Source organism: Cynocephalus volans, chromosome 10, assembly GCF_027409185.1.
Source record: "Cynocephalus volans isolate mCynVol1 chromosome 10, mCynVol1.pri, whole genome shotgun sequence".
In the NCBI taxonomy this organism is placed as follows: Eukaryota; Metazoa; Chordata; class Mammalia; order Dermoptera; family Cynocephalidae; genus Cynocephalus; species Cynocephalus volans.
This window is the reverse complement of record NC_084469.1, coordinates 128,104,042-128,215,312: the sequence shown is the minus strand read 5'-3', so window position 1 is coordinate 128,215,312 and position 111,271 is coordinate 128,104,042. Positions and strand designations below refer to the sequence as shown.

At 39.7% G+C, this 111,271-nt stretch overlaps 3 protein-coding genes across 3 annotated transcripts; 1 reads left to right on the top strand and 2 right to left on the bottom strand.

Moving 5' to 3' along the window:
* Positions 1-4,281: 4,281 nt before the first annotated feature.
* DHODH (dihydroorotate dehydrogenase (quinone)) lies at positions 4,282-17,427 on the bottom strand. Its single transcript, XM_063111801.1, has 9 exons — positions 17,384-17,427; positions 15,154-15,366; positions 12,701-12,900; positions 9,709-9,791; positions 7,122-7,309; positions 5,990-6,103; positions 5,165-5,324; positions 4,836-4,989; positions 4,282-4,336 (listed from the first exon to the last, which is right to left on the bottom strand). The coding sequence occupies exons 1-9, from the start codon at positions 17,402-17,404 to the stop codon at positions 4,282-4,284; spliced, it is 1,188 nt and encodes a 395-aa protein (XP_062967871.1). The 5' UTR covers positions 17,405-17,427.
* Positions 17,428-17,626: 199 nt separating this feature from the next.
* PKD1L3 (polycystin 1 like 3, transient receptor potential channel interacting) lies at positions 17,627-80,732 on the top strand. The gene is given in 40 exon segments (XM_063110112.1): positions 17,627-17,791; positions 18,926-19,100; positions 29,747-29,840; positions 32,538-32,786; positions 34,563-34,694; positions 35,372-35,548; positions 36,852-36,979; positions 37,076-37,202; positions 38,066-38,181; positions 38,501-38,658; positions 38,661-38,678; positions 38,681-38,698; positions 38,701-38,751; positions 40,673-40,866; positions 42,600-42,830; positions 44,150-44,251; positions 44,731-44,806; positions 44,809-44,912; positions 48,876-49,021; positions 52,121-52,247; positions 52,249-52,342; positions 52,633-52,832; positions 53,300-53,468; positions 54,099-54,170; positions 54,173-54,290; positions 54,391-54,468; positions 54,470-54,540; positions 54,543-54,622; positions 67,218-67,317; positions 69,441-69,630; positions 74,287-74,392; positions 74,394-74,438; positions 75,500-75,625; positions 75,627-75,661; positions 77,019-77,066; positions 77,068-77,186; positions 77,189-77,223; positions 78,208-78,309; positions 80,085-80,215; positions 80,582-80,732. Coding segments are annotated over 40 exon segments (4,545 nt in total). The 5' UTR covers positions 17,627-17,739.
* A 589-nt stretch (positions 80,733-81,321) lies between these two features.
* Positions 81,322-108,140, bottom strand: IST1 (IST1 factor associated with ESCRT-III). The gene is made up of 10 exons (XM_063110879.1): positions 107,931-108,140; positions 91,478-91,580; positions 90,868-91,048; positions 90,162-90,249; positions 87,569-87,652; positions 86,899-87,009; positions 85,918-86,115; positions 85,170-85,262; positions 83,979-84,027; positions 81,322-82,719 (listed from the first exon to the last, which is right to left on the bottom strand). Exons 2-10 carry the CDS (start codon positions 91,563-91,565, stop codon positions 82,520-82,522), a joined length of 1,092 nt encoding a protein of 363 aa, XP_062966949.1. The 5' UTR covers positions 91,566-91,580; positions 107,931-108,140; the 3' UTR covers positions 81,322-82,519.
* Between the last annotated feature and the right edge of the window lie 3,131 nt (positions 108,141-111,271).

Below are 111,271 nucleotides of genomic sequence, written 5' to 3'. Positions count from 1 at the left end.
CACTTTCACATATACAAGGGATCTTCAAAAAGTTCGTGGAAAGAGTCATTTTAATTCAATTAACTCAATTACCTTTTGATTCTATTTTTCCATGAACTTTTTGAAGTACCCTCATATCTCATTGATAGAATATGGTGTGATCTTTATTCTGGGAATCCATAAAGTAGAATCATCTACAAGACAACTGACCTGATCTCTTCAGAGCTTACTGTTCTAGATTAAAAGATACTGAAGAGACACACGGGTGAGGCTTGATTGGCTATGGAAGATATTTGAGGACAATAGAAGAAATTTGAATATAAACTCAACGTTAGATATTAGAGAATCCTGGTCAACTTTCTTAGATGGGATTATGGAATTATGGTTGAGCATGTTCTTATTTTTAGATAATGTAGGCTATGAAGTACTTAGGAGTGAATCAAAATACAGTATATAAGTAGGTTAAAAAAAAAAAAAAACTTGACAGAGCAAACCTTAGTAAGAACTACTGAGTCTAGGTGGAAGGAGTATGGATGTTTATTATACTACTCTTTGAAATTTTCTGTATGTCTAAAATTTCTTATAATAAAAATTGGGAAGAGTAATTCTCTCTTTGGTTTGGCTGCTCCAGTCTTTCTCATGTGAGTTTGACGACCTCCTGGTGCAAAGATGTTTCTGTCGGCACTCTAGAGCCAGTGAGTGAAAAGGGCCTGCGAGTGGTGGTTGAATCCCCCTGGTCTTGGCCAGCCTGCATCTCAGAGCTTGTGGGTGTGGAAGAGAAGACCACGCCGGTCCTCAGCTGCTCCAGGGTCTTCTTCCATCATGCAGGATGCGGCGCAGCAGCGAGGATCCACCATAACTCATCACCTGAGACAACAACACGGCAGCACATAGAAAATGCACCCAAGACACTTTATATAGTGGAGGCACCAGCAGTAGATCAGGACACTACTGGGTACAGGGGAACAAATGCTAGCCTTGCGATTAGGAGAACATGTCCTCCCTCCACCATTTCTGCCCATATCACCTTGGAGCAGGCACTTAACCTCAGTGTCCTCATCTGTAAAATGGGGGTCATAATCATGCCTCACCTACCTCACAGGGCTGAGGATCAAATAAGATATTGTGTGTGATTTGCTATAAATGAACAAGATTATTAGGAAGATGACCTTGCTTGTCCCAGAACTACCTCTTCATCCTGTCGGGCTCCCCTACAATTATCCACAGCCACTGTGTACAGTAATAAATGATTGTTGTTTCTAGCTGCTACATTTTGGAGCCTCAAGCTCAGCCCTGGATGGCACTGTGGTTCCTACAGAATGTTCCCACCTCTGCAAGGCTCCAGGCTTAAGTCCCTAGACCCCATTCTACCACCTTATTTCAGACAAATCAAGTGCCCTGCCCAAGTTTCTACGAAAGCTTTCTTTGAAGACTAATAGTACACAGTGGGAAGTCTATCTGTTAAAAGAAAATGAACTCTTGAAGAAAAAGAAAAATAAAGGAAAAGGAAACTAACTATACTTTTCAGAAGGCCTGAGAGGCCCTTTGCCTGCATCAGAGATGCTCAGCCCTAGGGCTCTGGTTGCATTGATTCCTAGCTTCATGGTTTGGGGAAGTTATTTAATCTCTCAAAGCCCTAGTTTTAACTATAAATACAAGCACACTAATGCTTATTTGTAGGACTTTTGTAATGATTAGAAACATAATAGCGAACGTTTATTAGGAATTTTGGATGTGCTAAGCACTATTCTAAGCAGGTCATATTTAATCCTCATAACAACTCTTTGAGATGGTACTGTCCTTATTTCCATTCTACACATTAGGAAACTGAGGCACAAAATTTACATGATTGTCCACAGCTAATAAGTACATTATGTGCCTGGCATGTAGTATGCATCTTTTTAAAAGTTGCTTTTAGGATATCATTTAATCCTCCCTCCAAATCAGTTTGTATATGTGAGAAAATAGGGCCTCAGTGAGGTTAGGTAAATCTTCCAAGGCCAACTCCAAAGTCTATACTCTTCTCCTCCTTCCCACAGTGAATCCCCTTCCAAAAGGGTAAATGGGGACACAGAGAAAGGACACAGACAGAAGAAAGGCAATGTGAAGACCTGGAGAAGACAGCCATCTACAAGCCAAAAGAGGCCTGGAACAAATCCTTCCCTCGTGGCCTTCAGAAGCACCCAACCCCACCAACAGCTTAATCTCGGACTTCCAACCTCCAAAACTGTGAGAAAATGCATTTCCATTGTTTAGGCCACCTAGTTTCTGGCACTTTGTTAGGGCAGCTCTAATAAACTTACATATTTCCCAAAGCCACTGTGCTTTCCTGACAGCTGCAGATAATCTCCAGCTGGAATCACTGTTAAATCTACAAGGCAGCCACTCCCCAACAGAAACCCAATGGGCCCGTAACAAATGTGGCTCTGACCCCACACTGGAACTCGCTTTGACACAGGGACAGACAGGCCGTCACACGCAGGTACACGTCATCTCTGTGTGCCTGGCAAGGAACATGACAGCATCGCTTTAACCGGCCCATTCACATGCCTGCCCTTCAGTGTGAGTAGAAGAAAATTAAAGCCAGGAGTTCCTTGTCCCTTCGCCCATCCCATTTCTCCTCTGTTGTATTGCTTTTGCTTGTGCAGTGGATATGGGAAGGCAGAGCAGGCGATTAACTGGCTGTGAGAGCAGCCTCCGAGCTGTGTGACTGGATAGCCCAGTCACCCCTCTGCTCTGTGTCCTCCGTGTCAAGCCCCTGGCAATGTCTGGCCCACACTCAGTGCTCCAGGGAGATTAGCTGCCATCACGGTGGCTCTTTCATCAGGCATCACAGCATAGCTTTGAAAAGGCACAGCCTGAGGAGCTGGGGCCATCCCTTCTGTTGCTGCCTCCATTGTGGGAAATGGGCAGCTTTCAAAGCTGACGGGAGCAATGTGGCTCTACCAAAATGTAAAACACACCAACACTTTGGCCCAGCTATCGTACCTTTCAGGGTCTGCTCTGCACTAACACCCAAATGAAGGCATAAATACATGTACAAGGATGTTCACTGAGGCTCTGTGATGAGAAAACACTAGAAGTTATCCAAGTGTTCACATAGGGGACTGGCTAAATATATCCCACTAAAGATAATAAGGCAGATTGATATGAACCAACATAAACAATGCCCATAGCGTATCAGTGAAGAAAGTAAACCGCAGCATCCTGTTTGTGGTATGATGTCATTTGTGTGAGAATGTAAAATAACTATATAGAAAACTATGCATTCCATGCATAAATAGGTATATAAAAAATATACATACATATGTATGAGTGAGTGTGGGGGTGTGTGTGTACATGTATGTGCACATGCAAAATGAATGTTTTCATGCACAGAAAAAAGTCTGGGAGGTTATACACCAAACAGTATACTCTGGACAGTGAGATTAGGAGGAACAGGAACTCTGAACTTTAAGAGTATTATATTGTTTCAATTGCTAATAAAGAACGCAAACCAGTTTTGTAATTAAAAAAATAACACCAGTATGCTTAGGAGATACACAGAGACAATGGGAAAGGGACACAGTAGTTGCAACTTACCCTCAAATGCTTCAATAATAATAAACTATATATTTTATCTATATGTTTTATATATATGTATGGATATATGGGCAGAGAGAGAGCAAATGTCAACAATGTCAACAACTGGTGAACCGAAACGAAGGGTATATGGAAGTTTACTTTACTAATCTCCAATTTTTGTCTATGTTTGAAATTTTTTCAAGATAAAGCTAAAACTTAAATAAAAGTAAAAACAGAAGAGACCATCAAGCTCCTGGGAAGCTAGTAGCAGAGTCCTGGAAAGACCTGCAGTGTCTCGACAAAGCCTGGCCTTCCAGAAAGGGCTGGGTTTAAATCAGGTTTCAAATGGCTTTATATTTTCCATGATTTTTTCTCCAATTATCCAGTGCCCCTGCAATATTAAAGGATCCTGGGATTTGAACCTAGAAAAATTCACAAATGCAGTTTATGGTCTGACCAAGTGATTGAAGAAATCCTTTTGCTGACTCCGTGACCCTCATAATTGGCTTTTTTTTTGGTGGCTGGCCAGTATAGGGATCCAAACCTGAGACCGTGGTTTTGCATGGCTGTGCTCTGACCAACTAAGCTAACTGACCAGCCATGATTGGCTTTTGCAGTCTGGCCAAGCCACAGTTTGGGGGACATGGCTCAAGACAGAGTCTGTCCTCTCACAATCCAGCCACCAAGGCTTGCTTGAGTTTGTAGGAAGCTTCCAGATCAGGCTTTCCAACAATGTCCTTACCTCCAATGATCTGCTCCAATGGCATCTGTGACTCTGTTAAAACCCTGCTCTCTGGAAAAAGAGAAAACAAAGCAACTTCAGCAAACAGTGAAGGACAGGCCTCGCCCTTAGAGGAAGCCCACATTCACCCATAAATGCGCCTGTCTCTCCCTCCCACATGCACCATCCTGTCCTAGGCACATCTCCTGCCCTCTACACTGTCTTCACCCAGGGACCTAGAGACATTTCTATCCAGGTCTTCAGAGCAGGAAGGGAATCAACTTAAGTATTGACAGCTCCCTGACATTGAGCCAATGTTACTTAATTAATGGGAATATTTCCAGGATTCCCCATGCCTCCCTCCCTCAAATAAATGGACAACTCTGACTTGTAGACACCATTGTCTTAGAAGTTAATCCTGAATTCCTTTGATACTGTTTGTGTACCCCTCAAATCCTTTCTGAATGAAGAATGAACAGATGAATGGTGTCTTTTTTATTTGAGTCCTTCCGAATTAAACTTCTCCTGATTAATTTCTGTTTCCAGCCACACAAGACCTGGTCCCACTCACTTCAAAAGGGCTTCCAGCTCCCGCTTGACTCTGCCCACCACGGGCGGCCCCTGGTAGGTGAGGGCTGTGTACAGCTGCACCAGGGAGGCCCCTGCCTGGATTTTCTCCAGCGCATCCTGCCCGCTGCTGACACCGCCAACCCCGATTATGGGAACTCTGCCTGCAGGGAGGCACACAGCGACGCCATGAAGTGTGAGAACCGGGAGCTCAGCTCAGCTTCAGCCCTCAGCCCCCAGCCCCCACCGACAGAGCAGATTTGGGAACAGTGATTCCAATCACAACCCCGGAACCCAGGCCACACACAAATCTGAAGACACAGACACCAGAACCCTTGCCTTGGGTGAGTGCGTACATCTCCCGAATGGTTTGAGTTGACAAATCCCGGAGGGGCCTCCCGCTTAGCCCTCCCATTTCAGAGCACAGGGTACCCTGGAGGGTGGCAGGGCGACTCACTGTGGTGTTCGTGACAATCAATCCATCAATGCCCAACTGCAATGTGAGACAGAGAAAGAGCCCTCAAGTCATGGCGCTGAAGGACTCAGAGAAGCTTCTCTGGGGTCTCAGGCAGCAGCCAGGCCAGGTGCCTACACCTACAGTCCTGGAAGCAAGAGCTACACCAGCCCTCACTATACTTAAATATCAGAATGAGCTTCAATGTGACAACAGCAGCCATACATTCTGCTAGGACAGGGTTCAATCCTTAGAACAACCTACTTCACAGTGTCTTATCCAAGACTCCGACTTGGTAAGTGATGGAACCAGGATTGAAACCCAGGAGTGCCGGGCTCGGTCTGTACTTCCACCACTCTCCTCCATGCCATAGAGGCCTACAGTTCAGATAGGCTGGAAAGGGTGAGACAGAGACCACTCCGTTCCAGCCAACATGGGCCAGGGAGGCAAGCACAAGCTATAAAGCCCTCTGAATAAAGATGAGGAAAGAGAGGAAGGAAGAGGCATGAGAAAAAGACTCATTGAAACATTTATTCAAACACTTGCTTCCTACTATAGGATAAATTACACTGTGACAGACACCAAACCAGCCTTCAATATCACAGAGAGAGAATCACAAAGGCTGCCATTCCGGGCTATCCCAGCTGGCCAAGTGGCCTCAACAGACAAGGAGAGGCACCCCACCCCCAGGCCCCAAATCGAACCTCTCTCACCACACTGGCGATATCCTCCTTGTCCTGGGCCGTAAGGTCAGGCGCGATCTTAACCAGCACTGCTGGCTTATGCACTCCCTTCAAGGCATCCCTCTCCTGCAGTACCTAGGGTGACACATGACAGAGATGGGGACCTCCAGACCGCAGCCCAACAGGGCAACTATGACCTGCAGCTGCAGGTCTCTGCGTTTGCACACAGCTATCAAATGAAAACATGAGGTCCACGAGACACTGGAGTGCAGTGACACAAGGAGAGTCACCAGCAGAGACCAAAGAAAAGAAGAGGATGTCTCTCTACACAAAGCCCATTCCAAAGTGACAGAAGAAGCATCTGCTCTATGATAATACTGGGCACCTGAACACACCTCTCAGCATTGGACAGATCATCTGGGCAACAGATCAACAGAGTAACCATTACTCTTTCAGAGGGAGAGAAGAAACCTAGGTTTATTGGAGTAGGAAGGGAGAGGGGGACAGGGAGAGATTGGATGAGGGGCATAAAGAATAAGTACGATTTGTAACAATATATATGCTAGTAATCAACATATGTCAACACTGAATCCCAAAAATATGTATAATCAATTATGATTCAATAAAAAATTTTTTTAAAAAACTGAAAGCATGAGCATTTTTTCTTTTTCAGGAAACAAAGCCCTCAGTTATGTGAAGGACCCCATCGAGATGGATCTGATTTAATTGGTTTGAACCAAAGGATCCCTACTGGCATCAACTAATATCTTAAGGTTTTTTAGACTTTTCTTCCTCAAAAATAACAAGGAAATATGTCACAAGTACTGTGTGATGAAGTCATTCTGTTCATTCACTATGCTGGGTACTAGAGACAGAGTGGTAAATGAGAGAGACATGATCCTTGCTCTCATGGACCTTATGGTTTAACAGCAGGGACAGATAACTGAACAATTAATTACTACCACCTATAACCAGTGTTGGGGATAGGGGGATCAGAGGGTGCTTCAGGAAAGTTCAGCGAGGGGTCTTAACCAGTCCAGGTGTTAAAGACACCTTCTCCATAGTGAGGCCAAAGCTTCGCCCTGGAGAATGCATAGCAGCAGGTAGGACACTCTGGTGGAATGGAGCACGGGGAAGAGATGCAATTACTCACCTTGGTGAGCAGGTGGCGCAGCTCGGCCTTTCCCTGAAGGGTCCGCAGCCCAGCTGTGTTGGGACTGGACACGTTCACTACCAAGTAGTCGGCCAAGGGGCCGAGGACTCGAACCCCCTCTGCGTAGTCGGCAGCAGCATCCACTGAAGTCTTATTCTTCCCCAGGTTTATTCCCAGTGGCAGCCCATCTGTAAATATCACCGGTCAAGGTTTTGTCCCTATACACCATCTCCTGTGCAATATTTTGAGGCCATCCATGACTAAACAGCCGGGGACAGCCCTGCCAGTCTTCCACCTCCAAACCTACACTTTCTTGCACCAGCTGACACGTGCAGTAAACGATTGCACAGTGCCACTGCCTGCTGACCAAACAACAGCTCACCATTTTGCACAGCAAAGTTTGAGCAACTGCGAGGATCTTTCACTGCATTTTGTCCTTTTTATTTTAAAAAATTTAATGGAAAATGGAGAAATTAGGAGTGTAAATGCTAGTGATACAAAGGTAGACCTCATAAATGTAACAAAACTGAGGACAGACAGAAACCAATAGGCATGTCAGAGGGGTGACTTTACTCTCAAGGGACACTTGTTGGCCTTGGGTCAAGTGACTGGATGTACAGTAGTGAAGAAAAAACATAATTAAAGAGTATGTATAAAATACTAGAAAATATTTTCAATTCCCATACCTAAAATATAGAGGCATAATTATTTTATAATTTATAATTTTGTTCTCTGAGAAAAGGGACCCCTCTTATAATTAAGGGGACATACGTACATCTCAATGCTCCCAGGACAGCCCAGATTACTCCCATAGCCTAGGCATAATTAATGCCTGTCCCCTTTCACTCTCAAAAGTGTCTTAATTTGCACATAATATGGCTACCTTACTTAAAAATCCATGGGACTGTCAATTGACTTGCACTTTGAATCTCTGAAAAATATATTTTCAGAAACATGCTGTGTGTGGAAGAAAGAGGTTGTCTGTACTTGACTTCTCCAAGGTACTGTCTTATCTGCAAAGGTCAATGGTATGTCAATGGTACAGGCTGCTTTTTCCATCTGATGGTTGAGAAAAGACCTAGAACACCAAGTCAGCTCACAAATCATGTGTCAGGCCAGGGAGGGTCAAAGACCAACAGCTAGTAGTACTGCTAACCAAATGTCACACCCCAAATCACACCTTCTTATCATCAGCTTGAAAGTAAATGAGATTTGTGAAGCTAATTTCCTGGGGTGGGGAGGGAGAGAGAGGAAGGGGATTAGAATCCAATTAGACAAAAAGTTATATAAAAGGTCTCCAAGCTTCCAAGTCTAGCACCCATCAAAGCCAAGATCATTTGTAAGCTTTAATTCTTTTCCACACAGGTAAACTGGCTTGAAGGACATATTGCTTGCATGTAGCTAATGAGTCTTTCGTTAGTAGCCATCTGCCCAAACTGACAAGATATGGGGGTTCTACAGAAATTGCTGAATTACTCTATCCCCAGAGGCACTGCTGCTTTCGTCACCTCATGTTCCTTGGCATGGTGTTAGCAAGCAGCTGTCTTTGAGGCTCCTAGCTACTGGCAGACACTGCTACAGGCCAGACTGGAGGTGAGGGGGTGGGGCAATGGATAACGGGGGATAAAGCCAATCCACGGAACACTGTGGATAATTACAAGAAGGAAAGGCAGGCAGGAGAGTATCACAAACCATGAAAGTCCCCCAAGAGGGAAGGTCTGCAGTATAGCAGGGTCTGGTTCTACCAAAGCCAGGGGTGTCCAGACAAGGTCATTTCCTACTTCCCAAACCTGAGATTGCCAAATGCCTTGGCCCTTTCCACCTCATTTCCTGAAATTAATGTGATATCCATGGTTTCTCATTGTGCTACAGTGACAGCTACTGAGACTAAGACCTCCTGGAAGGAGTTCCAGAGGGACCTAAAGCAGAAAATTCTTTCTGCTGGGTGGCGGACCCACACAATCCCAGAGGGCACCTGGGGAGTTATGGTCAGGACAACACAGGGCTAAGACCACTAACTGCATCCTGAGAGACAGCAAAGCAGAGAACCTCAGAGAATAAACATCAGCGTCTCCAAAGGCAGCCTTCAAAAATGCAAATATTTTCCCAAATGCTCGTATTAGTTATCCTGAGTGGGAAGGAGTATGAATAACTTTAATTTTTCTTCTTTATCATCTCTGTATCTATGAATTCTTCTATAATTAGTATACACTATTTATGCAGTGAACAACAGCAAATAGAGGAAGTGGCACTCAAGTCCTGCTCACACCTTAACTGCCCATCTGATCACAGACAAGCTATCGCACTCTGCTGGCTTTTAGGCTGCCCTAGTCATGATGTACAAGTAACACGGGCTACACTGTGAGGAAGAAACAAAGTGAGTCTTTGCTAACTTGTGAACCTCATTTAAAATCCTGGAGGCTGGGGTAGAACCAGAAAACTTCCCTCAGGAGCACAGCCCTGAGTTCCTTAGTGGCTTTTTCTATGGCTCCATCATGTTTACTTCACTAGGAGTGTTCCCAATGTTTCTTTCACATGTTTCCTTCTAATAAACGAAGAAAGCCCCTCTAATGCAACTCCACTTTACCTTCTGTGAGCTTGGTCTGCTTCTGTTGTCTGGCCCGTAACCTGTGTTCCACCACTGAGAGTCCATGACTGTTAAATCCATATCTGGAGCACACAAGCAGACAGGGGAGGGGACAAGGTTACGAGGAAAAGAATTTGGAGAGAGAGCTCCATGGCCATTTCACCATGTACTTATGACAACAGAAAAGAAAAATAATCAGAGCCAGTTTATAGACTTCCAAGGTCTAAAGACCCCTGGGACTCCAAGAGAACTGGCCAGAACACCATCAAATACAAAGGAAAGGATTAAAATTCGCAAACAAGCTGCTCAGCCAACTAGCATTGGAAACAGCCCAGACTCAGTGGCAGCAGCTGCCCCAGACCTGTCCGGATCCTGCCTCCTCTCCTCCCCACCTGGCCACTATTCCCACCCTGCTGAGCCCTTCCCATTCTTTAAGAACCCTACGATTTCCACCTCCTGCCTGGGCTCCACCAGCGCCCCTCCTGAAACCCATCCCGCCACTCCTTTTCCCCATTCTTTCTATTAAAATCGTCTCTTTCTCCAGGCCCAGATCAAATGCTCCCTCTCTCCTCCTTGAATAAAGCTCCCAGCCACAAAGCTTCCTTGTCCCGTTGACATTCATAGAGCACTCTGTACCTGTCTCTCTCCTGGCTTGGGATGTATATATACTCGTATATGCTTAAGTTCCCATACAAGGTTATCAAGGAAGATCATGAGGGCAAGGGACAGGTCTTACTTCCCTATCACCCTGGCACTAGGCAGTCCAGGCAGGCAGGGGCCTCACCTCTCTTCCATCCCTGTATCCCCATCTCCACTGTGGGTTGCTGACCTAGTGGCCATTCCCCTTCCCCTTCCTCCTTACCAGTGGAACCTTCCTCCCCGATATGGGGTAAAAATACTAATGACTCCTTCCCTACCCTTGCTGGCAACTGAAACATGAACATATGATCAGCTGTGGTCACTGAGACACAGGTGATGGCTTCTGGGAGTTTCTGGGAACACCCCCACCCCCTTTTCTTTTCCCCTTTCTACTCTTGGATATCAACATGAGGACACAATGCTTACAGCTGGGGAAGCTGCCTTACAAACAAGAATGGAAGGCCCAAAAAAGTTGTATCAGAGTCTTGACGTTGCCCTGTTGCTAACCCTGGAAATGCCCACTATACCTGCCTGTTGTTTAAGCCACTTTGCAGCCAAAAGCAGCTTAATAGATCGAGTGGTACATGTATTTGTTGACTTAATAAACTCACCCATTCATCCAGCAAGTATTACTAAGCACCCACCATGCGCCACGCAGAGCAGGGAGGCTGAACACACACACTCATGAGCACATGCTCCCCTATCTCATACCACCTCCACCCAAGGGACTCTGCCACATACCACTGTCGGGTTGGGGCCATAGCTACGCTAATTGTATTGCTAGGTATTTCATAACTACAGCCAAAATGTTTCATTATTTTAGTTACATTAAGTTTTCCATTTGTATTGTCTGGGCTAAGGGTTAGGGTCTACAGACCCTTCAAACCCATTGTACAGACTGGGTCACAGACCCCTCACACACAGGTGCATGCTCTAGGTAACCAGGAAAGATCCCGGGAGCTGTTGGCAGATGACACCAGCTCAGTCCTCAGCAATAGCAGTAGCAGTAGCAGTAGCAGTAGCAGTAGCAGTAGCGGTAGCAGTAGCGGTAGTAGTAGCAGCAGCAACAGTTTGCAGCAACAGCCTCCAGCAGCAGTAGCGGCCTCCCTGTGGCTGCCCCCCCCCAGCATCCCGGGGGGCAAGGGGTACTGTGGATCAGAGCCACTTGTCCTTTACACTTAAGTCCACAACCCAGGACACCTTAGTCAATAGCCAAGGAACACCTGTGCACATGTGCATATTTACATCAAATGCTCAGCAAGATTCTGAACATCTGGGGGAGCCCTGACCACTTTCCTATATTTTCCCTACAACCACCCTCCACAGTTATCTGTGGCAGCCAAATCATAAACAAATGTATTTTGCCTGGCCAATTCTGAAGATACTGATCTCAGCCTGCAATGAAGAAAAAAATCAATAACTTGATCTTTAATGCTAGAATATTTCCCTGAAACAAGCACAATAAAGCAGGAAGTGCAGCCAAATAAACTTCCTATAGGTCAGTCTCCCAGAAGGCCATTAATATCCCCAAAGATGCCTATCAAAATCTCTCCAAGGAGGCTCTTCAAAACTCTATTACCAAAAAGTAGGAACTGTCCAAAGCAACTGTCTATGTTGAATACTAAATTCTCCTGTGTATTAAAGGCTAGTGCTGCACTGTCCAATACAAGAGCTGCTAGGACCTGTGGCATATCCATACAAGAGCTACTGAACACTTGAAATGTGGCTGGTCCAAAATGATTGGTGCTGGAAGTGAAATGCACGCCTGCTTTTGAAGACTTGGTACAAGTAAAAGAATGTAAATGGCTTATTAATAAGTTTTTATAAACTATATGTTAAAATGATGACATTTAGAATATATCAATATTTATAATTAAGTCATAATTATAAATAATAATTAAATAAAATATATCATTAAAATTAATTTCACTTCTTTCTTTCTACTGTTTTAATGTGGTCACTGGAATATTTTAAGTTGCATATGGGGCTTGCATGGCACAGCCCTGAGCAAAGGCACTGGAGGAACAGTGTGGAAAAAGCACAAACTGACGGCCGGTGAGCCGAGCCATACTCAAGCTCTCGCACTTATTATCTCTGTGACTGTGGCTGAGTTATTTAGCTCTCTGAGCCTCAGTGCGTACACGTGTTAAACTGAAGTACTAAAACCTGCTTCCCAAGGTTGGTGTGAGGATGTAAGCCTGGCACACAGTAGGTGTTCAACAGGGTTCCTGAACATTTCAAACGACAGGAAATGTCCTCATTGTATGAGAGAAAAAACTGAGGCAGATCTTACACCCCTGAGAGCCCAACTGGGAAGAAGGTGTCCCCTGTTAACTCCAGGCCACTCCCCTACCTGTTAATGACAGCTTGGTCCTCAGGCAGACGGAAGACTCTGGGTTTGGGGTTTCCTTCCTGAGGTTTTGGAGTCACACTTCCTATCTCAACAAAACCAAAGCCCATCTTATAAAGACCATCCACAGCTTCCCCATGCTTGTCAAATCCTGCAGCAATTCCTACTGGATTTCGGAATTTATGGCCCAGGACTCTCACTTCCTAGAAAGAGGAAGACAAAGTCAGAGGTACACAAGGCTATACTGGTGTTTCTCAAAGTGTGGTCCCCGGCACGCCTACATCAGAATTCCCTGGGCAGCTTGTTAAACATTGGATTTCAGACCTGTCCCCAAGATTACAGAATCCATCTTGGGGGGTTGGAGGGGAAAGAAGGAGCTCTGAGGGAATCTAATTTTAACAGTGCTCTCCAGGTGATTGTGATGCCTGCTAGAGATTGAAAACCATGAGGCTTATCTTCAGGGCTGGGGAGAAAAAATAGCGCTTCTGCCATCGGTTGAACAGGAGATGGGCACTGTCTTTTCCAATTACAGTTAGGACTGATGCCTTTTTTTTTTTTTTTTTTGGTGGCTGGCCAGTAGGGGCATCCGAACTCTTTGACCTTGGTGTTAAAAAACCGTGCTCTAACCAACTGAGCCAACCTGTCAGGCATAAGATTTACACCTTCTTATCTACTATTCTTAGTGGGAAGGAGTGGCTCATCTGTGTCAGGCCCTAAACAGTGCTACTTGGAAACCAGGGAGTGTTGGCAGCAAAACCCTTCAGCTTAATAGAAATCAGCTCCAGCTGTGTCCCTCTTCAGCCAGGCTGATAAGCAGCCCCAGCAATGTCCCCGGACTCCTGTGGGGAGATAGAGGGAGGAAAGTGCTCAGCTGGGCAGAACTCACCGCTGGGCTCCAGCAACCTCTGAGAGGACATGCGAGGGTCTCCAAGAGTGGGGAGCACCAGAACCTGGAAGCAGGAGGAAAGGAAGATGCTCCCGAAGGGCGCACAACAGCAAGTGAAGGTGAAAACGTGCGCACCACATCTCGTGTCAGGCAGGAAGCGGGCCTTCCTAGCTACACAACAGAATCCCCTGCGAGCTGTCAGGCCGCACACTCAGAGACCATGGCTATACTGATCTGACACAAGGCCAGAGCATCTGAATATTCCAAAAGCGCCCCCAGTGGATTCTAACACATCGCCATGATTAAAAACTGAGGATTTAGGGGAATGGTAAGAGCTAAAACTAGAAAGTTAAGCTGGGGTGAGAGTATCAAGAGTCCTGGCTATCAGATAGGGAGTCAGGACTGCATTCTAAATGAGCTGCTGCAATGTGGACTCATGCAGCGGTGTTTAGGGCAACAGCTCAAAGGCCACGTCTGCTCTCTGCTGGCTGTGCTTACACGGACATAGCTGTGTGCCACCCCGGCATAACCTTACTTGCTTCCAAATTCACTCCTTCTCTGTGCTCCACTCTTTACTCGCTCCCATTGTACACTGGTACCAGGGATGTCAAACTAGTAGTTTGGGTGAAGAAGACTTAAAGAAGAGAATGCTCTTTTTGACCCTACAGTGCCTTTTAGTGTAAGAAAAAGTGACACGTCTACTCAAAATTGTACGATGAGAAAGTGAAAAGGATTCTAAGGTAAAAAGGAAAAATGTAGAGAAGGACCCTTTTAATTTATAATAGTGACTCTTCCCCTCAAGAATTCTGAGCACTTCTTCTTGTGTTTCCACATTCAAATCATTCTGATGTCCCCCATTTGGTAAGAAGTCTCTCAAAAGGAAACTGCCAAGACTTAAGCAAGGTTATAAATTCTACAGGATATAGATTCTAAGAGGACACAGATCCTTCTGTTTCGTTCACTGTAGTAACCCCGGAGCACAGCACAGTAACGGCATGTGGTGGGGCCCTGTGTTGAGTGCACTGCTGAATGAGGCTGGGACGGGTGTCTGCACGCCTTCCTTAACACCTAATCGCAGCAGAGGTTTAATGACTCTGGCACACTTCCCTGTTTAGCAGAGGGGAAGACTGGGCTACTCGAGACCTCAGCAAGGCAGGAGAGTGGTTGAAGAGATGGATGCCAGGGCTAGACTTCATGGGTTTAAACCCTGGGTCACAGCTTCCTAGCTGTGTGACTTTGGGCAAGTCATTTAACTACTCTGTACCTCAGTTTCCTGATCTGTAGATGGGGCTGACATAGGATCTACCTCATAAAGCAGCTGTGAGGATTAAATGAGAACATTGCCTAACACAGTAAGTCCCATGTAAGATATATATAATAATCATCATTATCATTATTATGCAATTATATATAAATTATATATAATAACTGTTGCTTAGATTGAACTCCAGATTCTCACTGCTAACTTAGAGCTCTAGTTTTCTAAAGGATCGGTCCTAGATGAGAAGTACTAGGAGACTCTGACCTTCACCCTTGTATCTAACACACGGGGTGTTCCAAAAGCACCTACCAGCATGTCGGAGTCTTGAAATGTGGCTCGAGGAAGGAGCCCCAGGGAGGTGAAGCGAACGGCCAGTCTGTGGGCTGACTCCGGGTCCAGCAGCCCCTGCAGAGCTGGCATGAAGTATTCAGCATAGAAATGCTCATCCCCTGTGGCCATCAGGTAGGAAGCAAAGAGAAGTCCTCCACCCCCCAGGATGACCACAGCATCCTGGGCCCGCTTCTGGAAAAAAAGAGCACATTAGGGGGACCCCCACCAGGCCAGGCTGCAGCACCCTCTCTGAGCCCTTCATACCCATGCACAGAGGACACAACCACATGTCACATGAAGCAATGCCCCCAGCCTCTTGCTGACACTGGTCTCCCTCATTTGTAGTCTCGCTCACACCTGGCCTCTGCAATCAGAGGCCATAGCTACACTTTGGCTTACACACACTCATCTGGCCCTGAAGACTTTCCTGAGGGCCCCAAGCCAGAGGTTTTCAACAGGGGCAGTACTGCCACCTAGGGGACATATGGTGGGCATTTTTACTGGTTACAGTGATGGGGCAATGCTTATAGACTTGGTGGGCAGGAAATCAGTAAAGTCAGACATCCTTCTTTGCTTGTGACTATGTGACACATGAATGATCTCACGTCCTTTACAACTTTTGAACGTCCTACTGACATTCATGAGGATAAAAAGTAATTCCATATTATCTGAGCCAAGAGCCAAACTATATTTCACCACATAAACACAACTATCTCCCACACAGTTTTCATATAAAATTCCTTTGAGGGACAACTCTACTGTTTTGCACAAAATTACCAAGAATTGTTCACCATTTCAGAAAATCTCATCAGGAATGGCACAGTGCTTTGCTTGGCATTTCTGACAGTACAAAACACCTGTGGCACTCACATTTCTAAGCAGAGGCTTAAACACTCTGACTACCTCACCTGTCTGGGTGAGTCATGTCCCAACATTGACATATTGAAATACATGTTATCTTATTATAAATTACTTCCAATTCCTCCTTTATATTCCAGTTAGGACATTTGTTGACTTTAAAGTTACACATAGAAAAATTATATTATACATATATTCCATTTCAGGATCATAACGGGGGTTGCAAAATATTTTAAAAGGTGCCTCAGGTCTTACTGGGTCAGGAACAACTATCCTAGCTCAAAAGTGGTTCACAATGCTTTTCTCTAATTACTACTGTCAGATGCTGAGTCACTCATTCATTAATTAATTCAATCACTCTTCAAATACTGAGCACTCAAAGGTGGGCAAAACACACCTAGCCCCTGAGCTACAGTGTGCAATCTCATGAAGAGACAGACAGAAATCAATGATCATGCAAATATGTAGACGTGACGATTGCTATGAGAAAAAACAGAGTAAGGGAAGGACCCAACCTAATATCAGAGGCTTCCTTGAGGAAGTGACTTCAAGCTGATATTCAAAGGATATATAGGAATTAACTAGGAGGCAGTTGGGGGAGGGAAAAGTGTCAAAGTTCTCTCAGTGGCAGAAAAGACACAAGAAGCAACCAAGGAATGGGGCGGGAAGGGGGGGAGAAAGTTTGTTTGAAACTGAGTGAGGGAAAACATGACTTAAAACGAGGCATAAGAAATAGGCAGGGTCTTGGCCAGAATAAAGACTCGGGTTTTGTTCCCTAAACAAGGAAGTGACAGGATCAGATTAATCTTTAAGGATCCCCCCCAAGCTGTTAATGTAATGAACACAAAGCATTCACTGTGTCCCTTGGAGTCTCCTCCAGGAGACTGCAAAAAAGCCTCTCATGTTAACCAACAAATATTTAAGCACCTATCAAGCCACTTTTAGAAATTCATGGAAAGAATCTTTTAATTCTATCTTTCCAGAACTTTTTGAAGTACCCTCGTACTACGTACCAGGCCCTGGGGATACAACTAAGAACCTATCACCCACAGGGCCCCGCCCTAACAGAGCTACCTAAAGGGACCCTGCCTTGTTCCAGCTTCATTCCGCGCTGGATCCTGCACACGAGGCTAAGCGGTCACGTGTTCACTACGCGCCTCGGTGACCAAGTACACGCGCACGCGCCAGCAGCTGCGGGTGGCCCAGGAGGCTCACGACGCCTCAAAGAGCCCGCGCTCTCGGAGCCGCCTCCCGTCCACACCTCGCCCGAGCTCGTCCTCCGTCCTCCCCTCGCCCCAGGCCCCGCCCGGACTCTTGCTGGCGGCCGCAAGCCTCACTTGCTAGAACTCACTTTCAGCTGTCTCCACGCCATGCTCCTTCCGCGGCTGGGCCGCCCGTCTCGCTCCCATTGGAAGAGAAGGAGGCGGGCTCGCCCATCTCCGCCCCTGGAGCCGCCAACCCACCAATCGCCGGGCAGGAGGGCGGAGCGCGCGCCTCCGCGGCGGGGGAGGGCCACGCTCCGCCCCGAGGTTCTGATTGGCGCGCGTGCGCAACCGCGGCGGCCACGCCCTGCCCGCCGCCTGGCGGAGGTGTCGCTTGGCTGGGCTGGGGTGATGGCATTTGTTTTCATCTATGATCACTTTTGGTACCAAGAAAGAGAGCTAGCTGTAATACATCAATAATGGGTGTGCAACACGTGAAGACCGAATGACATGTTGTATGAACAAAGGTCTTTCAGCAAGTCAAATAAAGGAAAATGGTGAGAGAATTGAATCTTCCATACAGCATGAAAAGAGCATGCAGGCCAAATTCAAAAGACCCTGTGCAGTCGTAGGCCTGAACCATGTTTAACTGCTGTTTAGTTCGGCAACATTTGGATATCATTGGTTTTCAATTTTGTTTGTATTTAATTTGTACTCATTCTTTCATCAAATATTTATTCTTTGGCTTTAGGATAAGAGTTTGTGCCTACTTTTGTTTGCATGTATTTAAATAACAATACTGTAATTTAAATCAATCCTAGGTGTAGCAGATATGTAGGATGAACTAGTCTAGAGATCTAAGATACAACGCGAGAGCTATAGGTAATGAAATTGTGCTTTATATGGGATTCATGTTAAATGAGTACATTTTAGCTGCTCTTGCCACCAAAACAAAAGAATGTATGTCTATGTGAAATGATCAATATGTTAATTTGCTTCACTATAGTAACCTTCTTACTATCTATATGTATTCCATAACATCATGTTGTATACCTTAAATGTACACAATAAAATTTATTTTTAAAAAATCAGCCCTAGGGCAATAATCAGCCACAATGAATATCGACAAAATAAAAATTAAAAAAAAAAAAAAAAATCAGCCCTAGGAATTTGCGAGAATGGTTTTCTGGGTTTTTTGAAGTACATTTATAAATTTTTAGCAACATTGACTTAGATATTCATTATTCTTTACCCCCTTACAGCTTAGACTTTGCTTTATAATAGATCTTTATTTGCTGAAAGTATATCCAGTTGTGTAGACACAAATGATGGTTCCCCAGCTGTAAAAGCTCGTTGCTTTATTGATCTCTGCTACTTATTTTCAGCTTATAGGGACTCCACCTGGGTCCTCAAAAGAAAACAAAGCAAAACCTTTGTCTCCTTTGCGTATTATTCCCAATTCATAAAAGAATAATAACTAATAAAATAAGACAAACCCAGCAAGATATATATTAAAGGATCAGGCAGCCTCTGAAGCCCTATACTTCTCTTGCTCACAGTTCATAGAAAAAAAAAAATGTTCTTCAAAAGAAGAACCTGGCTTTGGTTATACATCAGATTGGTCTCATTCTAGGAAGTAAGCTAAATAACCTTCAGCAACAAAGAAAAAATAATTGTCATCAACTTAACAGATTTCACTGTAGCTTTGAGGAAGCAGAAAATTACTGTCATGTTCAGGGAGGACACCTTACACTTGGAACCAGGAAATTCAAGATCTCATCTGGGACTTTCTGAAAGAAGGGAAGAAGTGGTGAATAGGGCAAAATTTAATGCTGTTAAGAAAGCATCGAGAAAAAAACCACCCAGGTAAGTCAATGGGGTTTAGTGTTTATAAAGGAAACTTCCTTACATTTTATTTGGGACAGGAGAAAGAAAACTATTTTAATCTTTCTGCTTTTGTGTACAGAAAAATCAGTAACTACATCAACCATGATTTCTCTGAAATATTTCCATTTTATATTACAGCCATTGATTTGTTTGTGTAGCAAGACTGATGAGATTTTTCTCAAAACCTATCTAAAGTTAACTTACCTTATATTTCACCAAAAGTATTGTGCAAAATTCTAAAGAGGGAAACCTTTTATGGTCATTTTTACTTCCTGGTGAATATCCCTTTATTATTCTCAGCTCCAAGTTTCCTAGCACAGAAACTAGGAGAGAAATTATCTATCTATTGAATTTTCAAAATTATGAATCATAATCATAAAGTTTCGCAGAAAAATCCAAAATGTTGTTATATCAATCTCATCATCTTCATTAACGTCTAGCTAAATTAAAACTAAGCTTTGTCATAAAGAATGCATAATATGAAAAAATAAATCTATGAGGGGGGAAATCCTGAATTTTCACCTCTTGGAAGCCAGCCAAATTTGCTTTTCATATTTACTTTTTTAAAATGTCTGACTTTTGAGTATGCAGCTCATCTGGGTCTGGTTCCCTCAGCAGATGTCGCAGCCCACTGGGCAACACAGCCCAGCAGCTGCACCCACATTTCCAGAAACTCAAATCGGATTTCATCCAAAGGAGACATGTACTCACTGGGGCATTATTTCATTTGCCAAGTTGGTAAGCAATGAAGCTACAAGCTGCCGAAGACCCAAAATTTTAAAACTGATTCTAAATGAGGAGTGCACGTGGGAGTGCTAGTTAAATAGTCTGTGAATGATAGACCATAGGACAGATATAGGAATTTTGATTCTCATGATATTGATTAGAGTGAGAAACTGTGCTCATTTGGAGTGACTTCCTTATGCATCCCACTCTGGTAGCTGGAAAAGAGTTGTGCCGTAATGTTCCCCTCATGTTTTGACTTGGGCAGAGTGCGGGAGAAATTGTATTGATAGCCCTCATTTTTCACATGTACATCCCTAATCCATTCAGCACTTGGGCTTTAGTGGGAAGAATGGGAACACAAAGGAGAAAAACAGAATATGGCGTAGAAAAATGAGATGAGAGGTGAGGAGGTTATCAGTTACAGGTTTGCTTCCTCAGAAGTAGGAGATCAGAATTAAGCTATATGTGTATGTATCTGTGTGTGTTAGTTGTTGCTGTTGTTTTTTAATTAAGCATATTTTTCCTGGTGGTTTCTGCTTTTGTGCTTACATAAAGCATTTATTCTTAACTCTGAATTCTCAGAGACCTTATGATGTCTTAAATTGTCTAAGTAAAAATTTTGTTCCACTTTTTTAAAAAAAAATCACAAATACATTTTGGGTAACTAAAATAGAATACATTGCAATCTTTCTCCTATTTGAGGATGATATGATTGTCCTTGTAGATAATCCCCAGGAATCTAAAATAAATCTCCTGGAACTAATAAGGGAGCAAAGTCACAGGATACAAGATAAACAGGAATCACTGTGTACTAGCAATGACATAGAAACCCAGATTTTAAATACAATACTGTTTACAATTGTCCCTCAAAATGAAATAGGTGTAAATCTAACAAAGCATAGGTAGGACTTGTGTACTAAAAACTACAAAACAATGATGAAAGAGATCAAAGAACATCTAAATAGAAGGAGGTCTGTGTTCATGGATTGGAAAACTCAACATGGCAAAGATGTTAATTTTCCCCAGAGAGATACACAGGTTGAACACAGTTCCTATCAAAATCCAACAAGAATTTTTATAGATAATAGACAAGATTATTATAAAATTTATGTGGAAAGTAAAAGGACCTAGAATAGCTAAAACAATTTTGAAAAAATATAACAGTGTGGGAAGAATCATCTACCTGGTTTCAAGACTTATTATATAGCTACGATAATCAAGTTTCTGTGATATTGGCAGAGAGAAAGATAAATGAAACAAAATAGAGAGCCCGAGGAAAACTCACACAAATATGCTCAACTGATTTTTGAAAAGGGTGCAAAAGCAATTCAATGGAGGAAAGATAGCCTTTTCAACAAATGGTGCTGGAGCAATTGAACATCCACAGGAAGAAAAATAAACCTTGACCTAAGTCTCACACCATATAAGAAACTAACTCAAAATAGGTCATGGACTTAAATGTAAAATTTTAATTTATGAGATTTTTAGGAGAAAATCTTTGGGATTAAAGTCTAGGCAAAGAGTTCTTAGTCTTGACCCCAAAAGCACAGTCCATAAAAGGAAAAAATGATAAATTGAACTTGATCGAATTTTTTAAAACTTTTGCTCCGAAAGGACCCTGTTAAGATGAGAGATAAACCACGGATCAGAAGAAAGTATTTGCAAATCACATATGAGACAAAGGACTTGTATCCAGAATATGTAAAGGACTCTTAAAACTCAACCGGAAAAAAAAAACAAAAAAAAAACCCCATATAATTAGGAAATGGGCAAAAGACATGAAGAGATATTTCACTGAAGAGGATATAAAGAAGCCAAATAAGTATATGAAAAGATATTCAACATCATTAGCCAGTAAGGAAATGCAAATTAAAATCACAGTGAGATATCACTACATACCTATCAAAATGGCTGAAATAAAAAATAGTGATAATACCAAATTCTGGAGAGGTAGTAGAGAAACCAGATCACTCAAACATTGTCGGTAGGAATGTAAAATGGCATAGCCACTCTGGAAAACAGTTTTGCAGTTTCTTAAAAAAACTAAATATGCTACTGCCATACAACCGAGCAATTGCACTTCTGGGCAAATATTGCAGGGAGATGAGGACATATATTCACGTAAGAATATGTATATGAACGCTTATAGCAGCTTTATTCAAAATAGCCCAAAACTGGAAACAACCCAAATGTTCTTCAAGAGGTGAATGGTTAAAAAATTCTGGTTATCCACACCATGGAATAAAATTCAGCAATAAAAATGGACAAACCATTGATATACACAACAGCCTGGATGAATCGCCAGAGAGAACTATGCTAAGTGAACAAAGCCAGTCTCAACATGTGACTCAAAATCTCCTCATTGGGAAAAGATATTGCCTTATTTTGGAGGTTGCCTTATACTTATATGTGTATAGTCCTTTAATTTTTTTATATCACTTTGTTATAAATTTCTATTAAATTTCATTTAGAAGGATCTAATTATTTTAGCCCCTCTCAGAATCTTTTTTTAATCTTTATTTTTTTTTATTTTATAATTTTTTTTCCTTAATTTTATTTTATCAATATACAATGTGGTTGATTATTGTGGCCCATTACAAATACCTCCCTCCCTCCTCCCTCTCCCCCCTCCCTCCCGACAATGTCCTTTCTGTTTGCTTCTCGTATCAACTTCAAGGAATTGCAGTTGTTCTGTCTTCTTCCCCCCCACCCCGTTTGTGTGTGTGTGCGAATTTATTTATTTTTAGCTCCCACCAATAAGTGAGAACATGTGGTATTTGTCTTTCTGTGCCTGACTTGTTTCACTTAATATAATTCTCTCAAGGTCCATCCATGTTGTTGCAAATGGCAGTATTTCATTCGTTTTTATAGCTGAGTAGTATTCCATTGTGTAGATGTACCACCTTTTCCGTATCCACTCATCTGATGATGGACATTTGGGCTGGTTCCAACTCTTGGCTATTGTAAAGAGTGCTGCGATGAACATTGGGGAAAAGGTATACATTCGACTTGATGATTTCCATTCCTCTGGGTATATTCCCAACAGTGGGATAGCTGGGTTGTATGGTAGATCTATCTGCAATTGTTTGAGGAACCTCCATACCATTTTCCATAGAGGCTGCACCATTTTGCAGTTCACCAACAATGTATGAGAGTTCCTTTTTCTCCGCAACCTCGCCAGCATTTGTCGTTCAGAGTCTTTTGGATTTTAGCCATCCTAACTGGGGTGAGATGGTATCTCAGTGTAGTTTTGATTTGCATTTCCCAGATGCTGAGTGATGTTGAGCATTTTTTCATGTCTGTTGGCCATTTGTATATCTTCCTTAGAGAAATGCGTACTTAGCTCTTTTGCCCATTTTTTAATTGGGTTGCTTGTTTTTTTCTTGTAAAGTTGTTTGAGTTCCTTGTATATTCTGGATATTAATCCTTTGTCGGATGTATATTTTGCAAATATTTTCTCCCACTCTGTTGGTTGTCTTTTAACTCTGTTAATTGTTTCTTTTGCTGTGTAGAAGCTCTTTAGTTTGATATAATCCCATTTGTTTATTTTTGCTTTGGTTGCCCGTGCTTTTGGGGTCGTATTCATGAAGTCTGTGTGCACTCTTACTTCCTGAAGTGTTTCTCCTATGTTTTCTTTAAGAAGTTCTATTGTTTCAGGGTGTATATTTAATTCTTTAATCCATTTTGAGTTGGCTTTAGTGTATGGTCAAAGGTGTGGGTCTAGTTTCATTCTCCTGCATATTGATAACCAGTTCTCCCAGCACCATTTGCTGAAGAGGCAGTCTCTTCCCCATTGTATAGGCTTGGTGCCTTTGTCAAAGATCAGATGGCTGTAGGTGTGTGGGTTGATTTCTGGATTCTCTATTCTATTCCATTGATCAGTGTGTCTGTTTTTATGCCAGTACCATACTGTTTTGGTTATTATAGCTTTGTAGTATAGTTTAAAGTCAGGTAGTGTTATGCCTCCAGCTTTATTTTTTTTGCTAAGTGTTGGACATTTTCACTATGTAGATTCTTCCAATCCAAGAGCATGGGGTATCTTTCCGTCTTCTGGTATCCTCTCTAATTTCTCTCAGCAGTGGTTTGTAGTTCTCATTATAGAGATTTTTTCACATCCTTGGTTAACTCAATTCCTAAGTATTTTATTTTTTTGGTGGCTATTGTAAATGGGCAAGTCTTCTTGATTTCCCTTTCTGCGTGTTCACTATTGGAGAATAGAAATGCTACTGATTTTTGTGTGTTGATTTTGTATCCTGCTACTGTGCTGAAATCATTTATCAACTCGAAGAGTTTTTTTGTAGAGGCTTTAGGCTGTTCGATATATAGGATCATGTCATCTGCAAACAGGGACAGTTTGACTTCATCTTTTCCAATCTGGATGCCCTTTATTTCCTTCTCTTCTCTGATTGCTCTGGCTAGTACTTCCAACACTATGTTGAATAGGAGTGGTGAGAGTGGGCATCCTTGTCTAGTTCCTGTTCTTAAAGGAAAAGCTTTCAGCTTTTCCCCATTCAGGATGATATTGGCAGTGGGTTTATCATATGTGGCTTTAATTATGTTGAGATACGTTCCATCTATACCTAACTTGTAGAAAGTCTTTTCATGAACAAGTGTTAAATTTTATCAAATGCTTTTTCAGCATCTATAGAGATGATCATATGGTCCTTGTGTTTGATTTTATTAATATGGTGTATCACATTTATTGATTTGCATAGGATGAACCAACCTGCATCCCTGGGATGAATCCCACTTGATCATGGTGAATAATTTTAAGTATGTGTTGCTGTATTCTGTTTGCTAGTATTTTATTGAGGATTTTTGCATCTATATTCATCAAGGATATCGGCCTGTAGTTTTCTTTTTTGGTTATATCTTTACCTGGTTTTGGTATCAGGATGATGTTTGCTTCATAGAATGAGTTTGGGAGATTTGCATCTGTTTCAATCTTTTGGAATAGTTTGTAAACAATCGGTGTCAATTCCTCTTTGAATGTTTGGTAAAATTTCTGCTGTGAATCCATGTGGTCCTGGACTTTTCTTTGTTGGGAGCTTTCTGATAACAGCTTCAATCTCCTTTATTGTTATTGGTCTGTTCAGATTTTCTACATCTTCATGACTCAGTTTTGGGAGCTTATGTGTGTTCAGAAATTTATCCATTTCCTCCAGATTTTCAAATTTGTTGGCGTATAGTTTTTTGTAGTAATCTCGAATGATTCCTTGTATTTCAGATGAATCAGTTGTAATATCACCTTTTTTATTTCTAATTATTGTTATTTGAATCTTCTCTCTTCTTTTTTTTTTGTTAGCCATGCTAATGGTTTGTCAATTTTATTTATCTTTTCAAAAAACCAACTTTTTGATTCATTGATCTTTTGTATTGTTATTTGGGTTTCAATTTCATTCAGTTCTGCTCTGATCTTAATGATTTTTTTCCATCTGCTAACTTTAGGTTTGGATTGTTCTTGTTTTTCTAGTTCTTTAAGGTGAAGTGTTAGGTTGTTCACTTGCCATCTTTCCATTCTTCTGAGGTGAGCATTTAATGCAATTAATTTCCCCCTTAGTACTGCTTTTGCAGTATCCCACAGGTTTTGGTATGATGTATCATTATTTTCATTAGTTTCAATAAATTTTTTGATTTCCTGCTTGATTTTTTCTTGGACCCATATGTCATTAAGTAGAATGCTGTTTAATTTCCATGTGTTTGTATAGTTTCCAGAATTTCGTTTGTTATTGATTTCTAGTTTTAATCCATTATGGTCTGAGAAAATACATGGGATAATTCCAATTTTTTTCAATTTATTGAGACTTGATTTGTGACCTAATATGTGATCTGTCCTGGAGAATGATCCATGTGCTGATGAGAAGAATGAATATTCTGAGATTGTTGGATGGAATGTTCCTTATATATCTGCCAAGTCCAATTGGTCTAGAGTCTTGTTTAGATCTTGTGTTTCTCTACTGATTCTTTGCCTAGATGATCTGTCCAATATTGACAGTGGGGTGTTCAGGTCCCCTGCTATTATGGTATTAGTGTCTATTTCCTTCTTTAGGTCTAATAGAGTTTGTTTTATAAATCTGGCTGCTCCAACATTGGGTGTGTACATATTTATAATTGTTATGTCTCCTTGATGGATCAGTCCTTTTATCATTAAGTAGTGTCTCTCATTGTCTCTTTTTATGGTTTTTAGTTTAAAGTCTATTTTGTCAGATATAAGAATAGCTACTCCAGCTCGTTTTTCTTTTCTGTTTGCATGGTAAATCTTTTTCCATCCTTTCACTCTTAGTCTGTGTGAATCTTCATGGGTGAGGTGGGTCTCTTGTATTCAGCATATAGTTGGGTCCTCCTTTTTGATCCAGTCAGCCAGTCTGTGTCTTTTGATTGGGGAATTTAAGCCTTTTACATTAAGAGTTGTTCTTGAAAGGTGTTGATTTATTCCTAGCATTTTATTGGTTGTTTGGTTGTCTTAGGTGTCTTTTGTTTCTTGCTTTCTGATTTACTGTTTGGTTTCTGTGTTTGTTGGTTCCTTAGGTTGTAGACAGCGTTTTTGTTTGCTTGTTTTCTCTTCATGAATGCCATTTTTATTATACTAGTGGGTTTTGATTTTTCTTGGTTTTTATGGCAGTGGTAGTTATTTTTCAGGAACCAAACCCAGTACTCCCTTGAGGATTTCTTGTAAGGGTGGTCGTGTGGTAGTGAACTCCCGCAGTTTTTGTTTGTCTGAGAAATATACTATTTTCCCTTCATTTCGGAAGGATAGCCTTGCAGGGTAGAGTATTCTTGGCTGGCAATCTTTGTCTTTTAGTATTTTGAAAATATCATCCCATTCCTTTCTAGCTTTTAGGGTTTGTGATGAAAAGTCTGATGTTAGCCTGATTGGGGCTCCCTTATAGGTGATTTGACGCTTCTCTCTTGCAGCTTTTAAGATTCTCTCTTTGTCTCTGAGTTTTGCCAATTTGACTATGACATGTCTTGTAGAAGGCCTTTTTGGGTTGAATACATTTGGAGATTGTTGAGGTTCCTGGATCTGAAGATCTGTGACTTTTCCTATACCTGGGAAGTTTTCTGCCACTATTTTTTTGAATATGTTTTCAATGGAATCTCCATTTTCCTCCCCTTCTGGAATACCCATGACTCGGATATTTGAGCGCTTAAGGTTGTCTGATATCTCTCTCAGATTTTCTTCAATGTCCTTGATTCTTTTTTCTTTCTTTTTGTCCCGCTTGTGTTATTTCAAACAGCCCATCTTCAAGTTCAGAGGTTCTCTCTTCAACTTCGACAAGCCTGCTGGTTAAACTCTCCGTTGTGTTTTTTATTTCGCTGAATAACTTCTTCAGTTCAGCAAGTTATGCTACATTTTTTTTCAGGACATTGATTTCTTTGTACATTTCCTCTTTCAGGTCCTGTATACTCTTCTTCATTTCATCATGATGTCTAGCTGTGTTTTCTTGTATCTCATTCAGTTTCCTTAGAATTATCACTTGAAATTCCTTGTCGGTCTATTCCTAGCATTTTTTTGATTGTTGTTTGGTTGTCTTAGGTGTCTTTTGTTCCTTGCTTTCTGATTTACTGTTTGTTTTCTGTCTTTGTTAGTTCCTTAGGTTGTAGATAGCCTTTTTGTTTGTTTGTTTTCTCTTCATGAATGCCATTTTTATTATACTAGTGGGTTTTGATTTTTCTTGGGTTTTTATGGCAGTGGTAGTTATTTTTCAGGAACCAAACCCAGTACTCCCTTGAGGATTTCTTGTAAGGGTGGTAGTGTGGTAGTGAACTCCCGCAGTTTTTGTTTGTCTGAGAAATATACTATTTGCCCTTCATTTCGGAAGGATAGCCTTGCAGGGTAGAGTATTCTTGGCTGACAATCTCTGTCTTTTAGTAGTTTGAATATATCATCCCATTCCTTTCTGGCTTTTAGGGTTTGTGACGAAAAGTCTGATGTTAGCCTGATTAGGGCTCCCTTATAGGTGATTTCATGCTTCTCTCTTGCAGCTTTTAAGATTCTCTCTTTGTCTTTGGGTTTTGCCAATTTGACTATGACATGTCTTGGAGAAGACCCTTTTGGGTTGAATACGTTTGGAGATTGTTGAGCTTCCTGGATCTGAAGATCTGTGATTTTTCCTATACCTGGGAAGTTTTCTGCCACTATTTTGTTGAATATGTTTTCAATGCAATCTCCTTTTTCTTCCCCTTCTGGAATACCCACGTGTCAGATATTTGAGCGCTTAAGGTTGTCTGATATCTCTCTCAGATTTTCTTCAATGCCTTTGATTCTTTTTTCTTTTTTTTGTCTGCTTGTGTTATTTCAAACAGCCCATCTTCAAGTTCAGAGGTTCTCTCTTCAACTTCCACAAGCCTGTTGGTTAAACTCTCCATTGTGTTTTTTATTTCACTGAATAACTTCTTCAGTTCAGTAAGTTCTGCTACATTTTTTTTCAGGGCATTGATTTCCTTGTACATTTCCTCTTTCAGGTCCTGTATACTTTTCCTCGTTTCATCATGATGTCTAACTGAGTTTTCTTGTATCTCATTCAGTTTCCTTAGAATTATCACTCGAAATTCCTTGTCAGTCATTTCATGGGCTTCTTGTTCTATAGGATCTAAAGCTTGAGAGTTATTACCCTTTGGTGGTATACTTTCTTGATTTTTCGTATTTCTGGTATCTTTTCTTTGATGTTTATTCATTGTAGCAGGGGATTTCACAGTCCACAGGTTTGACACTATTGACTGACTAAGATGTTGCTGGGGTTGCCAATTTGGTATGGCTACCTCAGTGACTCCCTGTTCCCTGCGCTCTGGCCCGGGCTGCTGGGATGCGCCAAGGCACCGCAGAGCTTGTGGTCTCTGCAGAGCTTCCCCTTCCCCTGCAGGATGTCTCCCTGCTCTGTGCGCACTAGGACGGGCTTGGGATGGAGCCGGGTGGCAGCGGTGAAGCTTCCCTGCTGCTGGATTGCGCGGCAGCAGCGTGGACCCTGTGGAGTTCCCACCTCCCCTGCCGGACGACTCCCCGCTCTGTGTGCACTGGGCTTGGCTGGGAATGAAGCGGGGTGGCCGCGGTGAAGCCTACCTGTTGGATCAGGCAGTGGTGGCCCACAGAGTGTGTGGTCTCTGCGGAGCTTCTGCCTCTCCCACTGGACGTCTCCCTGTCTTGGCTTCCGGTTGATTCGCTTTCAGCTCCAGGGACGGTGGGTGGGGGCAGGGTGTCAGAAGCCGCGGTCACCGTTGCAGCCCGGGGTGACACACGCCAGCTCAGGCCTCCATGTTTCCACGTCTGCAGCTGCGGCTGGGACGCAGGCCGTGGCGCACCGGCGGGTCGCGTGTGCGGGCTGGGGGAAGATTCCCAGTTGTCAGCAGGGTAAAGACACCCTTTTGAAGCCATTCCTTTGCGCTGATTCTGCTACAGCTGAATCTGGCACGGGCCTCAGGCTGCTTCTACTCGTGGCGGAAAAGCGGCAGGCAGCTCTCCTCTTCCGCCATCTTGACCTCTACTCCTGGGTGAGGAAGATGCAAAGGATTACTCAAAGCCCATCTCTTCTGAGCAGTGAGAGGCCCCGAAGTGGTTAATCTCCTGGAACCCTCAAGAGAGAGGCATTCCTTCCTTGGGAAATTAACCTTAATCTTTATTTTTTATAGTAGCATTTATCGCACTTAAAATATCTTAATAACAGATATCATTTCTTATCTTGTTCTATGCTTTCTGATTCTAATGTTTCCTCTCTACTTCCTTCTGCCTTTGATTAAAATTTTGTTCTTCAAAATCTTGTTTTAATTGTTTACCTTTACAGAGCTGTTGTTCTTTTCTAAAACACGTTCTTATAACTGGTGCATTATTCCATTTTCTGTTGCTTATAACTGAATACCTGAAACTGGGTAATTTATAAACAAATGAAATTTATTTCTTACAGTTTTGCAGACTGGGAAGTCCAAGGTCCAGAGAACACATCTGGTAAAGGCCTTCTTCTTGGTAGGAACTCCCTCCAGGGTCGCATGGCAATGCAGGTATCAAATGGCGAGAATGGCAAGAGCTCTATAATGTGCTCACTTGCTCTCCTTATAAAGCCATCGGTACTTTCAGAAGGAGAGAACAAAACTGTGGTTACTACAGGTGGGAAAGGGGAAGGAGAAGGGGTTTTAGCAAGAAATTGGTTAATGGGCAAAAGGAATGGCTTTCTTTTGTAAGGATGAACCTGGTAAATATCCTGATTTGATCATCACACGTTGTACACAGGTATTGATATTCAACTCTGTACCCCACAAATATGTGTAATCAATTATGGTTCAATAAAAATAAATAAAAAGCGATCAGTGCCCCTCCTGTAGACAACCAACTAAACCATTAACCCATTACATCATGAATGGATTAATCATTCATAAAAGCGTGGTCTTCATGACCCAATCATCTCTTAAAGGCCCCACCTTTCAGACACCATAGTCAGATTTCCCACCCTCTTTACAGGATTACAGTGGGGATCAAGCTTTCAATACATGAAATTTTGGGAGACACATTTAACCCACAGCACCTGGTGGGTTCAGCTAGCATTCAACTCTGTCTCATGGAGTGCTCTAGATATAGTTTTCTAATAAGGAAAGGAAAGTACTTAAGAGCAGGAAAGAATTGGGTTTAATGAGTGCTTTATGAAAGAAATTTTTATAGCCTCTCTTTGGTTTTCATATTGGTATAATTATCATTTGTCTGTTTGCTTGTTCATTCCCTGCTTCATTCCACAAAGGACTTATGGCATCTTACAATACATGCAATGAAATAAAATTTTTTAAAAAGAAAAAGAAAGGGAAAGGAAAGAAATCAGAATGAAAAGAAAATAAATATAGAAACTGTCTGAATAGGGCCGGCCCGTGGCTCACTCGGGAGAGTGTGGTGCTGATAACACCAAGGCCACGGGTTCGGATCCCACATAGGGATGACCCATTAGCTCACTGGCTGGGCGTGGTGCTGACAACACCAAGCCAAGGATTGAGATCCCCTTACTGGTCATCTTTAAAAAAATAAAGAAAGAAAGAAAGAAACTGTCTGAATAATCTATGAAATTTCACCTTCAAGAAGTTTCTCAGACTTCTTGCCTTTGTGTCCTACATAGAAAACTTTTGGCAGATGCCCAAATATAGATTTACATTAATTTGATCCAATGTTAACTGAAAAAGTAAGTGTTTCTAGCAGCGTAAAAGAGAACAGAGATGAAGTTAAAATTATTTAAGTCATTATTTCCTAAGCTATGTTGGGCAGAATAACAACCAGTAGCCCTTGAAATTGAAGAAGTTAAAAATATACCACTCTGGCCTTTTGACTGTTTAAATTTAAGGTACTTGAGAAACAGCAGGTGTATAAAGATCCCTCTGACCTTTGTGCTGTTTCTTAAAAGCAAGAGATGAAATTCCCATGTGAAAGATGCAACATCTTCACCCTCAAGGACAAGAAGTCAAGACCAAGGGAATTTTGTGCAGACCTTGTTAAAATAACTCATCTTTTCAAGCTTCTCCTCGTAGTTTAGTTATTTCTTCACAACTTACTATTCTCTATCCAATTCAGTGTGTAAGTAACCAACTCTAACCACTTCTTCAGGTCATGATTTCCTCATGAGGGCTCCCATGCCGTGTAAAACTTGTATTAAATAAATCTGTATGCTTTTCCCCTGTTAATCTATCTTATGTCGATTTAATTCTTGAGCCCAACTAGGACCCTAAAGGGATAAAGGTGGGGTTTTTCTGCCCCTTCAAAATGTTGCCAGAGGGAAGATTTTTTGACTACAGGACTTCTCAGAGCCTTCCCTATGCTCCAAGTCTAACCCCTTCTCACTGTCCTCTCCACTGTCACAACCTGGTCGAAGCCACCATCATCTCCTATCTGAACTTTTCCATTTGTCTCCTACTGATCTCTTGCTTCTACTCTTGCCCTCTTTTCCATCCATTCTCCACACAGCAGTCAGAGTGATCCTTTAAAACAGAATCAGACCGTGCCACGGCTCTTCAAAGCCCCCAGTGTCTTCCCCTCTCATTCAAAGTGAGATCCTACTGCCCTCAATTGCCTGACGTGTAACCTCCCCCACCCCCAGGATCTTTCTGATCTCCCCTCCTACCGCCTTTGCCCACCTAGCCTCCATGCTCTTCCTCAAGCAAACCCGGCAGGCTGTGGCCTCAGGGCCCTTGGACTTCTCAGATGCTCTTCTCTAATATACCAGCAGAGCTTTCTCTCTCCCTTTATTCAACTCTCAGCAAAACTGCCCTCTCCTTACCTCTGTGCACCCTATCTGAAACATACCCTTTCTCCATCTGCTTACCCTAATTTTTTTATTCATAGCACTTATTTTATACGTGGTATAATTTGTCTGTCTCCACCACTACAATGGAGACTATACAAGGGCAGGAATTTGGCTCATTTTGTGTATTGTGGTATTTATTCCCAGTCCTCCACAACATTGCTTAGCACGTGGTAGATGTTTAATAATAATTTACTGATGATTGAGAATAAATACACCAATGTAAATTGTAAACCTTAAAAGAGGTAATATAGGATTCAGAGTTTTCAAAGCTATTTGAGCACAGGATCTTTTTGACAGAAATGCCTATTAACATCTCACAGGACATGGGCATTTCAGAGCAATTGGCAAAACACTGCCTTAATCATTCATTATTTGGTAAAATCTGAGTTAGCCTTTTTTTCCACATATTTTTATCTTTTAGTCCAAGACTCTGTGCCATTCCGTCAGCCCATTTCCTTCAGTATTACCAAAGGTCAATCCACAGGTAATGTCATTCACACCTGTACCTACCAGCCAGCCTCTCCCTGTGGTAACAGAGTTCACCAAGCCTGTGTCTGTAACACGTGCTGGAAAATCTTTGGTAGAATTAACTTCAAGTCCAAAAGAGGATTCCCATCAAGATGTCTTCACCACTCATCTGCAAGCATCATTTCAGAACACATATGATCAGGTAAATATGAGAAGTTGAAGTCACGGCTTGGTTTTATTTAATGCTCTCATAGTTAATGCTTCAATTGGGGAAGAAGCTTTGTTCACCAGCCATACTTTTTCAGCAGCAGCAAACCCTCCTAGACAATTCCTCTTATTCATTATCTCCTTTCCTCTTATTTCCTTTCTCCCACAAATTTAGAAAAAAAAGGAAAAGCCACTTTGACAATGTTGACTGAAGAAAATCATTCTGCTCCCTACCCCCACCCCCCACCCTACTTCTATGCAATCTATCATTTCCCTACTAAAACATATCCTACTTAATCTGGATCTGCTTTTTTTTTAGCAGCTGGCCAGTATGGGGACCTGAACCCTTGACCTCAGTGTTACAACTGTGCACTCTAACCAACTGAGCTAACTGGCCAGCCCTATGTCTGCTTTAAATGGTAATAAAAACTAGGTAGATGTTCACTGTTGTGTCAGAATTGTATCCTGCTGGGGAAAAAAAACTGACCCACAGTAGCTTAAACAAAAACATGGCTTTTTTTCTTAAATAAAGTCTAGAGCATAGAATACTCAAGAATCTATAGATAAATTATTACAAATATTAAGAGAATTTAGCAATGTTGCTGAATACCATATCAGCATACTAAAATTAATTATATTTTTACATATCAGCAACAATCATTTTAAAAATTAGATTAAAAAAATATCATAGCAAGTGCTTAGGGACAAATCTAACCAAAAATGTGCAAGACTTCTGTGGAGACCACTATAAAACTTTGTTAAGAGACATTTTAAAAACACTAAATAAATGGCACAATATACCATGATTCTGCCTTGGTTACAAGTTCTGCTCTAAAATACCAAATATAGCATCCTCAGTGACATTCCTGGCTATAGCTAGAATGGCAAATAAGACCTGACCTTCACTGGCAAACGTGTAGTTGGGTGGCAACTATATCTCACCCATAGTTACATCTCAGTCCCCAAATATAAAACCAAAATGGGTGGTCCTCAATTCTAAGATCACTTTATAACTGACCCAACCTCCTATAAAGCATTTGAATCAGGAATAACCGAATTTAATTATGTGGTCCGTGAGGGCAAGAATCGCGACTGACTGTAACTGCTCTAACTCCTGTGTCCAATATAGCACCTAGCAGTACACAGTAGGTATTTAATAAAGATTTCTTGAATTAAGCTCTAAGTGAGCTGCTCTCTAGAAATGAAGCAAATAATTGGCATAAGCAGAGATCATCTCAGGGTTGGGCTTCCAGTTCAAAAGCTGTAGCCTCTTAAGCTTTGGGACCACATCCAGTTTTCTCAGGGAGGTTTTCTACCTCCCATTGCCTACTCTGTGGTATTTCAAATAATTCCCTCTTGAACATGATCTCCTGAATTGAGCAAAATAAACACAGTGGGAAACCAGTGGGAGAAACATACTTCTGAACAGAAAAGTTTGTTTTTGTCGTTTTGATTTCCAGGCTTCTCTCACCTTTGATCATGGCCGTGAGACTTAAACTTACTCCTATACATCTAATTTACAGACTCATTTGCCCTTGGATCAATTATTGTATCACCTTGTTTTTCATTTTCTCTACTGTATGAAAGAGGTGAAAATAAATTCTGTCCATTTGCAGGAAGGCTTCTCAAAGTAATAACTGTATGAAGAGGCTGTGGTCCATAGAGCTTATAATGTTATCAAAGGTCAACTCTGGTTACAACAATGTCTCGAACTACTAAAGTGCAATAATTTTATATAAGTAATTTTGACAAAATTCTTTGTTTCTGATAGGTCATAGATGTGATAGCAGGAAACTTTAGCAGAGCAATTCGTGATTTGCAAGCTCACAACAAACTACAGAAAGCTTGTGAGGTCCTGCAGAAACTGACAGCCTTTATCCCAAGATTTTCTAAACCAGCTCAGGTAAGCAAAGGATGATTAGGAGGGGAAAAGACATGAGAAACACAAAAGTGAAAAACCAAAAAAGAGAATTTGGAGATTGTGCCCTGTGCAGAATTTAGCATTATAAAACTATTTTGTGCAGACTGGACTTAAATATTAGCAAGCGTATTTGTACTTTTAAATCTGAAGATTCTGAATAAATTGATCAGTAGTGACATTCTTATACATACTGTGCTTATGTTGCGTGGCCCATTTATCAGATTCCTGCCTTTCAGATGCATTTGTTAGGAGAAATCATGGGAGACAAAAATAGATCCACTCCTTGCCATAGTTAAAGTAATGCAGCCTTGAAACAGGTATCAAAAATCCCATGTTTATGATATATGCATTTGTTGCAACTGCATTTACCAGGGCTATAGCTCATCGTTATTCATGCCTCCTTCTACTTCCTACACATAAGTAAGTTAAAGTGTAGGATTAGTTGGAATTTTAATTTTCTTTTTTCCATTTTCTATATTTTCAAATATTCTTCAATAAGCATGTAAGTGCAATCTATTTTAGTTTTCTTGGGCTTTTAAATTACAGAAGTAATACATGCTTATTAAAAAATCAGAACAAAAACATATATAGAGAGTATTAAATAAAAATTATAGGAGACGACACATCAAAGATGTATGTTTGCTTTCTAATATTCTCAGGTCAATGTCATCAATTCCCTTATTTACCTGAGTGAGCAGTTACAGAAGATCTCATTTCAGAACAACAGCCGTCCGGGCTTCAAAATCCTGGTGACTGTCTGCCTTTTTCACTGCCTCAACAATGTAATGAAAACTGGTGAAGAATGTGGGCAGACATCCAAGCAAGACACTGAGCAGGTAGGTGCGGTATATGCAGGTGGCCAGCTCTGTTTAGAAACTTCTTGATGTTGACAGATCCAGGTATCACACAGCCTCTCCCTAGACCTTTAAAGAGAATCCAGCTGAAGTGTGCACTGCTGAGGACACCACTCTGTCAGAAGCCTTCTCTGGGGTCTCCCTCTGTATTCCACCAGTGAGCCAAGACTACCTAGTGCTGTAATCAAGTGGAAAGCACTTAGTAAGTGTTGGCTTGTAGTAAACACTCAATGAATTATAATTGCTATTTACATGAAAAGATGCTCAACATCATTAGTCATTAGGGAAATGCAAACCAAAACCAAAATAAGATACCACTTCACACCCAAAAAGACAGAAAATAACAACTGTTGGCAAGGATGCAGAGCAATCGCAGCCCTTTAAACATTGTTAGATTGTAAAATAATGCAGCCACTTTGGAAAATGTTTTGGCAGTTCCTCAAAATGTTAAAAATAGAATCGCCATGTAACTTAGCAATTCCACTCCTTGTTATATACCCAGAACTGAAGACATCTGTCTATACAAAAACTTGTACACTCATGTTCATAGCAACATTATTCAAATAGCCAAAAAGTAGAAACAACCCAAATGTCCATGATCTGATGAATGGATAAATACAATGTCGTATATCCATATGATGGAATATGACTCATCAACAAAAAGGAATGAGGTACTGATACATCCTAAAACATGGATGAACCTTGAAAACATTATGCTAAGTAAGCCAGTTATGAAAGATCGTATATCACAATGCCATTTATATGAAATGTCCAGAAGATGTAAATCTACAGACACAGAAAGTGGACTAGCGATTGCCTAGGGTTGGAGGAGTGGGGATTGGTGAATGGAGAGTGACTGCTAAAGGGTACTGGCTTTATTTTAGAAAGGATAATTCTAAAATTAAATTGTGGTGATTGTTGCACAATCCTATGAATATATTAAAAAACATTGAATTACATACTCTATATGGGTGAATTGTATATGCAAATTTCATCTGAATAAAGCTGTTTAAATAAAATCATGAACAAGTCTAGGGCAACTTATATAATGGGGCAAAAAAATATTTGCTGCGTTGGCCCTCTCAGTTGATACAAAGGACGATGAGTCTTCAGACAGATGGTAGGTACTTTCTGTGGGGTTCCAATGTCCCCTCCAATGACTGTCACCTTTCATTACATCACTGTTGAGATCCCTATTCCCCTTCCAACCCTCTCAAAACTATTATCTCACCAACTTAGTACACTGAGGTTATACAAGTCCCATGGTATTTTCCTCTGCACGCAGGTAGAAGACATACTGGAAATGTCCTTGATGGCTCTTGGGAAGATCCAGGAAGCATTTCTACAGCAGAACCAGTTTTCAAAGTCTTCAATGTCTTTGACCTCTTCCATTGCTACTCTGATGCTGAACAGGTTAACAGAGGAGGAAGGAAGGCGGAGAATTTCGTTTAAGGTTTCTGACCTTTGGAGAACAAAAATTGCTTTCCATTTTAACTTCTTTTTCATTAGCCAAAGCATATCAACTTTGCCTCTGAGCTCTTCTGCTCTGGGTTTCCCAGCGCCTGTGAGGTTAGGCTTTCCATCAGCTTCAGCTTTGGAGGAGCTCTTGAATAAACACCCAGGAATTAACTTCCAAGTGAGTGTGAAATTGATTCTGACTAGAATGAAAATGGGATTTGATTGCCATGTAGGCATTTGGGTGAATATTTATTTACCATGAAATATAACCTGACTAGACCAGACCAAGTGAGAGAAGGTTGTGTTTTATTAATTTCTATCTTATATTGGCAGGGATAGAGGCCTCTTAAAAATGATCCAGTAAAGGGATTGAGAGCATTAAACAATTTCTGGATTTAACTAAGTTTCTGTGTTGTGATTTGATCTCAACTCTTCATTATTTACACAAAGCTGGGAATATCTGAATAACTATTGACTCAGTATACCAAGCTAGTCACATCAGGAAATTGTATTTCTTTCAGAAATTTCCTACAAACACGAGCAGCATTGTTGCCTTATCCTAGAGAGCAGAATACCTACATCCTAGTAAAATAGAATCCTCCAGGTATGAAGATGTAAAAAAATAATAATTCTGAGGGTCCCACATATATGTCTCACCTTTTTTTTTTTTTTTTTTTTTTTTTTTGTCTTTTTTTGTGACCAGTAAGGGGATCGCAACCCTTGGCTTGGTGTCGTCCGCACGACGCTCAGCCAGTGAGCGCACCGGCCATCCCTATTTAGGATCCGAACCCGTGGCAGGAGGCCACTGTGCACCCAAGCGCCGCACTCTCCTGAGTGCGCCACGGGGCCGGCCCCTATATGTCTCATCTTTAATTGTTTCTCATAAATGTTACAATGTAAGATTTATTTCATTTGAGATATTAACAAGGAAAAAATCCCAACGTTTACTTTGGTTTATGATATCTGATACCTTGTTACCTATCAGGGGTCATTTATAAATATTTTGACAATCGACGAAACTGCACTTTTCTTTGTCTCTAGGTAACAGGACTAGCTTTTAATACTTTCAGAGATTTTGATGACAGGAACGCTATTGGAAGCATTGGAAGCTCTAATAGTAACTTGCTCCAAGTCCATGATTTAACAGAAGATGTTGAGTGAGGTATGAATTGATTCTTAGGGAATAAAATAGAAGGAAATAAGATATCCTGGAGAATAGGATGGAAGGATGCAACAACTTGAAAGAAATAATAAAGTATGACAGTGTCATTGTTTTGTTATTAACGTCTTTACTTAGGAGTTTTTACAAGGAGATATCCCTTACCATTAGGAAAAGGTATTTTAGGTCTTAGACTATATACTCTCCCTTAACCCCTGGCACTATTATTCAAAGAGAAAGACCTACAAAGTTTTATTACCTTCATACTATAAAGGAGACTGAAAGGAATCAATGGATGAACCATCTTAAACTCGAAGATTGATTAACTGTCTCTTATTCTAGATAATGCTGTGGAGAAACGCTGCCATGGAAACCCACCCCACCAGCCTCAACATGAACACAAACCATTTTATAATCACAGTGAACATTACTTCCTTGGAGAAATCCCTGATAGTGAGCATAGAGCCTGAAAGTCCCTTTTAATGACACTCTACCTGCGTTTCAGTATCAGCCTAACCACACTTTCACCTGAACATCACCCTTCCAAAGGACCGGGTGTGGCAGAAAAGTAAAACCCCATCAGATGTCAAAAACTAATTTTGAAGTGCATTTTTTTTTTTTTTTTTTAAAGATGACCGGTAAGGGGATCTCAGCCCTTGACTTGGTGTTGTCAGCACCACGCTCAGCCAGTGAGCAAACCGGTCATCCCTATATAGGATCCGAACCCGCGGCCTTGGTGTTATCAGCACCACACTCTCCTGAGTGAGCCACGGGCCGGCCCGCATTTTTTTCTTTTTTAAAATTTTTATTTTTGAGATAATTGTGGATTCATATGCAATTGTAAGCAATAAAACAGAGAGAGCTCTTATACCTTTCACCCATTTTCCCCTAATGGTAACATCTTGCATAACTGTAGTACAATATTATAACCAGGAAAAGACATTGGTACAATGTATTGACTTTATTCAGATTGTGCCAGCTTTAAAATCATTCATTTCTCTGTGTGTGTATTTAGTTCTATGTAATTTAATCTCATGTGAGACCATGAAATACATTTTTTAAAAAGATGGATTATGGAATGGATAGAAGGATGTATATGTGATAAAGCAAATTTAGTAAAATGGTGGGTTTTTACGTCTTTCTTGGAGGCTGGCTAGTACAGTGAACCAAACCATTGACCTTGATGTTACGAAGTTGTGCTCTAACCAACTGAGCTAACCAGCCAGCCCAAGTTTAGTAAAATGTTAATTGTAGAATCTAGTCAGTGATTATATGAGTGTTCACTGTAAAATTCTCTCAACTTTCCATATGGTTGAAAATTTTCATGATAAAATGTTGAGACCCGCAGAAGTAAAATTCCAACACCATGGGTCATATATATTTCAAACTTTATATATTGTAGATGAATATATATAAAATATATCAACTTTATTTCTAATCTTCGATTTGGGTAAGACCCAGAGATATCTCATAACTCTTGGTATAAGACCAGAATGACTATATTGTAGTTTAGAAAAGTTAAGAATTTCCAAGACATATATTAATAGTTGAACATTTCTGAGATATGTAAATAGTGCCTAGATATACTTAATCAAAAATGTGCTCTGTGGATATAAATTTTAAATGTAGTGCTGAAAAGTATTAATAAAGAGCTATCCTTTTGCATTTAAAAGAAAGGTGGGAAAAATCCTGAGAATGGAGAAAGTGTGTTATAGTCTCCCGTCATGACAGTCTTCCCATATTGAAAGAACTTTTCCTGGCTCTCGCATAGGCTTTACTAACACAGGAATTATCACTTTTTCGGTCATTCTTCCTCTTAGGCCAAGCACCTGAAGCAGCCACCCTCCCCCTGGGCTGCCAGCTACCTAGCTCTGCCTGCATTACCAACGGGCTCTTTCCCAATTCAGAAGGTGCACTCAGTTCTTCGTGCTGGTCTTGGCAATAATATCTTGTCATTTAGAGCTGAAAGGACCCTTACATTTCCTAAGTTTGAAAGACAAGACTTCTTGTTGGAAAGATGAGAAAACTGGGGCCCAGAGAGATTGAGTGACTTGCCTAAGCCGTTAACAGCCACCTAGTGACAGAGTCAGGCCGCCCTCAGGTCTGTGGCGTGCAGCCCAGGGCTCTGTCCCTGGACCCACTCTATTTCTATCCTCACTTCAGCCTCAGGTTTCTTTTGTTACCTAGGTCTTCTATCTATTAATTTACATGTGTGATTATTTCATTTTTCTAAAAGTCATAATACATTCTAATTCATTAGACCTAAATTTTTATTTATCAAAATAATATGATTCTTTGCTGGAACTGTAGTAATCCAGAGCCCAGGATTGCATCACTGGTCATTTTCTCTCAAGTCGATGTCACTCCAGGCTTATCATTTCCTCATTTGTAAAATAAAATTAAAATATTAACAGATCCTTCAGAAGAAAGGCTCTAACGGTATTTTTGTCCCATTTGTAATCTAACTAGGCACGCTCCTTTGTTCTAAGATCAGGAATACACGTGGGTGCTGATTCCAGAGAGTCTGCAGTACGGAACTGGCACCTACTACGTAAAAGCTGTGCTGAATAGAAGTGAGGAGACTGCTCAGCAGACACCCGCCCTGGCCTCAGTTGTAACTGCCGTCACTCGGTGTTATTTCTGGGACAGCCACAACAGAACGTGGAAGAGCAGTGGATGCCAAGTAAGGAGCTGAGCCACTTCTCTCGCCTCTCTTCTGCCTTAGCTGCCACTAAACATGCACCTGTTATCTACTTTGGGGCAGCCCAGAAAGAAAAATAATTAGAACGGAAATAAATCGGCCTGGGGAAAAGGAGAAAGGTTGTGTGTGGTGGGCAGGGAAAGTGTGTCTCTTTGGAGCAAGAGCGGGCTTGTGCTTTATCTCTTTAATTTCTTTCTCAAACAGTCCAGGTAAATCTTTTTTTTTTTTTTTTTAAAAGATGACCTGTAAGGGGATCTTAACCCTTGACTTTGGTATTGCACCAAGCTCAGCCAGTGAGCGAACCGGCCGTCCGTATATGGGATCCGAACCCGGGGCCTTGGTGTTATCAGCACCGCACTCTCCCGAGTGAGCCACGGGCCGGCCCCAGTCCAGGTAAATCTTGATCATTCCATGAAAAATAGTGAAGGCAGATCTGATGCTCGAGAAAGAGTGTGGAGAGGCCCGAGAACTGGCCTCAACCCACCCCATCCTCTTACCAGGTTCTTGACTCTGCCACAGGAAAGAATTCAAGAGCAGAGAGTCACAGTAGAACGTGAGAACGGGTTTAATGTAACAAATAGGAGATACAGATTTCACAGAGAAAGTGTGGCATAGGTCCAGAGACTGAGCAGGGCCCACACCAAGTTTAATAGAAAAGTAAGAAATACACACTTGAAGTCTAGTACAGAGTGCAGGCTGGCTCGCCCAGTAGCGGTAAGTTTGACACAAAGGAAAGCATACATACCTCATCCAGCAAAGCGTGGGCTGGCCCCAGTAAAGTCAGCATCAGCCCCGCCTCCTGCTGCAGTTCCACTTTTGTAGTTTCATGTCTGATACGTGTTCATGCTATCTAATGAATATTCAACTGTTTTGCTCTATTTACTTCTTTTTTTTTTTTTTTTGGTTGTTTTTTGTTGTTGTTGTTCGTTTGTTTTGGCAGCTGACTGGTAAGGCATATTTTTTAAGATAACACTCAGAAATAATTGAAATCCTCTGTGTATCCCTCCCTCGTCTCATTCCTTCCCTCCCACCAAAGGGTAACCACTCTCCTGAATTTGGTGTATGTATTCACTCTTTCAGTAAATATTTATCGAGCATCTTCTCCATGCCGTGTTTACATCTAGGAACTAGAGATACAGCAATGAACAGGACAATGTTCTCATGAGCTTACATTTTGGAGAGGGAGACTGACAACAAATAGATGAAATAAGTGTTGTGTGTACTTCTAGGCTGTGCGTAAATGGCACCATACTGTATATATCCTTTTTAACTTCTTTTATTCACTCAGCATTTATCTATATTGATACATTTCCCTCTAATATGCCCATTTTTAACTGCTGCATGGAATTCCATCAGTTTGGCTGTACTCACTGATGTACTTGTTTGTATGTTCTGCCATTATTGGGCATATTGCGGTTTCCTATTTTTCATAGTTGTAAACAATGCTGACAGAAACATTCTTTTTCACGTCTTTGTGCACATGTGCAAAGTTTCTCTAGGAAATGTGTTCATAACTGGAACTGCAGGATTCAGAGTTTGTGCTTCTTCAGCTTTACTACATGTTTCCAAATTGCTCTCCACAATGATTATTCCAATTTACACTATCACCAGCAGTGAATGAGAATCTTCACATCCTTTTCCATCTCTAAATTGCCTGTGTTTAAGTTTTATGTTTGTTTATCCAATTACAATCAATGTCTTGATTCTAATTCCAGGCTGGGCCACAGAGCACAATTTGGAAGACATGGTGTCTCTGTAACCATTCAACCCTCTTTGGCAGCAACTTCTTCATTGTGCCCAGGACAGTGAATGTTAAAGACACAATCAAACTGTTCCTTTGTGTGACCAACAACCCTGTTGGTGTGTCATTGCTGGCCAGCATTTTAGGATTCTATATGATCATGGCTGTGGAGGCTTGGAGAAAGGATCAGGCGGATACACAGAATGTGTAGAGACTTTGAACCCTAAAGCTTTGCCACAAAGTCTGGAGTATATTAAGTGAGACGGGGAAAACCCACCATTATCAAAAGAAGCAGTAACATGGTACTAGTTGGTATAGAAATTCAAGTGGGACTTGTCTTAAATTTCTCTTTATATCTACTGTTTTAAGACCAAGAATGTAAGGGCCGAGCCCGTGGTGCACTTGGTAGAGTGCTGCGCTGGCAGCGGGGCGATGCTCCCGCCGCGGGTTCGGATCCTATATAGGACTGACCAGTGCACTCACTGGCTGAGTGCCGGTCACGAAAAAACAACAACAACAACAACAAAAAGACCAAGAATGTAAGACTTTATTTCCTTTTTTTTTTTTTTAGCCAAGATTGGACCCTCATGGGACTCATTTAGGTTATGACTGAGCCAAAAGAAAACACCTAGAAAGCTTAACTAAAATCAAATGCAAGTTTATCTTATTTTATACATTTGATATGAAAGTTATGTGTAAGTTAAATTATAATTTAATGTAACCGCTATTTACAAGAAACATATGGGCCGGCCCGTGGCTCACTCGGGAGAGTGCGGTGCTGATAACACCAAGGCCCTGGGTTCAGATCCCATATACGGATGGCCGGTTCGCTCACTGGCTGAGCGTGGTGCTGCCAACACCAAGTCAAGGGTTAAGATCCCCTTACCGGTCATCTTTTAAAAAAAAAAACAAAAAAACAAGAAACATGTAAGGAATCTTTTTTGACACTAAAAAAATCCTTTGATGACAGCCTCTTCTTAATTTCTGTTCTATGTGTTTCTTATTTAATGTTTTTTTACACTTGGAAATTTTAGAATACACATAGTGTTCATTTCTTTATTGTACAGGGTGAAGGGTGGCCAGCTTTAGTAAACAAAACTATAGGATAGATAGTTAAATTTGCTTTTCAAATAAATAGTAAATGCTTTTTAGTATAAGTATGCTCCCAAATTATTCACTGTTTTCTGAAATTTATGTTTAACTAAAGATCCTATATGTTATCTGGTAACCCTACGTGAGTAGGAGGGAGGTAAAAGGATTTAAACACCCAAGACCTAATCTCTTAATTCTATGAATATTTCATTCCAGAAGCATAAGCCGTGGAGTTTCAGACCTCATCCCCTCTCTGGTCACTTAATTTAGGCCTGCTTGCTTGTTTGTTTGTCTTCTAACTGCAACTTCACCCTTGCTTTCTGTAGGTTGCCAAATCTGCAGCAGGGCATCCTCCTGTTCCTTAGCTGGAGGAAGCAGGAGGCTGTACTAAGTAGAAGCCTGATGAGTTTCTTGGTTGTGCTTTTCCCACAGGTGAAGGTCACTGTCCTGGATGATAATGTTCCCAGCTTTCAAGTTCACCACCTTATTCAGGTCTACACTGGATATTGAAGAAGGGCCGCTACAACAGCTAAGGTTAATGAAGTAAATGTTCTTCATTCATTGCTTTGTGTCTTCTATCGCATGAGATGCAGTCTGTCTTGGTGGTATCCCAGTCTCCAATAGCACTCTGAAAGGAATCACAGAGATTGGTATTTCCTAGTTCTACACTGTAAATGTGAAGAGCCTGCTGTACTTGTCCAAGATTCCAAAGACTTCATCTAAGTACAGTTTTCCATGTCTTTATCTTTCTCCTTAGAGATAAACCCAAATGATCGTGTTAAAATTTCCTCTATTTTATCTTACCTTGTCACATTTTTTTTTTTTTTTTTTAAATTTTTTTTTAAAGATGACCGGTAAGGGGATCTCATCCCTTGCCTTGGTGTTGTCAGCACCACGCTCTTCCAAGTGAGCCAACCGGCCATCCCTATATAGGCTCTGAACCCGGGGCCTTGGGGTTATCAGCACCGCACTCTCCCGAGTGAGCCACGGGACAGCCCCTTGTCACATTTTAGGTTGTTATCACTCTCCATGGATCAGAGGGACAAAGTGAGCCCCATCACCTCTGTGATCCCCAGAAGACAGTCTTCTATGAGGGGGACTGGATGTCTTCCTTATCACCACTCAGTCCTCTCTGGGAGAACTGCACAGCCTTCAGCTCTAGCATGACAATTCTGGCATCAGCCCTTCTTGGTAAGTACCTGCATCATGCTGGCTTGTTTCTTCTTTGTAGGTCATTAGTATCCTAGAGAGAGACCAGCATGTCATCACAATAAATAACAATGATGCTTCAGGGAAGACAGTAACAAATGACTATTATATTTATGTTTTAAAGCTGTTTGCACAGAACAAATTCTGGGGGGTAAAAACATGAAAAATTAATAGTATGATTTTTTGGATGGTACAATGATAGATGTTTTGTTTTCTCTCATTTTATTTTCATTAAATGTTATAATTGTGAAATGCAAATAATAACAATGAAATATTGCTCAAAAGTACCATAAATTAAAAGTATTTCAAATATGAAAAATATCTCTAAAGCATAAATTTAATAAACTATCTACTGAATTTACTTTGGGTCAAAATTGAGAGCTTAAGGAGAAGAGAAAGAATGGAATTACCATGTAGGATGCACCTAGGGAATTAGAGAGAAATGGTCAGTGACAGAGTACGTGAACCTGACATGTGCTAGGTCCAAATGATTCTGCATCGTCCTTCAGCAGCACTCTGAGAATTAGAGAGGTAGGTGGAGAAACTAAATGATAAAATTAATTGAAGGATAAAGATTATTGTTTTCTTTGGTTTTGGAAAAAAGAAGGGAATGAAGTAAATGATCTAAGGTTTCAGGCACTCAAAAGAATCAGTTGTCAAATGTTACTCACCTGAAAAGAATATGCAGTCTGCCTAAATTTATTAGCAAAATGAGTTTTTCCCTAAAAGGCTAAATATACCAACCACTAGGCCAATAGAACCTAATAACTTACTTGCTGCTTCTATTCTGCTCAGGTATCTACAAAACAGTTTGTATACTATTGTTCCAGTTTTATTTGTAAAGGTGAATAAGATATAATATGCACTTGAAAAGATGCTCAACAATCATTAGTCATCAGGAAGTGCAAATTAAAAGCACAGTGAGATAGCACTAACCACCTGCAAGAATGGCTAAAATTCAAAAATCTGAAAAAAGCAAGTTTGGACAAGGATGGGGATCAGCTGGAATGCTCACACACCACTGGTGGGAGTGTAAATGGTAAGCCACTTTGGAGAATAGTTTGGCAGTTTTCTTTGAAGGTTAAATGTACGTTTACCAGATGATCCAGAAATTCCAATCCTAGGTATTTACCCAAGATAAATGAAAACATATGTTCACTCATACATATATGTTCATAATAGCTTTTTTAATAGCCAAAAACTGAAACAACACCATCAAGTAAATGAGGAAACAAATGTTAGTATGTTCATTCAATGGAATATCACTGACAAACAAAAAGAGTAAATACACATGTTCACAACAACATGGATGAATCTCAAAAAACATCATGCTGGGTGAAAGAAGCCAGATACAAAGAATACATACTCTATGATTGTAGGTATGATATTCTTTAAAAGGCTAACTAATCCATAGAGACAGAAAGCAGATCAGTAGTCTCCTGGGGCCGGGAGTGAGCAGGGGGAGGGTGACTGGAAAGAGGCACAGGGAACTTTTGGGGGTGATGTCTTAATGGTGCTTACACAGTTGTATAGATTTGTCAAGATGCATTGAACTGTACATTTAAAATGGGCTCATCTTATCGTGTGTGTAAATTATACCACCATCCAGTTTTTTTTCACTTATTTCATATTTGTTCACAAGTTATATTCCAGACACATTTTTTAAACATACTTTCCTTTTAATCTTATCCATTTTCATGTTTTAACTACCACTTTAATGATAACTCACAAATCTGTAATTCCAACTCTAAGTTTTATGGTACCCATTTATTGGATAAATCTAATTGGATGTCCTGGAGAGGTCACTGTACAGAAGGACCATTTGCAACAGTCTGTGTTCTGTTGAAGTGGGGAAATTTCCTGCAAATAGTTATGGTATTCCTTGAGGTGGGGAGAGAGGTAGTTATTCCCAAATCAATCATCGAGATTAAAAGGGGGAGGGGGAGGAGCTCTAAAAGGAAACTAATATTTAATCTTTTTTTTTTCAGTTGTTGAGGAACAAATTTAACACTCAAAGATTAATATCCTTAATGCAAAAGAACTCTTAAAAATGAATTAGAAAAGTCTAAGCAGAAATTTGGTGAAGGACATGAGCAGATAAGTTACACACCCCAAAGAAACACAGTGACTAAGAAGAACATTCTAAGATGTTATTGTGGGGACAGAGGGGCAGGGCTGGCCTTTGACTCCTATCTCAGGACCCAGGGCACCTGGCTCTGTTGCTTGCCTAGCTGTCAAGTTGGGTTTTTTTTAAAGTATGTGCATGGGAAAAGGTCTAGAGTATAGGTACTAAATTATTACCAGTAGTTTTCTGCTCATAGTAGGATTATGAATTTTAAAATTTTTCTTCAGGAAACTTTTAGGTATTTTCAAGAATTTTAATGATAAATTTGTATTATTTTATAATCATAGGAAGTTTAAAATTTTAAACAGATAATTGCTTTAGAAGAAACATTCAAAGAAATTCATACCTATGTAATATTTTCCACTTTTTCCGTTCTTATCACTGGTTTATATGAATCCTAATTTTATATGTGGTTCTTTGATTATATTATTTTTTAACTCATAGTGACTTTATGCTCCTCAAATATAGAGATGATGTCTTATTAGTATTTGTATTCTCAGCAGCTAATACAGTGCCAAGATTATAATAGGACTCAAAAAATATTTCTTATAATTAATAATTACAGTTAATATTGTAACAATAAATATTTGTTACAATTAAATTTTCAAGGTTATGTGTTTACCTCTAGAGCTTATTATCAGCTTGGTATCAAAGCTCTTTTGAAGACTTTCTTCAGCCATTTGTTTTTCTTTTTTTAATTGCAAAAGTAATATATGCTTTAATGCAGAAAACTTAGAAAACAGCAAAACAAAAGAACTATCTCCCATAAAAAACAGACTGCCAGCAATTTTTTTCTTTAGCAAATTACAGTCTTTTCCATAATATCTTTCTGCCCATCATGGTAAATGCCTCAACTAGATTTTGCTAACACTCATATTAGATTCTCTTCTTTTCCTCACAAATAAAGAATAAGAGAATAAAAATTACTCTAGAAACATAAAAGGTCCATGACTAGTTTCTTGCCAATCAGAAAACAAATATTTTCTCCTTTTTTATTCTGTTTTGTTTTGTTTTTTATTATACTTTGCTCTTAAATTAAAGCTTTAACAGTACAAGATACACTAGTTAATTTAAATCAAATGCAACTTAGACACGTGATTTTATAAACTGCCTCAAAAAGGGAATCCTCAGAAACATTTTAACTTAAAGGAGTCCATATTCCTCACACAGAAAATAACTTTCAACTGAAATTAAACAAGAATTTTGATCAGAGAAACTTAAATGGTTTCATGACATTAAACATAGACTCTTGAGGAAATAACATTATTAGACTAAAGGAGGAGGTTAATTGACTATTTGTGAGATGAAGTCAAATAGGTTGAACAATAATGTGTCCCAAAGGACAAGTGTGTGGACTGTTGAAGTTAGTGGAGCAGTTAGACACATGTAAAACACTGGGTGGAAAGAAAATAAAGTCTCAGGGCCTATGGCTCTGTGAAGTCAAGACAAGTCACAAACCCAATTAGGGTGAGAAGTTATTAACATAAATGTCGAAGACTACTTTCCACATCCCCTTTACACCCCCAGGTGATGAAAGATAGAGCCAGCTGGACACTCACATGGCACAAAAAGAGTTAAATATATACACACACACACTGAACTATTCATAGGTTATAATGTTTGTAGTCTGGTGTCTTACCTGAACTCCTTCAGAGGTTGGCAGGGGAAAGATAGGATCAGCTCTCCTTTCTTTCCTTAGTTCTTACCTTGCAATGGGCTAATCCATTTACTTGGACTCTCACTGACAGTACAAGATTACTTCTTACTACACAGCAACTGATTCGTGCTCACCTCGCTAATGTGATTATCTTCCTTCTACTATAGGTATGTAACCAAGTAATTGTCATTGGTGTGGCAGTTAAGAAGAAATGGCATTTCCTGTGCAGTTTTTGGCTGGCTGTGGACCTAGGAGACTGTGAGCGTGACCATGTCTTTATACCAGTTTCAGAGAAAGAGCTCTTTTCCTTTAGGTACTGTTGGAAAATCGCTATTCATAGTGACTTTCAGCTTGAAGAACTCCCATTAGCATTTCTTGTAAGGCAGATATTGTTGATGAATTCCTTCAGCTTTTATTTGTCTTAGAAGGACTTTATTTTTCCTTCATATTCAAAGGTTAGTTTTGCTGGAAACAAAATTCTTGATTGACAGTCTTTTTCCTTCAGCACTCTATCTCATTCTATTCTCTCCTGGCCTGTAGGGTTTCTACCAAGAAGTCCGCTGAGAGCCATATTGGGCAGTGTTTCTTTTTTCTTGCTACTCTCAGTATTCTTTCTTTGTCTTTGATTTTTGATAATTCAATTATGATGTGCCTTGGGGTCTCTTTGGATTGAATTTGATTGGTGACCTCTGATTTTCCTATACCTGGATGCTGTCATCATTCTCCATACTTGCACATTTTCAGCCACTATTTCCTCAAATATGCTTTCTAAGTCTCTTCCTTTTTAATCTCCTTCAGTACACTAATAATGTGGTACACCAATTATGTCACTTGAAGGAGCCCTATAATTGCTCCAATTATGCCACCAAAAAAGAAAAATATAGTTGTAAGTTGATCTCTTGTTGCAGAGGGGCACACCGGAATCACTTATTCTGCCATCTTGGTGATATCAGTCACTTACTTTGCTTTAGTTCTTTGGACACTTTAGTTCTTTAAACATATTTAAAATAGCTTAGTTCTTTAAACATATTTAAAATAGCTTACTTAAAGTCTTTGTCTAGTAAATCCAGTATCTTGGCTTCCTGAGGGATGATCTGGTGACTGCTGTTTTTCATTTTCTGTGTATGGACCATACTTTCTTGATTTTTTTTGTTTGCTGTGTGTTTTTTGGTTTTGTTTGTTTGTTTGTTTGTTTTTTGCATGTCTTGTGTTTTTTATTGAAAACTGGAAATTTTAAATAATAGAATGTGGCAACTCTGGAAATCAGATTTCCTTCCCTTGCCCTAGGTTTTGTTGTTCTTAGTGTTTGTTGTTGTTATTTGTTTGTTTAGTGACTTTTCTGAACTAATTCTGTAAAGTCTGTATTCTTTGTCATGTGTGCCAACTGAAGTTTCTGCTCAGTTAGCTTAGTGGTCAGCTAATGATTAAACAGATTTTCTTAAATGCCTGGAAAAAATAAGTCTCTCAGTCTTTGCCAATGGGCTTTGTGTGTACATTGGGGCATGCCTTCAACATTTGGGAAGGCAATTGACAACTCTGCCTTAGCCTTTACTTTCTGCTTTCTGAGAGCCTCAAGGTCATCCAGGGGTGAGAGCACGGGGCCTTTTTGGGTATTTCCTGAGCATGTGCACAGCTATGGGCATGCAAACAGCCTTACACATGCCTGTGGACTTCTAGATTTCCAGGAATATATCAGAGCTTTTCAAAGCTCCTATAGACTTCTCACTTCCCCATTCTCCTTTTAAGCTTTTTTATTAGCCTATTGTTTGCCCATCACATCACGCAGCTATTAAACAATTAAACAATTGAATAAAAATTCAACAAAAAAGTTTAACAAAGAAGTTAAACAATTGCTTTTAAATATTTTTGATAATTCCCTAGGGAAAAAGTATTTTGCACTGGGTGAGCACACAGTCAGATCAAATAAGAACAGTTTTGCAAGTGGGATTTATCCTTGATGTTCCAATTTTACCATAATTCTTTTTACTGTAGATTTACTTTTTTACCCTGTTTGGCATTCAGAATGTTCTTTTAATATGTATAATCATGTGTTTACTTCTGAAAAATTCTCAAATATCACCTCTGAAATTATTGCTTCTCTGCCTTTCCCTTGCTATATGTGGAGCCTCTCAAATATCTTCCATGTTTTTAAACAGCTCTTGCATATTTATTTTCTTTTTGTTTCTCTGTGGTATATTCTGGGTGAGTTATTTAATACTACATTTTAGTTCACTAATTTTCTCTTCAACTATATTCATATGTCCTAATTACTTTTTTATTTCCATATTTTTCATTTTCAATATTTCTAGTTTATTTCTATGTTTTTTCATAATTTTCTATTCCTGTTAAGTAAATATTATTCCTTTACTTGTATCTTTGAGCAGCCCAAAATACTTATTTTGAAGGCTTTGTCACACTCTCCCATAAAATTAACTTTTTCTGGACTCAATTATTGACTTTTTTCATTCTCTCTCTCTCTCTCTTTCCCCCACCCTCTCTCTCCACCTCCTTTACATCTCCCCCTACCCCCTACACCATCCCTGACTAGTTTTCTGCTGTTTTCGACCAATCTTCACATCTTCTAATCTAGAACTAGGCCTTATTATATAACATTTTGGAGCTCCCATTCCTCAATGAAATTAATGAAACTAGGGCTATTGCAGATCTTCTCATAAACCAACAGATCTCTTGGCTAAATTCCTGGTCACGAGGCTATCCTTTTTCCCTTACTTTCTTATCTAGAAATTTTAGCCCTATGGCAGTATTTTGCTCTGTAGTATCTTTTCATGAGCTCCAGTCTCAACCCTGGCTTCTAGCAGTGAAGTAGGCTTTGTCTCCCCACTCCCTCCACCTTTGTGGAACACTTTGAGTTCCAGTTACCCTACAAGAGTTAAACTCCCACCTTAGTACTGCCTTATTCTAGACCCGGAGCTCAGTAACTCTATGGCTTCTACTTTACTCAGCACCTTGTTTTCTCATTCAATTTCTCTTCCTCTGAGATGTTATTTTGTTTTTAAGCCCAGCCAAATCTTTTTGGTACTTTCTTTTTATATATTATTTATACTTCCTCCACCATTTGGAATAGAGAAACTGCTCAAAGTAAATATTTACCAAACTATTTTGAGTAAAAGCCTAATGTAAACTTTTGAAGAATAAAAGATATATCAAAACTCTTATAAAGCTAAAACAACAGTTTTAAATTTAAACTCTCATACAATATATATTATCCTTATCCTCAAAAACCTTTAGTCCTAAAATAACAAATGAATCATATTTTCTGAAAGTTTGTTCCTAGAGGTGTTGCACAGTGGCCAAGGAGTTCCTGTGTAGCTCACTGGGCAAGCCACAGTCTCTTGGTAGAGCGCTTTCAGAATGAAATCTCATGTTTTTCCTCTTCTGATTTCTCTTTTAGGCCTCTGTTTTCCTCCATGATTATAGAAAAATTCACTCAAGATTTTCTGTGGCTCTCAGTTGCAACTCATCATCCCTGGGACCAGTTTACAAGAGTCCAGTGGCTCACTTGCTGCCCAAGTGGCTCACCTGCTTCTCTGCAACACGGTCATCAATGTTATATTCTGGAAGATACATGACACCACTGCCAAGAGAGGAGCAAAGTATGGAAAAGCCCTGATTTGTATTGTTTGTAGTATGTAATCCTTTAACAACACTCCACACTCCTTACTTTCAGGGTTAGAAACAGAATCGTGATGTGCCTTTGGTTTTCCTCCACATACTCTAACGAATTTTCTTACTGTTCTCATTCATTAATAAATGATGCAGTCTTAGGAACATATCAGGATCTTTACTGCCACGATAATCTTTTGTCTCTAGATAAACATAGTTAAATTCCTAAATAAGTAGTTGTAACCTTTGTGATGATTTTAATCGCTCAGGATAAAGGTTGATGCCATGCTTTTCTTTCAGGGGGTCCAATTGCTGTGACGTGGTCTGAACTACTTATCAACACCCAAACTACCATCATCCTTGTCCCAACCAGTCTTGTCACTGGGCAGCTCTTCCTGTTGATTCAGCCATGGGAAACTCTGCCTCTCTTTCCTCACATCCAGGCCTCCTGCCTCTCAGGTGCTTCTTTCGAGCCTCTCTCTCTCACAAAGGTAGTTGAGGTAAGCTTGGTATCCAATTTCACAGGTAAATTACATGTTCTCCTTACCCATGTAGTAGGAAAAAGCAGTGGAAAGAATCTCCTGGAAGGCTCTCGGGCTCCTATTACCCTTAATATCTTCTCCCTAATTCCTGTCCCCTGAGTTGTGATAGTCATGCCTCTAGCTTTTTCTCCTGACCCTGAAGCATTCTTAGGACGGAATGTGAGCGTAGTATGTACTCCTCTGGAGTTGTTTTCGTTTTTGATGTTTGATCAAACTGTCCCTTCTTTAATTTTATATTCTCTCATAAAACTGGTTTTGAAGCTACTGTGAGACTGCTTTCTGAAAAAAAATAGTGAGGAAATGAAAAATTGAGATTCTTTACACTATGCTTATGCCCCTCTGACTAAAATAAAGAGCCTTACCATCTGTACTTGCTGGGTTAGTGCCAAACAGACTGACTTTTCTCATCTTGGCTCTGTATTTAGGAATTAAAGGAAACTGTGGGATTCCTGCTCAGGAGAAATACATCCCTATTCTCAGAGTGTGAACAATCTTTGTGGAGTTCTTGTGACATTAATAAGCAGGTGTATCTTTTATCCAGCCTCATTTATGCTCACTTAGAGGGTCAAGACTGTCATCAGCAGGCAGAACCCCGTAGGGCAAATGCTAAAGTTCGATAGATTTTAGTAATTAATCTTTCATCTGCCTCCCACTCCCTTGCACATTTTTTACCTTCTCACTCATTCTTTCCTCTCAGCATAACCAACAGACATGATATAATCTTCTGCTTGTTTTAATTTCCTTAGCCTCTAATACAGAGCTGATAGTTTTAATCCCTCTGATGGCTTCTGGGCAATCTATCTGGTGATACAAAGTATAGGATTAAGAAAAAAAAAATGTTCTCTGCATCAGACCCCCATATTCCTTCTGCTTTAAAATCTCTTGAAACTTGTCATTCTTTTTCTTCTATGACGTGATGAGATTAAGTGATTTATGGATTCTCAAATATCGTTTGGGCCTCCTGAGCACTTACTAGTCTAGTCCCATATACTGCAGTTCTGGTGAAAAAGCTTAGTGAAGTTTTAAAAGTCTCAATTTTACAATTGTTACAAATACACCAGCATCCTTAGAGATAAGGTATCAGGTGGGTATCAGGCCCGATCTCCATTAGTACTGGGAAAACTTAGCCTTATTGTTAGATAATGAATTGCTAATCTCTCCCACTAATTGCTATTTATTGAAATCTTCCACTTGAGAACGTGCCAACCCAAATTATACTTTCAGTGGTTCCCGAAAACTGTTATCATTTCTGCTATTACCGTCTCAGAGTTCTGCAGAAGCTAAAGTCTCACTTAGGCATACGGGTCTCACCCAGGTTCACCAGCCTTGTGATTTCCTAGATGCAGCAAGCCAACTTCAAAAACTCTGGGAACACTTGGAAACACATATTCTTCCCACAGAGCAAGGGCCATCCAGGTAATGCACTGCACTGGGCTTTCTTAGTCACTTGTAATTTTTCTAAACCTCTTTCTCAGCTATTAGGTATGAGATTCTTCCTTCAACTTTTGTTCTTTAGGGAGGCAACCAGTTTCCTCATCCTGAGCCCACAAGAAGATAAGATGCCCATCTCTAGTGACCTGCCCAAATGTGTGACATATCTGCTGGCTCCTTCTAGGTGTCACTAATCTAGCTTCAGCCTTTTTTACAACACTTTGTAGCTTGGAATTGAACAAGACCAAGCCACCAGCTGGGTTACTTCGATGATACTATCAGTGCTTCAGAACATCTTCATCAGCCAGCCAATAAAGGTACGTGAAAAATGGGGGCCGAGCCCGTGGCGCACTCAGGAGAGTGCAGCGCTGGGAGCGCGGCGACGCTCCCACCGCGGGTTCGGATCCTATATAGGACTGGCCGGTGCACTCACTGGCTGAGTGCCGGTCACGAAAAAGACAAAAAAAAAAAAAAAAAAAATGGGAAGAACCATTATAGTTGTGGGAAGCTTGGGAAACTGAGGTCCCTGGGTGTCAATCCCAGGTGCCTAATGGTTTTGACAATTTGACAAAAACAACAACAAAAACCAGAAACAGACAGAGTGACATTGTTAGGGACGTATGTGAAGTAATCACAGAAAAAACTAATAACTCATAGACTAGAAGAAGTATGGCAGAAAATTATTGGGGAGTGAAGAGGGACAGTAAAAATCAACCAACAGCAAAGCACTTTTTAAAAAAAGTAAAGGAAAGCTTACTTTTTAAAAGCTTTTAATTAAAGAAAATGTCAAACCCACACAGAAATGTAGAAAATAGTATAATGAATTCTACAGTTCTGTTACCCACCTTCAACAATTACCAGCTCATGGCCAATCTTGTTTCATCTATTTCGAAAAGAAAATGCCAGACTTTATATCATTTTATCCATAAATATTTCAGTCTGTATATTTCTAAAAAAATAAGTACTCTTCTTTTTAAAATATAAATATAAAACGATTATCACACCTAAATAAATTAACAATAATTTCTTAATATCACAATATCCACACAGCAAGTCTGGCCAGTTAGCTCAGTTGGTTAGAGTGTGTGCTGATAACACCAAGGTCCAGGGTTCAATCCTTGTACCAGCCAAATTATGTATATATATTTGTTTAGTCTATTTTACCACAATTTTTAAAAATCTAGTCAGTGTTCAAATTTTCCCAGTTGTCTCACAAATGTTTATTTTATAGTTGGTTTGTTCAAATCAAGATCCAAATAAGGAACATGAGTTGCATTTAGTTGATGTCTCTCAAGTATATTTTTAATACTAAACCTATAAGTTTCTCTCTCTCTCTTTGCTATTTTGCTTGCAATATATTTGTTGAAGAAACCAAGTTACTTGTCCTATAGTTTCCAGCACGCTGGATTTTGGTGACAGGATTGCCTCTGCTTAAAGAACCCTAGAAGATAGGCCCGAGATCCCTGAAGAAAACAGTAGTTCTGAGCCCTGTATGCACACTGGAATCTCTTGGGGAGCTCCTAAAACTCTTGTTGCCCAGGCTTCACTCCAGGCCAATTAAATCATAATCTCTGAAGATGGGATCTAAGGCCCAACATGTGTTAAATCTTCTCAAGTGATCCCAATGTATAGCCCTGTTTGAGAACCACAGAGCTGTTGTCGACCAGTACCCTGAGGGGAGATGGTGGGAAATGAAGAAAGACACGATTTATTTCATGGGATCAGGAGAACTTTACAGGCTGCCGACCTGCAAGGCATCTCAGTTTATTTTAGGTTCCTTTTTATAAGCCAGTGAAAATAACAAATTGTATTGATTAAATCAATTATATATGGTACCAAGCTATTTATAGAACATTTTCAGCCGCCAGGGCACTTGAAGATTCATGGCTAACTACTTATCGACAAAATAAGAACATAAGTTTCTCATTTCAAAGCTTCTAGGGTCGTGGGTTCAATGAAAGGCCAGACCTCAAAAGGCAGGAGAAGGGGGAAGTAGGCAAAAGGGATGCCAGCCCTGCTGGCTTCCCTAGAATTGCAAGGACTCTGTCAACTTGCTTATTCTCCACACGGAGCCCAGATAGGAGAGGGAAAGAATACATTTATAACTGACAATAATAGAGTTTTTACTGTGCTGACAAAAATCTTTGCGAGTCCCATTGATTAAGATCACTTTGCATAGTTTCAGCTTTGCACGGTCATTTTTACAATACCACGCTACCATGCAAAGTGAGGACTACCTTTCTTTAGCTATGAAGTGTCATAATGTTGACTATTTTCAAATGGTTCAGAACAAATAAAACAAATAAGACAAAACGTTAGCTTTTCTGTCTTCCAATTTTTCTCTGTGCTTAAAAATTTTAATAGGAAAGTGTCAGACAAAAATTAACCAAAAATGTACCATATACTTAAATATAAAATGTAAAACTATAAAACTTTCAGAAGAAAATTTTTATAACCTTTGATTAGGCATAGAATTTTCATATACAACACCAAAAGCAAAATTCATAAAAGAAAAAATTGATAAATTGGACTTCATCAAAATTAAACACTGTCGCTCTGTGAAAGACACTGTTAAGAACAAAAAGACAAGCCACAGACTGGGGAAAAATATTTGTAAATCACATATCTGATAAAGGATTTGTATCCAGAACATACATATAGAACATATAAAGAACATTGAAAATGTAACAGTAAGAAAACAAAAAATGCAATTTTTTTTTTTTTTTTTTTTTTTTTTTTTAAATGCAATTTTTTAAATGGGCAAAAGGTTGGAGAAGACATTACACCAAACAAGATAGACAGATGATAAATAAGCACATGAAAAATGCTAAACATAGGGCCGGCCCGTGGCTCACTCGGGAGAGTGCAGTGCTGATGGCACCAAGGCCACGGGTTTGGATCCTGTATAGGGATGGCTGGTTCGCTCACTGGCTGAGCGTGGTGCTGACAACAAGCCAAGGGTTAAGATCTCCTTACCGGTCATCTTTAAAAAAAAAAAAATGCTAAACATCGTTAATCATAGGGAAATGCAAATTAAAATCACAGTGAGATACCACTACACACTTACTAGAGTGACTAAAATATTAATGATAATACCAAGTGCTGGTGAGGATGTGGAATAACTGGAACTCTCTCATACATTGATGAAATATCATACATTGCTGGTGGAAATGTGAAAACGGTATAACCACTTTGGAAAACAGTTTGGCAGTTTCTTACAAAGTTAAGCATACAGTTACCACATAACTCAGCAATCCAACTCCTAGATATTTACCTGAAATAAATGAAAACCAGTTAATAGTCATTTTATTCATAATCACCCAAAATTGGAAACAACACAAATGCCTTTCAACCAGTGAGTGGATAAACTGTGGTCATCTATGCCATGGAATACTACTCAGCAATAAAAAAAGAACAAACTACTAATACAGGTAACTACACTGATGAATCTTAAATATATTATTGTAAATGAAAGAAGCCAGTCTCAAAAGGCATACTGTATGATTCCATTTATATGACATTCTGAAAAAGGCAAAACTATAGGTATGAAGAACACATCAGTGGTTGCCAGAGGCTGGGGTAGAAGAAAGGACTGACTACAAAGGGGCAGCCTGAGGGAATTTTCAAGGTGATGACACTGTTAGTATGTTGACTGTAGTGGTGGATACATAACTCTACGTGTTTGTCAAAAATCAGAATTATAGACCAAAAACTGATTTTTTACTGCATGTAAATTAAAATACACACACACACACACACACACACACACACACACACATATTTTTATTTATTTTTTTTTATTTTTTTTTATTGTTACATGCATTTTATTTTATTTTATTTTATTTTATTTTTATTTATTTATTTATTTATTTATTTATTTATTTATTTATTTTTATTTTATTTATTTATTTTTTTTTTGTCGTTTTTTCGTGACCGGCACTCAGCCAGTGAGTGCACTGGTCATTCTTATATAGGATCCGAACCCGCGGCGGGAGCGTCGCCGTGCTCCCAGCGCAGCACTCTACCGAGTGCGCCACGGGCTCGGCCCTATTTATTTTTTTTTTTAATTTTATTTTGTCGATATACATTGTAGCTGATTATTGCTCCCCATCACCAAGACCTCCCTCCATTCTCCCTCCCCCCTCCCCCCCAACAATGTCCTTTCTGTTTGCTTGTCGTATCAACTTCAAATAATTGTGGTTGTTATATCTTCTTCCCCCCCCCCCGGTTTTGTGTGTGTGTGAGTGTGTGTGTGTGTGTGTGTGTGTGTGTGTGTGTGTGTGAATTTATATATTAATTTTTAGCTCCCACCAATAAGTGAGAACATGTGGTATTTCTCTTTCTGTGCCTGACTTGTTTCGCTTAATATAATTCTCTCAAGGTCCATCCATGTTGTTGCAAATGGCAGTATTTCATTCGTTTTTATAGCTGAGTAGTATTCCATTGTGTAGATGTACCACATTTTCCGTATCCACTCATCTGATGATGGACATTTGGGCTGGTTCCAACTCTTGGCTATTGTAAAGAGTGCTGCGATGAACATTGGGGAACAGGTATACCTTCGACTTGATGATTTCCATTCCTCTGGGTATATTCCCAACAGTGGGATAGCTGGGTCGTATGGTAGATCTATCTGCAATTGTTTGAGGAACCTCCATACCATTTTCCATAGAGGCTGCACCATTTTGCAGTCCCACCAACAATGTATGAGAGTTCTTTTTTCTCCGCAGCCTCGCCAGCATTTATCGTTCATAGTCTTTTGGATTTTAGCCATCCTAACTGGGGTTAGATGGTATCTCAATGTGGTTTTGATTTGCATTTCCCGGATGCTGAGTGATGTTGAGCATTTTTTCATATGTCTGTTGGCCATTTGGATATCTTCCTTAGAGAAATGCCTACTTAGCTCTTTTGCCCATTTTTTAATTGGGTTGCTTGTTTTCTTCTTGTACAGTTGTTTGAGTTCCTTATATATTCTGGATATTAATCCTTTGTCAGATGTATATTTTGCAAATATTTTCTCCCACTCTGTTGGTTGTCTTTTAACTCTTTTAATTATTTCTTTTGCTGTGCAGAAGCTTTTTAGTTTGATATAATCCCATTTGTTTATTTTTCCTTTGGTTGCCCGTGCTTTTGGTGTCGTATTCATGAAGTCTGTACCCAGTCCTATTTCCTGAAGTGTTTCTCCTATGTTTTCTTTAAGAAGTTTTATTGTTTCAGGGTGTATATTTAAATCCTTAATCCATTTTTTTTTTTTTTTTTTTTTTTTTTTTTTTTTGTCTTTTTCGTGACTGGCACTCAGCCAGTGAGTGCACTGGCCATTCCTCTATAGGATCCGAACCCGTGGCAGGAGTGTCACAGCTCTCCCAGCGCCGCACTCTCCCAAGTGCGCCACGGGCTCGGCCCAATCCTTAATCCATTTTGAGTTGATTTTAGTATACGGTGAGAGGTATGGATCTAGTTTCATTCTCCTGCATATGGATATCCAGTTCTCCCAGCACCATTTGCTGAAGAGGCAGTCCCTTCCCCAGTGAATAGGCTTGGTGCCTTTGTCAAAGATCAGATGGCAGTAAGTGTGTGGGTTGATTTCTGGATTCTCTATTCTATTCCACTGGTCAGTGTGTCTGTTTTTATGCCAGTACCATACTGTTTTGGTTATTATAGCTTTGTAGTATAGCTTAAAGTCAGGTAGTGTTATGCCTCCAGCTTTATTTTTTTTGCTCAGCATTGCTTTGGCTATGCATGGTCTTTTATTGTTCCATATAAATGTCTGGATAGTTTTTTCCATTTCTGAGAAAAATGTCTTTGGAATTTTGATGGGGATTGCATTGAATTTGTATATCACTTTGGGTAGTATGGACATTTTCACTATGTTGATTCTTCCAATCCAAGAGCATGGAATATCTTTCCATCTTCTTGTATCCTCTCTAATTTCTCTCAGTAGTGGTTTGTAGTTCTCATTATAGAGATTTTTCACCTCCTTGGTTAACTCAATTCCTAAGTATTTTATTTTTTTGGTGGCTATTGTAAATGGGCAGGCTTTCTTGATTTCTCCTTCTGCCTGTTCACTATTGGAGAAAAGAAATGCTACTGATTTTTGTGTGTTGATTTTGTATCCTGCTACTGTGCTGAAATCATTTATCAATTGCAGCAGTTTTTTTGTAGAGGTTTTAGGCTGTTCGATATATAGGATCATGTCATCTGCAAACAGGGACAGTTTGACTTCATCTTTTCCGATCTGGATGCCCTTTATTTCCTTCTCTTCTCTGATTGCTCTGGCTAGTACTTCCAACACTATGTTGAATAGGAGTGGTGAGAGTGGGCATCCTTGTCTAGTGCCTGTTCTTAAAGGAAAAGTTTCAGCTTTTCCCCATTCAGGATGATATTGGCAGTGGGTTTGGCATATATGGCTTTAATTATGTTGAGATACTTTCCCTCTATACCTAACTTATAGAGGGTCTTTGTCATGAATGAGTGCTGAACTTTATCAAATGCTTTTTCAGCATCTATAGAGATGATCATATCGTCCTTGTGTTTGAGTTTATTAATATGGTGTATCACATTTATTGATTTGCATATGTTGAACCAACCTTGCATCCCTGGGATGAATCCCACTTGATCGTGATGAATAATTTTTCGTATGTGTTGCTGTATTCTGTTTGCTAGTATTTTAGTGAGGATTTTTGCATCTATATTCATCAAGGATATCGGCCTGTAGTTTTCTTTTTTGGTTATATCTTTACCTGGTTTTGGTATCAGGATGATGTTTGCTTCATAGAATGAGTTTGGGAGATTTGCGTCCGTTTCAATCTTTTGGAATAGTTTGTAAATAATTGGTGTCAATTCCTCTTTGAATGTTTGGTAAAATTCTGCTGTGAATCCATCTGGTCCTGGGCTTTTCTTTGTTGGGAGCCTTCTGATAACATCTTCAATCTCCTTTATTGTTATTGGTCTGTTCAAATTTTCTACGTCTTCACGGTTCAGTTTTGGGAGCTTGTGTGTGTCCAGAAATTTATCCATTTCCTCCAGATTTTCAAATTTGTTGGCGTATAGTTGTTTATAGTAGTCTCGAATGATTCCTTGTATTTCAGATGAATCAGTTGTAATATCACCTTTTTCATTTCTAATTTTTGTTATTTGAGTCTTCTCTCTTCTTTTTTTTGTTAGCCATGGTAATGGTCTGTCAATTTTATTTATCTTTTCAAAAAACCAACTTTTTGATTCATTGATCTTTTGAATTGTTTTTTGGTTTTCAATTTCATTCAGTTCTGCTCTGATCTTAATGATTTCTTTCCGTCTGCTAACTTTAGGTTTGGATTGTTCTTGTTTTTCTAGTTCTTTAAGGTGAAGTGTTAGGTTCTTCACTTGCCATCTTTCTATTCTTCTGAAGTGAGCATTTAATGCAATAAATTTTCCCCTCAATACTGCTTTTGCAGTATCCCACAGGTTTTGGTATGATGTATCATTGTTTTCATTAGTTTCAATAAATTTTTTGATTTCCTGCTTGATTTCTTCTTGGACCCATATGTCATTAAGTAGAATGCTGTTTAATTTCCATGTGTTTGTATAGTTTCCAGAGTTTCGTTTGTTATTAATTTCTAGTTTTAATCCATTGTGGTCTGAGAAGATACATGGGATAATTCCAATTTTTTTGAATTTATTGAGACTTGATTTGTGACCTAATATGTGATCTATCCTGGAGAATGATCCATGTGCTGATGAGAAGAATGAATATTCTGAGGTTGTTGGGTGGAATGTTCTGTAGAAATCTGCCAATTCCAATTGGTCTAGAGTCTTGTTTAGATCTTGTATTTCTCTACTGATTCTTTGCCTAGATGATCTGTCTAATATTGACAGTGGAGTGTTCAGGTCCCCTGCTATTATGGTATTAGTGCCTATTTCCTTCTTTAGGTCTAATAGAGTTTGTTTTATAAATCTGGCTGCTCCAACATTGGGTGCGTACATATTTATGATTGTTATGTCTTCTTGATGGATCAGACCTTTTATCATTAAGTAGTGTCCCTCATTGTCTCTTTTTATGGTTTTTAGTTTAAAGTCTATTTTGTCAGATATAAGAATAGCTACTCCAGCTCGTTTTTCTTTTCTGTTTGCATGGTAAATCTTTTTCCATCCTTTCACTCTTAGTCTGTGTGAATCTTTATGGGTGAGGTGGGTCTCTTGTAGGCAGCATATAGTTGGGTCCTGCTTTTTGATCCAGTCAGCCAGTCTGTGTCTTTTAATTGGGGAATTTAAGCCTTTTACATTAAGAGTTGTTATTGAAAGGTGTTGATTTATTCCTAGCATTTTATTGGTTGTTTGGTTGTCTTAGGTTTCTTTTGTTCCTTGCTTTCTGATTTACTGTTTGCTTTCTTTCTTGGTGGTTCCTTAGGTTGTAGATAGTGTTTTTGTTAGCTTGTTTTCTCTTCATGAATGCCATTTTTATTATACTAGTGGGTTTAGATTTTTCTTGGGTTTTTATGGCAGTGGTAGTTATTTTTCAAGAACCAAACCCAGTACTCCCTTGAGGATTTCTTGTAAGGGTGGTCGTGTGGTAGTGAACTCCCGCAGTTTTTGTTTGCCTGAGAAATATACTATTTGCCCTTCATTTCGGAAGGATAGCCTTGCAGGGTAGAGTATTCTTGGCTGGCAATCTTTGTCTTTTAGTACTTTGAAAATATCATCCCATTCCTTTCTAGCTTTTAGGGTTTGTGATGAGAAGTGTGATGTTAGCCTGATTGGGGCTCCCTTATAGGTGATTTGACGCTTCTCTCTTGCAGCTTTTAAGATTCTCTCTTTATCTCTGAGTTTTGCCAATTTGACTATGACATGTCTTAGAGAAGGCCTTTTTGGGTTGAATATGTTTGGAGATCGTTGAGCTTCCTGGATCTGAAGATCTGTGGTTTTTCCTATACCTGGGAAGTTTTCTGCCACTATTGTTTTGAACATGTTTTCAATGGAATCTCCATTTTCCTCCCCTTCTGGAATACCCATGACTCGGATATTTGAGCGCTTGAGGTTGTCTGATATCTCTCTCAGATTTTCTTCAATGTCCTTGATTCTTTTTTCTTTCTTTTTGTCTGCTTGTGTTATTTCAAACAGCCCATCTTCAAGTTCAGAGGTTCTCTCTTCAACTTCGACAAGCCTGCTGGTTAAACTCTCCGTTGTGTTTTTTATTTCGCTGAATAACTTCTTCAGTTCAGCAAGTTCTGCTACATTTTTTTTCAGGACATTGATTTCCTTGTACATTTCCTCTTTCAGATCCTGTATACTTTTCCTCATTTCATCATGATGTCTAGCTGAGTTTTCTTGTATCTCATTCAGTTTCCTTAGAATTATCACTCGAAATTCCTTGTCAGTCATTTCAAGGGCTTCTTCTTCTATAGGATCTAGAGTTTGAGATTTATTAACTTTTGGTGGTGTACTTTCTTGATTTTTTGTATTTCTGGTATCTTTTTTTTGGTGTTTATTCATTGTGGCAGGGGGTTGCACAGACCACCGGTTTGAGACTAATGACTAACTAGGATGTTGCTGTGGTTGCCAATTTGGTATGGCTCCCTCCGTGACTGCTCAGTTGGCCTCTAGTGCCTTGTGTGTGTGGTTGCCTCGGGTCTTGGGCTTCTCTGGGGAGCCACCTTTCTGGTCAGCTTGGACTCTGCTGGGCTGGTGGATCACGTACCACAGGGTGTGTGATCTCTGTTGAGCTTTCACTTCCTGTGCAGGACTTCTCCCTGTTCCGTGTGCTCTGGCCCAGGCTGTTAGATCATGCAGTGGCGACCCCACCGGGTGTGTGGTTTCTGTCGAGTCTCCGCCTCCCTGGCCGCACGTCTCCCCACTCTGTGCACACTGTGCTGGGCTGGGGCATGTCTTCTGCACCCCTCGTCTATCAGCTGGGCCTTCAAGACCCTGCTCGGCACCGCCTCGCCCAGGAAGTCTACCAGGTTTCTGCTAGGCACAGACGACCGGTCGCTCTGGGTGCCTTTGTAGCACTGTGTAGATCTTTCTCGGGTCTTGTTCACCTTTGTATCCCCCCGGTATAAACCGAGCCTAGCGCCCGCCTGCAGCCTGCTCTCCAGCAGGTTCAAGCGGACCTGGGAACTCTCCTACCACACTATTCCCAACCAGCAATTCGTTAGGCTTTTTTCCAAACTGGTGGCCGCAGAGATGGTATCTGCCTCCCAGTAACAGGAAGCTTACCGGGGGCTGGAGTCCAGGGTGTGGTGGAGTGACAGTCGGCCCGCCCGTACTTCCTTGCCCTCCCAACACTGGCTGGGGATGCCCCACGCCACCAGCCCCGCCAGAGATCTGGGGAGGGAGTGGGAGCAGAGGCCGGTCTGCAGGCTCCGGAAAGCCCCACGCCAGGCCAAGCAAGTGGGAGGGCTCAGTGATGGCCGAGCAGGGCGGAGCTGCCCGCACCTGGGAAAATGGAGGCAGCACCGGGGCGGTGAGTGGCCTGGTGGTGCAGACGGGAGCCAGGTGGGCATCCGCCCCCTGAACAGAGCTGGACCAGGGGGTCACTCACAGTGCTCTGCCAGGTCGGGTGCTCGCTCTCTGTCTCTGGTTTGTCGCCTTCTGTGTTCTCGGCTGCTGCCGCCTCGGGCTGTTCAGCTGTGGCACGGCTCGGGCGCTCCCAGGATTCTTCTTTAATGCCGGCCTGAAACCTCGAATCCTGAATAAAGCAGCTGGCCGCCTTCAGTGCGGCCCCGGCCTCCGGGATCCTGGCTGCATCCACAGCAGCCCTGGAGCCGTGTTCCCTGTTTCGAGACTCGCTTTTGCAGCTAAGAAACAGTTCTTTTCCTGCTCCACACTTCAAAGCTGTTGCCTGTAAATGAGGCAGCCTCTCCTGCCGGGGGTAAAGTGGCAGTCACCCCCCACGACCGGCCAGCAGCAGCGGTCCTCCCTTAAGAGATGGCAAGAGAAAGGTCCACAAGTTTCCCGGCTGCCTGAGGCCCAGTGGCCGCCTTTTCCACCTCAGCTACTCCGCGCCAGCCGCCGCAGCCACCGCCATCTTGAAACTCCCACACATATTTTTTTTTAACGTTCAAGCTTTATTAAAGAAAGAAATCTGCTGGGCTGTGCTCAGAGTGGCCCAGGGCCCAGGGCTGTCCTGAAAATGTGTGACAGCAGCCAAAATATAAATATTTTTAAAGCAAAAAATAACTTTGCAATCACAATGGCCAAAAACCATGTAAAAAAAAAATCATTTTCACTGGTCTAGTAAAGTAGAACAATAAAATTCCATTTTTGCTTTCAAAAATAGCAAAGAAAAATGATAATACACAGTGATACCAAGGAAATGGATACTCAATGCTGGTTAAGGAAAATCTGGCAAATATAAAAAGGCTTCAAATTCTGTTGTTTATTTTTTTTTTGGCAGCTGGCTGGTATGGGGATCCGAACCCTTGACCTTGGTGTTATAACACAAGCTCTCTAACGCCTTCAAATTCTGCATCTCTTTGCTGAAGGTGTTTCACTTCTAAGGACCTATCTGGAAAAAAATCCAGAGTGGTTAATAATAATAAAATAAATCACAGCAACTTAAATGCCCAACAATAGGGCATTGGTAAATATGAGACAACCATATTGTGAAATATGGAGCAACCATTAGCAATGTTATAGAAAATGTAATGATGTGGAAAGCTATTCCAAGTATATATTAAGTAAGACAAAATTATGAAAGGATATACTCCAAAGTTTAAGGATTTGGGGTTTTTTTTAAAATCTCTGGTGGTGAGACTACACAATATTTTTAGTTTCTTAATTTTTTTCTTTTTCTAAATTTTTATTTATATATAAATATATAATAAACTAATATTATATATATTATAGATAATATTTTATAAATATATATAGTAGATAATATTTTATAACTATATGTCATATATAATATTTATATAATTTTTGTATATAAATTTTGTATGTATTTATATATATATTTATAACTTCAGTAAAAAAAGGTTTGGTGGAAAATTATAAAACGAGGAACAGAAGAGGTGGAAACCAAAGTTTAGCTTACTTATTGGTATTGCTACAGTGAAGAATTTGGTTGGATCCATGGCCAACTGGACTTTCTACGATCAAGTCTAGTTTGGGGACAATCCACTAGAGGGCGACTTTAGGTCTGAAGAGCAGACACACAGAATTGCCACTTCAAACCCATCAAACTCCAAAAGTAAGTGTAGAAGGAGGGCCTCAAACCTTCTTTTAGATGCCAAGCCTGGCCCTGGCCCACCCCGGGAACTGCAGGCAGAGCAGAAGGGACCACGCTGCAGGTAAACAAGCAGAGCGGGGAGGGGGAGCGGGAGGATGGAAATCACCTGCACAGATTCTTCCTAGTGAGATCAGGTGGTGAAAGAGGAGGGTGGCAACAGGCTAAAAGTACCACTCCCATCCTTTATTCTCCTGAGGACTGGAATAGAACTTTCCTCCCCTCCATGGAAATTTAAGAAGTGGGGGATACTTGTTTCCCCTAACAAATATTTAAGGTCTTATTTAATTCTAAGATTCCATGACTTCTTTTGCTAAACTGAGATTTAATCTTTAGGACTTCTAAAAGTCTACGTTCTCCAGTCCAGCTCTTCATCAAAGGTCTTCCAAAGATACAAAGGGATGTTATTAAACAACTTATACAAATCATCACAAATCATTTAATCGTTTAAGCTTTCCTACCCAACCAGATTAAGAACTACGGGCAAATATATGAATAGTAACATTATTTAGACTTTGGGGGCCCCTTCAGGTCCCCATCATTATGCAAAAATGATTATGAAATTAGTTAATTCTCAGTTTTCCATAAAAATAAAAGGGCCAAATAATTGAAATTTATCGTTAATACCCACCTTCACCTTTACTGTGACATCATCTTCTTGGGTCCTGTAACAACTGCTCATTAAATTCTCCTGTGATTCTTCTGTCTAGGTGATCTTCCACACTTTCTTATTCTCACTGATGATGAACAGGATGCCGTGGCTTAACACAGAGAAGGAACAACGAACAAAGAGAATCTTGGCACTTTGGAGTAATTTAAGTAGTTCTATCTACTATCTAATTTTGCAAAGAGCAAACTCTGTTAGAACATTGGAATTCTAGCCACCTCCTGACTCAGTCGTATTTATGCATGCACAGATCTTATCTCCAGTCAGCTGGTTGCTGCTCCACCTCTGCACATGGCTAATCAATGTGTCACCAGAACTCAATGCCCTCCTCCCTTGATTATCACATTTTCTCTTTCGGTGCTTCAACTCTCCCCTATATTCTAGATCTCCTTCTCTTTCCTGAGCCCCATATGCTTTTTTAAAATTGCTCACCATCTGTATCTGAATGCCTGCAAGTACCCCAAATTAAACCTAATTATTTACCTGCACCGCAAATCCACTTCTTTACTGTATTTTCTCATTTCAGTTAAGAGCATGACCATTCTCTAAAAATGTTAGAGTAATCCTAAATTCCTCTTATTTCCCACATTTAGTCACCAAGCCTAAGGGGCTCTACCCTCTAAACAACTGACTGGATGAACCTCACAAACACTATGTTGGGCAAAAGAGTAAGTTGCAGAAAGATTAGCACAATATTTTAATCATGTAAAGCAATGTGTGTCTTGACTAGAGGATATACATGTATCTCCTCTATAAATTTGTATGTAATGTATAAAAAATGCATGGGAATGATAAATTCCAAAATTCAAGAAAGGATTACTTCTCTGAGGGAAAGAAGGGGTGTCATTCTAGAGGGGCATACGACAGACTTTATGCTGGCAATCACTTATTTCTTAAGCTGAGCAGTGGACACTCTACTAAGCAGTAGGCAATGCCTTGTGAGATTAAAAAAAATATTAATCTGATTTTAAACTGCTTTTCTTGCACTTATTTCAGTTCTCCATACATTTTGAATTGTTCTCTCTGTCCCTGTCCATCTGGAGAACTCTACTCATCCTTCACAACAAATGTCAAATAATTTCTCTGTGAAGCCCTCTCTGACTTTCCTGGGGAGATTTATTTGCTCACTCTTCAGTGATCCCATGGTACTTGGCACGTATGAGATACTGGCAAGTTTTAAGTCATATTCTAATTCCCTCTTTCTCTTTCCCTCTCGATTTATATGTCTCTAAATTCTTCTACTCACAGTGTTGACTGCAGACCAGCAGCATTGTCATCTCCTGGAATTGTTGGAAATGCAGAATCTTAGCCCTCACCCCAGAATCTGTATTTTAACAACATTCCCAGGTGATTCACATGCATAATAAATTTAAGAAACACTGCTCTAGAACAGTGCTCCCAAAGTGTGGTCCACTGACTAGAACTGTTTCTAGTCCAAGCTAAGTACAGAAATTGAGAGTATGCATTTAGAAACTATTATAGCAACTTGGCAGACCTATTTTATGCCTACTGAATCATATTTTCAAATTAGGATTTGTATTTTATATGCTTCTGTTTTATTTCATTTTTTTAGTAACTGAAAAACAATTACTTACAAAAAGATAATTCAGCAAGGTGGCTGGGTACTAAATAAACGTAAAGAAATCAAAAGCCTTAATATAGCCACACAATATTTACTTAGAAGGTATAAAGAAATAAAATACCTCATTTGTAATAGCAACACAAAAGATAAACAAGAGATGTGCTAAAACTATATGAGGAACAATTTAGAATATTACTGAGAGATACAAAAAAGATAAAAACAAATAGAAAAGCATACTATGCTCCTACGTAGGAAGAGAACACCATAAAAATACCAATTCTCTAAATTAATCTTTATAAGTTCTTAGTTTATATCTATATAAATATCTAAATCTATATCTTTAACTATACAAGCTCTTAATATATAAAAAGTTGATTCTCTTATCTAGACATATATACATATGTGTGTGTGTGTATATATATACATATATATACATTTTACAAATTGTAATAATTTTATTTCCTTATTTTTTATTTTTATACTTTTTCTTATCTAATTGCATTAGCTAGTATCTTCAAAATAGTGGTGAAAGTGTGCATCTTTGTCTCATTACCAACCTAATGAGGCAATTTTCAAAATTGTTTTTTACTTTCTCACTAGGATCTGTTACTGATGGGAACTCCTTTCTTTTGGGCAATGTTCTGCTTCATCAGATTCGCATTTGTGATGTGGTTCTCTTCCCAGCTAGAGTATCTCCTCAAGAACAAGTGACGCCATCTCACCAACATCAGGAAGATACAGAGAACTATGGGGTTAACTGGGGCCCCCCTGATACAAACATCATAAAATCAGACGGCATTTGGCATTACCAGAATCAGGAGATGCTGGGTGGCTACCCCGTCCAAGGGGAATTTGCTACTTACTCAGGATCAAGGTACGTTGTGAGACTTGGAAGAAACTCCAGTACTGCAACCAGGTGAGCAAGTCTCAGCCCTGGACAAAAGGACCAGGGTGTCTTCTGGCCATTCGTGGGACAATTAGGAATTCAGGGTCTATTTGAATAGTTTCTACAGTTACTGTAATGTTACTATTCTGTCTGTGACACTTGTAGATACTTTTATTTTACACTTCTCAGGAAATATACCTTTTAGTTTAAAAATTCCCTGTTCAACTTCAAACTACAGATATGTTTTGGTTTGGAAATTTGCCAAAACCCATTCCTTTTCTTAACTGGAAAAACACATATCTAATCACTCCTAGCTGCAGTTGAACTCAGGTAACTCTAGCTTGGACAAACTGTAATCTTCACATATTAAATACTGCCCTTTATGAACCATGTGTACATCAACCCAAAATTCAAATGCCAAAATTTAATTTCCAGAGACTTATAGAGTGGGTTAGTATATGAATCCTGAGAGTCTGTCATTACATATGAAAAAGTCTAAGTTAAAATGATCATCTCTTCATTTAAATTTTCAGCAAAGGGCCGGCCCATGGCTCACTTGGGAGAGTGTGGTGCTGATAACACCAAGGCCATGGGTTCAGATCCCTATATGTAGGGATGGCCGGTTAGCTCACTTAGGAGAGCGTGCTGCTGACAACAAGTCAAGGGTTAAGATACCCTTACCAGTCATCTTTTTAAATAAGTAAATTAATTAAATAAAATTTCAGCATGGAATTAATTACTCAAAAACAATAATGCCAGGGCCGAGCCTGTGGCGCACTCGGGAGGGTGCGGCGCTGGGAGCGCGGCGACGCTCCCAGCGGCCGCGGGTTCGGATCCTATATAGGAATGGCCGGTGCACTCACTGGCTGAGTGCCGGTCACGAAAAAGAAAAAAACAAAACAAAAAAAAAAAACAATAATGCCAATAAAATGACATTTACACTCCTTCCAGCTCTCAAAACTGAATAGCTGTTAGTAAAAAGTGGCATGTAATACTTCAAAAAGTAGTTGACATAGCATGTGAAATTAATTCTACCTCAGACCTTAAATGCCAAATATATTTTCCTGAATGTTTAACTTTGGTCTGAATGCTACTGTGAAAATTTCCATTCTTATAGTCTACTAAATTTATATTCATGTTAACATCAGTGAAAGTTTGGGCATTAGTAATCATAAAATATTTTATAGGAAAATTAATTTGGGAAATGTAGCTTCTTACCTGGTATGTGATAGTGATAATGAGAATGCCAGGGCATCCTCCTCCTTTGTAATGTTGAATGGAGAAAGTAGTTGGCCCTTGTCCTCTGTTTCCCCAGAGTTCTACAGCATCTTGAACAGAGGCACTGACTAGACCAATGCACAAAAGCCCTCTTTGTGGAATTTGTGGTCTTCAGTGCTAATGGGAATCTGTTCTGTGTTGTGAATCTGATTTTGGAGTCCAGTGATGTGGGCGTGAAGGCCTCTTCTTTCCTGCCTCTGTGACCTGGGTATTTCAGGAGAATGCCCAATTCTTTCTCTATCTGATACTACTCATTAAAAGATATTATTTTAATTAAAGTTATTACACATAAATATAATTTTACCAACACTGTGCTTTAACCGAGCCAACCGGCCAATCTCCTTAAATATAATTTTAAAAATCAAATAGTTCGAGGAAAAAACTAGCAGCCCTCTCTTTATCCCTACCTCACTTTTACTCCTCGGAGACATCTACTTTCAGTTTTTTTAACTGGTTCTTATAGAATTAAAATTTTTTTAACATGCTTATTTGCTAGTTCATGAATTTTCAGTTGTAGACATTATTTATTTCTTCCTGTGAGGATGGCTTTCTTATATCCACACATATGCCTAACATACACACACACACACACACACACACACACATCTTCTTTCTTTCCTCATTCTCCCAATATAATAATTTGTATTTAGTTTAATATTATTTCCATTATTATGATTATATATTTTTCAAATATGGGACGTGTAGTATATTACAATTAAATTTCTTGTTTTCCCTAGAATTTATCATTACTTTTTAAAAAAAATTTGCTTGATTTTGCATGTATTTTTCATTGGTTTCATTGTTCATAACTTTCTAGAAATAAAAAATATCTCATTCTGTTCAAAAATATCAGGTAACCTATCATTTTATCTTTTTCGTAGAGACATCCCCCCACTCCCGGGGGCCCTCCCTTCTCTTGGCACAGTCTGAATTGGTTCTTCTCTAGGCCTGCTCTATAGCTTTCCCTTCAGGGGTTCTCTTCACCATCACCCTGTGGATTATCTTTACCTCTCTCTAATATTGGATCCCCTTTCTCCTGGATCCCATGTCTTCCTCACTTGGTTTACTTCCTCACTTGGAGTTACTTCTTCCAGTAACTTCCTGGAAGGGGGCAAAGGAGGTAAATTTGTTGAAGCCTTACATGTCCAAAGTGTTTTTATTCTGCCATCACATTAGATCGCTAATTTGTCTGGATACAATATGTTTCTTGCAGTATGTTGAAAAGCATAACTTCATTGCCTTGTAGCTTCTCATGTTGCTGTTGAGAAGTATAATAATGTCATTCTGATTCCCAAAAGTTTCTAGATTTCCCTCTTTGTCCCCAGGGTTATGAAAAGACCTCATAGTAAACTCTTTTATCTGGAAACTTGTGTCCTCAAGTTCTGAGAAATTTTCTTGCATTTTTCTCTATTAATTTCTTTTCCATTTTCTCTGTTTGCTTTTCTGATATATTCCTAGCATTTGGAACTCCTGGACTGATGCTCTGATTTTCTTCTGTTTTTGCTTCTGTTTTGCACCTTTTTCTTCTAATATCTGAGAGATTGTTTCAACTTTATCTTCCAAACCATTTGTCAAAATTTTTTCTACATTTTAACTTCCAAAAATTGTCTTTCTCATAATATCCTTTTTAAATAGCCTGCTGTTGCACTTTTATGGATACAATATCCTTTCTTAACTTTCTGAGGATATTATAGTGTTTTTCTTTTCTTCTCCTCCTTCACAGTCTCTAATTCCTCTGAGCTTCTTTTATTTATTGATGTGTTGTTGTATTTTGATCTCCAGTTTTCAATGTTAGAAGTTCAGTGTCTGGTTGTCCTTTTGTATTTAAAGGGAGGCAATAAAAAGCAAATAAATGCTAATTAGAAGCTCTGTGTGCATGGATAGAGCTTGTCAACTGGTATTTGTCTTTTCTCTTGGGCAGTCAGTTTTCACAGAGAGGGACCCTTCAAACTCCTGCCTTGAGGATATAAGCCTACAGTATTATACTTCTCAGAGCCTGTGGAGAGAAGGGGACTGGGGGACTGGGAAGGGTCTCACCATGCAGTATGCGAACTTTCCCTAAATTCCTTTTTTCAGTAAATTATTACTTTCAGATGTATCTGAGTACAAATTCTCTCCAGTTCAAAGATCACCAGGAAATAAACCTTTAGTCTTGGGGTGGTAAAGGCAGGATGGGTAGCAAATACCTGGTTGTGAATGGTGAGGGAGGAAATCTGGGATCTAATTGCTGATGTTCAGACTATCAATGCTATTTTCAGTTCCACCTGAACTTCTACCCTCAGCGATAACCGATGCCTCCAATTTCTGGGCCTTTCCAGGGTTTTGTGGTTAGAATTGGCTTGCTTCTGGGTTTCCTGCACTGCTGGCTTAGGTTTCAGCTTTCTTGAATTTGCTGTCAGTGTCATTCCTCTACGTTTCAGCTTCCCAGTTTGTTGATCTCATTTGCCTTTCTCTTCATCTTCAGGTCATTTTTTCATTATCATTGTAGTGGTGTTTTGTAAGGGATTGGAGGGAAACTGGTATTCAATTCCCCCACCTTTAACAAGAAGTCTGTCCTAATCCGACTTCCTTTCTCCTCTTCTTTCCTGTGGAATTTTCTCACAAGTGTCCTTCCTTCCATATGCTATTAAGTGCTACTTTTAATTAAGATTTTTTTTTTCCTCCCAGACCCACACAGAGTAGACCACTTCTATACCTACTTCTAAATGAAGCACAAAGGCTTTCTGAGGGTTTTCATAGGGTTTTTATTGTTAGTAACCATCTAAAAATAGAGGTCAAAATAAAGATCAGAAAAGTCCCCAATCCTGAGAGCTAGCTATAAGAAGTAAGAATTCCTTTTGTTCCAAAATGTACTTTCTACCTACAAGGGGTATATCTTACTTCTCATATTTTGGGGCTTCGTGAAAAGTTTATATTTACAAGATTTTTCATGATTTTATAAACTTCAACATTCTCACTGGCCTTCCAGGTGGAGTCTGAAGCTTTTTAGTCCATCCTCATATAAACATCTGCATATCCATGGAATACTATAGATACCCATGGAATATTAGTGCTTTAGACTTTTATCTCTGCAGCCATTCTAACTTCGTAAGGGTAACATCTGTAACAGCTGTTAAGCCATTGACACCTCTCTAGGTGCAATCGCAGTATATCCTTTCCTTCTACTGACTTTAGTGAAATTGGCATTTCTCCAATTGCTTTGCATACATGATTTTATTTAATGTTCACGACAGCTCTAATGGAAATACTAAGTAGAGTGTAGAGACTGAGAAACATCTGAAATTGATGATACACAAAGAATTGGGGTTATTCAAAGACTAAGTTTGAAGAGAAGAAGGCAAAAGTTTTAAAGACTTTTGACTCCAGGTGTTCTTTGTTCTTTTCACGTGCTTGTTTCACCTCTGTGAGACTAGACAGCTTAACTTGCCGGCAGACATCAAATAAGGGTTTTGCCTGGTCTAACATCTCACAAAATCATCTATTACCAACTAGTCTGTTACTATGCCTTCAAGATACAAGTGAACCAAAAATGTTAGTTGTGAGAAATACTAAAGATTGACAGATTTTATTTGTGGAGCTCCAAAATGACCTGATACTAGAATTATGGCTATGATTTCAGTCCTTTCCAGAAGTCTGAATTCAGTTAGAGGCTGACTGGCTTTCCACAAAGCAGAGTAGCTCTTTCAATTTTCAGGAGTTAAAGAATTAAATCTGTAGAAATAATATTATTTTATGTGCAGTTTTATTACCCTTATTATAAAGTAATATCAAGAAAGTATGATGAACAAAGAGCAAGTATTTAAAAATATGGATGATTGCACTCAAAAGAGAATATGTTTAGAGGGAGGGGGAGGAGATAAAATAGAACATATTTATATCTTAAGCCAACTACAATGTTTTTTTCATTATTCTCAGACTTGATAACTAATTTAGAAATTTTTCTATTATTTGGGCCGAGCCCGTGGCACACTCGGGAGAGTGCGGCGCTGGGAGCACGGCGATGCTCCCGCCGCGGGTTCGGATCCTATATAGGAATGGCCGGTGCACTCACTGGCTGAGTGCCAGTCACGAAAAAGACAAAAAAAAAAAAAAAAAGAAATTTTTCTATTATTTATTTTTAAGTTTATGCAAAAGGTCTATGATCTCTGAGAAAAAGAATAAATGTTGTACAAGGAAAGTTGTATTAGAGGCCCACTTTTCTGTAGGCAGCATTTCTGAGTGACTACAGAACAGAACCAAGACCATAACCCACTCTGTCCAAATTAGACTTGAAAAAGTGCCTGGCAGTGTGCTTTGCCTATAGAAGTCAGCAGTGTCCATAACACTCTATTAGATACAGAATTAACTAATCAGGCCGGCCCGAGGCTCTCTTGGGAGAGTGTGGTGCTGATGGCAACAAGGCCGTGGGTTCGGATCCCTATATAGGGATGGCCAGTTAGCTCACTTGGGAGAGTGTGGTGCTGACAATGCCAAGTCAAATGTTGGGATCCCCTTACTGGTCATCTTTTTTTTTAAAAAAAAAAAGAGAGAGACTTTAATCTTTCAGACAAGCAGTGGTAACTGCAGGATTTATATTTAGGATCAACAGCTGAAATGGCAGAGGTGAAGGTTCTTCACTAGGGAGGGAAACATTCTGGACATGAACATAATCCTCATTCGTTTTGTCATCTTGGGACTTGACATGAAGCATATTTCTCTACACAACAAAAAACACAGCACAATACCACCATGACTGGTACAGGTGAGAGGGAGACTGAGGAGCACAGGATATTCCTACCTCTTATCTAAAGTTTCCCAGTTAGGGCCGAGCCTGTGGCGCACTCGGGAGGGTGCTGCGCTGGGAGCGCGGCAACGCTCCCAGCGGCCGCGGGTTCGGATCCTATATAGGAATGGCCGGTACACTCACTGGCTGAGTGCCGGTCACGAAAAAGGAAAAAAAAAAAAAAAGGAAAAAAATAAAAATAAAAAATAAAAAAAAATAAAGTTTCCCAGTTACACACAAGTGTTCTTTCAGACTCCCCCTCTCCTCCTCCTCCGCCCTACCAGATCTGTATTTGTATAATATCAGTTAAAACAGAACTTGGGCTAATGTCCACAGCAGAGAAAACAATAAACTAGAAACCATTTATGCTGCTAGTCACGTTGAAAAGTTCTTCTGCCTTCATAATGGTTAGGTATGTGCTTGTCAAGGATAATGCATTTAAATTTCACAGAATAAAGGCCTGGAATTAAGTTATTTTGTACCCTGGCCAAGGCATAAAGCCTGAGTCACAACAAATAATCATCCTTTAAATATAACCATAATATATTGCCCATCCTTTATATGCAAAGGGGTTTGCTTTCCGGATAGAGATGTTCATCCATTAACTCATCCATACCGAGATGTTTGGTGTCCCTTTGACCATCTTCTTTGGTCTAGAGACAGTGGGTCTGTGCAGCTTGAATGGTGATGGCAGCTGGGGTCCAGCCTGCTGTGTAGACAGGTCTTAAGACCTTGGTCTTACGACAATAAAAGAATTGTGATCAGCTGCCAACTTTTTCGTGTTTATGGGGCTCTTTACAAGTAACCTAGTTGCTGCAACATAAAATTATGAATGTATCTCTCACATAACAAAACCTAATTTGTGAGCAGCATCTCTCACCTCTAGTTTAGCATCCATGTTTGTATTCTCAGCACTATATACCTACCTACTAGAAGAGCTACTGCCAGAGAACAATATAGGATTAGAGTGCTTCAGAAAACAGTCTAGCATGATGGCACATCTCATTGGGTTAACTTGTCTCCTTTTGAGAGGAGATTTAGCTCAGACCAAAGCAGTAGAGGAGGCTGGTCTTCACTTTCAGGGTGAATTTATGTAGACACCAGCTAGAGGACACATTTCAGTTTCTTCAGCACAGCTCTCAACCAAATACATGCCCTTTTGCTAATGTTCTGACATGCAAAAGTATAGGAGGCCACACTAGAAAGCAGAGTTCTTACTTCAGTAAGCAGTCGACCTAATAGGACTCAGAGCAGGTGCACTGGAGATACTCCCATCACAGGAATTGACAATGGCACATGCTTCATGATGAATAACTGTCAGCTTTTCTTCATACAGGTTCATCAACTTCTATGAGGCAATAAAAATGAACTCTGCTCTCACTTATGGGCTTCCTGGCTCTATTGGCAACTGTTCAGCTAAGCAATCGGCTGCATCATAACCCCAGGCTGCAGGTCATCAGGAGAACACTGATCAAAGCCTGGGACGAGGTGGTGGGCTTTCTGCTGTCTTCCTGATCCCGCTGACAGTCTATGCCACTGCTGTAAGCCCTTATGCCCAGTGTCTCTCTTTCCCTAAGTCCGTGGTCATGGAATCACATTGCTTCCCATAGAAAAGGTCACTGTACAGAAAACCATTTGTTGGGAAAATGGAACAATCTGGTCAGGCTCCCCCCACCTTGGAGCCGGTTCAGGGTGGTTCAGTAAACATTGTGTGGGTGGAGTGAGTGCGCCCACACTGCGCCTCTTTGGCTGGTGTTTACTGCCTCGGGCACCTGCCCTGTGCAGCCATGGTTTTTCCAGACCTGCAGCTTCCAAGGACCTTGTGGCTGGTTGCCTAGCTTACAGACCTGCGTGAAGAGGTCTGGTGACCCAACCTGGCATGTGAAGGGTTTGTGACCCAGTCTGTGAATGGGCTTGAGGGGTCTGGGAGCTCCAGACCCAGCCCTAAGCTCAACTATAGGCCCAGTTGGTGCATGATTACCGGCAGGTAAAAGAGCCGCGACATCTAGTGTGGTCGCCTAGCTTTACAATTGGCGTCACAAACAGGATTATTGGCTCCACAATTGGCGCTGTGAGGATTCCAGGCCTTAGCCGTAGCTGTAGCCAGACAAATTGGCTTAGTCGGCAGGATTCGAGACATTAGCCTCACAGTAGCCCTTGTTGTAGCCAGACAACATTGCTTCAAGTTGGCAGTGAGTTTTGGAGAAAATGTAGTTGAGTAAGTAACCTGGGTTTAGTTGTAGTTCCATACTTCTACTAGTTTGATTTAAATCCAGATGTTTGTCTCATCTCTAAAATGGGGATAAAATTTAGCTCACAGGGTAATGTTAAGGTCAAATAAATTTAAATGAAAACACTATGTAATTACAAAGGAATTTTATGTATTTCTGGGGAATAGTAATTTGAATGGCCACAAGGAATTTCTTTCCATTCCACTGCTTCTTTGTTGGCCACATCAGCAAGCACCTCAGGACAGTACGAACTGTAATCATCTTCCACTGGCTGGCCTATCTTCTTCTGTTCAGTTGAATCTGCTGTTTGGATGAAGCATCTCTGACTACCAGACTTTTTTCAGCTCAGCAATGATTACTGTTGGTCTCCTGATGGGAATTTCTCAATACAAGGAGGTAAAAAAAAAAAAAGAAAAAAAAATCCTCGTTTCTATTTGGTTTAACATATCTAACAAGGAAGGAACTGCTTATAAAAGCAGCCCCCATCTGCACCGCTGCACACTGTAAAAGGGAGATATTTAGATCCTTTGCTATTGTTTATAAAGCTCATACAGCTTTTGAGTGGCTATTGCTTTCAGAAACCTGTTCATAAGCACTTAGTCTACCTCCTTCCTCACTTCTTGTATCCTTAATCTTATTGCCAAAGGACACTGGGCCTGAACTTTCGCTCTCATACCTGGCCAGAATTAACTTGATTTACTTCTTAATGGCCCTTTGAAAGTGTATAATGGAAGTGACTTTTTTTTTTTTTTTTAAAGTAGGGAGGTACAGTTGCAGGAAGAACTACACTATTGCTGTGCAGTTAATACTCATTTCAGAGAGCGTATTATTTCCCTCCAGGAACTACCAACACACATCTCCATTTTCCTATTCAACTTTTACATTTTATCTTTTATGATAAAGGAGGAAACTTATATAAGGATTTTGGCCCCAAACACTAGTATATAAAGGGTAGATTTGATCAAGGAAGGCAAAAACTGCAGTTTAAATTGGTGAAACTGGCAAGATTTTGATCGTTGCTCATTCTCATAATCTAGAATTGTTTCCTTATTAAAATAGGTAAATTAACAGTTCCTAATGTGGAAAGTTACTTTAGAAAAAAGAATGTAGCTGCTAGTTTTGGCTGAACTATTTTGTTGTGATTCTAATTCTGATTGCGAGGGGTTGAAGCCCTCACCCCTAGAGTACTTTGTATCTTAAAGTTCTAAAGGAAGTAACAATCAGAATAATAAACTTTTGCTAACACCTACTTTTTGACTTAGCAAAACAAAACACTTTTCTGCTTTCAAAGTTACAGTGCAACAAACATGAAGGGAAGATCAAGTGAACTTATTGGGAAAAAGTCTTGTATTACAAACTCAGAGACTGCTTAAATTATTTGGTTGACCAGGACATAAGCACTTTTAAGATGATAGGTTAGTGCACAGAGATATTTTGTCATATAGGAGATTTCCATCAAGATGGTGTTTATTACAAGGAATTATCCTGAGTTTTCTTTCTTTCTTTTTTTTTTTTTTTAACAATGTGCTAGTGTCAACAATCAGTGGGCCAATACCAAGGGAAAATAAGCATCATTTGTTATAAAGAACACTTAAATTAGAAGGATATTATTATGGAAACCATTTGGTAAGCCCTGAATTTGAGAAAGATCTCTTTATGCAGAAAGGAATGACAGAATTCAGAACTTACACCTTTAAAGACAATGGAAAAAAAGAAAAAAAACTAAAAAAAAAAATACTAAAACAAAAAAGTTTTCTATGGCTAACCTGTTAAATTTTATTGGAATGCCATGTGTTTAGTTGCTTGGTATAGCAGAGACAGCTTTCATTGTCACTTCTGGTAAGCATTTATTCTTTCAATATGGGTTTGCTACCTCTTGAAGCTTCCATGTTTAGATATATTGTCCAGAATTGCCAAAACTCACACAAGATTTGAATCATTTGCAATTCCACTGTATCTCACTGAAGCCCTGAAGTCAAAATTATTCTAACATCCTTAGAGTCAGTCATTCCTGCTCTTCTGTCCACTTTTTCCTTTTCAATGTCTCTTTGCCTGTCACCCTAGGCTCCACCAGATGTTTTCTTATTAACATAACCCAATTGTTAGCATATAGCTTATGTTTATAAAATAGACACTAAACTGTCAGTCACTCAGTATTCTTGTCTTTCCAGGTTATTGCTTTGGACCCAGTCATAGGCTCCTTTCTGATCCTCACCAGTATCATCTTGATGGTATTTGTGATCATTAATCTATTTTTTTCTGCCATTCTAATGGCCTTTGGAAAAGAAAGAAAGTCCCTTAAGGTAGATAACTCTCTGGCTTAGTAATTGAAAAATAAACTATCATGATTTTATATCACTGGAAAAGCTCAACTGTAACTGCTCTTAAGATTATGCACAGTATCAGCATATTCCCTGTATTAGTCTCAACAGCTCTGCCAGCTACTTTTCTAGGAAACCCAATTTACCAAGACTACATTATGTTCTATAGCCACTGTCCTATAAATAAGTGGCCCTCAACCAGTAAGTAGTGGAAACAGTCCAATGCTTGAAAAGAAAAGAAAAGAAATACTATCTTTACTCTATATATTTACTATTTTTTGGATCTCTGGTACTTTTTTATTCCAACATTAGCAGGAATTTCAATTTTCTCGCTTTTCTCCTTCTATGAAAGAAGCTACATTGATAGATATGCTGCTATAGAAGCTCTCAAACTGGTTAGGAATCCAGCAGCACCAGAACACTTCACTTGAGCAAGCAGCCATGACAGCAATGGGCAGTAACACTGAAGCTTTAGAAGACAAAGACAATCTATCTTAGTCTTGTTACCTCCTATCCTAGCTTATTACTTCTCAGCATATTATTACTTATCTTTAAGTGATGTAGCTTAGAAAACTGTAGATGTATAGTATACAGTATAATACCCTTGGTTCTTCACTCTGTAAGTTAGTGAGGAATCAAAATCCCATTGGTTCCAAGTTCTTGCTTATGGATCTTGGCACTGTCAGGACCGGGCTAACACTGCAAGGATAACCCAGCTCTGCTGCCAAGCAGCAAGTAACACTCACCACCCATGCCCCAGGACAGTTATGGGAGATGAGTGAGTCAGATGTGAGCTTACTGCACCTTACTAAAAATAAACATACAAGCATGAGGTTTGGCCGATGGGAAGCTCTACCACAGAGGAGTAACCACGCAAACTCACAGATGCTATCCAAGCATCTTTCAATACAGAGACAAAAATGAGCCCCGTAATGCTCTAAGCATCCGCTTTACTGAGGAAGCTGAAGGTGAGTGCTGGGGCTGGCTCTGGCTCATGCACCAACATGGGTCAGATGTTTAAAATATTCTCCACTAAAATCCAAATTTGTACTTCCTCATTTGAACAAACTATGAAGAAAGCAGGACACAGGATCTTTAACTTTATTAGCAGCTACTAAGCTATAAAATACAAACCAATCAAAAATATTAAAGGAAAGTTGCTTGAATCAGGTATGTATAGATACATCACACAGAAGCAAAAGCTGTATCTCCCAATCCCAAAGCCACCCCTGTGAAGAAGGATAGCCTTAGCTAAGGGCCAAAAAAGCACATAAGTTACGATGGTAAGATTCTCATCCACCCAGGAAAGCAGTGAACTACAGCCACGTGGGCACCAAAAATTTATCAGAGATCAGTTTTTAAAGATTCCCTTGATCATAAAGTTTTCAAATGAAAACAGGTACTCCTCCTTTCCTGTAGGCTTTCCAGCTCACTACCCGAGACTTGAGTACTTCTATTAAGGCAGCTGGAAGCCCACCCTAGGCTTGAATGACAACTTCTGCCCAATATGTGGCCTGTCCTTCCTTTGCCAATAATGCAATCCAACAGAACATCCTATGGGGAAAACAGGTATTTCCACAGTGCTGCCCTCTGGTAAAAGGGAAACATAGCACTCAAAATAAAGCAAAAGGCCACAGAGGGCTCCCTGAGAATCCAGCAGAACTAAGAGAGGCCTTCAACTTCCCAAATAAACTTTGCCACTGGATCCAGGTGGAATAGTACCCTGCAGCAAGGAGTAGTGTATATGCCAATGAGAGGGCCCAGCTTCCAGGAACCTTTACAGTGACTTCCTGAGTCTTTTTCTTTCCCTCCCATTCAATTAGAGAGTGAGAAAACACACATGTTGGTCTTGATTCTCACTCACCACAATCCCCCTGTACAGAGGGGTTTGTTTCTAAGTCTGGAATCGCAACACATGGCTGAGACACTTCATGGGGTGCTGTCCTCCATTGTCCAGCCATCTTTGGCACTCTTCCTGCAATGCTTTCATCTTCTCACTCTTCTGTGGAGGAACTGTTGGACCTGGAATCATTCTGACAGGAAACAGACAAGCACAGCTGCCAGGAGCCAGCTGCTCTGATCTCAGAGTCTCCAGTTGTTAGTCTCTTAGGATTAATAGAGAACTGGAAAGCAGCAGAATCTGGTTGAGCAGGAAGAGAGCCCAAAGGAAGAGTATGCTCAGTGACAGTTAATAGATGAAATGGAATTTCATGGAGATTCTTTGTTACAAGATGAAACTGCTCAGATTCAACTCCCAGAACTTGAAGTTGCCTGGTTTAAGAGGCCTAGGTTTTCTTTTTCAGCTCTTCAAATCTCCGGGAAAGATCATCAAAGTCAATGTCTTCAGATGCTGAGGTGCTGGCACCAGCAGACGTAGTTGGTAGTGTGTCTGGCACAGATGGCAACTCTGGTAGTACAAAGTTGTCGTAGTTATCCACAGGTCTGGAAGGGGGCTTTGCAGAGGCTTCTGGCTTGGGTCCAGGACCTAATTAAATTAGGGCAAGGAGCATGATGTTATAAATCCCAGAGAAAAGCCTCAGATACCAGCAGAAAAAAATAAAAAGGCCCACAATCCCGTTTGGCAGAAAAAATAAAATGATCAAAATACAGGAGAAAACACTAGTTTAAAAAAATAATTAAAACTTTAATTCTAACGGTCAATAAAATTTTTCAGGACAATTAACATTTGCATTTTCTAATTATAGTTGATTCCTATTTTACTTTGCTACGGTGAGAAAAAAGTTTAAGGGAAGTATTATTTGATGTAATGGTCTGATCTGTATTTCTGGTCCTCCATTTTATATTTTACGTTAAAATCATCCACCTATCTATCTTTTGTATGTTTCCATTTATATCTTTTTTTGTGTGTGTGGCTGGTCAGTATGGAGATCCGAACCCTTGACCTTGGTGTTTCAAGGCTGGGCTCTCCATTTATATCTTAAGTTCTTGAATAGGTAAACTAAATTACAATTATGGAAAATCAGAACCATGCTTGCCATTGGGGGGAGGGGTGAAGCTGACTGGAAAGGAACACAAGAGAACTTTCTGGGATAACACAGAGAGAGAGAGAGAGAGAGAGAGAGAGAGAGTGAGTGTGTGTGTGTGTGTGTGTGTGTGTGTGTGTGTGTGTGTGTGTGTGTGTGTGTGTGTGTAAACTCAAACTACACCATTAAAGTCTATGTGTTTTTAATGTAAATTATACCTCAATAAAACTGTCTCTAATTTTAAAAGTATCCCCCATTGGGGTTTCTGATAGTGTTTTTTTTTTTTTTTTTTTAGTGGATGGCTATATGAACATGCCTGCTTTATGAAAATTGTGATATACATTTATGACTTATGTCTGTTTTCTCCTGACATCTCTTTTAATACCCCAATTAAAAAAAAAAAAAAGTTGGAGGGGCAGGGGGTAAGTTCCAGGCACAATGGAAGTTGAAACAGCAATAATATAATAAAGAACTTGAGGGTGACTGAAAAACCAGAAGATGAGAAAAAAATAAATGAAAAAGAATAGCAATACCACTGACATAAACAGGGAACTTGGGAGATTCTTTGGGACTGGGGAAAATCTTTTATTTTTGGAAGCGGGAAATCCTGAGTTCCATTTTAGCTGTATTCCATTTGGGGAGAGGACAAGGCATGTGGACAGAAGGCCATGACATGGAGACAGTCTCTGAGAGAGAAACAGTAATGAGAAAGAGCAGAGGGTTCAGCACTGAGCCTTGAAGGTTTCTGACTCATACTCACCAACAACCTGTGCAGAAGAAACATTCTTATCAGCATTAATGTCATCAACCTGAAATACAAAGACTGTTAACAGAGGAAAAAGCAATGGCATCACTGGAGAAAGTAATGGTATAAGCCCCTGTGTTTTCCAAAAGCTAAGCTAAGCTGTTCACCAAAAGCAACAGAACACACTCCAAAGAAACTAACCCTCCACCCCCTGCACTTCTTCCAACCAGTAGATACCATGGTGAACTCTTAACTGCTAAGAAGAGAAAAAGAAAATTCTTACCACACCATGACAACTTTTTCTTAATGATACCTTCACCTTCTGGGCAAAGAAAAGGCACTAAACCACAAAATACATCTATAAGAACCAAGTCCTCAAAAACTGATGAAGTTCTACCTCATTCCTAGAAACAGTTGTGGGCCATGCTTTGAGGCATGCAAGATTGAAGCATAAGAAAAACTCAAGCCCAAGGTAAAACATATCAGCTAGAGGTAACAGACAAAGGGAAGAGCAATAAGCAAGCTCAGGAACAGAGAGATCTTCCTAGATGAATAATTTACATAGCAAATGCCATATGGATTTGTTTTCTCAGTAAAGTATCATATGAAAATAGGTCTCAAAAGGCATATACTGAGGAAACAAGCCTGGCAGAAAATAAGTAATCAATTCTGAAGCAAAACTGTTATAACCACCTACAGTTCAAAGCACTGTTACCAAATTAGCTACTTATAGCAAATTTTAACTACAAGACTAAAATGTGAAATCAATGCTACAGGCTGGACCTTCTGATTAAGACAAAAATCTGGTCATTATTCCTTTACATGAGTGTAGAGAACTTACAAAGTTGAAATTTTAATAACTAATATTCTAGCACCAAGACTATACCAGCTCATTGTAATTCTCAGCCTAGCTAATCAAAAAAAAACCTAGTTAAGTGCCCTAGTAGGGCACTACAACTGTCTAAGAGATCTGCAGTTCCTTCCTGTTCCTGGCTTAACTGCGGAAAAAGCATGGCCACCAACCATGATGCCAACACCACCACTCCCCATTTCTAGGGTAGTGTTAAAGCAACACAAGAATCCCAAAGCAAGAGCAATGCAGTACTAGGAATTGATCAAAACTTTGCCTTCCCTGTGGTCATTATTTTGCTCTCTCTTCACGGGATTCACTCTCCTGTTGCTTACGAAAGAGGCTCAGGCACTTACAGATTCATACGTTGGGGGAGTTGCTGGTATCTGAGGTGGATGAATATTGGGAAAGGCCTGGTAAGTCCCCACTGGCGATCCATTGAAATCCGACTGCAAGAAGAGAAAGGTAACATCAGAGACAATGCCCCCAATTTGCAATGTTTGAGGTTTGCATACGGGAAGGGAGAAATTGTGTGTGTGTGTATATGTATGTATGTATGTATGTATTCACACTGAACATTTAAGATCCCCAAAAGGAAAAATAAAAGTCCCAAAGGACCAAACATCATAAAAAAGATTCCAGATTTTTAAATATCTATAGCCAAAGGCTATTCTTCAAATTACTAAATCAAGTGCTTCAATGTCTGCAAGGGAAAGTTCTAATGAGACTTTCTTACTAGCAATGACCTTCCTCTTCTTATCCACAAAGGTTTTTCTGTCTGGTGGTAAGTGGTTGTTACTCATTGTTAGAAAAAGCTACTAATATGACTGCAACAGGTCCCAGAGATATTCAGTAAACCTACATGAGAAGAGTTTTTCTGGTACCATCTCTAGATTTTCCCTTCATTACCTACAGTTGAACCAAAAAATTCTGAATCCTAATGATATTTTTTTCATGATATTATCACTACGCTAATGCCAAATGTTCTTACTGCTAAATGCTCCTGAAAACCTACAATTCCTGAGTATATTCCCAGAGCCTATATGTCATCTTCTGTAACATTTTCTAAAGCTTACATCCACATTTATTTACATGTATACTTACTGGCCCCTTTGGCAGTGGATATGAGAAAGGAGTGTTTGGAGATGGCATGGGCATGGGCATTGGCACTGTTCCACCAGGTCCACCAACCGGTGCTGTGAACCCGCCCCCTCCTCCTCCTCTTCCAGGGCCACCTTTCTTCACATCATCTGTGAATCCAACATCAATAAGGTCTGTCTCTACCCCAGGAGGAGCTTCTGCCTGAGAAAAAGAGAGAAACCCCTATCGTTAACCCATGTCCAAGGTCAAGTTCTCCAGGAAGCAGACTCTTGAGATGGAGGTTAACATGAAGGAATTTTACTGGGGAGTGTTCTTGAGATCAACATGTGTGGAGGAAATGAAAGAAGCAGAGCTGGGTGCAGGGAGAAGCTGGGCTACAACACAGTCACAACAAAGACCTCAGCTAACACCCCACGAAGTTGTGAGGCTCAGATACACTTGCAGTGGTGTCCCAACTGGGGACTGGGGGGTGGGGTCTGAGCAGCACACTACAGCATCCACCACACCCCATCAACCTTAACTGCTGAATGATTACTGTTTGCATATTTTCCCTCCTTACACTATAAGACTCTCAGGACACAGACCTCCTTTTTATCTATCTCTGTATTCTCAGCTTTCAGTGCACTATCTGACACACAGTGGGCACCCAATAAATGTTTCAGGAACTGTTTAGGTCTTGAGGCATTTCTTGCTATCCACAAAGGGATCCTCAATTCCTTGAAGTGCACCAAAAAGAAGCAATAATAATGCCATTTTACATTTGTAGCAAGGTGTATACCCTTTCAAAGTGCTTTCATTCATTCATCTAATCTGAACCTTAAGTAATGAGGTATGCAGGCATACTTACTGCCACCAAAAAGGCACTAACTGGACATACGCTTAAACTCACACATACAAACTTAAGTTAGCATAAAGAATATGGTTATTTTTTCAAGAAGGTCATATCTAGAGACTCATTTCCCTTGTTCTCTAGGCTAAACTTACCATGACCACAGAGTCAGGCTCATAGGGCACATTGTAATTCTTGGCAATTTCAATCAGGTATCGTTCCACCAGGATTTTGGGTGGGGCTTCCACACTCAGTTTGTGCATTAGCTGTAAGTAAAAGACCCGGGACTAAGACGGTACGTATACCAACCAGTTATACCAACTAGCCTAGTCCTGACTTGTCTCACTATTTAAACTTAGTTCCTCTCATTTTACAGGTAAAATTGAGGAAAAAAAAGGTTCAGAGGACTTAAATGATTTTCTTCAGTGTCACAAGGCACATTACAGGACCCATGTGTCTCTCTTCTCACATTCTCTATTTATACACAACCCAGGTGTTGATAAAGACTAATACTGCTGACTTCCACATTTCAATCCATCCATCCTTTCCCCCCACCTCTTCCTACTTTCACAAATCATCAGGGGCACAAAGGACGGGGGGGAAAAAGTCAGGAACGACACAGTGTATCACAATCACAGGTGCTGGGCAGGGGTCAGGAGTTGACTGTTCTGCCAACCACAGACCTTTCTTCCTCACCCTCACTATGAAGTGTGCAACCCTAGATTAACTCAGCCATACAGTGATACCCACTAGAATCACCACAGGCAGTAAATAACCTGCTCCCACCCCACACACTGCTTCACATTTACCAAGTATGTTCATTACCCTGTCATTCACAGTTCCAATCTGGTTGGTCCTACATAACTTGCCATATTCCTTGCTATACTTGGCACAGAGCTGATCAGCAACCTACAGAGGAAAAAATAACAGTACATAAAAATGGAAAACTACTCCTAAAGACTGCTTCAAGCTTCCTCTCCTGTCAACAGTAAACATGCTTCTATTACAGGATTTCCAAAAAAACCCAGGATGTATAAAAACTTAAGGGGTACACATTAACTCATTTATTTATTTGTTCATCCATCCAATGAGCAAGTGACAAACACTATTTTAAGCATTATGATATGTACTATGAATATAATGATGAGCAAAAACAGACATTGTTTCTACTCTTATAGTCTCTGGAGAAAACAGTCATTAACCAAATATTCACACAGATAAAGGTACAACTGCAGCTGTAATAAGTGTTACCAAGGAAAGGTACACCATGCTATCACCAGCTTACAACAGGAGAATCAGATCCTGAACAGAAAAGTTACATAAGGCATCCTGAAGGAAATGAGGCTTTGCTGAGATTTAAAGGATGGGTTAGAAGTTAAGCAAGGAGGGAGGGAAGAACATTCCAGGAAAAGAAAACAGCATGTGCAAAGGCCTCTGATGGAAAAAAGATGGCCAATCCTCAAGCTTGGAATAAAGTCAGTGAGCTTCTAGGGCAGAGCCCGAGGGAGGACTATGGCAGGAAATGATAAAGTAAGAAAGGCAGGTGGGAGCCACACAATGTACAGCCACGCAGAGTCTTGTTTCTATAACAAGAACAGAAAGCTATTAAAGGGCTTGAAAGGAAGGGCTACTGACAGGGTTTCATTTGTGTTTTGAACAAAACCCTCAGGTTGTTCTGATGGAATGGTGAACAGACTAAAGGATGCCAAAGTAGGTGTAGGAAAAATACTCAAGAAACTACTATAATAGTCCAGGCAGGAGATGATAGCAGCATTGGACAAGAGTGGTCCCGACATTCTGGGAGCCCAGTAGGGGCATTTTCACTCTTCAAGATGTAGACTTTCAGGGGTACCTGGTACCTATGATATAAATTTGTCATTTGTCTTTTGACTTAACAGTTTTTGTTCTGCTTGATACCATTCAGAAATTATTTTACTTTTACTTATATTAGTTTGTCACTCTTTGTTTATGGCTTTTGGGTTTTGTGACATATTTGGGCTTTTTCCACTATGAGATTAGTTTTAAAGGAGGAATATAAGTGAGATTAAAAATAAGACTGAGGGCTAAAAGTCTGAATAAGAAGCAATTGCCTCTATTCTCCCATTTTTCTGTCCATAACTCAATAACTACCTTCCCTGTTCTATCAGAATATAGAAGGTTTACTCTCTGGGGAGGTTAAACTAAAGGGACTCTGGACTCCACAAACAGGAGAGCTGGGATACTTCCTGCCAAGAGGAGAATTAAATGTAAGTCTTCTACATATCAAACACACTTAGGCCTTTGGCTTCTTTCTCCACCAGGCTCTCAGAAATCCTAGCAGCCAGCTTATACCCTCCAGGTTGGAAACAGGATTCCTCTCTGGGGAAAATGACCAACCCAAGGAAAGAAAATAGTTCCTGATAGTCTGGAATTCCCTTAAGAAAGGGCTTAGCTAGATCACTCAACAATAAGGCCATCTGGCAGTAAATCTATGGACACAAGAGGCTCCAATCTACCTTTTAGTGCATTGCTCATAAATATAAACCAACAGCCAAGAGTCACCAAGACTTCGGAAAAGCCTCTAATGATAAAATAGAAAAAACAGAAAAAAGGAACTTAAAGGAAACAAGAATGACAGAACAAGAAAAAGTTAAAAAGAAACTATAATATCTTCAGAGAGTTAGAAGACATTGTAGCCATGAAACAAAAACAAGAAACTATAACAAATATTCAGAGAATTAAAAACAGCTCTTGAAAAATGCAAACACAGAAGATAAGGAAATCTCAATAAATACCTTAAGAGACAAGACTGAGACTATCTCCCTAGAAAATAAAACCAAAAGGCAAAGATGCAGAAAACAGAAAAGAAAACAACCCAACTGAATTCGTACCCTGGCAGTCAGTACCATACCCATGTTGTGATGAGCTCTCATCTGGTTAATGCCTGTCTCTTTTGTTAGACTCTAATTTACAAGAGTATGGCTCGTGTCATATTTTGCTCAACACTGTTACCCTCAGCCCTCACCTAGCCCATAACATCCACTCAGTAAATATTTGTGGAATATGAATGAATATATAAATGAATAAAACAAAACATCAGTCACCTTAAATTCATGTTATTTTAACTTTACTGGTTTACAGTTGTATAAGAACTTTTCTATTTGTATATAGTTAAATAACATTTAATAAAAATATGACAAAACTGGAGACACACACACCTTTGCTCCTTAAAAAAAAAAAATTATTCAAGCTCGCAAAACACTGTTCTATTCTATGACATAAAGCCTGAAAAGGAGAAAGAAACAAATTTACAAAGTCTGTTTCAAAAGCAGCAGAAGGGTACAAAATACCTGGTCAAGTAAGCAGAAATGACTTATATTAACCAATCTTTTTAACAATATGAAAAGCTACAGACATCACTGAAACTGGTTATACTCACTATTTTCAACTCAGCCACTTCTGACTGGAGTCGAGGAGCAGCCCAGATCAGTGTAGACACAGATTCAGCGAGACCAGAATCTAGCTCCCTAATCAAGGAAAAAATGAATATAATTTAACAGTCTTTAAAACAAACCAACAAGGGCCGGCCCGTGGCTCACTCGGGAGAGTGTGGTGCTGATAACACCAAGGCCCCGGGTTCGGATCCCATATATGGATGGCCGGTTCGCTCACTGGCTGAGTGTGGTGCTGACAACACCAAGTCAAGGGTTAAGATCCCCTTACCGGTCATCTTTTAAAAAATAAATAAATAAAATAAAATAAAATAAAACAAACCAACAAAACCCTAGCTATGTATCATACATTTGAAAGGCTCTAAAGCATTTCGTGATTCTCACTATATTCTCACAATAACTCTAGGCTTCTACCCATTTTTGTTACGCTATTTTACTTTGGGGAAAATTCAAACTAAGCAACAAGCCCAAGGTCACAAAGTCAGAAAATGGTTGAGCCAAGATTCAAACTCAATTTCAGATTTCATATTTTCTTTTTGGCAGTTACCTACCTACATTGAGATCAGGCCTTCAAGCAACTAGTAGGAAAAAGATCCTTGGGTAGTGCTAGCACTCTACATGTATAAAGAGACCAATATTACTCCTTTCTCAAATTCCAGAGGTAATTTAGGTCTTTGAATCAAAGTATCTTACTTCATAGACTGGATGAGGCCAAACCGAGCCAGCAGCAGATCACAGTACAGCTCCAGGATCTCCATGGCCTCCACAAGGTAGTCTTCCCGGATAATATGCTCCACACGGATTCGAGCTCGTTCATCTTTTCCAGCGGCCAAATAGTCAGCAATCTCCTTCCTTGCTTTCTGGGCCAGCTCCGCTAATGCACAAATCCCACTCCAGTTACAAAGCAGTACTACCCTGGGACCTAGCCTGCGGGCAGAACTCCCTCCACCCCAAAAGAGGGAGCTTCTACTATGTCCTAGTTCACCCTTCCTTTGTAAATCTATTCTCATCTCATCTACCCTAGAATTCGACACTCTGCCTAGGTGAGAATATACTTTGTATAGCCTGACATTTCCAACTCAGGAGTCACATTACCTATTCCACAGCAACAGGGTCTGTCCCTTTCCCAGCAACAAAGTGATGAAATCCAACTAGTCACAAAAGGCAGAAATGTATACAAATCTTAAAAGATATAAGATCGCTAAGACTTCATAGTACTAGGCTGAAAGATCCAGTATTGGGGTGCTGGCACCCAGTGATGTATTTTGGGAAACAAAAGGTAAGGCAATCATGCACTACTCACTTTTTTTTTTCTCCAATAGTTTAAGACGATTTATGACTAATCTCAAATTGACTCGTAAACGCTCAGCCTTAAATCCAGAGCCCAGCATGCTGTGCTGTTCCTCCTGGAAAAAGAAGCAGCACAATGACTACTTTCAAGTCAAAATTAGTTCAGGAACTAACACCATTATTTGACACAATAAACCAAGAAAAAAAAATTTTTTTTTTGGCAGCTGGCTAGTACAGGGATTGAACCCTAGACAAAACGTTTTCTAATACAGGAAAATGTCATGATCCAATTCATATTTTTTACAGATCATTTTGACTGCTGTGTAGATAAGTGATTGGTAGAGTAATACTGAAAGCAGGAGGACCAATGAGAAAGCTACTACTTAGTCCAGAGAAGAGATGGTAATAGCTTAGACAGGGGTGGATAGCAGTAGCAGTGGTAGAAGCAGTTAGATTTGAAATCTATTTTGAAGGCAGAGCTAAAAGAACCTGGGGACAGAAGAAATGAATATCCAGGTATGGACATGGGAGTGGGGTAATAAAAGAACGAAGAAGTAAAAGGGCCTCCTGCTGCTTCTCCCAAAAATCTCAACAGGGGTCGTGATGTTTCCCAAATCAAATGTAGACCCAAATTCAGAGATATTCTCATCTTCTTAACTCCTAAAATCATGCTACTAAGTCTCAGCCTTTGGGAAAAAGCTAGTGCACAACACTGCAGAAATATCATTAACATCAACTCATGTACAAAGAGTTATACAAAGGGGTGAAAAGCCCAAGGAAAAAAAAAAAACTGCTCTACAAAATTCTACAGCAGAAGGCTATTTGCCAAGAATTCCACTGAACAGAGTTACAGTCAACAAAACCACCCCTCCTCTACCCATAACACTAGGGTATACATACCATTGTGCAGTGACTACTGTGCATCCAATTTCAAGACAGCACAATTTCGATATCTCTGAATTATGGACTCAAACTTCAAAAGATGTAATAATACCCAAACAAAAGCTAGATCTCAGAAAGTAGTCAAATAAGAGACAAATCAAAAGAGATCCAATGTAAGAAAGAACACTAGGAATAGTACTTTTGAATAAACCACTAGTAGAAAACATCAGATGTATTTTCCTTTTGTGAAATTGCCTCCAGAAGCCTTCACACTATTTTTAATAATTAACCCAAGTCCCAGTTTAAAGTGGGGTTTGTATGTCACAAAATATAGGGGATTCATTAAACTGAATTGTTTAACCCACTCAATGAATATTTACTGACTACTTCTATGTCATACATTGGCTAGATGTTGGAGATAAAAAGTATAAATAAAGTGCAGTCCCCGCCCTCAAAGGAACTTATATTCTATTATGGGGAGGGGGGGCGGGGGAGGGACAACAGCTAAGAAAATCTGGCAACTACAATACTGTTGATAAGGACTACAACTCTAGAGTGGTTCTCAATCTGGAGTGATTTTGTCCCCTAAGAGACATTTGGCAATGACTGGAGACATTTTGGGTTGTCACAACTTGAGGAGATGCTACTAGAAACTGATGTTACAGGCCTCAGAGGCTGTTAAACATCCTATGATGAACAGGTCAGCGCCCCTACAACAAAAAAATTATCCAGCCCAAAATGTCAATAGTGCCAAGACTGAGAAAACAATTCTAAAGATACCCAACCTGCTTAGGGAGATTATACAAAGCTTTCCAGAGAAGTCAAAGATATCTATAAAGTAAAGAGAGGGTGTGAATATCCCAAGCAGAGGGAGTGGTGTGTGCAAAAATCCAGGTCACAGATAGGACAAGCTACTTTCTGAAAGCTATAAATTCAGTACAGTTAAAGCATGAGATAAACTATAGTTTATGCTATAACATGTTTCTCACAATCATAACTTCAAAACTTCAACAACTATTTATAAGTTGTCAAGCACTGTAGTAGTTTCTGGTGCTTGCTAGATCCAGACAGTATCCTTGTTCTCAGAGCATTCATAATCAGAGATAGATGGAAAGAGAGAAAATAGCCAGAAAAACAGTAACCGCTACTATCATTTACTCTACCAGGCACCTGCTCAAGATCAGCCAGCAACTAATAAAACTAAGAATAAAACCTAAGTGTATCTGAATTCAAAACCCAAGTAAACAATTTTAATCAGACACTGTATCATTTTTGGCACCATAAATTGGAATACAATATATATTTTTAACCCCTTCGACAAATATTTACTGAATGCCTACTGCACTGTAATAGGCACTGGAGATATACCAGTAAGGAAAAACAGACAGGGTTACTACTCTCATGGACTTTATACTTAGAGAAACTTATCCCATCAGGAACTGTAAAACAACAATTGTAGTCACCACCCCAAAGAAATAAATGATGTTCTAAGGCCTATTATAAGGGTGTTTGACCTCTTCAGCTACTTGCTGGAAAACTGTCTCAAAGATAAAAGATAACAAAATTGGGGGTCTAATATAGTCACAAGTTATGACAGAAAAATATCAAGATTATTGTGTGGTTCTTAAGTAGTCTATGCTGGGGTCTGTAAGCGTCAATTTCGTGACATGTCAATACTTAAAAATATATACATTGTGACCTAGTAATTCCGCTCCTAGGAACTTAACCTAAAGAAATAATCAGACCTTCATGTGCTGATTTTTCATATGAAAATATTTACCACATTTAAGACCAAAAAACTGAAGTAATGAAATATATGAATAATGAACTAATACTGCTTATTAGTTAAATAAATTATAGTATAATTATGATGGAACTTTATATAGCTATTAGAATATTTTAACTGGGCTGGTCAGTTAGCTCAGTTTATTAGAACACGGTGCTTATAACAACAAGGTCCAGGGTTCCATCCCTGTACTGGCCAGCTGCCAAAAAATAAAAATAAAAATAAAAAGCATTTACTGACATGAGCATATTTAATTTAAAAATCAAGTTATAAGACTATTAAGTATGACCTCAAATTCTAAAAAAGCACATATGCATAGACAAAGGCTGGACTTACAAAGATTTAGCCATTCCTGTATGTAAACTCTTTTCAAATCCAAGGAACCTGGACTAATATTAAAACTAATGCTAAATCCAAATCTATCTTGGAAAGCATTTAATTTGGAATCTCTATCAAAAGACAAATAATAATATAAATAAATTCATTTGCTTCTTTAGAAAAGCAAAATATTAACTCATCAAAAAATGTTAGTCAAGATTACCTTATTAAAACAGGTACCTGAAATGAGCAAGACACTGAAGGACACAAAGGGACAAGCAACAAAGGCGGAGTGTTAGCAACATGAAGGAATTCTGGATGATGTAAAGACATCTTTATCTATTTCACATAATTGCCTAATAAGATGGGTCAGCAACCAAAAACACTAGTTTGAGACCATACTTAGCCTGAAAAAGAAAGGACTCCCAGTCACGAGAAAAACAGACTTTGAAGAATAAAAGTGTTAAAATTCTCTGAAAGAGGAGCTTAAAATGTTTTATGCTACAAACAGAAATCAAACTCTGTAAATGAAGTTGAAAACACTTAATTGTGCAATGTTGTCTATATTTCACTGTTAATCTTTTGGCTGGAGCTGTTTGGGACAGAGAAGTTTATGGAAGCCTACCATAGAAGACTAATAAAAATAAATCCAAATTACTATCTTATAATTCAGTAATAACATTTATTTATCCAAACCTATAAAAGTAAGTAAAATTATAGGGCCCTTTTGGAGACTCTAACAATCAGGGTCCCAGTTAGAAACAGATGGCATTCACAACCTGGGTAATTTAAGGAGAATTTTATAAAGAGATTATTTACAAAGGTGTAGTAGATAGGTTTAGAGAAACCAAAAAATGATAGTGTATTGCTGTTGAGCCATTAACACCTTTAGGCCTGAAGGGGCAAGATGAGGAAGTGGAAGCTAGGTAGCTATATGCAGAGGGCCACCACACAGGAGTCACAGTCTTTGAAAGAGGCATGCAATTTGTGGCAATCCAACAATCTGCAGGGAGGAGGCAGGGGAGCCCTCAGGTCTCCTGCTGGTACCTCCCATCTACCCCCAGTTGGAAGCCAGAAAGCAAAAGGGCCCATAGACTCAGTCCACATGGGTGAGCCTCCAGAGACATCAATCAGAGGGAGAAGGATGTGGCTCTGGAGGAGAAAATAAGACATGCATCACAAAGACTATTATTCCCACAAAACCAAATAAGCCAAGAACTAGATCTACCAAAGCAACCCCAGATTTACACTGTCGTAATACATCAGCTAACTAGACCAGAAAATTGATGCTAAATGAATTCTCTAAATAAAGAAAATTGCATATTTATATGTTCTTTCCTTAATAATGTATACAGTTTAGGAAATATAATTTAAGTTCTTACAACATAATCTCTGAAGTCCCTTCCAACCCTAAGATTCTGAAGAATACTAGATATAAAATTGTACTGGATTATACAGAATAAGCAAAAGGCATAAACAATTGAGATTAACCTTCAAGATATCCCTTAGGACTCTTATTTTTAAAAAATAAAATTGTTTCCCTAGAAAAATGAACTCAGTAATTTCTTTTATTCAGTCTTTCATTTAACTAATATTTATTAAGCATTTTACCATATACCAGAAACTATACTAAGTTCTGTTAAGTACAAAAATTTTTTTGAAAAATCACTTCTTCCAATCGTACACACAAATTTTCAGATTAATAAAAGCACTAAAACATCCAGAATGTATAAAGGATTCCTATAACTCAGCAACAAAAACAAATAATCCAATTAAGAAATGGGCAAAGGACTTGAATAGACATTTCTCCAAAGATAACATACAAATGGCCAACAAGCAGATCACAAGAAGTTCACTATCACTAATCATTAGAGAAATGCAAACAGAAACCACAATGAGATATCATCTCTCACCCATTAGGATAGCTACTATCAAAAAAAAAAAAAAACAGAATAATTAGTGTTGGGGAGGATGCAGAGAAACTGGAACTCTGTGCATTGTTGGTGGGACTGTAAAATAGTGCAACTGCTATGAAAAACATTATGGCGGTTCCTCAAAAAATTAAAAATAGAACTACCGTATGATGAGTATATACCCAAAAGAACTGAAAGCAGGATCTCAAAGAGCTATTTGCATATCCATGCAAATAGTCACATCATTCACAATATCCAAGAGGTGGAATCAACCCAAACGTCCATTGAGAGATGAATAGATAAAGAATATGTGTACAGTTGTCCCTTAGTGGTCTGTGGTCCCCCCCCCAAGGATATCAAATCCGTAGATGCTCAAGTCCCTTATATAAAATAGAGTAGTGGGTTGGCCAGTTGCTCAGTTATTAGAGTGCCGCCTTATAACACCAAGGTCAAAGGTTTGGATCTCTGTACCAGCAACCAAAAGTAAATAAATAAATAAAACGGAGTAGTATTTTCATATAACCTATGCAAATCCTCCCGTATACCTTAAATCATCTCTACATTACTTATAATACCTAATACAATGCCTACACATCACTTCATTCTTACGGACGTAGTACTTGGTGGACGACAAATTCAAGTTTTTCTTTTTGGAACTTGTGGAATATTTTTCCCCCAAATAGTTATGATCCACAATTGATTAAATCCACTGATGCAGAACACATGAATATAGAGGGCCAACTGTACATACATATAATAGAGTACTATTCAGCCTTAAGAGAAAAGAAAATCCTGTCACATGCTACATCATGGATGAACCTTGAGAATATTATGCTAAGTGAAATAAGCCAGTCACAAAAAGACAAATACTGTATGATTCCACTTGTATGAGGTATGTAACTTAGCCAAATCATAGAAACAGAAAATAGAATGGTGGTTATCAGGGTCTGGGATCAGGGGAAAATGGGGAGTTGTCTAATGGATATGGAGTTTCAGTTTTATAAGATGAAAAAGTTCTGGAGATATGTTGCACAACAATGTGAATATACTTAACACTACTGAACTGTACTCAATACTTAAAAATAGTTAAGTGTGCAAATTTTGTCATTTTGTCATGTGCTATTTACCACAGTTTAAAAAAATTTTTTTTTTTTTTGTGACCAGTAAGGGGATCGCAACCCTTGGGCATGGTGTCGCCCGCACCGCTGTGCGCACCGGCCATTCCTATATAGGATCCGAACCCGCGGTGGGAGCGCGGCTGTGCTCCCAAGCGCTGCACTCTCCCGAGTGCGCCACGGGGCCGGCCCAAAAAATTGTTTAAAAATTTTCATGAGCTAAAACAAAACTATTAATGTGTTAAGATAAATACAAAAGAATATATTTATAATGGAGATGGAATAGGCCTTTTTAAGAAGCCATATAAATTATTTTGTATGAAAAAAGACTTAAACCATAAGTAAAATTAAAAGGTGTAGTGGATTGAATTATGTCCCTCCAAAACTCACTGAAGCTTGAATTGTGTCCTCCAAGTTTTATGTAGTAGAAACGTGGTCCCCACTGTGACTGTTAAGAGGATGGGAAATCCTACTATGGTAACTGAAAGGTGGAGCCTTGAAGAGGTGATTAGATTACAAACTGTGGTGAATGGATTAAAAATGGTGGTCGGGGCATGGTTCTGAGAGCTTTAAAAAAAGAGAGTGGAGAGTCTCTCTCTCTGCTTCTACCATCTTGCAATATGAAAACCCTGGGTCACTGCTGCCACCACCAGATGAACTTTGGACTTCCCAGGCTCAGAAATTGTAAGCAATAAATTTCGTTTTCTTTATAAATCACCCAGTTTCAAGTATTTTGTTATAAGCAACAGAAACAGACTAATAAAAAGGTAAGCAATATTTGGGGAAAAATCTGCAACAAAGACTATTAGTAAAATTTGGTGATGATGAGTGTAAGAGGAAACAGGTACATTCTCAAACTCCTGCTGGTAATATAAATTGGCACAACCTTTCTGAAGGGCACTCTTTCAAATTTCCAAGTTTAAATATCTATCCCGAAGAATGAATTCACATGTATAAAGAGAGGAATGTACAAAACGAAATAATCTAAATTTCAACAATTAGGAACTGATTATATTAAGACACATCATTCTATGGAATACTTGGAAATAGTTTAGAAAAAAAGATAATCTAGCATTCTAAAACACTTCAGCACATAGCAAGCACTCAAATATTTGCTGTGTAAATGAAATGGAGGATCTCCAAGACGTGTTTTTTTAAAAAAATCAAACTGAAAAATAGCATATATAGTATGATCCCACTTTATACATGTATATAAATGCATAGGAAAGAAGCCTATAAAAATATGTACTAAAATTTTAATAGTGTTAACTCTCGAAGACTGTTGAAGGGAAAGCCTAATATTTTCTCTTACATACTTGTATATTGATGAATATTTATAAAAACGTATTCCATATATCTGGGTAAAAATGATTTTTATTGCTCTTATAAAGTGTATATCAAAGTTTTTTACTATTTTATTAAGATAACTAAATCACCTCCCACGCACCTGATTTATCAGCAGTGACTGAAATCAGAAGATGTTAACCTAAGGAACATTATTCAACTTGCTGTTAAATTACTTAATATATACATTATTAATAAGACTTTTAAAAAGTACAAGAAAAAGTATTCCTGAATATACCTCTATCATGGGTCCTACAAAGATCTTGCCCTTCATAGACAATTACTCCAGTGTAACACGGATAAATAAAACTTACCAAATCAACAGTAACATTTCTAAGAGAAGAATAACCTGAGTGGTTATACTCAAGTTTTCATTTACTATTTTGCATAATAATCCTACAAGTGAGTGTGCTAACAAAAATAGATAAAATTATACCTGTTAGACTGGCAAAAATTATAAGTAGAATAAAAAATATTAGCCAAGATAAATGTATAAATTGGTAGAACCATTTTAGACACCAATTTGGCAGTACAGTCATCTCTCAGTATCTGGAGGGGGATTGGTTCCAGGAACCCCACCCCCTACCATGCATATACCAAAATCCACAGATACTCAAGTCCCACCATCAGCCCTGCAGAACCCTAGTGTACGAAAAATCAGCCCTCCATATATGCAGGTTCCACATTCCAAGAACACTGTATTTTCAAACCAGGGTTGGTTGAAAAAATACATACATAAGTGGACCCATGCAGTTCAAACTTGTGTTATTCAAGGGTCAACTGTATTTAATAAAATGTATGCTTTAATAAAAGGTATGCACATACCTAAGACACGGCAATCCCATTCCTAGATATATGCCCAAAAGAAATTTGAACACAGAACCATGAAGACACATGTATGAGGATCCTGTAGTAGCAAGGAGGTGGAAAAATGCTAAGTGTCCATTTCAAGAGGACAGATAAAATGTCACAGAAACATATGACAAAATACTATGCAGCAGTCAGAACTAATGAAATAGCTGTACTTACAGAAACATGGATAGTCTTTAAAAACAGAATTTTTAAAAAGTCAGGAAAAGTCCCACATACCAACCAGCCGCAAAAAAAAAAAGAGTAAAAAACAGGGTTGTAGCTTCAGTGTTACTCTCACTGAACGAAGCTATAAAACCTAAACAAAAATGCATGTAGTAGCTATTTGAGGCTTCTGGAAAGTGAATACTAGCAGATGGATGAAGAAGATTAGAATATGAAGTACAGATAAACTGGCAAAGAGTTTATCATTTTTTTCCCCTCTTACATTACCTGGCCTGAATGCAAGGCAACCTGAAACCCAGAAGTGAGCACTGGCACAGAAAGAAAGAGCATCACAAGATCTCTAGTCCTGTATTGAGGGGCTAGATTTGTCCATACCAGTTGGTATGGACAAAGAGTGGGTAAATACACAGAACTGGGAACATCTCAACTTGCATAGGAAAGGACAATCAACACACATCAATCACAGATAACACAGATGGAATTATCAGACAAAGATTTCAAAGCAGCTACTACAAAAATGCTGCGGTAAGTAAGGGAGAATACTTTTGAATGGAAAGATAAAAAGTAAAAGGGCCGGCCCATGGCTCACTCGGGAGAGTGCAGTGCTGATGACACCAAGGCCACGGGTTTGGATACTATATAGGGATGTCCGGTTAGCTCACTGGCTGAGCGTGGTGCTGACAACAGCAAGCCAAGGGTTGGGATCCCCTTACTGGTCATCTTTAAAAAAAAAAGAAAGAAAGAAAAAGAAAGATAAAAAGTAAAGAAATAAAAGATAAAAAGTGGAAACAGAAATCTTAGAAATGAAAAATACAATAACTAATGTAAGAAACTCACTGTATGGAACCAATAGCTGAAAGGGTAATTAATGACAGAGGAAAGAGTCAGTGCACTTAAATATAGATCAATAGAAAGTATCCAATCTGAAAAAGAGAGAGAAAAAACATTTTAAAAAATGAACAAAGCCTTAGAGATCTGTGGGACAATAGCAAAGGGTCTAACATTTGTGTCATCAAGTCCCAAAAGGATAGGAGAGTATAGTACCAAAAAAACACTTGAAAAAATATTGGCTGAAAACTTCCCAAATTTAGCAAAAGCTACAGACTCAAAAACCTCAGCAAACTCAGACTGTGGATTTCATATCAGAAACCACAGAGACCAGAAAGAATAGTAAAAACACTTTTGTTTGTTTGTTTTTGTTTTGGCGGCTGGCTGGTACAGGGATCTGAACCCTTGACCTTGGTGTTATAACACCAGGAGTTAAACGGCCAGCTGAGTAACATTTTTAAAGTGCTGAAAGCCCCTGTACCCGGAGTCGCCAAAAAAAACAACAGTGCTGAAAGAAAAGAAAACTCATCCTAGAATACTATATCCAGAAATAATATCCCTCAGCAATGAAGGTGACTGGATGAGGCAAAACTAATAAGATAATTTGTCACCAGTAGACCTGCTCTACAAGAATCACTATAGTTTTTCAAGCAGAAAGGAAGTGACGTCAGAAAGAAACCTGGAACATTAGGAATAAAGTAAGCCTTACAGAAATGGCAAATATCTGGGTAAATATAACAGATAGCTCCTCTCAAGTCCCTTAAAAATATGTTTGACAATTAAGAACAAAACCAGTAACATTGTCTGAGGGGGTTTTCCATGTATGTAGATGTAATAAATAAGATAACTATAGCATAATGGGTAGAGTAAAGGGACATATATGATGGGAAGGTTTCTATATTCCATGAGATTTGGAAAAATACAGACTCTAAGTAGACTAAAGAGTTAAGTATATCTATTGCAATCCCTGGAACAACCTCTAAAAAATACTATGCAAAACCCCCCCCCCAAAACTAAAAAACAACAGATTTTAAACTGTAATACTAAAAAGTGTTCAAATAATCCAAAAGGCAGGAAAGCAGAAGAAATGAAAAACAGAGGGAACAAACAGAAAACAATAAAACGGTAGACCTAAATTCAAACATTATTCACAATAGTCAAGAGGTGGAATCAACCCAAATGTCCACTGAAGGATGAACAGATAAAATGTGTACGGTTGTCCCTTGGTATCCATGGTCCTCCCAAGGATACCAAATCCATGGATGCTCAAGTCCCTTATATAAAATAGAGTAGTGGGCTGGCCAGTTGCTCCGTTATTACAGCGCCGCCTTGTAACACCAAGGTCAAGAGTGTGGATCCCCATACCGGCCAACCACCAAAAAAACAGATAAATGAAAATAAATTCAAACATTTGATAATTAAATAATTAAATGTAAATGGTATAAACACACAACTGAAAAAGACTGACAAAATGGACCAACAAAAAATGATCCAACTATATACTGTCAACAAGAAACTCACTTCAAATATAATAATATAGGTAGTTTAAAAGTAAAGGATGAAAAAAGGTATACCATGTAATAAACAGGAATCAAAAGGAAGTCAGAACAGAAAGGAAAACCAGGGATACAGAAGGATATTACATAATGATAAAAGGGTGAATTTACCAAGAAAATATAACAATCCTAACTGTGAATGCACCCAACAATAGAGTTTCAAAATGCATAAAGTAAAAACTAACAGATAGAAAAGGAGAAATATGCAAATCTAATTATAGTTGAGAGACTTCAACAAACCCCCTTCAGTAATTGATCAATCTGGCAGACAGAATATCAGCAAGGTTACAGAAGAACTAAACACTACCACCAGCTGACTGTATTTCATTGACCTTTACAGACCACTCCACCCAACACAACAGTACACCTGTTCATTCATGAACGTAGATCATATCCAAGGTTATAAATCAAATCTTAATAAATTAAATAGAATTGAAGTCACGCCAAGAATGTTCTTTAACAGTAATGGAATTAAACTATTAATCATTAACAAGAAAGATAACAGAAAATGTCCAAACACTTGGAAATTAAACAATATACTTCTAAATAATCCATGAGTCAAAGAGAAAGTTCCAAGTGAAATTTAAAAAACAGGTTTGAAATGAAAGAAAATAAAAATGCAACATAAAAATTTGTGAGATGTAGCTAAAGCAGTACTTAGAAGGAAATTTACAACACTAAGGTTTATACAAGAAAAGAAGAAAGGTCTCAAATTAGTAATCTAAGCCTCCACTTTAAGGAACCAGAAAAAAGAGCAAAATTAACTCAAAGCAAGCAGAAGGAAACAACAAAAACAAGGCAAAAATCAATGAAATTGAAGAAAGAAAATAAAGAAAATCATTAAAACTAAATGTTGGTTCTTCAAAAAGATCAAAAAATTATAAACCTACATAACAAACTGTGTCAAGTAAAAAAAAGGAAAACACAAATAAGGAGGATATTACTACAGATCTTGCATACATTAAAAGGGAACATTTTTACAAACTTGTACCTATACATTCAACAATGAGATGAAATGGACACTTAAAAACTCAGTTTACCAAAACTGACACAAAGAAATAGAAAATATAACCGCACTATACCTATTACAAAAGCTGAATCTAAAATTAACCATTCCAAAAGAAAATCTAGGTCCAAGTGGCTTCTCTGGTAAATTCTGTCAAACATCTAAAAAAAAATCAGCAGCGATACTATATGAATCCTCACACCTCATAGGCTGGGATGAGAATTAAATGAAAATTTGTAAAGAACTCTGCACATAGTAATTGCTTTTTTTTGTTGTTTTTTTTTTTTTTTCAAAAGATGACCAGTAAGGGGATCTCAACCCTTGACTTGGTGTTGTCAGCACCACGCTCTCCGAAGTGAGCAACCGGCCCTGCCTATACAGGGATCCGAACCCATGACCTTAGTGTTATCAGCACCACACTCTCCTGAGTGAGCCACGGGCCAGGCCTCGTAGTAATTGTTACATGTACACAGTAAACACCATATAAACATTTATTAAATAAAATAAAATCCCTTCAACAGATCCACACTTCAAATAAAAACTTTGGGCCGGCCCGTGGCTCACTCGGGAGAGCGCGGTGCTGATAACACCAAGGCCACGGGTTCAGATCCTATATAGGGATGTCTGGTTAGCTCACTGGCTGAGCGTGGTGTTGACAACACCAAGCCAAGGGTTAAGATCCCCTTACTGGTCATCTTTAAAAAAAATAAATTAAATAAATAAATAAATAAATAAAAACTTAGCTCTTCATCTAAAGATTAGCTGATACTTGTGTATTTTACGTCAAAATAAAATGTTTAAGGTATGCTTTTTATCTTTTCCCCCCTGCTTTAACATTTTTGATTAACATGTTTCAAGCATATTGGAGGACTTCAACTATTTATTAAGTGCCACTGTCAACCCCACACTGCCTAGCATAGTGTTTTGTACAAAACTGTCACTCATTTATGTTAACTAGTAGTAAATTTAACTAAAAATAACATTTTTTTTTTTTTTTTTTAAAGATGACCGGAAGGGGATCTTAACCCTTGACTTGGTGTTGTCAGCACCACGCTCAGCCAGTGAGCGAACCGGCCATCCGTATATGGGATCCGAACCCGGGGCCTTGGTGTTATCAGCACCGCACTCTCCGGAGTGAGCCACGGGCCGGCCCCTAAAAAATAACATTTTTTTGAATACCAACAATTTATATTGTTTTAGATTTAAGGAAAGGAAAAGAATTTGTTCCACTATTTTGTTAACTTAAGTACTGAGGATTTTGAACTCCTATTCAATAGATCCCTATTCTACAAGAAGAAACTAATCATTAAAGACAAAGACACTAAACCACAAAAGTAATAACTAAGAGCATACCCTAAGTAACTACCTGTACATAAAATAAACCATTAGACTCAAAAATAGTTAATAAAGACTGATTTAATTACTATTTCAGAATTTGAAACTGTGTTTTCAAAGCTAATATAAACTTGGTATCTTTTATGGGGAGGAAAATTAATTTTAGGGACGATAAACTAAAAGTTGATAAAATAATCCAGTCAACAGTTACTGTTTATATATATACAAATACATACATACATAAAAACATGTGTACGTGAATGCATTATATACATACTAATATTGTCCAATACCTAATTTAAAATTCTTTAAGAGATTATCCCAAGGTCACTTTGTACCTCAAATCTTTCCTGCCATTCATTCACTCACCATTTGTCGCATGCTAGTCTATCAGGCACTGTGCTAAGCCGCTTGTACACGAAAGACATTTAAATGAGAGCTGACTGTAGCCTTCAAGGAGCTCACAATTTAATGGGGTTAAGTGACATAAAAACAAACCTGAAACAACCATAGGTTGAATGCTTCCTCTTAGATTACTTGGGGGAGGAAATAGAGACTGCTGCAGCTCAGAACTGCTGCCCAAACTAGTGAAGCTGCCCAGAAGTCGTGATCCTGAAAGCGCTATTCAAAGTAGCTAAAACTAGGAAAAAAAAAAAAAAAAAAAAAAGTCCTAAAGGACCAGCTTCAGAGTCTGTAGCTCCAACAGTACCAAGTGAAGAGGGGAGAGAGCAGAGGCAATCACAGCTAGAGAGATTTCTCAATATATACAAAAACTTTTGTACTTGAAATGTATTAATTTATTCTGAACACTTTTTCTTATAAGTGATATGAATAGATTTAGGTATGACCACCACTATAATGCAGTTATGAATATGTGAAAATGAGGTGCTAGAAGGCATTTTCAAGATAATATAGTCCAGTCCCCTTAAAAGTATGTCACACAGGAAGTTTACTGAATTCTCATACTATAAACTCCAAGCAAGGGCCGGCCCGTGGCTCACTCGGGAGAGTGCGGTGCTGATAACACCAAGGCCCCGGGTTCGGATCCCATATACGGATGGCCGGTTCGCTCACTGGGTGAGCGTGGTGCTGACCACATCAAGTCAAGGGTTAAGATCCCCTTACCGGTCATCTTTAAAAAAAAAAAAAAAAAAAAACTCCAAGCAATTCTTCACTGATCAAATTGATCAAGATAAAAAGTTTAATAAAATAAAGGACTACAAAACCAGCAGCATCACGTTTAATTCACAAGAAAGTGCAGGCTTCAGAATTCAGAGACCATCAAAGTTTTCTGGAGGGAACTATAAATACTGGAATGTATGGGCATTATGGAAGCATCTTTATCTTGTTTCACAATAAAATATAAAAACATTATAGAAAATTCATCGGGTATACTTTTTTACCAAGAGTTTTTTTTAAGGTATATTTTTATAAAGTTGTACTAATGGATTATGAGCACTATTGAATCCTTCTATCAATATATCATGTTACAGTCTCAAATTGTATTTTAATGGCTGTCTAATATTTCACTGATTACTAAATCCCCTGGGGACAGCCTTTTGACACATATCATGTAAATAATGCTGAAATAAGTATTCATGTGCATATTACTTTTCTTGTATTTGAAATTCTTTCTTTCTTTCTTTCTTTTTTTTTTTTTTTAAAAGATGACCGGTAAGGGGATCTTAACCCTTGACTTGGTGTGGTCAGCACCACGCTCACCCAGTGAGCGAACCGGCCATTCGTATATGGGATCCGAACCCGGGGCCTTGGTGTTATCAGCACCGCACTCTCCCGAGTGAGCCACGGGCTGGCCCTCTTTTTTTTTTTTTTTAAGATGACCGGTAAGAGGATCTTAACCCTTGACTTGGTGTTGTCAGCACCACGCTCTCCCAAGTGAGCCACAGGCCGGCCCCCTTGAAATTATTTCTTTATACTATACCTTGTTTTCTACTTTTATTTTTTAATCAAAATAGGCTACGTATCATGGGACTTGATCCTGATTATTTTAAAAGAATGAGAGCTTAAATAAAATAGACTAGAGTGGGGGATTCTGCAGTTCCTGATCATTCAGAAACCAGAGGCACAGGAAGATAGGGAGAAGGAAAAATAATTTGGACAAAATAACAACACTACTTTAAAAATGAGAAGATTTAAAAACTGGATGATTTGAAAATGTAACATCAACACTTGAGGTTTTACACATTTTTTTAAATCTTCTAATGACTATTATCAAACCCTCCTATCCCAGAAGATGTGGTCCTGAGGAAGGTGTAAAAACAGTTTCCCACAAACTACTGCTTTCTAGGTGGCAAGAGTCAAAAGGTTTCTCTACTTGGAGAAGGAGGGGGATAAATACATATATATCAATTATTATTTTATTGTACTAAAAAATAAATACATAAGGAGGCGTATACATAAAGACTGGTCACGAGTTGATCGTTTTTGAAGCTGGATGAGGAGTGAATTTATTATACGCTTTACTTTTGTCTGTCTAAAATTTTCCGTAATAAAAAGTTAGAAAGTAATAAATAGATAGGCATAATTTTTTTAAAAAATTACAATCCCCCCAAAAAGCTGTTTCAGACCAGACTTCAGGTTTACTACTTAACAGGAAGTGAAGGTGGCTGTGTCTTATAACTATCCTACAGTCCTATTACCTAATTACTAAACGGACGCTCTGGGGTCCGATCCTCGTTAAAGTTAATGCTGGTGAGCCTCAACTCCTCGCCTCCAGCACCCCGGAAGAGCGCTGAGAACACGATGAGGAAAGGGACAAGGTCAGGGCCGGCCGCAGGCTCCTCACAATGTCTCTCACCACACACGTAAGGTCTGCGAAAGGGGGCAGAGGCCGGGGCTTGCTTCAGCGAAAGAAAAGGTAGTTTTCTCCAGCCAATCGGGACCCAATTCCGGGCCACTCAGGAAACAAGCCCAGGAAGCCACCCCCGCCCGGCGGAGGCTGCGTGGACTGGGAGACGATCAGCCTCTCCTGGCAGTGGAGACCCCGACCTTCCCGAAGTCTCCCTGGGCCCGAAGACACAGGATAGGGGTGTCACCGAAGAGCCCAGGCCGCGACGTTTCGCCACCAGGGAAGAGACGCCTCGGGGCAGGGAGGACAACCGGAAAGTCTGGCGGCTTTGAGCATCTCCTGCCACGCCCCTCCATCCCCCAGCCGGGGCCGGCACCTCCGGCCTGACTCCCACTTCCAGGAGCCTTCCTTTTCTCCTCATCTGCCACCTGAAGGGTCGTTTGAACCCGAGACCCTAGCGTTGGTTGGGGAATGCTAAAGCCGGAGTGCAGAGCGAAGAGGAAGACGATGACCCTCGACGAGGAGGACGACACACTCACCTGGCCAAATGCAAGCGTCAGAACAGCAGAGACGAACTTAAGAATCACAGCCCAGCATCCAAAATGGCCGCTCCTTCGGCCTCAGCACAGCAAGCCCGGGCGGATGGATCCACGAGACAGAGCTAGCCACGCCCTCCTCCCCAAGCATTGGCTGCGCTCCCGTCGCCGCCGGGACCCACGCGCTGAGGGCCCAGGGTTCCCTCCCTCGCCTCCCTACGAAGTCGGCGTGGCCAGGAACTACTTATTGCGGCGGAGGTGCGTGGATGCCGAACATGACGTGCCAAAGCTACGACTTGCCGATTGGGTCACCTGCTGTTGGCGCGCCCTGCATTTTGCCCTGGGCGTGGTGAGGTTGGCGGGCGGTGGCTCGTTGTCCGGTTCCGAGCCCTTCTTCCGGATTGTTGCAGTCGCGGAAAAACTGGTTTCAGTGCTGCCTCTCCAACGCCGCGAGTTCCTCGCTGAGATGTGCTCGCGTCCCTCGCTGCCCTCTCCGCTCGTTCTCGAGTCTCGGTTTCTGTCCCCTGGCGGAGTGTCCAAGCAGGTTTCGACCCCTGTCTGGCAGCTCGCTGCTGTTTATCCAAGTCTTCGTCCACCGCCTCTCCATTTCCATGTATGGACTCTTCCCCGCACTTAAGCCAAGTCTGATTACCCTTTAAAGCAAAATCTCCCCGGTGTGTGTTGTTTAATTCTGTAATGTTTCCTCAACACCACATTCTCTAGCAATTTCCAATATTTGTCTTTGTATTCAGAGGAATCTTTTTCACTTGCTTATCTTTGTTTCATTTGGTTATCATTTTTGGAAGGGGCTCCCTGGGCTCTTGGCCTCCAGAAGGAGGTAATCCTGCCCCCTACCGGAGAACTCTATCTACGGAGACCGGGATTGTGGGGTTGCTAAATTGTACTGGGGCAGTCGTAAGATGAGTACGAAGCTAGGCGTTACCGTAAGAGGTTTATAAGAATTTGGAAGTACTGTGTCTTTATAACCATTTGCATAATTTCGAAATAAGACCAGATTTCAGGACCTCAAGATATACAGTATTAGGTTCCTTTAAAATATGCGTGATAGTTTTTTTTTTTTTCTCCCAATAAGTTCTGCAACGTTAAATAATGGGATCAAAAAAAAAAAAAAAAGTGAGGGCGGGCTGTTCTAATTTAGAAAACCCTAAAGACACAGCAACCAAATGTAGTGTGTGTGGACGTTGTTTAGACAGTGTTTCGAACAAACCAATTCTAAAAGATGTTTTTGAGACAATTAGGGAAATTGTCTTCCTCAAAGCCCTTAGAGGGAACCAATCCTCCAACACAGAGCTCAACACGGAAAAATAAATAAATAAAATAAAAAGAAGGAACCAATCCTGCCAACACCTTGATTTCACACTTCTAGCCTCTAGAACTGTGAAATAAATTTCTGTTGTTTAAGCCACCCAGTTTGTGGTAGTTTGTTAGAGTAGCCCTAGCAAACTAGTGCAATCCATGACCAGACTTTGCTTCCAAAAAGTTCTGTCACGTTATCCTCTTCATAATAGTCTATGAGAGTCCCCATTTCCTCACACTCCCCAACTGTGAGCATTATCAATCTTTCGAATCTTTCTGAAGCTAAGAGACAATACTTTAATTTGCATATCTCTTGAACATTAGTAAGATTAACTGTCTTTTGAATAGTGTGCTTATGATAGTCTTTTGCTGAACTTCTTAATGGTACAGATAGCTGTAAATATAATTTAAGTAATGCATAAACATGGCAAACCATGTACACAGCTGAAGATGTACAATGAAAATATGCCTCCTCTGACCTTTAGTCTTTCCGTTCCCCTCTCCAGAAGTAAAGTAACCATTGTTACTAGATTCTTGTGCCTTCATGCAAGTTACTTAATCTCTGTGTGCCTTGGTTTCCTAATCTGTAAAATTAGAATATCACCTACCTTAATAAAGTTGTGAGGACTAAATATTAATTTATGAAAAGCTCTTAGAACAATGTCTGACAGATAATATTTAATGCTATCAATATCCTTCCAGTGAAGGATTATCTGCCTGTAAAACCATATGTATGCCTTTTTTTAACACATATAGTAGCATACTATATGTAACTTACTTTAAGATATATATCTTGGAGATTGTTCCATATTGGTTGTTACCAATAATTCTCATTCAAAGATTACAAAATCGGGGGTTCAGATCCTGGTACTGGCCAGCCACCAAATAAATAAATAAATGATTACATAATCTATTGTATATGTGTACCATAATTTTTTAAGCAGTACTTTATTGATGGGCATTTGGGTTATTTCCATCATTTTGCCTCTGCGAACTATGCTGCGATGACTAGATATTTGCCTGCATGAATTGTACTTATTGGGTACATTCCCAGAAGCAGAAGAACTGGGCATTTTTAATTTTAATAGATATTGCCAAATCACCCTTCAAAGAGGAAGTTTCAATTCACACCACCACCACCAATGTATGAGAGTTTCTATTTCCCCATGCCCTCAGTAGCACAGTGTGTTTAGATAACTTGGGGTCTTTGATACTATTTCAGCCTTGTTCAAACCATGAAAGTAAAAGTGAGCTAAAAGTATCAGTGAGCCCTGGTCTAGCTAAAAGTGACATGATTCATTTAGAAAAATTATCTCCTACTCAGGAGTTGCTTGGATTCAGCAGTCATCACCGGTGTCCTCGGTTTTAGCCACCTGTCTTAATTATTTAGATTCTCTATCAACTAGGAATTGTACCACAACCAGCCAGTTATAAGAAACAGTATTAGGGGCCGGCCCGTGGCTCACTTGGGAGAGTGTGGTGCTGATAACACCAAGGCCACGAGTTTGGATCCCTACATAGGGATGGCCAGTTAGCTCACTTGGGAGAGCGTGGTGCTAACAATACCAAGTCAAGGGTTAAGATTCCCTTACCGGTCATCTTTTTAAAAAAAAAACAAAAAAACAACTATTTCTGGGCAAAACAACAGTACCTCTTTCTGGCTGAACAGAACAATGTCATTCAGAAACTAAACATAATCAAAAACGAACAAACTGACATACTGTTTCACTTGAAAATCCTGTTTTGCTGTTAGGACAGAAATTAACACATTTCTTTGGTTAACTAACCAGGTACTCTTGCGTGTTAATGATTATACTAGCACTGTAACTAAAACCTGACACAGTGTTTGAACCCAACAGAATAAGAGTCTGGAACATGTCCGCCAGCCAAAATCAGCCGGTTTTTTTTACCTCCCTTCAGCCAACAATGGATTTTACATTGTTTTAAAAAAAGTTGGGGGTGAGGGAGGAAGAAGAATACATGACAGTAACCTTAAGTTGCCGACAAAGCCTAAAATATTTACTATC

Bases quoted from the DNA above. Each gene is read 5' to 3' on its own strand.
- DHODH (XM_063111801.1), bottom strand. From the start codon at position 17,404: ATGGCGTGGAGACAGCTGAAA. The intron at 12,901-15,153 runs GTAGGTGCTTTT...TCCTCTTTCTAG, and splicing joins TTCAAGACTCCGACATGCTG to GAAGTGAGAGTCCTGGGCCA. The intron at 4,337-4,835 runs GTGAGTGGGACC...CTCTTTTTCCAG, and splicing joins GAGCTGGAAGCCCTTTTGAA to AGAGCAGGGTTTTAACAGAG.
- IST1 (XM_063110879.1), bottom strand. From the start codon at position 91,565: ATGCTGGGCTCTGGATTTAAGGCTGAGCGTTTACGAGTCAATTTGAGA. The intron at 87,653-90,161 runs GTGAGTATAACC...TTTCCTCTGTAG, and splicing joins AAGTGGCTGAGTTGAAAATA to GTTGCTGATCAGCTCTGTGC. The intron at 85,263-85,917 runs GTAAGTATACAT...CTCTTCTTGCAG, and splicing joins ATCCACTGCCAAAGGGGCCA to TCGGATTTCAATGGATCGCC.